The 144,179-nt window shown below is 39.4% G+C and overlaps 7 protein-coding genes and 2 long non-coding RNA genes across 13 annotated transcripts; 5 read left to right on the forward strand and 4 right to left on the reverse strand.

The window, feature by feature from the left end:
- Positions 1 to 11,841: 11,841 nt before the first annotated feature.
- Positions 11,842 to 21,173, reverse strand: LOC112196692 (mediator of RNA polymerase II transcription subunit 15a). 2 transcript variants are annotated; one of them, XM_040517411.1, is made up of 13 exons: positions 20,979 to 21,173; positions 19,756 to 19,873; positions 18,975 to 19,092; positions 18,689 to 18,806; positions 17,453 to 18,565; positions 16,739 to 16,806; positions 15,913 to 15,987; positions 14,913 to 15,819; positions 14,698 to 14,810; positions 14,229 to 14,570; positions 13,634 to 13,831; positions 13,454 to 13,542; positions 11,842 to 12,202 (listed from the first exon to the last, which is right to left on the reverse strand). In XM_040517411.1, exons 2-13 carry the CDS (start codon positions 19,818 to 19,820, stop codon positions 11,992 to 11,994), a joined length of 3,417 nt encoding a protein of 1,138 aa, XP_040373345.1. In that variant the 5' UTR covers positions 19,821 to 19,873; positions 20,979 to 21,173; the 3' UTR covers positions 11,842 to 11,991. The 2 variants fall into 2 exon arrangements, with proteins under 2 accessions (XP_040373345.1, XP_024192879.1); XM_024337111.2 differs by having other exon boundaries at positions 14,698 to 15,819.
- A 28,129-nt stretch (positions 21,174 to 49,302) lies between these two features.
- LOC112199142 lies at positions 49,303 to 50,751 on the forward strand. Its single transcript, XM_040518726.1, has 2 exons — positions 49,303 to 49,792; positions 49,892 to 50,751. The coding sequence occupies exons 1-2, from the start codon at positions 49,303 to 49,305 to the stop codon at positions 50,749 to 50,751; spliced, it is 1,350 nt and encodes a 449-aa protein (XP_040374660.1).
- Positions 50,752 to 51,577: 826 nt separating this feature from the next.
- On the reverse strand, positions 51,578 to 53,017 carry LOC121052511. Of its 2 annotated transcripts, XR_005809274.1 has the most exons (3): positions 52,809 to 53,017; positions 51,769 to 52,520; positions 51,578 to 51,669 (listed from the first exon to the last, which is right to left on the reverse strand). XR_005809274.1 is itself a non-coding variant. In XM_040517712.1 (2 exons), exon 2 carries the CDS (start codon positions 52,511 to 52,513, stop codon positions 51,983 to 51,985), a length of 531 nt encoding a protein of 176 aa, XP_040373646.1. In that variant the 5' UTR covers positions 52,514 to 52,520; positions 52,809 to 53,017; the 3' UTR covers positions 51,655 to 51,982. The 2 variants fall into 2 exon arrangements, 1 of the variants encoding a protein (XP_040373646.1); XM_040517712.1 differs by having other exon boundaries at positions 51,655 to 52,520.
- A 1,692-nt stretch (positions 53,018 to 54,709) lies between these two features.
- LOC121052431 lies at positions 54,710 to 56,647 on the forward strand. Of its 2 annotated transcripts, XR_005809057.1 has the most exons (4): positions 54,710 to 54,854; positions 54,993 to 55,251; positions 56,099 to 56,151; positions 56,624 to 56,647. It is a non-coding gene; the product is annotated as an uncharacterized LOC121052431 (long non-coding RNA). The 2 variants fall into 2 exon arrangements; XR_005809056.1 differs by lacking the exon at positions 56,624 to 56,647 and having other exon boundaries at positions 56,099 to 56,224.
- A 9-nt stretch (positions 56,648 to 56,656) lies between these two features.
- LOC121052430 lies at positions 56,657 to 58,780 on the forward strand. Its single transcript, XR_005809055.1, has 5 exons — positions 56,657 to 56,742; positions 56,913 to 56,999; positions 57,095 to 57,209; positions 57,796 to 57,903; positions 58,696 to 58,780. It is a non-coding gene; the product is annotated as an uncharacterized LOC121052430 (long non-coding RNA).
- Positions 58,781 to 69,198: 10,418 nt separating this feature from the next.
- Positions 69,199 to 70,113, reverse strand: LOC112199143 (zinc finger protein JAGGED-like). Its single transcript, XM_024340194.1, has one exon. It carries the CDS (start codon positions 70,111 to 70,113, stop codon positions 69,199 to 69,201), a length of 915 nt encoding a protein of 304 aa, XP_024195962.1.
- A 6,028-nt stretch (positions 70,114 to 76,141) lies between these two features.
- LOC112198389 (peptide chain release factor PrfB3, chloroplastic) lies at positions 76,142 to 80,926 on the forward strand. Of its 2 annotated transcripts, none has more exons than XM_040517775.1 (6): positions 76,142 to 76,456; positions 76,745 to 76,962; positions 77,288 to 77,485; positions 78,004 to 78,189; positions 80,189 to 80,369; positions 80,582 to 80,926. In XM_040517775.1, exons 1-6 carry the CDS (start codon positions 76,294 to 76,296, stop codon positions 80,854 to 80,856), a joined length of 1,221 nt encoding a protein of 406 aa, XP_040373709.1. In that variant the 5' UTR covers positions 76,142 to 76,293; the 3' UTR covers positions 80,857 to 80,926. The 2 variants fall into 2 exon arrangements, with proteins under 2 accessions (XP_040373709.1, XP_024195271.1); XM_024339503.2 differs by having other exon boundaries at positions 76,145 to 76,456; positions 77,980 to 78,189.
- A 5,112-nt stretch (positions 80,927 to 86,038) lies between these two features.
- On the forward strand, positions 86,039 to 87,681 carry LOC112200884 (probable LRR receptor-like serine/threonine-protein kinase At3g47570). The gene is made up of 2 exons (XM_024341890.2): positions 86,039 to 87,194; positions 87,308 to 87,681. The coding sequence occupies exons 1-2, from the start codon at positions 86,039 to 86,041 to the stop codon at positions 87,679 to 87,681; spliced, it is 1,530 nt and encodes a 509-aa protein (XP_024197658.1).
- A 3,235-nt stretch (positions 87,682 to 90,916) lies between these two features.
- On the reverse strand, positions 90,917 to 92,976 carry LOC112197865 (pentatricopeptide repeat-containing protein At4g39620, chloroplastic). The gene is made up of 2 exons (XM_024338778.2): positions 92,526 to 92,976; positions 90,917 to 92,305 (listed from the first exon to the last, which is right to left on the reverse strand). The coding sequence occupies exons 1-2, from the start codon at positions 92,850 to 92,852 to the stop codon at positions 91,190 to 91,192; spliced, it is 1,443 nt and encodes a 480-aa protein (XP_024194546.1). The 5' UTR covers positions 92,853 to 92,976; the 3' UTR covers positions 90,917 to 91,189.
- Between the last annotated feature and the right edge of the window lie 51,203 nt (positions 92,977 to 144,179).

The raw sequence follows: 144,179 nt of genomic DNA on the forward strand, positions 1-144,179 counted from the left end.
TGACGCCAAAGAAGCATTTTTCTGGGTTGAGGCGCATGCCATAGGCCAGGAGGATGGTAACTATGATCTTGAGGTTTGCCACGTGTCCGCTGGCTTTTATACTCTTGACCAACATGTCGTCCACGTAGACCTCGATTATCTTGCCCAAATGTTCAGCGAACATAGCATTCATCAGCCGCTGATAAGTTGCTCCGGCGTTCTTCAGACCGAAAGGCATAACATTGTAGCAATAGAGGCCCTTGTCGGTGGTGAAGGTGGTACACTCCTGATCGCTGGGATGCATCTTGATCTGATTGTAACCGGAGAAAGCGTCCATCATGCTGAGGAGTTCATGCCCGGCGGTTGCGTCAACCAGCTGATCAATGCGTGGGAGAGGGAAACTGTCCTTTGGGCACGCCTTGTTGAGATTTTTGAAGTCGACACACATCCGCCACTTGCCGCTAGGCTTCTTGACCATGACCAGGTTGGAGATCCATTGGGGATAGATTACCTGGCGGATGAATCCAATGCTCTGGAGTTTGGCGACCTCTTCTCCTATGGCGCGGTATTTCTCCTCGTCGAAGGCCCTTCGCCTCTGCTTGATGGGATGGAAGGATGGCTTAATGGTTAGTTTGTGTGTGATGATTTCGGGAGAGATACCTGGCATGTCCGCATATGACCATGCGAAAACGGCGGCGTTGTCCCGCAGGAATTGAGTAAGTTCTGCGGCTATTTCTGGGTCTAGCTGAGCTCCTATGCGGACTGTCCGCTCTGGGTGCTCGTCAGAGATGCTGATGACCTTCAACGATGTTTCAGGATTGACCGGTTCCTTCCTTACGTACTTCTTCTCCTCATCCCTAGGATCCTCGAAGATATCTGGTGGCGGTGCCTGATTTCCTACCGTTAGGATTTCGTGGCGGCGGGTTGACCGCGCAATGGTGGTAGAGTAGCATTCTCGTGCCAGTTGCTGACTTCCCCTGACACAGCCTGTGCCGTTGGGTGTGGGGAACTTCATGAGAAGCATGTATCCGGCGATGATGCATTTGAGCTTGTTGAGTGCCGGCCGTCCTATGATGGCGTTATACGAACTGAAACAGTCCACGATTATAAATTCGGTATGTACCTCCGCCATACATGGACTGGAGCCGATGGTTAACCGCATGTAGTCAGAGCCCAGCGGCTGAGTGATATCGCCGGAGAAGCTAAGCAACGGCTCATGGTCTTGTAGTAGTTTCTTGTTCCGCTTAAGGTTGTTGTAACAACCGCTGAATATGACATTGACAGCAGATCCGCTATCCACCAAGATTCTTCCTACCGACCATCTGTCGAGAATGGCATCGATCAGGAATGGGTCGTCATGGGGTAGATGCACTCCTCGCTCCTCCTCCTCTGAGAAGGTGATGGGCTCCCAACCAGACTTTGGGAGTTTGGTGGATCTCTCGTAGCGGATGTTACAGACTTCCTTTGGGTGATTGGCGCGTGCGTAACGCTTTCTTGCCCTGTGAGACATGTTGGTGATTGGAGCCCCGCCGTCGATGGTGTTGATGTGGCCCAGTGGCTCAACGTTGGCAATCACAGGTGGCGGTTGGCGCACCTTGAATTGATCCATCTTGCCGTCCCGGTACAGGGTCTCGATGGTTGTTTTGAGAGCGTTGCAACTGTTGGTATTGTGACCGCTGTCCTCGTGGTACTTGCACCACATGCCGGTGTTTCTTGGCTTACCCTTTTTGGGGAATCTCGGCGAGGGTGGCGGTGGTATCTGATCCTTGCACTGATTGTAAATCTCCTCGTACGAGGCTGTGAGGACGGTGAACACTGCATACCGCTGAGAGGATTCCGTCTGCTTGTTGCGATTGTCCCCCTGGGATTGGCGGTTGCCCTTGTGGTGGTTGTCTTTCTGCCTCTTGCTTTGGTAACCGCCCTGCTGCCACTCCCTCTTCTTGTCAGCTGGCGGTGCAGTGGGGGCTTTGCTGGCGGTCTCTTGATGGCTGGAGGAGGGTTGAGATGACTTTGTTGGTGTTGCTGGTGGCGGTGGGGTTTCTCCATATGTGATAAACTCTGCCTGGGCATGAATGACCGCCTCACTCATAAGGTGATCATACGCCGCATTTGGATGATTGTAGTTGAGGTGATATAGGAATGGTCCCTTGAGGAGTCCCTGCTTGAAAGCCGCCGAAGCCATTGTTTTATCGAGATCGCGGCACTGAGATGCTGCCGCTCGCCATCTTGTGACGAATGCCTTCAATGATTCGTCCCCTCCCTGTCTGACGCCAAACAACTGGCTCGTGTTGTGATGACCGGCGGACAACAAGATGAATCGAGAGAGGAAAGCATGAGATAATGCGTGGAATGAGTCGATGGACCCTGGCGGACACTCGAAAAACCAACTCATTGCCTCACTATCCAGCGTTTCGCTGAACAAGTGGCACAGGGTGGCGTCATCAAATCCCTTGTTGTTGGTGACCTTCTTGAACGTGTCCATGTGGACGAAGGGATCGGTCTTACCGCTATAATGTGACATTTTTGGGGTTTTTGCAAACGCTGGTCTGACGGCTTGCAGAATTGTGGCGGTGAATGGGCCTGGCCTGGACGCGAAGAGTGGGTTTGGGGCTGGCGCCGGGGTGCCTGCCTCCGCCAGGATTAATCTCCGTTCTAACTGCTGCATCCTCTCCAAAATTTGGGTGGTTGCGTCGCCAGCGGGGCCCGCTCGGGCGTTCCGCGGAGCGAACCCCCGCCCGGGAATGGGTAGATCACCCTCAGTCCTTGTTCTAGTCCTCGAGTGGTGGGTGCGCAGCGATGACTCCGCCTCCTGCTCCGGCAGGTGTGGGATAGGGGGTGGTCCCATTCCTGCCAGCTCAGGTGGGCCTAGCGGTACCTGCATTTGCACGATGGGTCCTATACCAGCGGTAGGCCGGCTGTGTCTGGTGCTGTGTGACTGCTCACTTCGTGCAGGGTTGGCGTTTGCGTCCAGCGTTCGCCTTAGTTCGTCGAAACGTGTCATCAGCGTGGCCACTTGGTTTTGGGCCTCCGCCTTCTCCTTGCGTTCCTGCTCGCGCTCTCTGTTTGCTTTGTGGAGGTCCGCCAGCGCCAGTTCATACAAGGCGGTGAGGTCCTGACCTGGGGGACGGCTGCTGCTTGGATTTGTTTCACCGCCTGGGTTGACCGGGGTGTTGAATAGTGCGCGGTTGATGCTTACCGCTGGGCGGGCGGGTTGGGGAACGGCGGACTGGTCTGCCTGCTCCCCGATATTTTCCCCGCTACCGTTAGTCATGGTAACTGTGATGGGATGACCTTCCGTTCAAGGATTCCCACAGACGGCGCCAATGTTAATGTCTAAAAGTCTAGCGGTAGCTGGACTTTAGTCAACGCAGATCCGGCAGGCGGATCGATACCTTTGTTGTGAATGGTTCCCGTTACCTGTCAAATAAAATACAATGGGCGTCAGAGGGAGACCGCGCCGGGCGGTCTTCAACTCTCCGATGCCTAAGTTAGTCATTGTATTTATGTTGACAAAGTAACAGTAGGTAAGTATTGAATGCGTAATCAATGAGGAGAGAGGAGAGGACCTTTTATAGGTGAGGAAGAGGATGATCTTCTCCTTGTTTTCGATGTGGGACTGATGGTGCTTCAGTTCCCAGTTTCAGTAGCTTCTGATGCCATCTTGACACGGCGCGTGGCGGCGCGTCGGCGGTGCTTTGGGGTTGATCCGGGGCTCAGGCGGTAACCCGGCTAACTGTCTTTACGTCAGTCACTCATATGGTGGGCGTTGGTACCCCCGGTGGTACCATGAGCGTGGCTCATTGTAGCTAATTATGCTTGCAAATGGACATGCATGTACACTCTCAGTTCTTTTTTTTTAATAATTTTTTTTCTGTTATTTTTTTTTCCTTCGTTTTTATCTCTTTCTTCTTCCTTCTTCCGGGCTCACTCCCTCGCTTCCAACGCCGCCCTTGCGAGGTGAGCTTCTCCGGCCGTTGCTGCTCCTCCTCCATGTGGTTGAGCGGCGTGTCTCAGCCCAGCCCGGGTTTTCGGCCCCGTTTCTTCGGCGCTCTTTTCATCTGGCAGTCGGAATCTGCGAAATCCGGGTTTGGGTTCGGAGCTCCGTTCTTCTTCTTGCTAGAACCAAAAACATGTTTCTTGTCGTCATTGTACGAGCTGTGATCCTCTTCCTGCACGCCTGCAATGATGCCGATGTCAAAAATGGAGAAGTTTCGGTTGATGAACTCGAGTAGTCTTGTTTCCGGGTCGGGCTGATCCGACCCGAACAATGACTTGGCTTGCTGGATCAACCCCGAGTTCTCTCTGATCAAACCGGAGGAACCCATTTCAAGAACACCGTCGGAAGTTGGGATGCAGATCAAGGTCTCGATCCCGTGGATTTGGGCTTTTTTGGCTCTCTCGCAGTTGTTGAACTGAAGCTCGTGGGCCCCGCTTAGCCAGATTGAGGTCCCAGAGCCGAAGGCCTTGCTGGGAACAGAGCCGTCCCCGACGGTGAAAGATCGAGTAAGGGAGTGAGCCAGGAAGAAGGAAGAAGAAAGAGATAAAAACGAAGGAAAAAAAAAGGATTAAATACTGTTTACTCCCTATACTTATAGGGTTTCATCGTTTCAGTCCCGGACCTTTGAATTTCACCTAAAAAGTCCCTAAACTCTCAATTTTCTTCCAATTGGTCCCTGCCGTCAAAATTTTCTGTTAAATTTGCCAAAAATGTCTATTATGCCCTCACTTTTATTTATTTATTTTTAAATTTATTTTTCTCTCTCTTTTATTTCTGTTTTTCATTTCACCTCTTAAAGGTGTGTGGATTGGAACCATCTTGATGAGGAGATGAACAAAAGGATGCGAGAAAGCCAGAAGAAGAAGAGGTAAAAGGAGAAAAAAATAAAGAAAATAAAAAAATAGAGGAAGAGAATTTTTTTTTTTTTTAAGTAATGGAGGGTATAATAGACTTTTTTAGGGGAAGATAATAGAGTTTTTTACGGCAGGGACTAATTAGGAGGAAATTGAGAGTTCAAGGACTTTTTAGGTGAAATTTAAAGGTCAGGGACTGAAACGATGAAACCCTATAAGTATAGGGAGTAAGCTGTATTTAACTCAAAAAAAAATAACAGAAAAAAAAATTATTAAAAAAAAAAAAAAGAACTGAGGGCATAATGGACATTTTGGTGTCAAAAATTGACATGGTGTACTGATAGTGAGTCGAGTTTCAGATTTCGTGTACCTAAATGTTTGGTTTGAAACTTTGTGTATAAGAATTATTAGTGGTCTTTACTTGGTGTACTGTTTGCGAAATTTTCCCTTACTTTTATATGAGTTAGGTTCACATGCCTGTAATCTCCGGACTTTGATGTCATGGTGAACCACCTTGGCAGCCTTTGAATCGTCTTTGCTTCTGGTTTTGGTTATATTGATTGATTGGGTTTTTAGTTTCAGTTGTCATGCTTTAAAATATCCAAACTTTGATGTATTGGGGATGTATTGGAGAACAGACTTTGGAACATTTTTTAATCTTGCCAAAACAAATTAGCTAGAAAGTTTCTATTACTTTCAATTAAGTTGCTTTTCAATTAAGCTGATTTCCATTTTGGAGTCTACAACTACCTTAGTAGTTCCGTTTAGGCTTAGATTTTGACCCCAACAACTATTTCAAAGGCGAGTGCACAAATAGTAATGTTGAACCAACGAGCTCTGTTATTTAAACCTTGCCTTGCCCTTTGCATTATTAAGATAAGTTGCTGTAGTGAGATTTGATAGCAAGAAGAAGGAAAAATGGATTTATTGGTGGAATCTGAACTTTGGTTCTACTTTAGTAAAGCTTATAAGCTTATTGGTGGCATTCTATTCTGCTTGCCCTATTTCTAAGGTGAGACTTGTTATGATTTGGCTCTAATTGATTAAATCATGTTGACTAGTATTGCTGGTTTGCACAAGTCAGGACCAGATTATGTGATCAGGAATTCAAGACTATTGTTAAGTTAGTGATCTTGTGTTCTACTTGATGCATGAGATGCACTAGGATGGTGTTACAACTTGGAAGGAAAAGGTATTCAGATAAATACCCTCATTGGCGGGTCTAGTCAATTGGAATTGAAAGGGTCAAACATGCCACGTAGGCAGTTAACATTTATTTTAATAGAATATCTGATAGAATTAAGATTTTATAGGATTAAGAATAGTTCGGGTATTTATTCGAAAGACTTTATAGATGGGGTATTTATTTGAAATGACTTCCAAAGTTCGAGCATTTTTTTTTTGGGTAGTTTTCCCATACTTTTAACATCTCGAATCAGGGATTTAAGCCTCCAAGGAACTTCACAGGTTTTGTTGACACAATTTATAACAAGAGCCAAGTCTCCTTCAACCAAAACATTTTGATAGTTGAATCTCTTGGCAGCCAAAAGACCATCTTTGAGAGCTGAACATTCAGCAAGAGAAACATTTGAAGACTTCAAACTGTGCGCACCTATAGTAAGAGGAGAGTAGCAGTGATTACGAATAACAAATTTGGAAGCAGCAAGACCATTAGCAGAAACCGAGCCATCAAAATTTAGTTTGACATAGTTTAAGGGAGGAGACTTCCATTTTATAATTTATGAATGCCTGCAGGGGTCTTTAGAAGGCCTGTAGTTGATTTCTCTATAAGAACCCATAGAAGTAGCAATAGTAACCACAGAAGAAGGATTGAAGTTGATAGATCAAAAATGGAGTTGTTTCGAGCTTTCCAAATCTACCAGAAAGTGAGGATACAATCTTCTATGGTAGCAGGGGCTTCATTTGGAAAATTAAGTTCATCCATATATTGATATATGAATTTGAGGATACATAAAATAAAAATAAAAATAAAATAAATGAAAACTAGATTAGAATCAAAATCAACTGACTCCCTGCATTAGCAGATTGTCACCAGCTTGGCTTAATCCCTAATTACACTATTTCTGTATCGAGTTAGTCTACCTTGTATCTAGCTAGTCTACCTCTATATCAAGCTATCGATACAATAGTGTACTATATTTATGACCCCGGCAAGATGTTAAACCTTTTACTATAGTATATTAGTCAGTTTGATGTGTCATGTGATACAATCATCTTATTAGTGACATAATCACCCTATTAGTGTATTAATGAGTTTGGATCTGTCACGTGGTACAATCACCCTGTTAGTGACACACACCCAAATTATAAAGCGATTGTGTTAAACTTTATCCAAAATTGTCCCTCAGTTATGATGCTTTAAATATTATAAATTTGGCTAAATACTATTTACTCCCTGAACTTTTACAGAAAAAAAAAAAAACAGTTCAGCCCCTAGTTTTAATTTCACACGTTTACTCTTTGTTCTTTTAGTTTTACACCCAACAGGTACATTCCGTTACTTTTCATCCAAATTCTCGGTTAAGTCACTAACGTGAAATCTCCTCCATGCTTAAATGTCTATTATACCCTCACTTACTCTTTTTGTTTTTTAGTTTTTTTTTTTCTCTTTTTATTTTTTATTTTTTCTGCTTAGGTCTAAGGCTGTCAATTTGGACACGACCCGATAACACGACTCGAAACCCGCATGATTAAAAAGTGGGCTAGCAACAGGTCAACCCATCATGACCCATTTAATAAACAAGTCGGCCACGGGTCAACCCGCCAACACGAAGTGAACCCGTATAACCTGATTATGTTATACTTCTTTTTGAAATTTTGGATGTTGGGAGTATTTGATCCTAGGATTGGACAATTTGAAATATTTTCTTCATCATTATTGGATTTAATTATTTATGAATTATATATAATTATTTATATTCTTCGTCTTATGGAGTTTTTAGTAAATTTAATCAATTTATGCATTTTTTTAGTTAAATGGGTCACAGTGTTAATCATTAAATGGGTCATTTTGTTCAACATGACACGATTTATTAAATGGGTTAAACGGGTTGGAAACGGGTAACCCGTTTAATAAATAGGTTGGATTTGGGTTTAAATTTTTGACACGATTAATAAATGGGTTGGGTTTGGGTTTGTCTCTTGTGACACGACATATACTTTGACCCAACACGAACCCAACCCGACACGACCCATTGACAGCCCTACTTCCACCTCTCTATCCTCGTCTTGTTTATCTCCTCATTTGCGGCCTTCTCTTCGACATCAGACCAGATTGCCTCACTCTTAATCACAAGAAACCTAAACCAAAACCTCAACCATCTTCTCCAAATCCTCTCTTCCACCACCATTGTGTCCCCAAAATCAAAACCCCAAAACCAGTAATCATTCCACACCGGAAAACCCAACCCCGTCGGAGTTCTCCACCATCATAACTAGAACGGTTGTCGCCCAGATCTCCGCCCTCGAAACCCTAACCCAAGTCGCAGTCAACTACCTCATGGCTATAGCCAAGTCCTCGGCCTCATACACCACCAAGGCTAACGGCACCAACTCAAACCTCTTCGACTTCACAACGCAATCCACGACTTGTAGTCAGTGCCAGGTTTCAAGGGCGCGGCGGAGCTTCACAGGAGCTGCATTTTTTGGGCTTGACTATGTTAAAGGATCTTGCCAAGTTCATGGAGTATACTGATGAGACTATATTTATGTGATTGATTCCACGGCGCGAGAAATAGGAGTTGAGGAGGAATTTGTTTTGAGGAATCGGGAATCAGATTCCTGGAGGGCGCTGGGTTACATGTTCCGAGAAGGCTGTCCGGGTTAACAGAAGTGGAGGAGCCAAAACTGGTTAAGAGGAGGAGCTGTGGTGGGAGGATTTGGTAGTTGAGAATGGGAATAGGAATGGGGATGTTGGGAATGAGTTTGATCGTTGTCGGGGTTAGCTTAAGGAGTCGGCGGTTGAGAGTGATTCAATGATGCGGATGCCATGTCTGGAAGAAGGATTAGTAATGTCAAGTCTAGGGGTTGATATGGTAGATGGTGCCAAATAGAAGGAAAAAAAAACAATTAAAAAAATTAAAGAATCAGAAAGTCATGGCTATTATAGTAATTTTATCCTTAAAAATGTAAAAAAAGTTACTTTGACTGACCTAGCCATCTCTACAGCTAGGGTTTCTCGGTGCACCTTCGCATCGATAAAATTTCCCAAACTTTATCTTTTTCAACTGATCTCCTCTGATGGCCGGCCTCAGGAATGATTATGTGGCATCGTTGCGGCATGCAGACTCGTCTCTGGTGGCCTTCGGGGATGCAGGGGCTGCAGCGTTTCAAGATCACCATTGGTACATGGTGGGACGGTTGTTGGCACCGAAAGCGGGTTTTCCAGGTTTCAAGGGTACCATCTCCAATATCTGGCATCTCAGATCAGGCCTTACCATCCAAGATGCTGGTGAGCGGTTCGTGTTTCAATTTGAGGACGAGTCTGTGCGCAATCGCATTCTACATGGGGGTCCTTGGTTTTATCGCAACACGATGCTAGTTGTGGGAGAATATGATGGACTTTGCCCACCGGAGACGGTGGCTTTGAATATGATGGAGACATGGGTGGTAGTGCGGGGTCTTCCTCTTGCCCTGCGGAACAAGGTAGCGCTCAATATGGTGGGTGCGACGCTAGGGCAGGTGGTTAGGATGGATCTGACAGCTCTGCAAAGGAAGGAAGAGGAGCAGAGGATTAAGGTCGTGTTTGATGTTCGCCGCAGGATTCGATCCTGGAAAGTGATTGAACTTTCTCCGGTGGTGCGACCGGAGTTAACTTTCATATATGAGAAGGTTAAGGGCTATTGTCGTGATTGTGGTTTGTTTATCCATGATGCGATGGGCTGTGATACAATTTTGATCAAAGAAAAGGAGGAGCTTTTGGCACGGGCATCGGTGGCTGCTATGGAAGGTCTGTCATTGACTGTGGGTAACGCCGTGGATGATCCTGTGCTGGAGATGGAGTCGGGACAGGGCGGTACTGCACTGGTTTGTTTGGAGACTGGATCGGGTTCGGAGGGTCAGGGTGTTGAGTCTTTATGGACTGGGAAGGAACTTAGAGCTGGAGAGTCCAGTGGTGTCTTGCGGCCCAAGGTGATGGGAAGACAGCTGGGGATGGAGCCGGTTCTGCAACAGTTGAAGACTCATGATCTTTTGCCTTTCATTCCGTCGGAGGTGGGGTCGAAAGCCTTGGCTTTGCGTCCAGTAATGCATAGGAACGGGAAGGAGACTATTTGTGTGGAATTCTCTTCCATGTAGGTGACGTCAACTGGAAGGAAACGAAGGGCTAGGTCAATGTTGAGCAGGTTTGGAAAGAAGCTCTTAGCACTTCCGGACTCGTCGTTGGAGGAGGGAGCGAATACTTCCTTGGTTGTGCAACACAAAAATGGAAAATTACTGGTCTCACCTAGGAAGAAGAAGATTGGGCGTCCGAAGGGAAGCAAAAATAAAGTTAAAGCTACAGAGGACCAGGAAGAGAAGAAGATTCGTAAGTATAAAAGGAGGGGCAAAGCTTTGTTTTTTGACTCAACTTTGGAAGCATTAGCTGTCGCTGCTGAGGGGGAGACTGGGCATGGAATCATGCAAACAGGAGAAGCTGAGGCGGCTCCAATTGTGGAGTTTCCGGTTGCAGAGGGAGTGGTAGAAGGTGAGGTTCCACCTTCTACCAATAGTTTAATTTAATTTTGTTCTTGGGTCGCAAAAACCAGTGCCTTAGTTGTTTCCCTTTTATGTCTGCTTCGAGGCTTCTTGGTTTTTGTTAGAATAACGGTGCGTGGATTTCCTAAAAGGTGGGTGTACTCGGGATTTTTTGGGATTTTATTCTTCTAGAATATGGTGTCATGAGGTTCTAAGAAACGATTGCTTTCTGTCGACCCCATAGGGGTGTTTCGTTTTTGTACTGCTTGCTGAATCTAATGAAAGGGCTGACCTATTTCGTTCAAAAAAAAAAATCCTTAAAAATGTGAAATTATCAGAGCATTTGGATGGAGGGTAACGGAATTGACCTATTGGATGTAAAATTGAAAGAACAAGGAGTAAATGTGTCAAACTAAAATTTGAGGGACCAAAGTATTTTTTAAGAAAAAGTTTAGGGAGTAAACAGTATTTTTTTTATTTTTTTAGTAGTAGTACAACACAAGAACTTCCTAAAAGGTCACTCATCCTAAGACTGCTCTCGCAGTATTTAACCCTTATAAATTCTTGTTAGTTTTTCTTATTATTATTATTATTATTATTATTGCTAAGATGATCTTTAATTATTGATTCAACTTTTAAACAATTAAATTATGAATTTAATTTGCCCATTGTTTGCAAATAAGCAATAGTTTGGACACATAGGTCCAAACCGGTTTGTATGAAAGTATTTTCCTAAAAAAAAAAAAACAACAGCAACAACAGTTATGACTTTATAAGCTTAGCTAGGGTTACAGTCGCAAGAAACTTTGGCGAGAGGTGAAGATAAAACCACCAGAGGCAATTGGCGACCTTCGGCAGGCTGCAATTCGAATCCACCACCTTGTCTTCCCTCGCAACATCTGGTAGGGGTTTTAGCGGCGTGTTAGTTGGTTCTTTTCCTTTGGTGCTTGAAATAATAGAAATCACGGACAATTTCAGTGATAACTCATCAAACTATAGCATGAATTTTGGTTGAATCAAACTAAAATTATTCAGGTTATCGGTCGAATCTGGCTGAAGTTGTACATTGCAAATGGCAAAGTGATGAAATGGCTGGAAAATGCTTCAAGGGAGTGATTAGAAATGAGGTACATTGTAGTTTGTAGTTCAAGGGAATGATGAGTAGGTGACTAACACACTTTGGCAGATCTGTTGTATTTCCACCGGACTGGCTTCAAAAAATAAAATCCCAGAACTCAATATACCGTATTTGGTCCCAAGTCATTTTCATTGTTATCAGTAACTTTTTTTTTTTTTGCAGATTGGAACAAACTAATATAACTAATTCCTATCAAACCATGCAACTGATGAGGTTTAATGTTATATAAGATCCTCACTGAGGTTTTAAACAATCAGCTTACATGAGCCTGTATGATGCAATCTCAATTCTCAACTTTGACAAGATAAAAATTCTCAAGAGAAAATGATTCAAGCAGCTGCAGCACTGAGGCAGTCTTCCCAGGTGCCATACTTAGAACTGAAGCTTCCTCCTCCATTCTGCTCTGCATATTCAGAGATCACCGCACGGGCACATACATCCCATGTCCTTGCTATCTCCCCAAGTGACAAGGGTTCTGTCAGGTTCCGAAGAGAGAAATTGAGCTTCGACTTTACCTTTGCTGAAAGATCTTGATTATCACTGCCAGAGCAACAGAGGGGGACAAGTGAAGTTGACTATAAACAAAAGTCCAACTATACTAGTAAATGAACCATCATATGCATGGAAAAGGAAGACCAAGAACTAAATGATATCATCATCATCCAGTGATTCATAAATCAAGTTCTCAAATTCATTTGATGAGAGTAAATAAACCTAATAAATGAGTGGGAATAGAGTTATATTTATTTACTTTTAATCAAGCAATACGCCTATTCGGCAGAGAGATTTAAATAGTGGACAAACAATATAGATTTCAATCAGTATAGTAATTTAAGAATCATAGTCAGCAACAAGGTAACATGTCAAGTTATTTCAGAAAACTGAAACTTCAAATATAAGGTTCACGAGGTGGTACAACTCAAGACATGTGAATTATTCAAGTGGCATAAAAACTATATGCAACATATTATCTTAAAAGTTATTTCAATAACCAGTTATATCCGATCAGGATATAGAACATTCAACAGCTATTACATATAAGGGTATATGCTTGTGAATCACTAGAAGTCCAGACACATTGGACAGCTTTAGACTGGATGTCAGCAACAGATGAATTTGCCTAAAGTAATCAAGGAAACACACACACACCACTAACTGCATGCCATGTTTCTTTCAGAGCCTTAAAAATCAACCATCATCCCCCTCATTTTGATGAACATGTGAACCAAGATTAAACCTTATTCCACCAAATATATAGGAACCCAGAGCAATCAGCAAAGTTGTAATTAACAAGACGTACACACTGTAAAGAAAGATAACCATTACAAGTTTGTGACAATAACCCAATGACTCTCAGCCTCAAATTTAGCAGAAAAACTTCCATATTTTACAGGTTTGACTCTTGTCTATCTGACTAATGGTAAATGTAACTACTTTACATGAGTTGACGTCCATATGAATAACATCAAAATCACAAACAACTATTCCAAATTAAGAACTTGGATGATGACAATTCAGCCTTGGCTATAAAATCACACAGATATTTTAAAATTTGGTATTAACTTATGACATAGTATTGAGAATATTTTAAGAATCATGATTGATTGAGATTTGGTAAAGCCGATAGTTACCGAAATGAAAACAATAAATAAACAGAAATTATATTACTCATAATTCTAAACATTCTAATAATATATGTAACCAGTAGATGAGAGTTGCTGCAGGTTGTATGTAGGGTTATGTCTATAATAAACAGCCAGCATAAGAGAGAGAGAAAGGCACATTTCTCACCTGACTTCCACTTTCAACTTGTCCATAAATATAGGAGAGCACAGAGGATAATTTGCAGGAACAAGCAATCGCAGAGGCTGGATAGCAAGCTGCATAGCCAAGAAACACAAGTCAGTACAGGATTAATAAACTCACAAGTGCGGTTTCTGAATCACACTTCAACTAATATATAAGACATACCATTGGAGCTGGAACACATTCAGACTTCAGATTAGAAGCAACGGCTACAGCGATGAAGGAACACCTAACAATGGTTCCTTCACCATCAAGAATTGGAGCTGAGGCTACTGATCGAATAGTCTCTCCATCTCTAATATCTAAAACAGTGTCTATTAGTTGTTGGTTGATGGCGATAATTTCTTCAAAGAGATGATTCACCTGTAACATGTAAAGTATAAATTGTAACCATAAAAATCAGGACAAGATGCAAAGTTTGACTTGCCCCAATACAACCCACAGGAGTTTAAAGGGATGAACAAAAGATTTACCAAAAAATGATAGCACAGCATAACTCAAAGAGGATATCAATAATTAACTTTCTATGGCTAATTACAAATAGTACAAGTTTCAACCAAAAAGTATCTGGTGATACGCTGAGAACCATCACAAAATAGATGTATATCGCATATATTATGCCCATAATGATGAAAACCGATACATAATTTACAGATTTTAATGAAAAGTTCTAATATTCACTTCAAGGATCACAGCACAATGATATACTGTTATCAACTTTGACAGATTACAAAGTCCTATCAAAGCACGGCTCATATACCTCAAGCCTACGCCGTTTGCTATAAGATATTGCAGGTGAGTCTAAGTCAAAATTTTCCATATCGCTTAGCTGTGACAAGCCATCATTTATACTGCTATTTTCTGAAGCCTCATAGCTAATTGGCATACTTCTGTACCGCTTCATTATCCTTGTTCCAACAGTTGTTTCCTGCCAGGCAAAGTATCTCTCCTGCAAATGAAAATTGGTCATGTCTGCCAAATCACCAATTGCAGCTCTAGATCTCTGAACATTATCTGGTCCAGACATTCTATCAGTCATACACACTACTGAACCAATGTCTGAAGCAAAAGAACTTAGTGCTTTACACGACGCCGAGTTAACCTGAAATGGGACAAGGATAATACTATTTCATCTTATGTATCCCAATACTCATGTTATGCAGAACATCCAATTCTTTCTAAATAACCAGAGAAGAAGTTGCATCAGTAATTCAATACTTCAAACTAACCATTTTAATCAATCTCTGAATAGGCTGCTCAGGCAGCTCAGCAGCATTCAACCCATCAAAAGAACAATGAATAGCTCCTGGTGCACTCTGTGCTTGTTGACCTCCAATATTTACTGCATTTGAAACCAATGAAGTTTCAGACATAGGTTTCTCAGAATCCCCTGGTATATGTGCTGAAGCAAAGGGAGCCAAAGAAATTCCCGCCTCGGGTGAACCTCTTGAAATGACAGGAGATTTAGGTTTCATAGGAGGCATTGGAAGATTCTTCTTTTCACTCACAGAAGAATGTTGAGGAACTTGTTGAGAGGAAGGTTTAAGACTTTTGGGCAAAGAATTTGGAGTTAAATCCCTAGACTGCAACTCTGGTGACCGGTGACGCTGCTGCAGTATTTGCTGCTTTGGTTGTACTAATTGCTGCTGTGACTTTTGCCTTTGAAGTTCTTGTTTTGGGGTTTTAGTATCTGGCTGTTCATTAGTCCACTTCAGGTGCATGTCTTGATATGTACTGAAGCTTGACTCAAGAGGATTCACATGCGACTCTAGTCTAAGCGCAGGATTTTGTGACAGCATATCATTTGGTAGTTGGGGGCTGCTTTTAGGAAGTTTAAAGGACTCCGAGGGAACCTGGTTTACTAACTTCAAAGAATTTGCTTGTTCTGAATCTTGCTCAGTCAAATTCCATGGCAAATGCACTGTGTCATGTTGCAGGATTGGAGGCTCAGATAGAGAATCAGAACCATTCACCACATTTGTCACATTGCTGTGCTGCATACTTGTATCAAAACACTGTATGTTCACCGACTGCGATTGCAGCTTCTTTTCGTCTTGGCATGTTTGACCTTGAGGAGCCTGAGAATGAAGTTGCACTGATTGAGGCATAGAGTGCACATTGGAAGGTTCTCCATGCTGGAGCAAGGTAGCAGGCTTTCGCTGCTCAAATATTTGAAGGAAAGAAACAATTTTTTCCTCCAATAACGCCAGCTTTTCCTTGCAAGCAGGCGTAATTTTGCTTTTGGGCACATTTAGATTCATAATGTAAAATTTGACAGTGTAATGCATGTGCTTTATTGCTTTAAGTTTCTTGATATTCTGTGTTTCTGGGTGTTGAGGCATAGAATGGAGCTGCAGAATAGAAATTAGATGTGTATAAATTAAACATAAGAACAAAGCATTAGATCTCATTTTGGCTGATTTTGAGCAAGCGGCTATAACTACCTTCTGGAAATGAGATGCTATCTTTTGATCGACCCGTGTCAGTTCTGCTAAATATTTGCTTTTTAAAATTTCAACCTGCATAAGAAAATTTTAGAAATAAGCAGTCAGTGTTTGACTTCTTCAGATGCATTGTATGCACTGACCAGGATTGTTCTCTGTACACAATCCCACATTGTGTTAGGATGCAAACTTCAGCAATATTTTCAACATTTTCTTTTCTTTCTTTTGTTTCATGAAGACCATATTTTTCTTTAAAAAAAAATTAAAAAAATAAAATAAAATAAAAAGAAAGCTATATGATGAGCAAAAGCCCAAGACTAAGTTTCGGGCCCTTTGGTCCAAATATGAAGTCTCCACAGTAGTCTACGAGTCCAAGTCAATAAACATATAAATCAAAAGTGATTCTAGTAGTTAGCTTTGAGTTTTGATAAGAGCGTTTAACTGAGACTTGTTCAATTAAGAATATTCAAGTGTCAGGATATGTACTATGTCTTTAAGTACACTCCAAGGTTCTCTTGTTATTTAATGAAGCTTTTGGTACTTCAAAAGTCTAGGGGAGATGTAAAGCCTGTAAAGAAGGTCAACTCTTATCAGCCAAAATGAGATTGAAATGAATGAAAATTGAGTTTTCTTAAAGGCCTGGGTTCTCCCTTTAACCTCCCTTTATTCTTTATTCCCCTAAGTTCTCTAAACTACAGCAGCTATAAACCTTGCTTCACTGATCAAATGCTACAGCACAGGTAAACAGTTGGCAAATGAATGGAACCAGATAAATGAATATAATAAGTAAAAGCAATCAAATATGAGAGAGAGAGAGAGAGAGTACCTTCTCATAGAGCTCCTCTTGCAAGTTATCTACGTTTGAAATCCTTTGCCCAAATGTGGAAGCTGGTCCTATTAAACAAGTATACAAAATATGTAAAGCACAAGTCAACTGAAAGTAGATCTACCATTCTTTGTGATTAATAAATTCTGTTTCTCAGAAAATAAAAGACCCATAATAGAATAGAAATTGCAGCTGGACAGCTGCAAGTCTGCAACTACTTCCACTTCTCACTACTTCTATTACTTCACAACTATTATCAGTCCTTCCACAGCAAGGATGTCATTGCCATTTCTACCACTACTATCACCAAAGCCACAGAACCATCATCAAGCACAGCTATGACCACTATTGCTGTCACCACCGAGGCATTGCCACTGTGACTATCATGCAACCACTACTGTTGGTGTGTATTCAATAACCATCGATAACAGTACCCATCACAGTACCATCACTACAAATGACAGTGCCTCGTCCCACCAGAATACTACCACCAACATAGTTGGTACCTTGCCATTACCATTCCCGTAGTATCTTTGATTTATTAATTAACTAAAGTTACACTAGTTACACTGTTAAGTTTTTAGTTATGTGTAATGTTGCAAAAAAACATAGGAGCCATTACAAAGTTGAAAAAAAAAAACAGTTTGAAAAGTTATAAATTATCTTATCAAAAAAACTACTTTTTTGCTGAGTTATAGTTGATCATTTATTTACCAGCTATTTGCATACTCCTGGAACATGGCAAATTTTGCATCTTTGGCTGTGATTGAGAGTTCAGTTGCCTTTCAAGATTCTGTGGTTGTGATTTTTGCACTTGCTTTGGCAATAGAACTGAAGCAGTCTGTCTGGTTTCCCCCTGCATTTTAACCTCGCATTGACGCTTGCCTGAGCTACCACCTTCAGGCAATTGTGAGCTCCCATGTCGTACAGAGATATTTTTTCTTTGGGCCTCATGGTCTGCACGTGAACGAATTATACTTTGCCCCTTAAACTCCTGTAGTAAATTATTGTGCTGCAATGGCAACCTATGATGTTGCTGCTGCATGTCACGCAGACCATTTGGTTGCCCACTTAACTGATTCTGTTGTGGATTATTAGGAGTCAACGTACTCCTAATCACATGTGGTTGCTTCTGTGATTGCATAAATACGTGCTCCGGAGTTGATGATACTTTCTGATGAATATCAGGAGTGGGTTGTGGATTAGTTTGCCCAAAGGCTGTCTGATGATGATTCTTAATCACAGATTGTGATGTCTGTTTAAAAGAAGAAATCTGATCCTGCCGATGATCAGAGGGTGGAGAAACATGCAACTCAGAATGTCGTAGAAGAGGAGCTTGGATGGTATGTTTCAAGAGTTTCTGCTGATGGTGCTGCTGCTGATGTACTTTCTGTTGCTGAGTTATGCATGATGGGGCATCATGTTCCTGCTTGACCTGCTTATAAAGATTTGGATTTAGTTGCTGATGGTTCTGCTGAGGATCAATGTATTCCTGCTTGAACTGCCTACAATGATGTGGATTTGGATGAGTGTCAATGCGGGATGAATGTTGTTTCACTTGCTCCTGCTTGAAATTATTGGCAGATTCATTAAAAGGTATCCCTTTCCCTGATGAACTTCCTACTGACTTCAGCGAATACGGATTCTGACTTGGCGGGAGAACCTGAGCCGAAGCACTGACAGTGGTCCGTGCAGGTGCCAAGTTAGCAGAAACTCCAGCACATGCAATATTATTTTGAACGTCAGGCAATGAATGTTGTTCAGGAACTTCACATTCTTGAGACTGATCAGTGGATTGAACAGCAATTGACTGGCCTTGATTAGCAACTATACATAGCGCATTTCAAAAATCAATTTTAGAAGCTGCAACTTAAAAAATATATATATAAAAAATAAAAAATAAAAATTAGTAAAACTGAATAAACTAATTTTTTTAATAACTGTGATTACCTAGATTTGAGGGTTTTAGACCAACACAGGGAGGGTTTGGTGACGATTTAGGAGCGACATTTGGATGTGATCCCTCTGCTGCCATCAACTTTACTGTTACCTTCCTCATATATTCTTTCTAAAATAAACAATCAAAAAGATGTATTAAAACAGAAATACAGACATACTGTTTCAAACAAGCATAGGAAATTAATGAACTGCAACTATTTATTTCCTAAAAATTTGGCAGTGTTAAAGAATTATCGATAAATGTCTCAGACGAAAAATATTTCATAACTTAAAATACCTGGTCACTGGAGTCCATATAAACCTTTTCCTCGAATTTCACCGCAACACTCTGTATCTTCTTCAGTTGGGATAAAGGATCTTCAGAAGGTGGGCTACGCTTCCTTAGGATATCTATACTGCAGGAGAAATTGTTATAAAGTCAGTAAGTTACTGGCCATGCCAGCTTCAGAAGTTTAGAATGTCAATTTTAGTCAACAAGCTAGATTACTCCATTAGTCAAACTACATTATCATCATATATTAAACTCTGTAGTGATCTTTATCAAATATAGCATTCACACTTACCATACCCTAAACTAGCTTAGTTTACAAAATTCGAGCCAATCTCATTCAGTGGATGAGCTGGCATTGGTGGTGCTGATGCTCACCCAAGCTCAACTCAAGTAGAATCATCATGAAGCATAGCATGTCAAAGTTGAGTTTTTTTTTTTTTTTTTTTTTTTGTGCATGAAGTTCTATCAGAAAAAATTATGTAAGGAATTACTATCTAAAATCTATATGACAAGATAACATCTACGAAGAAATTGAGACTAGGGCCATCCCCATGTACATGGGGTAATGTGGATTACTAGACCAGCACATTTTTGCATTCCACATCACAATGGCACATCCATTGGCTAAAGTCGGAACCTGCTTTTGTTGAGGGTGGGGGAGATTGTCAATGGAATGCATGCACCGGGAAGATCTAGAGTAAAGGCGTAGCTAGAAGTCCGAAAGTAACTTCAGCTAGAACTTAAAGGATGCTCTGTATCATTAAATGGATAATGCAATGCAACTTACAGCTTTCTCACAACTTTTCCTCGCAAATCTGTGGAAAGTTGAGTTCTCCAGTCACTGGTTTCCATTTTGATTTCAGCTTGAGAATGCCTTTAGTAACCACTGCAGCAGTACTTATCAACTGTTGTGAACAAAAGGACACAGTGTGAGGCCTCGAGCATTAAAAAGAACATGATAGACAATCAGATTGAAAAGACCAATAGGGTGAAAACAATCCATATCCAAACACTAAAGATCACAGAATTATCCTTCCTAATCCTCTCCCAGATGATAAACTATATTCATTTTATCAGTGCAAATATTTTCATCTTTGCTACAGACAATTTTGGTCCTTTTCTATTGCAGGTACATAAAACCAAAGGAGATTCAGATAAAGCGTCTCGTAAAGAGCATTCTCGGCAGTTACCAAAGATAAGGACCTCATTTACCTTCTTCATGAGAACAATACTGAAACAACACAACATAATTTCAAATCATAGAGAGTAGTCTTTTGTTGGGGACACATATGTTTCACCACCTCTAGTTGACCCTCCGCTATTAAATTATATTGCATTACGGCAGATGTGAAAATTAGTTAATTGAGGTTAAATTGAGCTCAGACAAGTTAGTGGAGGGTACAGCACACAAATGATTTAATTCATGACTGCTTTCACTATGAAACAAAAAAATAAAAATTCCAAGACCAAGAACAGAAATCCCCTTTCATTTTTTTTAAGAGAAACGAAACTCATTACCTTAAAAAAGCTACAACTATAGAATGAGCAATTCACCTAGAAAACTAATAAAGAAAAAGAAATTACAAGACCAAACAGAACAAATTAACTCCAAAAACAACACAAATCCACATCAATCATGGTAAAACAAAGCATCATTAACAACAACAACAAAGGCAAAACGTGCAAGAGCGCACTTCTCTGAGCAACTTGAAGCTACCGCGCAAGCGCGAAACAAATCGTACAAGTGTTTCAATTTTCTGTACCAATCAAATTCATTCTCATCCCGTAAATGAGCAAGTCATCAATAAAATCCGAAACAACAATAATACTATCAAACTTTAAATGAAAAAAGGCCCAAAATAGGCAAAACCCCCGCAAAATCAAATGCTTAGATACATCCACAAACCCCGAAAACTTCACACCAACTCAAAATCAACCCGATTAGAAAAAAAGGAAAGAACACCAACATTAACAATCAGAATCAAAATCAAGAAAGAGGGATTTGGGTACCTTTAGGCAGAGTCGGAGAATGATTGAGGCCGAGAGACCAAATCGAGTGTGGTCGAATTGTTGGTGAGGAAGACGATCCCAGGGGGCGCAGCGCGCAGGTAGGGTTTTAAAGAGGGTTTGGAGTTGAGAGAGAGAGAGAGAGATAGGGACGGACAGCTCAGGCTCAGGTTTATAAAGCGAGAATCGGCGCCAACTGAGAATACTAAACTACCAAGTTCAAATATGGAAGGAAATTTGCCCTCTTTTTGTCATCTTTCCTAAATTTTTAGTTCCATTTCTGTCCCTATGGTGTTGACATGGAAATGGATAGGAAAACCAAAATCCATTGTAAGTTTCCAATTTCACCCTTCAAATTACTCTTATTGCTTTTTTATATTTATTCATTCAAGATATTTTAGTTCTTTTGTGTGGATGAATTCGATTTATCACATTAAGCAACCAAGTTAAGATTCAAAGTACTATAAGATATTCAACGGAAAATTAATTTATGGTCCCAGATTACAGCGGTCCGGATTAATTAATATCATTGGTCTGTATGACGTATACTTATTCCTAATTCATTCCCTTAATTTTTTTTTCCTACTCCTATAATGGTCCCCACCAAATTCGAGTGATATGATTGACCCTGACCACCACAGGGTAATGTCACGTGGTAGTTTGAGACCATAAAATAATTCCTAATTTGTTCCCTTAATTTAATTTTTTTTTTCACTCCTACAATGGTTTCCACCAAATTCAAATGATATGATTGACCCTGACCACCACATGGTAATGTCACATGGTAGCCTGAGACCATAAAATAATACATAATTCGTTCCCTTAATTTTGTTTTTTCACCCCTGCAATAGTCCCCACTAAATTTGAGTGATATTATTGACTCGGACCACCACATGGTAATATCACGTGGCAGTCCGAGACCATAAAACAATGACTCATATTCAACCAATTAAGAGTCAATTGAATTGTAATTAGCTAGCATAAAAATTCAATTTATTCAACTTAATTAAAACAAGTGTATATAATTAATGTATAATGAATGATTTTTGAAATAAAGCGTCTCCAGGACTTTTTATTAATAATAAAGGTAACGCCAAAATGACTATGACATATCATTCCACTACCATCTACAGATAGACAAGAAGTTGTGATGTAGAAGCACCGCGGTGATACATAGGCTAGGACCATTCGATCGACAACTCATGCTCATTTAAAAGTAAGTCTATTCAAGCTATGAAGTAACATAGTAAATAGGCATTGATATATAAACACAAAATTAAATCTTTTCCTTGCCCTTAGAGCTAGGGCAAGGAGGTTTTCAAGAATAAAACAAACTCAGAACCTCTTCAGCAAGAACTTTCTTTGACTTGGGGGAATTTTTGTTCTTCTATCCCAAAGGACAACTTCACTTCTTCTTGGTACCCAACTGATCACTTTTAGCCTCATTCTTGGGTCTTTTGGCCTCATCACTAACAGAACCCGAACCAAATTTCAATCTAAAGCCCGAAACAGGCCCTGCGGGGGCCATCTTAAAAGAAATTCTACCAAAAATTTAACAGAATTTCTCTTAAAAGTGGGCTACCCAAATAAAGAAACCTAGACATGAAGCTTAAATCATCAACACACCAACTACTTTTACATTCCAAAAATATAAGTTCCAAGTACATCACTTAAAAACATACTTCAAACAATTTGGTGATCAGAGCAATTCTACGAACCTAAAACTGCCATATAAATACAAGTGTAGGTTAAACTATAACCTACAGTGAGGATGATTCACCAAATTTTAAATTGCCAACGAAGTGCTTTTCCAAACCCTAGCAACGCCGACTAGAGGCATTAAGAATGAAGGACGGCGGTCTCTACCATTCCAGTACAGCGCGCTAGGCTCGTTCTGGCGTTGTTTCTCTCCACATGTTCTTTGTATGGATGTTGATTCTGATTTCGATCGGACCTCTCTTTCCCCTTAAGCTCTTGAGGGGGAGTACTGATGAGTGCCTGACCTTTTGGGCTGCTGATGGTGGGAAGGTATATGCTATCTTGGTGTGGCCTCCCGACAATTTGGCTCGACGGCGAACGACGGGTCTTGGTGGATTCCGAGCCGTATTTGGGTTGCAAGCATCTGGCAGCGAAAACCCAGATTGGGCGAAAACCTGGATGAGGAAGAAAGAGACGTGGAAGAGTGACGGCGGTGCAGACGGACCCTGGCTCTTAGGATGCAGGCTGAGATAGATGGCGGAGTTGGGCCGGAAGTCGATGCTGACTCCATGGTGTTACAAAGATGGGTGCCTCCCGCACAATTGGATTTGCTTTGTTGTGGCGGCGTCAAAGGCTGTTGGAGGCGCTTGCTTCGGTGGGGTCGGACTGGGACAACCCTTACTCTGGATATGTAGATGTGCCGTGCTTTGTGGAGGCAGATGGAAAGCCGGCGATGAATGGGTCGGTCACCAGTGCGGGGGAACATCGCGAGCACGAAGTATGGGCGGATTTATCAGGAAATTTGACTAGGCTGGTTTTTGGGCCGTAGTTGACTGGGCTTAGGGTTGCTCTTTGCGGGCCAAAAGTAAATCACTTGACTGGGCTGGTCGGAGCATATGGGTAGGTGCAGGTGATTGGGCTTAAGGCTTCTTTCTATAGGCCATTGGTAACTAGGCCTAGTGGGAGGCTCAAATCTGGAAAGGGGCTGCAAAAACCTTCAAGAAAAGCCCAAGGAGCAACCTGTTGCCGAGGTTGTTGGCTACTGAGGACATTGAAGATGGTGTTGGTCCTGACCCCAAAGGGGAGGGACTAACGCTCCCTTAAATTCTCTAAGCTGTTAGACATTCTGGACTCAAGGTTTTTGAAGTAGGGGTAATTTCTATAAGCTTTTCTAAGATGTTTCTAGTTGATATTTGTACCACAATTGTGTGATTGGCAGATTAGGCTAGAAGAATATATTTTCCTTAGAGAGCGAGACTATTCTTGCTTAGTTTAGGCTTGCTGTTCAGCGAGCGTCTCTTTAGACTTTAATGAGTTTAGTTGTGGCTTAGATAGGTTATCAGGTTTGTCCCAGATTTTCTTATATAAGTTCTGTTAGACTATGGCCTGTTTTCATGGCTTGATTACTAATGAAATCAATTCCTATTAAAAAAAAAAACCTACAGTGAGGATGGAGGTTGTTGAAACAAAAAAACAAAAAAAATCACAAAGCCCGATTCTAAAGAAACCCGGCCACTAGATAAAAGTGAGTGTGGTTTCTAACAAGCCTAAAGCTCACGCAAAAAAAAAATGGCTGGTTGGGATTATCAACAAAAAAAAGAAAAAGAGACGTCCTGTCATCTTGAGGAACAAAATAGATATGCAGTAGTTTGCATCCAAGTTGCATGAAATGAGGACTCGAAGCACAGTTGGAAGACGAGGAAGAGGCCAGGTACATCCAAATCAAAAGAAGAGGAACCCGATAACATCAACTGCGGTCAAAGTTGAAATACATAATGCAGCTTTTAAACTTTCAAAGTTGTTTGGCTCATGCTGCACATGAATGACGTGGTGGAGGACTGTTGAATTAATTTTGAATTTGAATGAAGGCTATTCTAGATTGGTTTAGTTCAAATTCAAATATGATCTAATCCTGAGCCTCTTCATGGCTAATAAACCGAGCCTTCTACATCAGAGGGAGAAGGGAGGGAAAAAATCAGCAAGCAAGAGCTAAAGCTTTGCCGAAACAGAGGGTGAAAAAAGCAGCAGCAATTAATTGTCGAAGTTCTGCCGATATAAAGAGTGACGAAAAGCCAGTTGCAGGGGAGAAGCTCAGATATACACGACGTCATGGTATTCTTGTCTTCTTTGACAGAGAACTAAAAAGCTTGCTTCAAACAAAAGGATGGTTGTTCAAGAACAACCCATATCCTTTTCAAGACAACTATGGTTGTTCATGAACGGCCAGACTCCATTGGGATCTTCTCCTGCATTAAGACTAACATGGTCGTTCATGAATGGCCGGCTTCTTAATCCTGGTTGCTACGAATCCCACCATTGGAACATAGGGTCGAGTTTCGATCACTCTCCACATTCACCCTCTTTGAAAAACAGAAATACCAACCAAGACTAAATAGCCTCCTAGCCTTTTGTCTCCCATCCAATATGATAAACCATCACTTCCAAAGCAAACCATACAAAGTACCAATCACATCAAGCAAAACGATTGAAGCCTCACCCTTGTTTTTTTGTTTTGTCTTCGTTTCTTCTCTGTAACCTGTGTTGAGAGAAAATTGCACACAGTGAGCGTAAATGTCACCCAACATAATTTCACTCGTATTCATTTAGTGAATAGAGTTTTTATTATTTTGGGTTCGACCCATTCAAGGCAGAATGTGTCTCTTAATTACAATCCCTTGTTACAGGAAAACACTCTTTGATTCCATTTATGGAGAAACCAATTGATGAGATGTGTGTTTGTTTGTTTTTGCGGCTGCACCCGGACATTTGAATGGGTTGCCTACGTACCCTTGGAGACTGATCAAGCCACTCGTAGTTCAAGAGTTCCAATGAGTGAATGACTCATTGGAGGGCTTTGATTTTGGAATGAGAGTAGTGTTTGGGACGAATTTGGTTTAAGTGGACCAGAGATTCGATTTTGTGTTTAGGACGCGGTTGCATCTAGATAAATTTGGTTCTAGATTGCCTACATACCCTTTTGCGGGATCAACCACATGTAGTTCCGGCATTTAAGATTTAAATGGGTAGATGACCCATTTATTTTGAATTTGTGTTTGGGATAGGATTTAAAGCCCTTGAATTTGGTTCGGACTTTATTTGTGTGATTTGGAATGGAGTTGATTTTTTGTGCTATTGGGAGAATTTGACTGGAGTCATTCATTTGGGACTGGCTAAATTTGACTGGTGGAGTCAGGGATTCTGTTTGGAGTTGTGGTTGCATCTAGTGGGTCGCTAGACTGCCTACATACCCTGTGAAGGGATTAAACCACTGTAGTTCATTTTTTGGGTTTTTGGTTTTGTACCAATTTTTACTCAACGAGTATTTATTTTGAACTCGTCGAGAAAACATATATATTTTGGTGGACACCCAATTTTAATAGAGTGTCCACTGATTTGTATTGGGTACCCGAATGTGCCGAGCTTCGTAATGGGCCTTGGTTTGCAATGGGCTTTGTGCCACTTCTTTTACTTGTCGATGAATAATTCGGTTAGGCCTAAATTGCTGACTTGGAGTGGGCCTTGTAGAGCTTTGAAACTTGTGGACAAGTGATTTAACATAGCCCAAAAAAAACTGCGGTGCATAGATTGATCTGGACACCCATTAATCCAACAGAGCCCAAAAAGCCTTCACATCGTGAGTATCGATCTGAACTCATCCAATTTGAAACTCAGTTGGGTGTCTTCCCCCATCTAAAATTCCAGAAGCCAGACGTAATCTCCCCCCTTGGCCAACTTGATAAGCTTCGCATCCTTCGGATAACATCTTAGCGTGATCATCACAAGATTGAGGTTCTCTTCAAGATGGAGACCAACTCCTACAGTTCGATTAGGAGAAGGAGATGTACACCCAGAGCGTGTATAAATGGGTTGGCTCTGGGGTTTGGATACCACACTCGCTCTTCTTTGCGCACCAGATTAGGTTCTAGTTTATGCCCCTCCTCCTTTATCCCATGATTTTTTTGATTTGGAAGTATTTGGTCTGACCCATCTTTCTTGCAGAGATTTTGACTTCTCGTCTTCAATTCACTTCAATTCATGCTTTATTTAAATAATGTCACCGATCGCTCTTTTTACTTTTCCACCGATATCCACCGCAACTCAATTGCTTTGTCTGTCAAGATTTGATTATCATGTGCCTCATCTGGAATATTAATTCTTCGCATGATTCTCTTTTGATTGACAAGGAAACACGTAGCTAAACTTTGTTAAGAGAGACTTGCTGCTCATTTGTTCAAATGCATGTTTCCAAAGCTTTTGTCTTTAGTTCATGGTTTAATTATGAACATGAATTTGTTGTCTTGAAATGTGCTGATCAGTTTTCCACAAAGAAAAGGGGTCCTGGCTGCTAGTTGGTCACCATTTTGTCTTCTTGCAATATCAATTATGCCACCGCTTTATGATTAAGGTGGAAAGTTTGATTAAACTTGCATTGTCCATCTTGCAGATATAATTTTGAAAGAAGGCATTGCAGGCGGTGTTCAAACCATTACAGCAAACATAATTTTGAAGGAAGACGTTGCAGCTTGACCACATCTTTTCTAGGAGTTAATAAACATTTCTGCCACCATCTTGTGCCAAGTAACAGGAACCAGACGACTCCCATCTCTCTTGTATTTTGTGGCTGCAGTTTAGTGATCGAGGGTGGGCCGAGTGAATGCTGCAAACTCTGTGATCACGGGTGAGCTAAGTCAAATACCCTTCTGCCAAAGATTGCCATTTTGCCTTCGGGGACACTTTTCTGATGATGACTTTGATGCAGGCAGCGTAACATCTTAGCTTTGGTGCTGCACAAAGATTCCTCCAGAGCAGTTTCTTCACTCTGTGAGTCCAAGAACTTTGCAAATTTGTATTTGGTGTGAACTGGCAGCCCCATGCTTTCACTTTGACACTTGTTTTTGCCTCCCATATGCAGGACGCACCGCGATACAGGCATCAAAAACAAGTGCAGTGCACCCTCTAGCTTGGACCTTGCTTCCGCCGCCTATACGCAGGACGCACCGCAGTATAGGCATCAAAAGAAAGCCGAAAACACCGGTGAGCTCCTTCCCTTGCCGAAATCTCTTCTCCTCTTTCATCTCTGTGAACGTGCTTCTTTTTTGTCTCCTTGGACCTGCACTGTTTGTTAACACAAAGGCAAATGGAGGTGTATTTGGTTGTTTTGTTTTCTGATTTTGGTGGGCAACAATGAGGGATTTGAGGCTTTGTGAGTTGTGATGGTGTTGTTGGCATATTTGGCCGGAGTGGTTTGTTTTCGGAGCTGTTTAAGAAGGATTACAGAGCCCACATGGAAATAGGTAGAGGCAAGTCTTTCTGCACTCATGGGGATATTAGCAACGATAAAGGGAGAGTAGCAAGGAAGACCATGAAGAAACGACCAGCAGGATACCTGAATATGAAGCTCTCCTGTCGTCGGGTTGTCGTCTCCAGGTAACTAGAACTCTTTATTCTCTCTTCCTCTTGAACGCTGCCTTCCTTTGATGCACAAAACTTGACCTCACTCTTTTCTCTATTTCCCCCCCCCCCCCCCCCCCCCCCCCGTGTAGCCTTGTGTTCTTTATATAGGAGGCAGCGAAGACTCTGGATGTTTGGATAAATGTTCATTTGAAATTTGCATTTCCCGAAGCTCACGTGGATAAGTTGCTGATCAGAGACTTCCTCTTTGACTCCGATATTGGACTTGGACGCACTCTGCCACTTTATCCTTATCTCTCTTTGAGATATTTGATTCAAAATTTGAATGCCGCCCTTTTGTTTCGGTTTTACAGCTTTTCACGTTGAAATTAGGTCAACATTCAACTTGTTTTGAATTTGAGAAAGAGATAATTTGTAACTAAAGCATTTGTTTAATTGCTGCCATTATCCTCATCTTTTGAATAATGTTGCAACAGCTACACGCTTTGTACATTGTGCGCTTCTTTTATTTTTATTTTTTTATTATTCAACAGTCACTTTTCAGTCGCATATCTACATCTCGACCGTTTAGTTTTTAGGTACTAGTGTATAGATCATCTCTGCAAATTTTCAGTAAAATTGATGATCGTTAAGGTATTTAACTCACTTAAACCAATGGACAGACGGAATCTGTCAACCTGAACCGTACTAGCTTTAAGGCAGTTTTCAATCCCTTAACGATCATCATTTTGGCTGAAAATTTGCAGAGATCTATACACTAGTACCTAAAAACTGAACGGTTGAGATGTAGATATGCGATCAAAAAGTAACCAAAAACTCAAACTTCACACATTAATTTCAAAGCGGAGCTCCACTATAGATAGGATCTTTATATATATATATATATATATGAACAAAAGTGCTGCAAGTTGGTTTTGAATGCAAATCAAACAAAGAAGCATAATGCTACGTGCTCATCTCTCAATCAAAGTAAAAATCAAAAGAAAGAAAATGCTCCAGCTCCGAATTACAACTAAGTCCAAGCAATTGATAATCAGAAAAGAAGACCCGTCAGTACGAGAAATTGGAGCTACAAAGGGGAAGTGAAAAGATTCAAGCTATTACTCAATCTCAAACGCAGGAAATCCAGTGCAGAATTTGGATATTGAGGCCAACCCATTTATATATGCCTCGACAGCACAACTCCTCTGTTTTCGAACTATGACAGCCGGCTTCCATCTCCAATTCGATCTCCATCTTAGGCAAATAATCACCCTGAGAGGCACAGCTTATTGATTTACCTGAGATGGGAATGACGTCTACTACAGGGCCTTTGCCAGATTGCGTAAGACATAAATTGGGCTCAAATTAGGCCTGGAAAGAAAAGATGGTGTCCAAATCATGTCATTCAGGCCTGACTCAGTATGGAGCTAAAGGCCTAGAAATACAGACCACCTTTTAAACCCGTTTATCTCGATGTTAGGGCCTGGCCAAATTCATTTGTTGACAACACAAAAGCCCATGCACACGGCCTAGTACAAAATTCAACACATCAGTTGCCCATACAAAATTCAGGTGTCTGCAGAAGAAATACATTCGACGGATACAAAAATAAATATATGTACATCTGTCGACACAAAATTTCTCCCAACACCAGAAATACAATTTCTGAACTACAATGGTTTGATATCCCTTTATAGGGTATGTAGGCAATCTAGAGACCCACTAGATGCAACCGCAAGTCCAAACAGAATCCCTGACTCCACCAGTCAAATTCATCAAATCCGAATTCCTGACTTTACCGATCAAATTCACTCAAACACCAGGAAAAGTCAAAACCTTTCCAAAAATTACCTCAAATACAAATCTGACACAATTCGAATCCCTGGTTCACTTACACCAAATTCGTCTAAACACTATTCCTATTCCAAAAAGCAATACCCTCCAATGAGTCATTCACTCATTGGAATTCTTGAACTACAAGTGGCTTGATCCCTCTCCAAGGGTATGTAGGCAACCTATTCAAATATCCGGGTGGAGCCGCAAAAACAAACAAACACACATCCACAATTGGTTTTTTCATAAATGGAATCAAATTATGTTTCCCTATAACAAGGGATTGTAATTAAGAGACACATTTAGTCTTGAATGGGTCGAACCGAAATAATAAAAACTCTATTCACTAAATGAATACGAGTGAAATTATGTTGGGTGACATTTTCGCTCACTGTGTGCAAATTTTTACTCAACAGAGGTGGGGAACACTATGCCTTGACGCCTACGAACGCTCAACCTTAGCTACTCTATAGACTAGGCATGAAAAACCCAGAGAAATAAATACAACTTAATGCTACCCCAATTTATTCTATTAAAAAGAAAGCATGTAGTAAAATCTCTTCAAAATACTGTTAGTCATCCTCTTTACTAAAATCTCAAACTTGTATTGTAAAACATCTCGAAAACCGTCTTAAAATCTCATTGAAATACTCATGTGATAAATACCTCAAATCATACTATAAATCTCATCTCATAATATAACTTCAAATCATCAATAGAATCATTCAAAACTCTTGGAAATCTCATAAATTACTCATATCGTAAAATAGGCGATGATTAGAGGGAACCGTTGACTAGTCATCTCATGCATATGCCACCTGGAGGGTACTACCAACTGGACGAGGAGGCAATGGTTAGAGGATACTGTCGACTAACCATATATAGTTGAAGGGTACTACCGACTAACTACCTCATGCCATATGGAGGATATTGCCGACTAGATGACCCGTCGAAAGGTACTGCCGACCGAAATTATATTTTGGAGGGTACTGCCAACCAGACTATTACCTGGAGGGTACTGCTAACTAGGTAACGCATGCATGCTATAGGTGTGTGTAGAGAAATACTGGCAACTGTTGGGTGTATCACGAGTATGAAAATGTATGCAATTTATGAATGATGTGCCCTACTTCCAAGATTAGGAGGTAAAGTTTTAGTAAAGGGGAAAAAGTAAGAGTATCGTACCCAAGGGATTGAGTAACTCTACCCTACCTAGATCACCGCAAAAATAAACCTAGAAAACACATGCAAAGTCTACCTTTTACAAATTCACAACCTTAGCCCTTTGGAAGCTAAAGATCATGAGGATGGTGTTTACAATTGTGGTAGTGAACTGTTTGGTTGATTTTAATTTTTATAAAGTAAAATAAGTTGCACAAAATAACCTATGCTAATAAAAACAAAACAAAATAGAGACTTTGATCAATGAGACAAATAGGAGCATAGGTTTTTGCACCTAGCCTCCTTCATGCATATAATGTAACCCATTTTCTAATAACAACATGCTTTGATAAATTCCCCCTCGGTTTTCGCTAGAGAAACTGAGGCACCAACTAATCATGAAACCTAACTATGTCGCTAGAGCAAAGCTAGATCACACAACCTTAGTCCCATTTACATTTGCTAAAACATAAAAGGGCTTTGATGTCGTAAAGCCTAAGGCCTCTCAACTATTAAACTCATGGCACCAAGCATTAATTTTAAGGTAAGGACCCAACCAATCTAGTTCTTCCCGTAAGAATAAGCTAGACCACCATCCTATTAGCTACACATGCTCCTCAGTTACAAAAGATTGTCAAGCTTAAGTTTCCGATTTCATTAATTCCTACAACATGCTTCTAGGTGACAAATCCAAAAACACATGTAAGAAAGCATTAACGTAAAGTAGCTAAAGGATTCAAAACATGAATATTCATCAAAAATATGGCATCACACTATTTTATACATGAGTTTGTCTAGAGCTAAGGCCTAACCCCAAATTTATTCTACTCACAACCCATTGTTACATAAATCAAACCCATGAACATAATAACATCAAGCAAAAGAGAGGAAGAGTAGAGAAAGTGGTTGGTTACCAAACTAGCTCCCCTTGATGCAAAACTAGTGAGAGATGTTTCAAAGTATGGAAATTTCGGTTTTCCCAAACCCAAATTGCCATACAAATCCACAAATCACTTAGAAACTTGAAGAACAAAGGCTTGAAATGATAGAACTAAGGTGTGATTGATCAAGGATGTAAAGGATCTTCGGTTTTTGGTAAAAACCCAAGACACTTTACACTTTTCGCTACACAAAACCTAAACTAAACTACCTAAAAGATGAAGAACTATGGAATATGGAGAGGAAATTGAGAGAAGAAGAAGATGAAATGGATGAAGGAAAGTATGAAAAACGTCCAAAGTAAGGGGATGGTGTTTTTATAGGCCAAAAGTGATGAACGGAGGGTGGAGATCAAAGGAAATGAAGGGCTAGATGTGATTGACAAATGTGTAAGCACAAAATGTGGATTCAGTCTTTAACTTCACATTGAAATGACCTAGAAAGCCCATAGATATTTTGGCGGAGGAGAAAAAGTAAGGTAGAATGGTCATTGTATAGGGGAACAAGGTAATAAATGGGAGACAAAAGTGTAAGGTGTAAGAATGGGACAACTTGTCATCTTTCAAATTTTGAATTTCAAAATAACCTAGACCTAAAGTTTCTAACCCTAGTCAGCTCTTCCTTATCCTCCACACATGTTCTTGGCCAACCAACTTGGCCAGAAATGTCTGGAATCCGGCATTGACCTCCGCTGACTTCTTTTTTGTTAGTTTGCGCACTTTCTTCTCCTATATTCCTTCAATTTAATCTCCACCGAGACTTCGGAATTGGCCTTCGACTTCTTCATAAGAAATTTTACTCCATGAATGTAGATCGTCTTGGTAAAATTTCAGGCTCAGTTCAGCTTATTTTGGCCGGAAATACTACTGAAATCCGTACAGGTCCAGTTGTGCAGTTTTCATCTTTTAGTCAGAAAATTGTGCCGATCTTTTGAAGGCCTTCCACTCCGATTTAGCTCTTATACTGTACATAAGAAATGATCTTTAGGATGTCTAAAATATATCTGGAAAGTTTCAACTGATTTAAAGTTCATTTGGTCAGTCTGCCACTCCTCCTTCCTTACCTAGCTCGGTTTCTCCTAGCCGGAGTAGGAAAATGTGCTAAAGTTGACTTTTTAGTGCAATTCCAAGCTTCTCCATCATTTCCTAGCATGATAAGAAAAAAAATAATAAATATATATAAATAAACACAAAGGTTAAGCAAAAGTGCAAGATTAGGGAAATAATTAGTAGGTAATTATGGAACAGAAACAAAGATCTAGAGTGAGTTAGCTCAAGTCTGGGGATTCCAACACTCGGTTTTTCCACCTATCCACAGTACTGAGAAGATAAAGAAATCAAATCTTGAAGATTCAAAACGATGCTGAGACTTGGGTAGTGAGAGAGAATCTAAACATACTAGAATTCGAATCCCAATTTCAAGAAATTATTTACTAGCTCCGGTCAATGCCCATGGAGAGAGGCTTTCAAGGGTGTTACTAACTCAATCTCTAGTGAAATGAATCAAGACCTTATTGCTCCTATCTCTTTGGAGGAGGTTATGAAGCAACACATCAGCTGGAGGCTCTGAAATCACATGGACCGAATGGATTTCCGGGCTGATTTTATCACAAATATTAGAGAACTGTGCAGGAGATTGTATGTGCCATAGCAAATAAGGATCTCAAAGATAGGTAGGTCAGGCTACATGAACTAAACAGAATGCACATTGTTCTGATCCAAAATTCCCAATCCGGGGAAGACTACACACTTTAGGCCTATTAGCTATAATAACTCCTACAAGATTTTCTCTAAGTTGCTTGCAAACCATTTGAAGGCTATATACTCCCTCAGCTGATCTCTCCAGATCAAAATGCCTTTGTCCCGAATAGGCATATCTAGGACAACATCCTACTTGCTCATGAATCCTACCATTATCTTAAGCTTAAACGAAGGTGGAAACCATGAACTGGGCTTAAAACCAGATATGAACAAGGCCTATGATAGGGTGGAATGAGACTTTTTAGAAGCTACATTAACTCATTTTGGATATGCTAGATCCTGAATTAATTTGGTCATGGCCTGTGTTACTACAATTTCTTTCTCAATTGTACTGAATGGAAGCCTAGGGAAGTTCTTCTAAATTTTAGAGGATTAAGGCAGTGGGATCCCCACTCCCCTTATCTTTTCCTGTTAGTAAGCAAAGTGCTTTCCTACTGTTGGCTAGAGCTGTAAATGATAAATCTCTACTGTGTATCAGGTTATGCATTGGCTGCCCCACCATTTCCCATTTATTTTTTGTTAATGATGCATTATTCTTCATTAAGGCTACACTGGCTAATTGTTGGCAGCTTATGCTGATCTTTCATGAGTATTACTTAACTTGATAGCTTTTGGACAAGCAATACACTCCTACACAAATGGCTTTCTTAATGTGTGACCGACCTACTTGGCTTTATGGAGGCTGACAATTCGAGTACCTTTCTTGGATTACCTACGGTATGGGATAGTCTAAGAAAGTAGCACTAGCTTATAAAAAGGAATGCGTGAGCAGAAAATTGGAGGGTTGGAAAATTGGCAATTTATCTCTTGTTGGGAGAGAAGTCCTATTGAAATCAATGGCCTTAGCGATACCAGCTTACCCCATGAGCTGTTTCTTACTTCCAAAGAACTTTTGCATTGAAGTCAACTCATCTCTGGGGAATTTCTGGTGGGGATCTGATCATAGTAGTAATAAGCTTCATGGGCGAGTTGAAATATTTTGGGGACACCCAAACAGGAAGGCAGGATGGGATCTGCACCACTTCACCTTGGCCCTTTTTGCCAAACAATGTTGGCGTCTAATCCATGAACTACATTCACTATGGGCACAAGTTCTAAAAGCTAGATATTTTCCCAATTGCAATGTCTATGAAGCTGTTAAAGGTTACAACAGGGCCTCATGGAGTTGGTCTAGCTTACTGGAAGCTAAAAATATTATACTGAAGGGTAATCTTTGGCAAGTCATCTCTGGCTCTTCTATTAGGATATGGGAATATAATTGGGTCCCCTTCCTCATATTGAGGTTCTTAGGCCTACTGCTGGGAACCCTACTTCCCTCATCCTAGTCAACTCTCTAATTAACTTGGAGTCAAAATTCTGGGACCTTAATAGCATAAGCAACAACCTCCATCCTGATGCAGTCAACTTCATTTTGAGAATTCCTATTAGAGATGAGGGGGCCATGAATGGCTAGTGTGGCCTTGGAATAAAAATGGGTGCCTTTCGGTCAAGTCTGGCTATCATTGGTTTCACATGACCATTTTTATACCTAAGCATCCTACACTATTGACCCAAAAATCTGGAAGTCTCTCTAGAAGATTGAGACTTTACCCAAGATTAAGCTATTTCTGTGACGGGTACTCAATGGGGCTACACCGACTATCTACTATCTCTTTAAGAGGAAACTTTCTACTTCCCTATTGCAGGGCCGGCCTTGCCCATGGGCAATGTTGGCGACAGCCCAGGGCCCAAGAATGATGGGGCACCAGATTTCTCTCCCATTTCTCTATACTATAGTTTTCTCTAATAAATTTTTTATTATAAAATACAAAACAGTCAAAACCCTAGCCTATGCCCTATGGACTCCCTCACTCCCATTTCTCTATGTCTCTCTGCCAGCACCGTACTACCCCATCTTTTTCTCCTTCTTTGTTCTTTTTTTCTTTTTTATTATACTTTATGCTATATAAAATCTTTTTCTCTAATAAAATACAAAACATACCCTATACACTCCTATAATATCTTTTTAATCGCTTCTCTTTCTTTGTTCTTTTTTTCTTTTTAATAATTTAAGTATACTTTATATACTCCCATCTCTTTCCACTTAGCCGCAAGCCCGCAATCATTCTTCTCCATCTCTCCAGATTCTCCTCTTCCTCCTCTTTCTTCTTCACTTCATCGTAGCAGCTAGTGAAAAGAATAGTTTCGGCAAAAGTCTCTCTCTCTCTCTCTCTCTCTCTCTCTCAAGTCCCAAATCTTGAAACCCAACAAATTTTTTCTTTAAATTGGTTGCAACGTTTACTCAATTTCAGAGTTTCAAGTATTATTCTATGCTCCAGTGTTTATCAATTATTATTCAAAGTGATTTCTAACAACTTGCTCATTCATCGGTTTTAAATTTTCAATATTAGGTGAAGTTAGATTTGCAAGTTAGTCTCGATCAAAATTGAAAAGCTGTTGTTTGAATCTTGAAACTACTTTGAGAAGTGGTGAGGGTTTTGATATTGATGCGAAATATTTGCTTATGGAGTTACAAATTTTGCTGGAGATGATGCCAAATGAGGCATATGAAACAGATAGGCCTTGGACATCCATTTAAATTATGGAGTTTGCAAAGAAAATGGATATGTTTCCAAGTGTTATGGTTGTCTACATGATTTTATTGACTATACCGATGACGGTAGCATCAGTTGAAAGAATTTTTTTTCAAATTAAAATTATTAAAATCAAGTTTTTTGAAATTAAAATTATTAAAATCTTATATGCGGACTACATGACTCAAGATAGGCTGAATGGATTAACTATTTTAACCATTGAAAGAAATATGTTGCCAAATGTTGACTATGAAAAAGATAATTGATGATTTTGCTTCAAGAAATGCAAGAAGACATCATTTTAGATGATTTGTAAACTTTTTTATACGGGGTTCTGGTTTTATCACTTTATGTTCCCGTTGTATAATGTTTCTCTATGTAATAGCCCCTTAAAAAAAGATTTAGAGTATGACATTTGAAATAATTATTACATGCCTATTTAGACTAGTTGGGCACACACAAAAAATTTCGCCCTGGGCATCAAAAAGCTCAGGACCGGCCCTGCCCTATTGTGTCCCATCTGTGGATTAGAAGAGGAAACTTTCAAGCACCTGCTCTTCCTCTGTCCTTGGGTAGAAGCTATGTGGTTTGGCTCCTCCCCTAGGATTTCATGTGGACAAACAGGGATTCACAACAATTGAAGCCTGGTTTCTAAAGATCACAAGCTCTCATCAAATTTGTTCAAAAAGAAAGTGGGTACTTACCTGGACTAGCTTAATTTGCTAGGCCATTTGGAAAGCCAGGTGTATCTTTAACTCTTTGTGTATCAGCATAAGGACTTGTCTCCTAATCGAACCATCTATTCTGCCTTTGCACTAGCTTCAGAGTTCTTGTCTGCTTTCAATTCTTCCCAATAGGTTGTTGATGCATCACCCCAGCAATTGACTCCTTAGCTTGCAGATAGGCCCCGATGGTCAACCCTTCCTTAGGATTTTCGCAAAGTGAACTGTGATTCATCCTGGCATCCTCCAGATAAGTCAGGCCTAGGAGTTGTTATTCATAATTCTACTGGAGAGTTCCTAGCTAGCTCGGCAACTTCGACCTCCTGTGGATCCGTTAAAGAAGTTGAAGCTCTTCTTGAGGGAGTTTCGCTACTTCCTTGAATATGTACAGGGTTTGCTTTGAAATCAGATGCAAAAGAGGTCATAGGTGATTTAAAAGATTTTGTCAGGTGCAAAAACTGGAAAACGTACCCAATTATCCAACAGATTCGAAGAAAAGCTACTATCTTCGAGGATTGCAAATGGGTTTGGATTCCCCATGAAGCGAATCATGCTGCCCATCGTGCAGCTTCGCGTGCCATTGGGAGGGTGGGTCCTCTGAGATGGGCTAATTAGCCGCCACCTTCCCTTAGTTCTCAAAAACGACGGTCTCCCCTGCCCACACGCAGTGGAGATGTGATTGGAGTAGTATTTTGGCACTTTCTGTTCTAGGACTTTCCTATAGGTATTAACTGAGCTGGTTTTTAGTAGGATTTGTCCTTTTCCCTATTTGGTTGTAATATCTCTTGGCCTGTTAAGCTTTTGTTGGGCCCTTGGGCTTGTCCCCTAATGAAGTTTTTCATTCCCAAAAAAAAAAAAAAAAAAAATTTACCTCCTCAAATAAACTGAAATCATTAAATCATGAAATCTCAATAAAATATTGATACTCAAATATAATCATCAATAAATCATTGAAAGCAAAAATCAAATACTCGATAAATTGAAACTCGATAAAACTCAATATCTCAATAAGTCATAAAATCATAAATAAATCTCATAATAAATAAATACTCAAAAGCAAGGTTTGAAAAATCGCTAGGCGCTAGTAGGGCAGTGGCCAGGGGACTAGCGCCCAGGCGGTTTTGTATTATTTTATATTTATTTTTATTTTTATTATATATGTTATATAATTAAGAATATATAGAGTTAAAGAGTTAAAGAATTGATTGAATAGACTTAAAAGAATACATAATTAAGAATATACAAGTAACACCTTCTTGCTCTTCTTTTGAATCCAACCACTTTATTATTTTGCTGAGGTCTATAATTGAAATAAAGAGCGGTAGTTTTACGTGGGCCACGATCATTAATGCAAGAGGACGATGTGGCTAAAATGGTAAACGACAATTACTTTTATTTTTTTACTCTGTTTCGATACTTTTAGTGGCTCTAAAAGTTTACTTTTTGTTCAGGTCAAAATTTGAGAAAAATTCCTTCATAGAGGACGTTAAACCGAGTCTATGCATATATGGTATGTAAAAATCGGTGTTTGTATGCAAAAGTTATGGCCTAATATGTGAAAGTTACTATTCATGGTAACTTTATATATAGGATTTGTACTGAGGTAAGTTTCCATTTTCGGGAAACCTACACCCCCACCCCAAGGATGACTCTCTCTCTCTCTCTCTCTCTCTCTCTCTCTCCCCCCCGCATCGGCCTCCTTCCTTTTCCTTCTTCGATTTGCCGCCATCCGGCCACCAAACGGTGAGCCCCCAGTGGCGGTCGACACATCTCCTCCTCTCCTACATGCTTGTGGTCGTGGGTCACGACCGATTTGGCAAGAGAAGTACGAATTGAAGCTTAGAAGTATGTTGTAGCAGTTGATATTTTCGGGCGATTTCTTCCTTTTTCGGCTATCTCCGGCGACAATACCTAGTCCAATCGACGTGCCTTGAGCTGTAGATCATTTCCCCTCAAGCTACTAGCTCCAATTCACAGTGTGGAGGAAGAATCAAAGAAATTCCAGATTCTAGGGTTTGAAATTTCTGGATTTTCTTTACCGGCCAATTTCGAGTGATTCAAGATAAACTTGTTGTAGTTGTGAAAAGTGTTAGACTTGTAGAGTAGATGTTGTGGCTGAAGGTGAAGTTGGCCGGCAGCGCTTGGGGCCCACACACTGCCACTGTAGATCGCGCGTGGTGGTGCGTAGGGTAGTGTTATGGGTTCTGTTTTTGGCTAGTTAAACCTTATAATTGTTGTAGAGCTTGTAAATGTGTTTTTTGTAGAAATTGGAGAAGTTTGATGTTGATTTATTGGAATCCGACATTCGGATTTCCTTGTACCCTCTATGGAATACTCTAATCGATGGATTGATATTAGTGGTGAAGTTTGGGTTAAATTGGAGAAGAAATGGAGAAGTTAGTTTACGAGGATTTTATTTTAGAATCGTATTTAATTTGCGAATAATTATGTACAGGGCGATGTACCAAGCTACTGCTCGATGAAGAAACCCGTATGTGTGGTCACCAAAATAGTATTGTGAGTGGACTTTTGTTTTAAATAATGATGCATGCATTTATTGCTTGAATTAATGCTTTATTTAATTATCATATTATATATTTCAAGCATATGATTTGTTTTCAGAATGATTTTGGCTCTACGTTTTAGAAGGATATTGTGAATTTTGGAATAAAGTATGATTTATGATTTATTAATGATTTTCGACGAATTATTTTCCGTGGTGGTTTCTGGAATTAAATATATTTTTGTTCGTTGATTTGTGATTTTTGAAATAGGATTTCGATGGAGTTATATTTCTTATTTATTTATCGACTTTCAGTTTTAGCATTAGGAATGCCTTAATGATGATTTTGGATTTGGTTTTATTTTTGTTTTACGATTTATAATTTGATCTCACCTATTTGCGACTGATTTGAGATTATCTTGACGTGTGGGACACATTGTCGATTTTAGTGGAATTATCACAAGATTTACCGAGTATGGTTGGGAACCGTACTCGTGCTTTCTTTGGCGAGATTTTGGGGAAGCTTTATGGATTTACTGGTTTTTGAATGATATTCTTCACCATACTTGGGTTGATATAAGTTGTTCGTTTATTTCTCCTCCTCACGTGAGTGGCAGTCAAGGCTCCTCCTCACTTACTTTGTGTTTGTGAGTCAAAGTCGAGGATAGGGCCTGGGAGGCTCCGACCTGAGTCTGGGAGACTCCTTCGTTGTATGGTAATATTCATCTTCCCCTTACTTTATGTTTATTCTTAACCAGCGGGGCTGGTATGATTTCACGGGATTTTGAGAATAAAGAAATATGTTTTCTAATGTTGCATGTATCGAGATTTTATAAGTTTAACTACGTGGGAAAGTATTAAAGTTTTGCTTCATTTAAATTATCTTATTTATTTATTTTTGTCCACTCACACTAACGAGTTTTTCAATTACTTTCCCCTGGGCCTTTCTGTTTCAAATGCCCAGTTTGCAGGCTAGGTTAGTTGAGGTCGGGCGTACATGGAGTCGAGGCATAGTCAACAGCATAGCTTCCACGTATTCATTCTATTTCTGTTTTCCTTGTTACCTAGTGGATTAGATTTGCTCTGATAATCTGTGGGATTAATGTTGTCAAGTTGATACTTGTACTTGTGAAATAGAAGATGTTGTGACTTGGGGAGCAGGGTGGCTCTAGGTGAGGATGGTATTTGATATTAGAAGTATAAATGTTTTTCTACAGGTTTTGGGTAGTCCACTTTTAAGGGAAGTTCTGCCAAAGTTTTGGTAGAATTTCTTCTAAGGTGGGCCCAGCAGGGCCACTTCGGATTTCAAGGTGAAATCTGGGGCGAGTCCTGTCAACACGTCATCCTGAACAAATTGATATTATCACTATGCCAAAAAATGAATCAGATGACAGTGAAAAACTGTCGTCTGATAGTGAAAATTGCTGTTGTTAATACTCCTGCCGTCTGATGCAGGTATCAAATGACATCACGAAACTGTTGTCTGAATCCAATTTGGACAAGCGCTAGCATTAATATGCATGTTGTCTGAATACCAAAAAGGACGACATACGACTGTGTAGAGTCCATTGTGCAAGTCATATTAAGTCGGCAGCAATCTCATGGAAAGTAACTTTTGAAGCAAAGTTTGACAAGAACAGTTGTGTAGAAACTGTTGTCCCTTTAAATGTTCTACATCATTTTTTTGAGATAACGCTGTTGTATGAATTGAAGCAAAACAACAGAAGTTTGTAGAAAGCATTGTGTGTTTGGGTTTGATACTACAGAACATGGTACTTTATTGTTGTGTCTTTTTTCGTTGGACAATTGAAAGTGTTTGAAAAATATTGTAGTTAAATTGTTCATACAGCAGTTTTTGAATTCCATTTTATGATGTTCCATTGTTAGACAACAATTTTTATTTGGAATGAAATGGCATAAGAGAGAGTCACAAGACATATATTACTAAAACCAATTGACTAACACATTCGAAAACACATCCATTGATTGAACATTCAAAACCAGTTCATTACATCATCATCCCAACATCAACATACTAATCCAATAATCCTACCTAAACATAAAGTCCAAAAACATCAAGGCCAGAAACATATTGTACTTGTCCATTTCCTTCTCTCCATCAACTTCCTCTATACAGTTCCTTCCTCTTCCTTCTCAGCAACAAGATATGCAGAGTAGAACTTAATACCAAACTAGCCAATCATGCTAACAATAGCTCTAGCAACCTAGACTTCCATTATTTTTGCCATCACTTCACACATATGTCCCTGCACAACAATAGTGGATGACTCTACAAACTATAATAGGCCAAACTGAGTAGAAATTTAACCAATAGCAAGACTTTGAAAATTAGTTTACAACTGTTAGTTGCATCCAACATTCTTGGTGAAGGGTTATTCCATTTTTCATTTTCCAAATCAATGGTGTTATTTGGCTTTGGCGATGAGGTTAATGCTGCTGCTTCTATGGATGCCATGACCTGATAGGCAAAGTGGGACTTCAGGCTGGGAGTGCATAATCCTGAGCTACTTGTAGACTCGCACATCTGAGCCTGGGCAACAATAACAGAACAAACACACAGTAGCAATTTAAGTAGCTGAATATGTCAAAATTTGGCAACTAATTAGCACTTATCCTACTGCTAACCTCGGATTTGTTCTTGGCAGGGAAAGAAGTTGGATGTAGATTTTCTTTTCCATGTACAAACTGCAAGAAAATTAAAGTTTGGTCAAGTCATTAAAAAAACAAACAATTTGCTTGCATAACTGAACAAATCATCTAAAAACACCAACAAGATTAGAGCAAAGTATAAAGGCAGCATAACCCATGTAATATAACATAATCACAAAACCATCAAAGGTACCAAAAAACAAACTCATCGACATATTCAGCATTTAGAGAAGGCTCCAAAATTTCAGAGTCAATATTATGTTTGTGTATAGGACCGACTTTTATAACTAAAGAAATTGTTTTACAACTGCACTGACTACTAAAATAAACACAATGACACTACCTCATTGACTGACACTTAAATCTCCTAATGATTAAATAAAAGTGGCAGTGCATTAGTAGTTTCTTTCCTATAATGATGGCATATAAGCTAATATTTGTTTACTTCAGTGAAAGCAGGTTAACTTTCCTTAACTTCCTCATCAATTCTAGTCAAGGTACAAATGATTTCCTAATTTGAGCACCAGCCAACAACTTAATGTCAAGTTGTGACCAAGTAGAAATTACTTCAGCAGTAAGAGCTTTCATTTTCTATTAGCTTTCTTTCAATCTTAAAACGCCAAATCAATCAATCCCAAGATCATATGAAGATAAAAGTGGCAAACCATTTTCTACAGCAAGCAACCTAACTAAAGATACAAACAAATTACAGTACTGCCTCATCTATTGTGATAACAGTGCAACTGACCCAACCAATTCTTTGTTCATTTTTAAAAATCTAAAGAAAAATACAGCAGTTGTAATTAGAGTTCAAACACATCCCCTGATAATCAGTATGCAAGAAGAAACTAGCTGAACCTGCTAAGTACAAGTCTCTTACTTGAACCTAGTCTTTTTCCAAACCAAGCTGAAACTTTAGCCACCTATTTGTAACTATCCTCTATCCGTCTTCTATGTAAATGATCTGCAGAAGAAACTAATTTTTTCTCATACATCATTTCACAAGTCTAAACAAGCTCTTTGAGCAACAGTACAATCATACAAATATTACTGTTCGATTAGTTTTAAAATTTAAATGGCAGTTCTCAAGTGCAAGCTTAAGAAGCTTCAAGAGTTTAAGAACACTACAGATATCAAAATGTACAAGATAAAGGTCTAATGGAAACACTGGTAACCTATTTCTAACTATCCTCCTCTTCACTGTTAACAAACGAGTGGTGAAAACTAAAGTTGTATCTCATAAATAATTCATTTAACAAGTCAATTTGAGTCATTAAGGGACCATCAGTTTGACTAACCATAGCGTCTGACATATGAAGGAATCAAATTTTACATGCTGCAATGTTGTTTACTTGTATATAGAGATCCTCTAGAGGCAGCAAGTAACAACCTTTTCTGCTTGACTATGTTTTTACTGAGCATAACATCTACTCAAAAGTATACTCTTCCTAAACTGTTGTTGTCAAGGTTCTAAATCTCTGCGATATTTCCGATATATCCCCCGATATCTCCTTTTTTCGACGGACTGATATATCTAGGGGGTTAAATATCTTATCTGTCACTGTTTCTGCGAAATTTCTCCGACATCGTCAAATATCCCCGATATATTAGACATTTGCGATATATCTCGATAAAGTGAGGAAATATCTGTAAAATTTGAGGTAAAAATAATTAAAAAAACTCAATAATTCTCTAAATGAAAATCTGTGTGAAGAGAGATTTCCTAAAGGCAAATTTGAGTGAGGAGAAATCCCCTCAAGGTGAATCTAGGTGAGTAGAAAATCCCCTCAAGGCGAATCTAGGTGAGGAGAATTGGATAAATACCCTCAAGGCGATTTTGGGTGAGAAGTAATTCTCTAAAAGTCTAAATGCAAATCTGTGTGAGGAGAGATTTGGTACTGTGTAGTCTGTGACTATTTCTGTAACTTTGTATGTAGTTTGTAACTCTGTAGTTGAATAATAGAAAGAAGACAAAGCCATAAAGGTTCAATTATTCAAATGAGGCCAAATGACATTGTAGAAGGAAGTCAAGGAACCATCTATGGATGACATGATGAGAAGAGACTGCAGAGTACGGAGTATTAAATTTTGGCTATGCATCTTGAAAAAGTGAGGAATAACGAAGCTACTGTGTAGTCTGTGTCTTAAACCTGAAATTTTTTTTGGAAGTTGTCTCTTGTTTTAGTGGATGAACATAATTAAAAATAGAAAGTGATATATGATATGAAGCAAACTACAGACGGTTAAATAGTTAAATGTAATTCATCTTTTTTATTGATTTTATTTTATTAAGTGCAATGTTTATAAAACTATACAAAGGGCCCCAAATTGATCAGGGAAGGAAATTTCCTACCAATTTCCCATAGAAATTATTGGTGGGAGACTTGAATAATAATTTGGTCGTCAAAGTTACTCTTTCTTGGTTGGTGATGATGCGTAGTTTGTCCTCTATTGTTAGTTGGCGAGTTCCTCCACCTAAGAGGCATTATTATTACTCACACTGTGAGTGTATAGTCTATAGTTGAATAGTATAAAGAAGCTAAAAGTTCAAATGCTAAAGTAACTATCAAATAGAATAGGTGAATAACATGCATAAAGAGACTCAGAGCAGGCTACTCAGGCACGGACGGAGAGGGGGCTGCAGCACACCTCAACATCTTGAGAAAAAAAAAATAATGATTATATATATAGACTACGTTATAGTACTTCTAAAAAACAATCAAACATATATAATATATATAACAAATTGCAACCGACAATTCTCTATTTTTCTCCCATTTTCTCCTCTTTTCTGTCGTGCCCTCCGGCCCTTCCCACCTTTTCTTCCCTTTTCTTCTCTTTTCTGTCATGTCCTCTCTGTCTTTTCTTTCCTTTTCTCCTCTTCTCTTTCTTCTCTTTTCTGTCGGCCCTTCTCATCTTTTCTTCCCTTTTCTCCTTACCTTTTCTTCTCTTTTATGTCATCCCTGTAGAATCGCTGTAAATCTGTATGTAATTAGGATTTTATTTAATTAGGATATTCCGTAATTATGGAAAGATTGTTTTCTATTAGAGTTAGACTACTCCTTTGTACTTGTATATATACCCTCATTGTGGGATGAATAGAATCATCAAATTAACCCTAAATTGAAGTATTCTTTTCTACTTGGTATCAGAGCAGGGTCAATCCTTTGAACTTGCGCTGCATCCTTTGAATCCTGAATCCTGAATAACACCACAAACCGCTGCGTACCACCACCATTGAATTCCAAACCACCATCACCCTACCTTTTTTTCAAAAAAAATTCAGATCCATCTTGAAACCCTAGAAAACCCAATCCTGCAAAAATCCTGAATTCCTCAATGGCCGGACCTGTAATTGATGGCGAATAGTCAAATCCCAAAAAGGCAATGGTGCCATCCTCACAAGTCATCCATCACCACTACACCACCCAACAAGACAACTCTGCGTTCCCAACAAGTGTTGTCTTGAATGAATCCAACTACGCCATATGGGCTCCTCTCATGCGGATGTGCATTGGAGCACGAGGGAAGGTTGGTTATCTGACCGGAGTGAAGGCTGAACCCGCCATAAATTCTGCAGAGTATGAAGGTTGGGCCACGGACAATGAAAAGGTGAAAAGTTGGCTCATTGACTCCATGGAGTCCTCTCTTATGAAGCGGTATATTCGTCTCCCTACTGCAAAAGATATTTGGGAAGCTGTAGAGAAAACTTTTTATGATGATTCTAATGAAACCCGGATCTTTGAATTGAACAAGAAGTGTTTTGAAGCAAAGCAAAATGGACGGCCTATTCCTACCTACTATAATGAGTTAGTGGCGATGTTCCAGGAGATTGATCAAAGGGTGGCCTCTCAGAATGATAATGTTGCAGCTGTAGTTCAAGAGACCTCAGCGATGTCCCGGATGCGTGTTCACATGTTTTTGAGTGGACTTGACCTAGAGTATGATCAGGTACGTGGAGAAATCCTGCGCAAGGAACCTAAATTCTCTTTGGAGCAGAGCTATGCTTACATTCGCAAGGTGCAATCAGAGAAACATGCAATGGGGCATTCGATACCTATAGAATCCTCTATTATGGATGTCCAACGCAAACCAGGTCCTCCTCCAGGCTTCTCACATCGTCCTCTAGGTAAACCAAATCCATATGCAAATAGAAATTACATTGTGTGTGGGGAACTAGGTCATAGCAAAGAGCGGTGCTATGAAGTGATTGGTTACCCTGATTGGTGGGACTTCACCAAGAAACCACGAAAGAATCTGGGCAAGGCCGCCATTGCTACTACAGAGGAACAGCGTCTAGACAATGCCTCCGCTAATGTAGTGCAATCAGGTATGAAGGGTAAGGTTACTTTGAATAATACATGGATAATTGATACAGGTGCATCTGATCATATGACCAATGACCCTAATCTTGTGAAAAACCTTAGACATTCCCCTCAGGTTGTTGTCTCTACTGCTGATGGTACTCCAACTCCGGTCACCGAAGAAGGTTCTATTGTTTTATCTGATACATTAACCCTTGAATCTGTCTTAGTTGTGCCATCACTAGCTTATAATCTCCTGTCTGTTGGTCAAATTATTTTAGCTCTTGCATGTATTGTGACCTTCTATCCGTCTTTCTGTGTGTTTCAGGACATTCTGACTCGGCGAATCCTTAGTTATGGTGTTAGAAGGGGGAAATTATACTACCTGGATCTGACAGAGACTGGAGAGAACCAGAAGCATCTTTTGGGGCAAGCTGATCAGATCACTGGGGTAGAGAATGCGAAGGAAGCTATATGGTTATGGCATCGCCGTTTAGGTCATCTATCTTTTAGTTATCTTAAGAAGCTGCAACCTCATTTGTTTTCTGTTGTCAGTGATTTGGATTTCCATTGTGACATTTGTGAACTAGCCAAGAGCCACCGTGTTCCATATTCACCAAGTCTTAATAAAAGTCCTGTTCCTTTTATGAAAATTCACTCTGATGTCTGGGGTCCTGCGAAAATTCCTTCTCTTTCTGGAGCTCGATATTATGTAACGTTTATTGATCATTGTACTCACATGACATGGGTATCATTACTGAAGAATAAGAGTGATGTATTTGGCATGTTTACCGAATTTCACAAAATGGTGGCAACTCAGTATCAAAAATCTATTAGAGTGTTTCAGTCTGACAATGGTGGAGAGTTTGTGAATGGCCCTATGATTGAGTTTTGCTGGTCACATGGAATTCGTCATCAAACCTCTAATTCTTATACTCCTCAACAGAATGGTTTAGCAGAACGGAAGAACAGGCAATTGATGGAAGTTGTTCGTGCTTCCTTGTTTGGCATGAATGTACCTCGGTCCTATTGGGGAGAAGCAGTAAAATCAGCAGCATATCTTATCAACCGTACTCCTTCACGGGTGATTGAGTTTCAGAATCCTCATCAGAAGCTTCATACACTTTACCATCCCTTCTATGCCTAATTTGGAGCCCCGGCTGTTTGGGTGCACAACCTATGTTCATATTCCCAAGCCTCAACGCAGCAAGCTTGATCCCCGTGCCCGTAAGTGTATCTTTGTTGGTTATGCTGACTTTCAGAAGGGTTATCGATGTTATGATCCTCTTACTGGCACTATACATGTCTCTCTTGATGTTGCTTTTCGTGAATTCGAGCCTTACTACTCAGGGGGAGCTTCTCATTCTTCCCTTCAGGGGGAGAGAGGTTGTGAAGGGAATCCTCGTTCTCGTTCTATTATTGATTTTGATGTCTTTGAAGACTTGGAAAATTTGGAGGATAGATTTGAAGGTAGAAATTCAGAAACAGAAAAGCAGTTGCCGAACAGAGCATTGTAAATTCCGAAATAGACAATGCGACTGCCGAACAGAGCATTGTAAATTCTGAAATAGACAATGCGACTGCTGAATGAAGTGTTGCAAATTCCGAAACAGAAAATGCGACTGCCGAACGAAGTGTCGCGAATTCCGAAATAGAAAATGTAACTGCCGAACATAGTGTTGTGAATTCCGAGACAGAAGAGACAACTTTTTTGGATAGTTTGAATCAAAATCAAGACATATCTGAAGCTCACACACAAGATATTTCCCCTTCGGCATCACCAACTGAAGATCCCTGTCAGAATGATCCACCTCAGGTACCCCTAAACTGGGATACAAGCTTAAAAAGCCTATGGATTTGCATTGTGATAATACAGCTGCCATTGAGATTGTACATAATCCAGTCCAGCATGATAGAACAAAGCATGTGGAGGTTGACCGTCATTTTATTAAAGAAAATCTTGACAGAAAGATTATTCACTTTCCATTTGTAAACTCAGAGGAGCAATTAGCTGATGTTCTTACTAAAGGAGTGTCCAGGAAGGTATTTGACAGCTCAGTTGACAAGTTGGGCATCATAGATATCTATGCACCAACTTGAGGGGGAGTGTAGAATCGCTGTAAATCTGTATGTAATTAGGATTTTATTTAATGAGGATATTCCGTAATTATGGAAAGATTGTTTTCTATTAGAGTTAGACTACTCCTTTGTACTTGTATATATACCCTCATTGTGGGATGAATAGAATCATCAAATTAACCCTAAATTGAAGTATTCTTTTCTACTATCCCCTCCTCAACTTTTCTGAATTTCTCCCCTTCCCTCCTCATCTCTGCCCAATAACCCAGTTCTCTTGTTGCTCAGACTCAATACTCTCACCTCTCTTTGCACATCAGCGTGAGTCTTTCACTTCTCTCTACCAAGTCACTCTCTCCTCTTCTCAGCAATCTGCTCTCATTCTCTCAACTTTATTGAGGTATCACACTTCAACTTCTTTTCTATAATGAATTTTTTTGATGAAATTAGAATGTAATTTAGATTAAAACTTTGGTATTTTTCTAGATTTCTTGATGTAAGTAATCAAATCTATTGATTCCTAAAAGAAAGTACATTCATATTTTCTGAAAAATGATGTTGTTAATTGTTATGGGTGATATTCCAAGTTTGGTTGAGCAAGAACCTTCTAGTTATGTAAGAGTAGAGTTTCGTGAAATTGATGTTACAATAAATATTTACTTGTTTTAGTACATTTTTATATGCTAGATTAAAAATGGCAAGCAGCGGTAGAGGTGGAAATGATCCAGCATGGAAGTACGCAACTCCCGTCGAAGGAAATCAAAATGCTACAACATGTATATTTTGTTTTGCCACTTTTAAAAGTGGAGGAATTACAAGATTGAAGAGTCATTTATCAGGTTATGATCCTCACAAGAGTGTAAAGAAATGTGATAAGGTGCCACCAGAGATCAAAATAGAGGTGATAGCATGGATAAAGAGAAAAGATTCTATTAAGCAAGAAAAGGCAGCTGTTCAAGATGATATTAGAGAAGAACTCCGCAATGAATATCTTGGCAATCAAACAAGTCTGTACAATGACGATGACGACAATGATGATGATGATGATGGATTTCAGTATCCACCAGACACGCACCCTGCAGAACGACAAGATTATCGTGCTAAAAGGTGGTATGATGTTGTCCCTTTTAACAAAGCTGATTCTCCACATTTCCAAAACATGTTGACTGCAACTGGAAATCTAGGTAAATTATATTGTGTTTACATATTTCTTCATGGACAATTATGTTAAGTAGAATTTATATAATGAACATTCCTATAAAATAAATCATTTTCTTGTTTAGGTCCTGGTGTAAAGCTTCCTACCTCCTATGAAATTCAGACTCGTTACTTAGAGAATGAGTACACAGAAATGAAAAGGTATGTGGATACTCACAGAGAAACCTGGAAAATATATGGATGCACTATCATGTGTGATGGATGGACTAGCCCAACCAAAATGTCTATTCTAAATTTCATGGTGTATTCAAAAGGTTCAACTGTGTTTTTGAAGTCTGTAGATGCTTCACATATGAAAAGAAATGCTCAGTACATAGAACTGTTGTTAAATGAGATTATCCAAGATGTTGGACCAGAAAATGTTTTCCAGATTGTCACTGACAATGCATCAGCATTTAAAAAGGCCAGAAGGGAACTACATAAAAAATATCCGCTGTTCTGGATCTCGTGTGCTGCCCACTGCATCGATTTGATATTTGAAGATATCGAGAAGCAAGAGACTATTTCCACTGTCGTCAAATGGGCTCAAAGTGTAACTAACTACATCTACAATCATGGTTGGGTACTGGCTGAAATGAGGAGCATCATGAAGGGAGATTTGATTCAACCAGGTAAAACTCGATTTGCAACAAATCACATTGCCATCGACAGTATTTTGAAGAAGAAATCTGATTTGAGAAAATTGTTTACAAGTAGCGCATGGAATGAGAATGCAGCGAGCAGGACCAGAGATGGCAAAAGGATAGAAAAAAGAGTCCTCGATGGGACATTTTGGGATGGCATGGAAGCAGTCCATAAAATTTATAAGCCATTGTATGAGATTCTTCGAATTGTTGACACAGAAATTCAGCCAACCATGCCCATATTATATGTTGTTTCTCGTACATTCATTTCAGAAGTCGAAACTAACCATAGCAGCATCTGATATCTTAGGGAAATGTGAAAGTTGCAACTGTTAAGCTCAAGGTAGTGAACCGTATTTGAAGTGCAAGAACCTTAAATTAACTCAAGTCCTCGATGTCAGTTTCAAACACAACATATAATATGCGCATGGTTGGCTGAATTTCTGTGTCAACAATTCGAAGAATCTCATACAATGGCTTATAAATTTTATGGACTGCTTCCATGCCATCCCAAAATGTCCCATCGAAGACTCTTTTTTCTATCCTTTTGCCATCTCTGGTCCTGCTCGCTGCATTCTCATTCCATGCGCTACTTGTAAACAATTTTCTCAAATCAGATTTCTTCTTCAAAATACTGTTGATGGCAATGTGATTTGTCGCAAATCGAGTTTTACCCGGTCGAATCAAATCTCCCTTTGTGATGCTCCTCATTTCAGCCAGTACCCAACCATGATTGTAGATGTAGTTAGTTACACTTTGAGCCCATTTGACGACAGTGGAAACAGTCTCTTGCTTCCCGATATCTTCAAATATCAAATCGATGCAATGGGCAGCACACGGGATCCAGAACAACGGATATTTTTTCTGTAGTTCCCTTCCGGCCTTTTTAAATGCTGATGCATTGTCAGTGACAATCTGGAAAACATTTTCTGGTCCAACATCTTGGATAATCTCATCTAACAATAGTTCTATGTACTGAGCATTTTTTTTCATATGTGAAGCATCTACAGACTTCAAAAACACAGTTGAATCTTTTGAATACACCATGAAATTTAGAATAGACATTTTGGTTGGGCCAGTCCATCCATCACACATGATAGTGCATCCATATATTTTCCAGGTTTCTCTGCGAGTATCCACATACCTTTTCATTTCTGTGTACTCATTCTCTAAGTAACGAGTCTGAATTTCATAGGAGGTAGGAAGCTTTACACCAGGACCTAAACAAGAAAATGATTTATTTTATAGGAATGTTCATTATATAAATTCTACTTAACATAATTGTCCATGAAGAAATATGTAAACACAATATAATTTACCTAGATTTCCAGCTGTAGTCAACATGTTTTGGAAATGTGGAGAATCAGCTTTGTTAAAAGGGACAGCATCATATATGTGGTATTTGGACACCATTGTTGCCAATAGTTCTCTACCACCTTTTAGTAATGATTTAATTGTGCTTTGTTCTGATCGACTATCTTTTGATGGCATTGCTACTGGAGGCTCAGGAAATGTGTACCGATAGGTTTTTGATCAATCAACTTGTTGCGGTTGTTGACTGCTACTACCGCCTCTCGATTGTTTTAGAAATTGAAATCTTGCACTTCTACTAAACTGAGAGTTCTTATCACGATCTACGATTGATCGTCTTACTGCAGCACGATAATCTTGTCGTTCTGCAGGGTGCGTGTCTGGTGGATACTGAAATCCATCATCATCATCATCATTGTCATCATCGTCATTGTACAGACTTGTTTGATTGCCAAGATAATCATTACGGAGTTCTTCTCTAATATCATCTTGAACAGCTGCCTTTTCTTGCTTAATAGAATCTTTTCTCTTTATCCATGCTATCACCTCTGTTTTTATCTCCGGTGGCACCTTATCACATTTCTTTACACTCTTATGAGGATCATAACCTGATAAATGACTCTTCAATCTTGTAATTCCTCCACTTTTAAAAGTGGCAAAACAAAATATACATGTTGTACCATTTCGATTTCCTTCGACGGGAGTTGCGTACTTCCATGCTGGATCATTTCCACCTCTACCGCTGCTTGCCATTTTTAATCTAGCATATAAAAATGTACTAAAACAAGTAAATATTTATTGTAACATCAATTTCACGAAACTCTACTCTTACATAACTAGAAGGTTCTTGCTCAACCGAACTTGGAATATCACCCATAACAATTAACAACATCATTTTTCAGAAAATATGAATGTACTTTTTTTAGGAATCAATAGATTTGATTACTTACATCAAGAAATCTAGAAAAATACCGAAGTTTTAATCTAAATTACATTCTAATTTCATAAAAAAAAAATTCATTATAGAAAAGAAGTTGAACTGTGATACCTCAATAAAGTTGAGAGAATGAGAGCAGATTGCTGAGAAGAGGAGAGAGTGACTTGGTAGAGAGAGGTGAAAGACTCACGCTGATGTGCAAAAAGAGGTGAGAGTATTGAGTCTGAGAAACAAGACAACTGGGTTATTGGGCAGAGATTATGAGGGAAGGGGAGAAATTCAGAAAAGATGAGGAGGGGATGACATAAAAGAGAAGAAAAGGTGAGGAGAAAAGGGAAGAAAAGATGAGGAGGGCCGACAGAAAAGAGAAGAAAGACAAGAGGAGAAAAGATGAGGAGAAAAGGAAAGAAAAGACAAAGAGGAGATGACAGAAAAGAGAAGAAAAGGTGGGGAGGGCCGGAGGGGACGACAGAAAAGAGGAGAAAATAGGAGAAAAATAGAGAATTTTCGGTTGCAGTTTGTTATATATATTATATATGTTTGATTTTTTTTTTAGAAGTACTATAACGTAGTCTATATATATAATCATTATTTTTTTCTCAAGATGTTGAGGTGTGCTGCAGCCCCCTCTCTGTCCGTGCCTGAGTAGCCTGCTCTGAGTCTCTTTATGCATGTTATTCACCTATTCCATTTGATAGTTACTTTAGCATTTGAACTTTTAGCTTCTTTATACTATTCAACTACAGACTATACACTCACAGTGTGAGTAATAATAATGCCTCTCAGGTGGAGGAACTCGCCAACTAACAATAGAGGACAAACTAAGCATCATCATCAACCAAGAAAGAGTAACTTTGACGACCAAATTATTATTCAAGTTTCCCACCAATAATTTCTATGGGAAATTGGTAGGAAATTTCCTTCCCTGATCAATTTGGGGCCCTTTGTATAGTTTTATAAACATTGCACTTAATAAAATAAAATCAATAAAAAAGATGAATTACATTTAACTATTTAACCGTCTGTAATTTGCTTCATATCATATATCACTTTCTATTTTTAATTATGTTGATCCACTAAAACAAGAGACAATTTCCAAAAAAAAATTTCAGGTTTAAGACATTGACTACACACACTAGGCCAATAACCTTAACATACAACACTTTCTACACAACGAAAAAAAAAAAATTGTTGTGTGATGTGGGAAAGTGAATCACACAACATGTTTACTAAACTTACGTTGTATAAGGTGGTTAAAATTCTGAATTTTTTTTAGAAGGTCATTGCACAACGGTTACAAGAATAATCTGTTGTGTGAATCAAAAAAAAAATGCGGTGGATTTCCCTCCTAGATGGACTCAAATTTGGATCCAAATTGTACCCTAGATGCCACTAAATTGTACAACAGTTTAGTTACTTATGTTGTAGGAGTGTACTTGCAAATCATCATACAATGGTTTTTAATGTGCCGTTGTGCAAGTGAGTGGCAAAATTTGGAGAAGTCTCCAAAATGACATTCATTCTCTCCCCAAAACGAGTAAATTTGGCTTCAATGGTTTGTTATGCTTGCAAGTTCCTACAACACAATGAACTATTTTTGTTGTGTGATTGAGAAATGTCTAACCTCAGCGCCAAAACTGAAATTTTGATTGCACAGGCGGGAAATTTCCATCTTTATTCCCTCAGCTTTGCTACACTTCAGACAACATATATAACTCTATACGTTGTCTGAATAATTAAAAAAAAAAAAAATTAATGCGTGGTGCCTTATACAACTCGAGGGCACCATTACACACACTTTCGTTTTTCAAGTCTAAGAGCAAAACCCGAGTCTTTCTTCACTTCGAGCAAAATCCCGAGCCTTAACATCTCTCACTCCCACTTTGGCCTTAGAGAGTTTTGTTGGATTGGGAATTTAGGGTTTTTTCAATTAACTGTTCAGCTCACTTTGCCTAGGCGAAGACGGAGGCTAGGTGGAAGACGGAGGTACAGTCCAATGATTTCGTCTTCATTCTCTCAAGTCTGATTGTCTCATCTAATTTCTGAAAACCCAAACCTCCTTAAAACCTTCAACCCAGTCTCTGCGACGATCGACGGCAGCGGCACGACGACCTCGTCTCGTTCTCGCAACGTCACTCTGTCAGTCACTCAATCTCGGTCTGTCCCTCTCTCAGATTCGATCTGATTTACCTTTTTGTTAAAAGATTGCTTGATAATTCGATTTGATTTACTTTTTCTCTGAAAAAGATAGCTTGATTTGATCTGCAAGCTTGAAATTTTATGTATTTGTTGCAGCTTTTGGTGGTGGAGCAGAAGAAAGAAAATAAAAAAATAAGAAGGGGTCGGGAAAGAGAGGAGAAAGAAGAGAATAGAGGGATGTTGAGAAAGATAGAGAAGAAAAGAAGAAGAAATAGGAAGAGGGAAGAAGAAGATGTTTATCTTCCGGAGGGTTGCTTTCTAAGGGAGAGGAGATCATAAACGAGAGAGAAGGAGAGAGACGAGTTTGTTTGAAGTTAAAAGGCAAGAACATGGTGTTGGGTTCAGTTTCTTTTTGGTGAGTGGCTTCTATTTTCCGGATTGTGTTTGTTTCTTTAGATTATGTTCTTGTTGGTTATTCTTTGATTAATATAGCATGTTATTGATTTGGGTTAGTTCAATTGTGCTAGTTTTCCATCTTATTCCTGAATTTCATAGAAGTTTGGGAACTGGGCAAAAATACTTGAGCTTTGTTTCAATTCTATTTTTATTCCGTTTAGGATTTGAGGTGAGTGACTTCCTTAATTACTTGATTTCATTGGGGAATTTTGGGTTTAATGCAGTTTTGGATTTTCCGTTTGGTTTTCTTACAATTTTTGCAGGTAATATATGAGAAATTTATGAATGCTATACGTGAAAGTTGGTGTCTACTAATATTGGTTCCAGGTAGTAATTCGGTCTCATCTGTTCTTTTTGTCTTCAAGTAATCAATTTGTATGAAATTTGATTGGGAAGCAAGTGCTTCAATCTCATAGTTTTTGTTTTTGTTTTTCATCACTATCAAGCAGAGTAGGTATTATTTGAGATTAGGATTAAAACTCTACTGCACCCAACAAGCAAAGGAGCATGCAGTGGTAAATCTTTTTCATTATTTCTAGGGATACTAGTGAATTACAGTGGTACTAGTAGTTGTATCAGTAATCTATTTTTTTTTTCCTGTATTGTTTTTGATTTGGTGCATAAGGGCAGCTTTGAGGTTTTCTTTCTTTGATCTCTTTAAGGTCAGAAAAGCCTCAATTTATTCCTTTTGTATTTGTTTGCTAACATTTTCTTTGAGCACATGCATATCTATAGTGTCGCTGGATTTAGCTTTTACATTTAACCATTTAAAAGAGCTGCTGGTATTTGCCTTCTTGCATTTTCAGTTGAAGCTTGTAGGAGAAACATCAAGTTCAATGGTTCAATTGCATGTTCAAAGGTGGAATCACATCTTGGTGATGTTTGTGTGCATATATATGTTAATTCCTTGATGGTCATTGCTTTCTTTTTTCAATTCTTTTGCCACTGGTTTTGTTAATCTCACTTGCCTTGATCAGAGTAGCTCTTTCAAGGTCTTTGTATTCCTTTCTTATAAAAAAAGGTCATTCAAACCATGAAGCATTGTTGACTTGTTGAGTTTCTGAAGCATGTTACCTTGCTATTTTTATTGAAGTTAATGTTGATAAAATTCAAGTTGTCTTGCTTTGTTGTCTTTGAGTAAAAATTAACCTGTTAGATTTCTTGTTGTGCTTCTAGAAATTTGAAAATTTAAGATCAAGCATTTTTGATAGCTACCAAAATAAAAGCATATATGAAGGAAAATATCATTGAACAAGTGGTTCAACTATTTGTGTTGTAGATGCTTAATCCTTTGCCGACCATTGTGAAGTGTAAGCTTGGCACTTTGGTAGGTTGCTCCATTGCAACCTGAAGGTCCTGGGTTTGAAGGGGGAGATAGCCTCTCCCAGATGGGGTCAACAGTCTCTAGGCTCTGCAATGGCTGGATTCCCATGCATATTGGGCTGTCTGTGTGAGTTGTGCTTGTTATTCTCTCTTTTGTCTTGTAACATCATGCATGTGATTTTAAGATGTTGCTCATTATTCTTTCTTTGCACGGTTTCATCATGCACTCCTTCTTGGCATAGACAAGGAAATTTAGCTATGAAGCTCCTGATATGTTATATATTTTTGCATTCCCAGAAAATAGACGAGAAGGCAATCAATGAGGTATTTCTGAAAGTCCTGGATAATTAGATCAAATGGTGCATATACCTGCGGATCTGGCTTGTATGGAATATGTCATTTCAGTAACCTAACGATTTCCTAAATTTATTGATGCCTAAATGCCTTTGCACCCTGCTAATTAATATGTATTTCCACAGCACAAGCAATTAATCGGGACATAAACTTTTTCTGGTGTCATTGTACTTTCTGATATGGGGTGAGGCTGCAAATGTCCACTTTCTTCCTGAATGCATTTGCTACATGTTTGACCATGTAAGGCTCCAACATTTCTAGTTAACTTTGCTTGCAGTTTGATCTGTTCAGTTTTTTCATAGTAGCTTTAAATATCTGGTTATTTATTTGTCTGCTAAATAGCCTCATTAACATTTTCTGTTATGGAGACTGAACTGAGCTAATTGCAAACGAGCTCCTTGTAATTTTTGATTGTTCTACTATACTAACAAATGTCTGGGATCATAAATCCAACTTCATCACAAAATCATTTGTCTGCAACATTGAAGAAATTTAAATATAGGATTTTTGGTTTATATCCAAAGTAATTTTGCAAGTTATAGTGGAATGATCTTTGTACTGAAGATGGTACTCTTAGAAAACTCTATTTTGTCAATATTTAACAACATTTCGCGGTTGAGGATGATATCTACATGATTTGTTTAGATTTTTTACGGCAAGTGGGAAATTGCTGGATATGCATGATGATACCGTTGCTTCTTTACTGTCAATTGTTTGTATTTTTTGATTGTGCGGAGACTTTTCTGAGAGATATTAGCAGTACATTTATTCAAACTTTTCATATCATTACTCATGAGATTTAACATCATCACTTATGGTTCTGCAGATGGCGAAGGAGTTAGATGCTATTCCTGCTGCTGGCTGCACAATAGAAAATGATTATGTGTCCTTCCTCAAGCAGATTGTTTATCCTATGCATGAAACATTGGCAGCGGTCTGTGCATCTCCATTTGATTTTTAGTGATTGCACATTTTATGCATCTAGTTGTATTTTCTGTCCAAGTATAAATTAAATGTTCAAGTGTGCCAACTTTCTTGGATGCCTTCTCAGTGGTATTATTTGGTCTTTTACTTGTTTTTTTATATCTTGAACAAGATCACACTTCTCTGAAAAGGTGTGATAAAAGCTTACTAGATCTTGCTTTATTTATTTATAATTTTTTTATGGGTACGATTCTGGAGATCATAGTGGTGTCATTACATAAGATTCTACGACACCTTGGTTATCTTAAGTTGACTGGTCTGGATCTATATGAATTTATGGCTTCTTGATCAAATCAGCATGATTTTCATTTTCACCCAAAATAAATAAAAGAAAAAGAAGAAACAAGAAAGTAAGTCTTACTTTTTTAGGTTGCTCTTCAAGTCATTGAGGTAACAATTCAATATCTCAACTTCTGTGGTCTTTTGCTGTTGAACATTGCTGGAAATATTAGGAGTGTCTATTTGTGCGGTACTTATAGATTTGAAATGTTGAACGCATGGGTGGTATTTTCGGCATTATGGTATCACTTATTATTGTTAAGTAGTCACATAGTCTGGCTGATATATACTCCAATGTGGGAAAGGGAGTAACAGTGGTTGCTTTGTGGGCATTACTAATATGGTGACTTCTTTCTGATGCTTCTTTCATTTTTGATAAAGCTATCTTGTCACATAGTCTACCTGATGTGTACTCCATTTGATCTTGAGAATAACTTCTGCTTTGCTTTAACCTTGCATGTAGGAAGCTGCTAGAAACAATAATGGGAAAGCTGCGCATTTCAGCGTGGCGGAATTATGACGACTTCAATGAATACTTTTGCTTTGTTTTCTTGTCATTCAATTATGGATGAACAATGTGATTCCTTCTTTTTGGTGTGTGAAGTGTCTGTGGAATATGCAGGTCACCTGCTTGTTTAGTTGAGCTAAGAGATTGGATGAAGATTGTGGAATCGTAAGTCGCTTGTATTGATCATACATATTAGGTTGTTGCTGAAGGAAAGCATCATTTTTGTGCTTCTCTGCTGGTCCAATATTCATGCACTGTGTGGCATGTTTTGTAACAAATAGTTTGTATTTGTATCAGCTTTTGATGTCCCAGGAAGATGGGCATGCATTTGAATGCTTTTCTTCTTTTAATGTTGGCTTGAATGATTGGGAAATCCTCCCTTTTAACGTTTGAATGCTTTTTATCAAATAGTATGAGTTGGATTACTCTTTATTCATAGATTCCAGTGTCTTTTATTTACAATTAATCACTATTCATTAGGATAAAATGGAGCATTATTATCAATGCACAAAATCCAGAAAAGACGATCATACAACAGAATTTCTAATGTTAATAACATTGTCTGAAGTAACAATTTGGATGTTCACACAATGAATCCTTATATAACCATGCAACGGTTCTAACAAACTTACGTTGTCTTATTTACAATCACACAACTGTAATAACTAGAATGCGTTATCTAAAACTAACACACAACAATAAAATTTCCAAAAGTGAAGTGTGAGGATAATTCATACAACAGATAAAATAAAATGCAGTTGTCTGATTTCCTTTCATACAACGGCTCGGAAACAACTTTCGTTGTGTGAATGATGCCAATGACATGTGAAGCATGACTGCGCGGCAACTGTGGCTGCCATCTGCCGAGAGAAGGCACAACGGTTTTAACCAAATAAGTGTTGACTGTTTGTTATTCACACAACGGGTTTCCACCGTTGTGTGATTTTTAATCACACAACGCTCCGATACACAACGGAAATCGTCCAAATCACACAACGAATTTGGTCCGTTGTCTGTTCACTTTTTTGGCCTAGTGACAGTAGCTTCATTATTCCTCACTTTTTCAAGATGCATAGCCAAAATTTAATACTCCGTACTCTGCACTCTCTTCTCATCATGTCATCCATATATGGTTCCTTGACTTCCTTCTGCAATGTCATTTGGCCTCATTTGAATAATTGAACCTTTATGGCTTTGTCTTCTTTCTATTATTCAACTACAGAGTTACAAACTATATACAAAGTTACAGAAATAGTCACAGACTACACAGTACCAAATCTCTCCTCACACAGATTTGCATTTAGACTTTTAGAGAATTACTTCTCACCCAAAATCGCCTTGAGGGTATTTATCCAATTCTCCTCACCTAGATTCGCCTTGAGGGAATTTTTTTCCTCACCTAGATTCACCTTGAGGGGATTTTTTACTCACCTAGATTCACCTTGAGGGGATTTCTCCTCACTCAAATTTGCCTTTAGGAAATCTCTCTTCACACAGATTTTCATTTAGAGAATTACTGAGTTTTTTTTTTTTTTTTACCTCAAATTTTACAGATATTTCCTCACTTTATCGGGATATATCGCAAATATCTAATATATCGGGGATATTGGACGATGTCAGAGAAATTTCGCAGAAACGGTGACAGATAAGATATTTACCCCCCTAGATATATCGTTCCGTCGAAAAAAGGAGATATCAGAGGATATATCGGAAATATCGCAGAGATTTAGAACCTTGAGTGTACCTAAGAAATATCCTCGATTCCCAACCAAAACAAAAGAAAAAATCACACAAAGACTCATCACCTTGCACCAATTGTTAAAAGAAGCAATGAAAATTGACAATAATTACGGTTTCATGACAATACTATTACTTGGACCATTTTTCTTTCAAACACAAACAATAGAATCTAAGTAGATATAAATTGATGAACGAGAGAGAGAGATATATATAATTTGGAGTAACAGCCTTGCAAATGGGCATCATGGCCTCCATTTCTCGAAATCAAAGAGACCTAAGTAAACCCAGTCAATTCAAATCAAACAAAGAACAATATCAGTGTCCCTAACAATCACAAACAAATGAATACTTAGATCTTGAACAAAATCTTTTAGAGACTCTAAAAAGAAATAAAAATCTGCAAACCCAGAGTACCTGATGCCGGTTGTGTTCGGTTCCTCCGTCGCCTGCGTTTGGTGCTCGAAGTAGCACCAATCGAGAAGGATAGACTCCATGGAGGACGGTTGCCAGTTGGGGTTCGGATCTTGAAGCAAGGACATGGTGCCATTAGACGAGAAGCACCGGCAGAGGCAATGGAGCCGGTGAGGGGACGAAGGCCGTTAACGAGGGAGAGACAGTAGCTATGGAAAGAGAGCAGGAGAGGAAGGAGGAGAGCGCTAGGGTTTCAGGGAAGAGCGAGAGAGAAAGAGCTGAACCTGGAGAACGAGCTCAGGTCGGAGAATGACCTCGTGGATAGATCGGAGAAGGAGCTGAGGTCGGGGGCGAGGGTCTGGTTGGAGAAGAAGTTGAGGTCCCCGGGGGGGGGGAGGGATCAGGTTGGAGATGCTAGAGTCAAAGTGATAGACAGAGATAGAGAGAGAGTTGGGGAGTTGGGCCTCCGAGAGAAGTGAGAGAGGTTGAATCGATCTAAACATTTATTTTTTCTTTCCCAAAATAAAACGATGAGTTTTGTGAAAAGCTAGGAGTTTAAATTTTTGCCAAAAAATGGGCGAGCAAAGTCGAAAGAGGGAGTCAAAAAAATTGAGTTTTGCTTAAGTGTGGAACTCAGACAACATAAATTCATAGTCATTGTCTAAACTAGAGTCACACAACAGATTAAAACATCAACAAATAACTGTTGTCAAAAACCATTGTCTAAAGGAGACTTGCACAACAGAACAAAGTAGCACTAAATAATTGTTGTCTGAGTAAAATCAATCAGACAACATCAAAAATCAACCATTGTCTAAATACAAATTGCACAACAGTAAAGTATAAATAGATAACTATTGTCTGTTGCCATTGTCTGAAAGAGAGTTACACAACATAATAAAGCACAAAAAAACAACTGTTGTCTGAATTAGATTAGTCAGACAACATCAAAATACCACAATTGTCTAAATAGTAATTGCACAACAGTCAATGTAATAACTGTTGTCTGAAATAACTCACTCAGACAACATCAAAATATAACCATTGTCTGAATGACAATTGAACAACAGCAATGTAATAACTGTTGACTGAATCGAAAATTTAGACAACAGAATAATTCTTGCTATTGTTGGAAGTGTGTCATCTGATTCATTTTTTGTCATAGTGATGAATAACTGATTTCGAGAATTAAAATTAAATTAACGATAATAATAATATGACCCTTAAAAACAATAATGCGTCGAAAGCTCAAAATCATATTGGAACGAGCTAAAACGTCATAGGCTACGTCAATTCGATAACTATTACAACCTGTCAAAAATTGGGGTCGATCCAATGTCAAATCTTCCCAAATTAAAACCCGAATTTCTAAAACATTAGAAATTTCGATCGTTTTCAAAATGTGTATCAATCAATACAAAATTCATATCAACATGTCTATAACGCTACGTATGCTCTACCTAACGAACCAAAACAGAAGGTCTAAAGTGGTCAGACGCGCCCACACACGCTGCCACAAGAGGTGGCTCGTGGAGTTTGTCTAAAGTGGTCGGACGCTCCCACAAGCGCCACCACAAGTGGATGTGCGTAAATGCCTTTCTGGATATTCCTCAATGTCCCGCCTATTTATAGAACATGAGAAGCAGATGAGTGGAGCCTCGCCACCTCCGACCCCAAATTGGGTCAAGCTCCATACACCAAAACTTTCATCACAACAATCCCAACAACTTCTCTAACTACGACATTGACCAATTTTGAGTGTATAATTAGAAATTACCTCAAATACCCGAAATCCCAAATTTTTTTTCTCTACACTTCGATTCTCTCTTCTCCAATCAAATTGGGGCAAAAGATGTATGCTACAATGATTAGTGCATCAAGGGCTTCAAAACCTGGTTGTTGGTGTCGCTAGAAGTTGCAAGAAAACAGTGATTGAACATGGTGGCCGAACTAGAGTTTTTCTTTGATTCTCTCCCCCAGTTGCAATCAGAGCTCATGGTGGCTGGAGGCTTCCGCCGGGGAGAGGTGCGCCAAACGCAACTGGTCCGGCACCCAGGGATGGCTGGACGGTGGCGAAACCCAGAGGGTCATGAATCCAGGTCGGGTTTTAAACCAAGTCTAGGACAGAGTGTTTGGGATCAAAATTTCATCCGGAAATAGAAACTTCCAAAATGGCAAGTTTCTAAATGCCAACTTGCTATTTATATCAGGTTTCCTTAAATAGTAACTCAAGATTTTCAAATCGTAACTTTCTCATAATAATTCCGATTTTCGCGTGTCCACGAACTTGGTTTAACTTGCTCTACAACTTTTTAGAAGGAAGTTTCCATAAAAACTAAGCCAAACAAAAAGTCAACTTTTGAAACCCCTAAAAAGTCTAAAACAAAAGTAAGAAGTAAAAATAGTTATCGTTTACCGTCCAAATGACCAGTAAAATGGTAAATCTAGATACGAGGCGTAATAATAACTTCCGTTGGAACAAGCATGCCTCTTGGAGTCTCAACTAAACCAAGAGATTTAGCAGTAAATTTAGTTGGGAACTCAGGCACTCTTAAGCATTACCTCCTTTGCCAAGTCATCTTGATTCACATTAAGCAGATGCTTTGGTTTCTTTGGAGAACAGTACAAGGATTCAGGCTTGCTTCTCTTCAAATCCTTTGGTGCATCTTCAAATGGGATCAGAGCAAGAGAGCCATCACCACTGGTGGAGCTGCTATCAATTCCGAGCTTCTGATGATAACCGGTTTCTGCGGCTTATTGCCATCAACAAAGCCAAATAGGTTTCATGCTATAGAAGGCAGTATTGGTGTTTAAATGCCTTGAAATTTAGAAGTCCCATTCACAAACCTGTTCTCTACAAAACCCACAAACGACTTTGGAAGTTGTAGCCTCTGCACCTCAGACGCTTCCACACTTTTGTTCAGTGATTTATGCACTGCTTGACAAACTCCCTCTACATGGTAAATCAGATTGCACTTCCTACATTTTCCGATCAGATTTTCATAAAAGAAAGAGATCTCTTCAACAACCCCAGCAGCTAACTTTAGAGTTTTCTTAGGAACGAAAGGCTTGGAGATTTCGTGGCCAACATGGACTCGTACCTTACCAGTTGAATCAAGCAATTTTTGATCAATGTCTTGATACATATCAGCGATGGATGCAACATTCCTAATCATTTTCTTATCTTCCAAGGCTGGTGGAATATTGCTTATGCGCACTTAGAAATATAGGGTTTCCATCATCACAGATTAGAGCTAACCAAGGCCGTCATAAGCCTGCAGCATGACATGGGCCTTGTTGAAGCACCATGGACCACCTTTGAGGACCTTGTTCCGTTCCTAGAGCAAGTCAAACATGAAGACATATCAATCTGGGTTCTTGCGACTTAAAACCATAATCAACCACCCATATATGTCGAAAATGGTGTTGCAGTTCAGGTTGAATCAAAGTAAACACTATTTAACCCAACTGGAAATGACACCTCGATAGAGACTTTGAGTGCAGATGAGATAACTAACAACATGGTAGGCCATTCTAAAGATGAAGTTCAAGTTGATGATACACAACCTTTGGGATCAGTGTCATGCAAGCATTAATGATACTACAAAACTTTTTGTTGTAATACAAAAAAGCAACACCATGACTTTTTGGCACATCGCCGCACTGTGAACAATTAAAGATGAAATTCAACTAATATTTTTGAAAAGGACAATGGGGCTAGAGAACGCACTCCATGTGCTGTGGTCTGTCTCATCTGCACTGTCATATATTCTTGTGCTTGTCCAAGGCTCAAAGGCCAGGGTCAGAGGTTTACATTTTTCTTCCCTCTCAATTAAAAGGGAAGGCTGCATCTAGGATTGATCTGTGACTGGTAGGAGTAATCGGAGTGGGGGACGATTTAAGTCGAATCGGATTGGGGTTGATCCAAGACGGTAGGTTTGGGCAAGCAATAGAGCCACTTTGGGTTGGTAGTGGTTTGGAGGAGTGCGATGATCCAAGCCTGACCAATTTGGTTTTTCAATCTTGATATAGGCAATGCGGGTTTAGGTTTGGGTTGGTGGGTGGTATCAGATTGTGGAGCATAATTTAGCTCTGAAGATGATCATTTTGGCCCTAAAGTGGGCCCCATCGTCGGAGTTAACATCCACTTTGGACTGAACGAGTAAAATTGCACACGGCTGATGAGATTAGAAAGTTTAGAAGTGTTACTGATTAAATTAAAACAACAAGGACTAACATGATGTTGGATCCAAACCTCAAGGGGATAAACTAAATTTAGTCCAAATTTAAAACTTCTAAGGTGGACGTGGACGTCAAGGCTGATGCTCTAATAGTGCTTGGAGTCGGCAAAAGTGTTGAAGTGCAGCCCAAGCCTAACCATTGGAGCCCAGACCTAATTGAGATAAGCTCCAGCCCAAAAAATTGGAAAAAATTCTAACCCTAATCCAGACCAAAGCCTAACCCAATGCCCAAGGGGAAACCCTACGACCAAAAGCCACACACACGATGGCTTCAACGCCACTTCCACGTAGCAGTTTCGACGGCTAGACTGGCCAGCCAGCCACCTCTGCGTAGCCTCGTCTATTTTCGTCATCGTTGCGGCACCAACCTCTACCACAAAGGTGATAGGAGTACAAAGTGCGACGATATTAATGACTATATGCCTCATTTTAGCCTTGTTTCTCCCTTAGTTTCGTGTTTTGAGTTATTAAGTAGTTTTCAGAGTCTTCTAGAGTGTTTGGCGTGAAATAGGCAGAAAATGCAAAATTCATGAAAAATCCTAGCTGGATCAGAATTCCTCACTGTCAACGTTCTTGCGGTCTTTACATTTTAATTCCCTCTATTTTCTATAAAACATTCTGATATTCTCCTTCTTGTTGTAGGAAACCTTGCCTAGTGGAACTCTTGGAAACAACAATGATGGAATCAGAAAATAAAGCATTTAAAATGTTTGACCAAGCAATGAAGAAGGGAAATAAAGGAGAAAGACGTTTTTCAGTTGGGGAATAAAGGAGAAAGATGTTTCAACTGGAAAATAAATAAGAGAAAGACGTTTCAGCTTGTTAAAAGACCCCATTATGAGAGGAATTAAGGCCATAAATGAGACGTTTCAGTTGGGAAATTAAAGGAATTATGATGCAATCCCATCCGTCCAAATGATGAAGGGTATGATCGACAAAAGCCAACCAATGCTCCCCTATAAATAGGCAACGTCCAGACCAGAATTATCATCACTTCCTTACCTATCACTTCCTGACCAAAAACTATTCCAAGACTCTGCCCAATTCACTCCTCAAACCTCCATCACCTACAAGACCATGACCACCATCCTTCCATCAATCTACGAAGATCTTAGGCGCTGAGTTAAGGACGCTCCACCACAATAGCAGAGACGAGTTCATCACCTTGTTGCTAAGTCGCTGAGGAAAGCTTCAAAGTGTAACTATGACTCTACTTACAATTTTTGTTTCGGTTTTGTGTGTTTGGATTTGCGACTTGTGTAATTGGAGATATGAAATTTTCAGAATATTTTTATTAATATTTTTGTGATTTTCAGTTTATTATTGAGTTAATTTCGAGAATTCTTTTATGATGCATGTTACAATCTTGTGCCCTTTTACATGTTTAGGTAATTTTCAGAGTTAGGTTAATAAGTTTGCATGCTAGAATATCGGTGAGAGTTCTTATGTGTTTGTTTAATTTGCCAAGAGTAATTGTTATTTGTTAAGACACTAAGTTAAACAAGTAGCAATTAGTTCTAAAAAGTGGTAAAAACCATGTTCAATGGTTAAACGATTTTGGAAATTACGTGTTAAATTCTATGTGTAATGGTTAATTTGCACGTGTGAGTTGATTTGAGAGTTAGATAATACTACTAGTTAAGAGAATTACGCTAAGTGTTTTTGAAAATTAGTAGTATTGGGCTTGGTAAGGACTTTTCTTATCCAAGCATACATTAGAACGAATTAGATAAATGGATTGATCTGCTAAGGCCTTTCATTTGGGCTCTTATCTATTCTTTTAAGATAGGCACATTTTTGTAGCATGTTAAAATGGATTTTCTATTTTTACACTTAGTAATTTCCAAGTGGTATTGGTCTAGGTTAGCGAAGTCGATCATTGTATATAGTTTTATTTGTTTCGTTTTTATTTTAAGTTGATTAGGTCAAAACCACCATTTTATTCTTTTATTTATTAATTGACCTTTTTGTGTAGGTGTACCCTACAATCCCCAGACTGAATGATCCCTGCTTATCCTATATTGACAACTACATTTTGCAGAGTTAAATTGTGAGGCTATTTTAGCTGCATCAAAAGGCACCACCGGTACCTCTCAGCCCCGTCAACAATACTAGCCACCTCCAATCCATGCAGAAGTCGTCTCCACCGCATAACACCACCATCAGCCCTCAGCCACCAGTCCCACCGTTCGACTCCGCTCTCAATCCATTCCACGCCAGCCTCCCAGAGCCGACCACCGAACCCGATCCCTGCCGGATCTAGAATACTCAATCACGTACATCACGACTACAAGCAGACGGAAAAACATTGCCCTTGTCTAGGGCCAAACCATAATCACCATCAGAATTACACTAGCTTGCCCCCAAAAATAGCAGCAGAAAAGGGGAAGAAGAGTAGGCTTAGGCCTACAGCAAAGGAGAAGAAAGCGAGACTCTAGCCTGACGGTGACGTTCCCAAACCCTAGCAGAGCTAGGATTTAATCTTCATCGAATAAAACAAGGTAAAGTTATTTAGGTAGACTCTTTTGATAGCCCCATAAAAGTGGGTCGTTACGTGCATTTGACTGAAATATGAATGAGTTGATAATTCTCCTCATAAAAGAATTAGTAAACATTAGTAAACCAAAAACCTCTCTCTAGCCCTTGCGCCGTAGGAGAGGAAAACACCACCAACCAGTTCCCTATCCGGAGGCGGCCATAGATAGCGCCGGCTTCGTTGTGCCATCACTGGGCTGGCTATCGGATCGGTGCTTCAATGCCCTGGGTTGAGATAGGGAGGGAAGTTGTTCAGCTGTGGTTTGGCAGGCTATTTGGATGCAGGTCGGCTGGTTTTTCTGGCGTTTGTGGTGGTTTTCTGTGTAGGGACAACGCGAGTTGGTGGCGGAGGCAATCTTGAGGCTCGATCTGGCGACAGTACGGCTTGTGGGTCTTGGGTCTGGGATCAGTGTAGCTTGCGGGTCTCGGGTCTTGGCGCTGCACGACATTGGCTTGGGGACTCGGAGTGGTGCTGGCTTCTGGTGGAGTTCGACGGGGTGGTTCGTGGTGAGGTGAGTTTTCGGGGCAGGACTTGTGGGCGGCGCTGCACAGGCGGTTGCAGGCATGGTGGAAGGGTGGTCTGGGCCTTGGTCAACCATGTCCTGCTGGGCCTAGAGTTTGGGCATCTTCTCTTTGGGTTGCCCAGTGGGCTCTCTAATTTAGGCTAGGGTTTTTGCCCTAAAGCCCTTTTCTATGTTTTTTAGTTAAGTCTAATTTACAATAATTTCCTTATATTTAGGAAGCTAAGCACCACTATGGTGCACTCTATGTATCTCTAGCGCCTCTGAAGTAGTACCAAAAAAGGGTTTTCGCTACCTCTACGTATTTGAATGTGTAATGAGTAGGACTATATGTATGTACCACTTGTGGGTAGTACCACTAGCTTCTTTTCTGTCTATGCCCTTAAATGACAGCGGAAGGGTATGTAACGGTCTATTCTGGCTTGTGATGAATATAATATTTCCCCTCGTGGGCTTGATTCAAAAAAAAAAAGTAAACATAAAAGTTGACTTACTTTCTTCCAATAGAAAATCATAAAACAAAAAGAAATTTTACTCGAGCATAAATTCTCCTTTTAATATCACAAAAAAGAAAATTTGAAAACAAAAAAAATAATGATTACCAACTTTATTAATCAAGATTTGAGTTTCGACAGCTATTAAACATGATCGACCAAGTTTAGGAGAGATTTATTCAAACGAAACAGTGATTATTTTGCAGTAAATTAATGGTATGGTGATTAATGTGCAATCAAAACTGACACAAAACCTCATGCGCGCTCCATCAATTTGAAATCTCATTGTATGGTGATTAATTATTCATCTCTATCATGCCAGCTGAAATCAAATTCCAAAGGAATTAGCGATGAGGCCTGAATCAATTAATTTGGAACCTAACTACTAAACTAAATTAAGCACATTGACCTTTCTCTTATTGTTTAAATTTCAATAGCCACAGGAACACAACTATTACAAGATCAATACCTGTATTCTGTATAACATAAAAAGAATAAAGAACAAATGGAATTAAATTAAAGCTTGAGCGTCAAATCGATGTCATCGTCACCATCCTGGTCATTCTTTCGGGGCCGCTCTACTCGAGACAGAAGATCAGTACTACCACTGAATGGTGGCAGTGGCGGCTTTTTGTTGTTGTTGTTGTTGATTGCGTTAAGATTCCAAGTACCACCGAAGTTGCGAACAGCACGAGTATTAGTACTACTCTCCTCCAATCTTGATGAAGCATTAAATGTTCGTACACCAAGCCCTAATTCGTTGGTGTTGATATTATTCTGAGCACCCTGGAAGCTGAGCCTATGATCATTAATAGGGTGGTTCTGCAGGAGGCTTGAGGAAGCTGGCCTCGACCACCCCGCACCGCCACCTAGGCGGTCGTACCACGGGGTATAAGTAGGCTTATGAATCATGGAATCTAGCCTAACACCAAGAGACGTCGACCTAGATCCATAAAGTGAGTAGTGTGGAGAAAGAGTAGATGAAGAATATGGACTGAAATTGTAAGGATAGTATGACTGCCCTAATCCAAATCCACCACCCACATCCAATCCTTGGCTACGCCGTTTTGCAAGCTGGCGTTCCGGTTTGTGAGCGTTTTGGTGGCCTCCCAAGGCTTGGGAAGTAGAGAAGTTTCTGTTGCAGAAGTTGCACTTGAAAACCCTAGTATCTTCTTTTTCTTTCTTCTGTTGACCACGCACGCCATTTAACTCCTCCGAGGCCTCCTCCTCCGGCGGATTAGCCTTGAAAAGTGCAAGTTCAACATTGGCTTCTGCCTCCTCCGCCACCACCTCTGGCTTTTGTTGTTGTTGGGATTCGCCGGCGATGTTGATCTCCTTCATCTTCATAGTATTCTTCTTGTCCGAGGCGGCTGAGATGATGCTCGAGGCCTCGGAAGAATTAGCGCATACTTCTAGTACTGGTATCTCCATCCTAATTCACTGATCGAGATTAGAAAATTTGAGGTTTGATGAAAAGATCGGGGGAGATTAACTCCTTTTTATTGGGGGTTGAATTTAATGCATTATCGTTCAAATTTGGCAAGATATCTTGAATCATAATTTGGGATTTGATGGAGTGACTAAGTTTCCTGATTTTGTTTTTGCAAGTACACTACGTTCGGCTAATTTCTATGTAACCTTCCATTCTGAAGCTTAATATGTGGTGGTAATTAATCACTGCATCGACTTTTTAAGCAGTTTAAATCTCAATTTGAACACGGAACCAATTCGGCAATAATTTACGCACGCAAGGAAAAATATAATTTTCAATCTCCTAGTTCTTACTAATGGTCAGTTAATCAATTTATGTTCTAAATAATTCAAAATTATGTATGACAAATTAACGATAAAATTTTCGTTTTAAAGCTACGTTTGCCGTTGGATGGTATCAATATATATGAGTTGTACGTCAGTTACTTTCTTTTGAAGATTTAAAAGAAGAAAGTTTCATTACTAGCTAGGTTTTAAGACTTGATTGATGATTTGCTAGAGTTAATGTTGAATTACAAAATTAATCCCTGTAAAAAGTAAAAGGAAAGTCCATAGATGAATGCCTCCATGCATGACTAATTAAATCGAAGGATACTAAGTTGGGTTGAATGTTACATGTAGAATTTGTTGCCACTTTGATATATGTTCTTTAGGTAATGTCTTTTTTTTTTTTTCGTCTTTTTACTACAACCATTGAAATAATTTCCTTTCTGAAATGTGTGTTCATGGTACCGAAGTTGTGAATTAATAAATAGAAGGACAATCATGAGTTGGAATTATGCCATTGTGTACTAGGAGTGCAAGACTAAAGCTAATAAAGGGGAAACAGTCGATGTTTTCTCATATTATATTCTTTCCTAGTTCAGCTCTTTATATTTGATATTTTCTTCTCTTTTTTTTCTTTGTTAGATAAGTAACCATCTATTTTGTAGAAGGAATGTTACAACCAATGAAATTGAGATCGAATTAACAATTATATAAGACACTCTGAGAAGATTCAATACAATGAATATCTACTGTTTCATTTAAGATAGAATTTTGTTAGGTCATGAGTAGGACGGTGAATGATGGCCAATGGATTATGTTGTATTGGGTTTGAGTCATGTTAAGAACTAAACGTGTTACAATAAATAAATGTATCCCCTTTCAAAAATAAATAAATAAATAAATGTATCCAAAATCACTAGTGGTTTGTGCCCAAAATGCATGGTTATACTCAAGATGTTTATTAAACAGGGTGAGTGACTTGTGCGAACCGGCCTTTTTTTTTGTTTTTTTTTCCAATAAAGGTTGTGTCCAATTCAATTTGTTGATCCATCCAAGCCATATGAACAGGTTTTACATTCCACCCAATTATATCATTTAACAAACAAAAATTACATGAAATCTAGAAAGTATCAGACATAACTTCACCACTTGATTTATTTTAATATCGTTATAAATTACTTTTTGATAGGTGGTGCAAATGAGTCGTTTATATGAGATAAATACAACTTAATTGGTTGACCCGATTCCTTTAAAAAATATAATACATCGGTTTATTAATATTCGCGAGTTGATACGAAAATGACTATTTTAATAAACAACTCTTAAGCTTGGATGATCTGCAGGCAATTGACCTGCTTTTTCATCTTATCAGTCAACACACTTTATTTTCAGTGAGTTTTAAATTCTCAGATCGTGTTAGAACTTTGTTTCACTCCCAGGTTGAAAGCAAATATTGGTGATATATATAACTTGCTGTCATTAGCATCTTGATCATTCTCCGGCCAACATAACTTGTCATTTGAATTCACCATTTTGGCAGCTTCAACATTGTCAATTTCAACCAAGATAAGCGATATATATTGGAAACTGTAGGCCTTCCTTAAGGGCCAATAATTCGTTAATTAGTTAAGGGAATAAAGCCAAACGCGAGAGATGTTCGATTTTTAGGATACACACACACAGAGATTTTATTCAGAGCGAAGCTCCGTTTTGAAATTAAAGTGCAGATTTAGAGTTTAGAGTCACTTTTCGGTCGCATATCCACATCTCAACCATTCAGTTTTTGTGGAGATCATCTATGTAAATTTTCAGCCAAATTGATGATTGTTATGGCATTGATAATTGCCTTAAAGCTAGTAAGCAGGTTCAGGCATGGACGGATTCAGTTCGTCTATTGGTTTAAGCGAGATGTGGATATGAGACCGAAAAATGACCATAAACTCTAAATCCGCTTTAATTTCAAAGCGGAGTTTCGCTATATATATATATATATATATATATATTTTTTTTTTTTTTTTCTGAATTGAAGTATAATCTACACTATTATTAAGAGATGAGGTGTTATTAGCCAAAATTAATTTTTTTTCCCTTTATAACCCTCAAATATTAAAATATCATGGATCACATTTTATGATCATGGACAAAAACGTAAAAAGTAAAATAAAACAATAAAGAAACATAATAAAAAAATAATAATTATTTCAAACTCCCCACTATTACTTATAACTCTCTAGTTTCTTCTCAGAAAAATGAAAAATTATAACTCCCCACTACTCTCACACCCATCAGGTGTGTTGACATTTTCTAGTCTATATTAAGAAAAAGTTACTTTCCATCTAGCTAGCTGTTTAGTTTAAATTTTTACATCTAATGAGATCAAAGTGCATGTCTACCATGGTACGTACCTTAGAGAAAAATCTCTAATAGCTTCAATAACCTTAGAGAAAAATCTCTAATAGCTTCAATAGCAAGAAATTGAGATTTCAACATCTGCAGATGCCCGGGGGAGACCCTCCATTAAAGCAATGATATCTTTCAGCAAATTGGGAGGTAGATTACATTGAAAATATCTAAGATTCACCTTTTGCAAGCCTCCAACATATTTAAGGAAAAATTTTGCAAAAGTTACTGCATTCTCAGGGATCATGGTGCCAAGGTTAATGTCGACCACCTTTAGGTGACTAAGAAAGGGGCTCAAATATTGACCTCGAGTCTCGCAGTATTGCTTTTCAGTGCAGTTGGCGTAATCCAAGTCGGTCCACTCATCATAATTTTCTTCATAAGAGTCCACAAAAAGATGAATCCTCAGTCTGTGGACTACAGGACTCTTGAATAGGCATGCTATACCTCGGGCCGGGAAATATCTTTCATCGAGATAAATATCCAAGGTCTTAAGTTTCATGAATGAGAATGGCAGACCACCTAATTCAAAATAAATTTCTGATAGAATCTGGAGGAAGTCAAAAGCTATTGTAAGTTCTTCAACTTGGGATGAAGACGAAAAAAGATCGATAACACTGTTATTAGAAATCTTCTTCGTTGTAATGTGGGGCCAAAGAAATTCAGACCTTTTAAGCACAGGAAGGCTCTGGATCGAAGACTTGTCAGTAATGCCATTACCCACCCAAGCAAAGGATTTTAGATTCGGGGCGAAAATTTCAACCCCACTTCCATCGATGCAATTTACAAAACAAAACGAGACTCTTACATCCTCTAGTCTCATTCCGGAGATGTCTATACTCTTTAAACTCATTCCGAAAACTCGTATATCTTTTAGGTTCGGACAGCAAATTTTGAGATCATACATTCCTTTGCACATCTCTATCTCCAATTTTTCAAGACAAGGAAAATAAATCCACATCCAAAGCGCTAGTACTATGACTTCTATCCAAGAAATCCATATGACTTAGAGACAAAGACTGAAGTGAAAGGAGGCAAGACCAAACAACATAAGAAGAGGGAAACCCTAGCCATGCCTTTGAATTCCCACAGCTACTACTCCTTAGTGACAGGCACTTAAGTTGGCATTGAGGCAAAACATATGTGTTTTCACTACTCAAGGAGATGTCCAGTACTAGTTGCTCAACCCTAGCAAAACAAGAATCGTTTGGATCTTCCCCAACTCTTCGAAATTGACCTAAACTGCCGCTTGGGAAGGGAATTTTGCGACATGGACACACTATATTAGGGCATCTCCAACCCTTTAGTCAAAAGCCAAAGTCATTTGGAAAATTTGACACCGCTAGTGTCATTACTATTCATTCATATTTTGCATCTCCAACCCCCTTTAGTCAAAAGTCATAGCCATTTCATAATTTTAATTATTTTAGATAATTATTTAACTATAATATGAATTTATATATCATACATAATAATCTTATATAATATATCGTCGTTTAATTTTTTTTTTATAAATTTTTATTTTATTTTTTCAAGTTTTTCTCATTTCAAACTACATTACTCTATTATTAGCCGTTGAATTTAATTCATCGCATTTTTCTGACTGTCAGATTAGAAATTAAGTAATTATATATTTATTTTTTAATTTTTGGTATCAATTAATCTTGGTCTTCCATTTTGAATCGAATTCATAAGGAGTGAATCAAAGCCGCTCATTTTGAATAGTGGAAGGTGGGCCCAGCCTTCTTCCCCTAAGCCATTTTGGCTTTACCTTCACTCCTTAGTCATTTTGACTCAAGGTATGACTCAAAAGCCATTTTGACACCCTTTTTATTTGGGTTGGAGATGGTGAAAAAAAAGCCTCTTAGTCATTTTGACTTTTGACTCCATTGTTGGAGATGCCCTTATAGTTTTCGTCCTGGCGACCCAATACTGTGTTTATGATCCTTGCTCTCGTCTGGTGATGAAGAACTTCATTACCAGTAAAAATGTCGTAGAAGTCAAAGATGGGATAGGAAGACCATACATGACTCCATCTTCGAGATAAGACACTGGTTTGCCCGACGGATTTGAAAGGTAGGAACGAGAGTATGAGATGCAACATATCATCTGGGAGATCACTGATTCTGTCAGCTAAGTTAGTACTGTTTCTCTTCTCATGGTGCTTGTTTTCTTCCTCCTCATAAATGCACCGATCTGGGAGGCCGCTGACTCTGTCAACTGAAGCTTTGTCTCGTTGCTCATGGCGCTTGTTTTCTTCTTCCTCCTCGCTCAACCGATCAGAAGCTTCCTTGTAAGTGAAACAGTAAGAAAATATGTTTCCCATGGCAGGGTCTAAAATTAATAGCTAGGTCAAAAGTTAGAGTAATTGATCGAGCATGAACATCCAAACGATGGCTTTGCTATGTTTCTAAGAGGACTCAAAGTCAGGTCATTGACAAGCACCCCGAAGGTTCATTAAATAGGCACACAAATAGGGTTTTCTAACTCCAAAATACCAAGAATACCCACGACACCAAGAATACAAATCCATGACCCATAGGCCCGGTTTGGATGGCAAGAAATTATGGTATGGAATGAGAATTAATTTCATTTTCCATGTAGAGGTGTCGTTTGTTTGTAATTAGAGATTGGAAATGAAATAAAAAATGAATTTTGATTGAAAATTGACCCCCTCATAGAGTCTGAATTGAATTACCTAGTAAGGGGTGATATTTAGTAATGTTCTAAACATCCACATGGAAATGCCAAGACCTATTCTATTTCATATCGGTTGGAAAGGAAAATAAATAATTTTCCTATTTTAAGATTCCTGCCAACCAAATTAGGCCATAGGGTTTAAAAATCCATAACCCAAAGGATTTACTTTTAGGCTCTATATCTTTTTTTTCCCCTTTTTTATTATTATTTTTATTGTATTTTGTAAAATCTCATTATTTAATCATTCATGAAAAGTGAAAACAATTAATGTATGACCTAGCTAGTCTAATAAGTAGAGTGCAATACACCAACTAATTGAGCGAAATTCAGTAGTGAGATGAGGGTAATGGCGAACCTCATTTCACTAAAGATATATATGATTCATGAGTCATGACTCATGAGTCCTTTTCTCGTCCCAAGCCTAAGACGATTGCCTTGTTGCCTTACCGTTGGATCGGCCCTATCCATGACATATATGCATCCCCTAATGGCTGCCCGTTATTGATACCCCACGAACAAAAATGTCATGTTACCATGCTTTTATAAATTGGAAGACAAGAAGCTGCTCTCTAGCATCCATGCATGTCAGATTGTCAACCGTGAAAAATCTCCAAGGGTTTAAGGCCCACGTGAGTAGCACGTGATAAGATAAACCCATTGGCAACGGTCAAGAATGGTGAGGATAAGACTAGAGAGAGGAAAGGAAGAACACCTTGTCTGCCTCTTCTTGATTCTTGTTCCTCTCTTGCTAGCATGGCCGCCGAGTCCGCATTTGTCAGAAATGGCGGGAGCAGCAGCAGCGCCACTACTGCTGCCTTATTCGGCAGCTCAGCGTGGAAACATTCCAAGAGAAAGACCCAGCAGTCTCTACACACTCACTGCGCCCATGACAAGAACAGGTTCTACAAACAACTGGGTATGTTCTCTATCTCCTTCTCTTTATGTTTCTAGCTCTCTTGTTATGAGTTGGGTGGACCCAACTCAAAATTGAGCAATTTTATGCTGAGATAAGGTTGTCTGTATCTCAAAAATTCAACTCTGGAAATGGGTATGGCTTAAATGAGGACCCTAAAGCAGGTTGTTAGCTATCGGTTTTGTTTTAGCAAATTAAACAACTGACCATAATCTAATGATTTTCTCAAGTTTTAAGTTCTACTGTTAATGATTGCATGGAATTCAAAATGATAGTTTTGAGTTTGTTTAGGATTATTTTCATTGAAAAAGAAGATTGAAGATGCAGTTCTCCGAGCTGAGATGTTGGCCCCATTGGCACTGGAGCTTGAAGAAGAAAGACGGAATGAGCAGGAACAACTGATGCGCGACTATGACCTATGGGATGACACTGCTGAGTCCAATGAGGTTCTTGCTAAATTGGCTGATAGTGTTAGAGTGGTTGACGCTCTCAGAGACTTGACATATAAGGTAACACATTATCGAACTTGGTGTGTTTGTTGTTATACTATTCTATCAATTGATTTTTCCACCTCACTTTTAAGTTCATTGAGTTGTCTGTATATGGAGGTCCGATCATTTTAGCGGGGTGCATCGTTAGGGATTACAAGTTTAAGCCCTCTGGCTGTGCCAGCAATTGCCATGAGTACCCATTATTTTACTAGTCAAGCGTGCTAGTTGCATATTAATTTTATCTTTCCACCAAAATGCTCAAGTATAAAAGTTGCTCAATCATATTTTTTCTTTCCTCATTTGAAGTTGAGGATTTGACATTCACAATTGCTTATTTCTGCAGGCTGAAGAAGCAAAACTTATTACACAGTTAGCAGAGATAGATGCTATCAATTATGGGCTTTTTAGGCAAGCATATGATGCATCTCTGGATATGAGCAAGATTTTGAATAAATATGAGATTTCCAAGCTTCTTAAGGGACCATATGACATGGAGGGAGCATGTCTAATTATAAAAGCTGGTGGCACAGGCTACCCTGAGGTTAGATGATCTTCCATTTGTTTCCATACAAGAGAGAGATACTGCAAAGTCTCAAATTTGAATGCTCTCTTAGGTGCTCTATATGTGAAGTCCTTGTTTTTAACCCACTCTTCACAAAAATGTGCATAATCTAGTACTTTTATATTTCATAAATGGAGAGTGATAGGATAAATTTTGATTCACCTAAAATCAGTCTAAGGTTTGTGTTGGAACTATAAACAACATGGAAGTCAGCACTTTGAGGGGAATCTGAATTATTACCTCATGTCAGCCTAAGTCTGTGAAACTATTGTTTTTCCAGATTTTATCTTGACTTATTTATTTTTTAATGTCAAAAAAGATTGTGGATGTGGTCAAGAGCTTGAAAAACTTCACAAATGCACATTCTCTCTCTCTCGCTTCGCCCCCCCTCTCTTCTCCCCCTCCCTCTCCCTCCCTAAGCACATACACATTTTTATCTTCTGTGACTTGATTTTGTAAATTTTATAATTCAGGTTTGGGTAAAACAACTACTAAGCATGTATACCAAATGGGCCAGAAAGCTAGGTTACAAAGGAAGGGTAGTAGAGATGCATTCTTCCACGAATGGTGGCATCAAGTCAGCAACTATTGAGTTTGAACATGAGTTTGCTTTTGGTTATCTATCAGGAGAGGCAGGTGTGCACTACATCATAAATTCTAAAAATGGATCTGCTGTGCACGAGGTACAACTTTGTCCTGCTGATATCAATCCAATATTAAAGTTTTCAGAATTGCTCGTATTTTCTTTTCCTAAAAAAAGATGTCACTGGTGACTGAAAAGAAAAAAATGCTATGGAGTATGGACTATGATATTGCAAGTAAAGTGATAACAGGATAGAACTATCTGATCCAAATATGTAACTTGGGAAGAAAAGAAAACAGGTTCTGTGACCACATGTTCTGAATCAAGTTCTGTGTAGTCTGTAGTACTTGCCCATGGTCAAGGGTGAATTCCTTCTGTGTTTTGTGTCATACAAAAGCAGTCCTCATTGTCAGTTTTAATGAGGTTTTCAGACACTCCAGCTCCTAGATAATATCAATTTATATAACAGAAATTCTATTTTCCATTCCTTTTTTGTTTGTGCGAACTAAGGAGTTTCTTTCTTGTGGTTCATGGCACAAAGGCAAGGAAATTCCTGTTTTCTATTTCCGTGCTTGTTAAATCAAGGGGACTCACTGACTGAAGGCTTTGATTATTAGATTGTTGGCTTGGGCAACAGATAGTATCTTTTGAATTTTGTAATTTATTGACATAAATTGTTTTGTACTTGGGCTCTGGAAAATATTAGCAACAAATTTTTGTTCAATTTCAAGGCAGTTAAGCTTTTTATGTTATGCAGAATGTAATCCCCTAGTTATTGGAGTCCAGGGTTTCTCCTAATGTGCATTTTTTCTTTTTATGTGTTTGAATATAGTGCTTACTGCCTAGTAGAGTATAACTGAATAGGGTTTAGGGAAAGAAATATTAGGATGTTCAAGAATGAGTCTAAACCTCCAGTGGTGATCCTTACTGCTATTATCAACTGTTCAACACTATAAGATGCAAGCTGATTTTTTTAAACCTCAAGGCTTCTAGTGCTAATATGAATCTCTTTCTTAAATGGAGACTTTCTAGTAACTAGCTTGGTGTTTTAGTGAGGAGGCTCTTTCCTCTTATTTTTGAAGTGTTTTTTTTTTTTTTTTGGAGTTTCGCTCCTGCTCTTTGTTGTTTTCTGGTGTGCCCTTGCTTATACTGGGTTCCAGCTCTCTTTTGTATTTCTTTGTTCTCTTAAATTTTAAATAAGTTTGAATTTCCAAAAAAAATAAAAAAATGAAGAGGGTTGTAGATTAGCTACATAAATACTTGAATTTAATCATAACCTGTATTTATCAGTCTGTTTAATGTTTATGTCCAGAACTGGCACTATGTAATTCACATTTTCTTCAAAGATGAAAAGCAGGAAGTTAGACTTATTAAGTACTGTGTATATATATATATATATATATATATATATATACGGAGCTGTTCGAGAGTGGACTTCCGCAACCCAGAAAAAGTGCGGACGTCGCTCCTCCGGCCTAGGTTTGAGTAAGGGAGAGATGCTAAAACGTTATGGAGTTATTTGTTGTTAGGTACTTTTTCGGTTTTCTGGACGGAGAATATTAGAAGAATCTTTTAGAATTAGGGGCAGTAGCTGTGGAAGAACTTGGTCTGTTTTGTGGTCTTCGGTAATTGCAGAATTTAAGGGTTTCTCTTTCAGATATTTTGTAGGATTTGCTAGCTGTTGAGTTTGTTTGCTATCTGACGATGTGGTGTTAGCTCAGTGGTTAGAGCACCCACTACCTAAGATCCAGGTCCTGGGTTCGAGTCACCATGGGGGTAGAAGTGAAATCCTTTGATCCTTTAGAAGTGAAATCCTTTGATCCTTTAAAAAAAAAAAAAAAAAAAGAGTTTGTTTGCTATCTGTGGTGGTCTTTGGTAGCTTGGTTCTTTTTGTCTTGTTTTAGACTTGGGATGTGGATTGCTCATACACTAGTTTGTATTCTTTTTCTTCAAGTTGATGAAACTCTGGTCTCTTAAAAAAATAAATTGCACTATGCAATGTAGAAGTTAGGTGGAGCATTGATCGTTATTATTCTTGCAACATTTTCTCTAAAATCTTGACCAGTAGTTTTACAGTTTGCAAATTGAATGTCTTGCAGGCGGCTAGCTCAGCAAGTGTGGATGTTGTTCCTCTATTTCTTGGACGAGCTTATGACATACAAATTGACGAGGAAGATTTAGTTATTGTATTGCCATCAAAGCTTGAAGAAAAGCAGAGCCAAAATGATCCTTTAGTTTACATTCACCATAAACCCACAGGCATAAGTGTCCAATCATCAGGTGCTTGGTGATTTTTACCGGAAACCCTTATATACATTCTTACAGTGAAGTAATAGGATCTAATCATATTTATGGAGGGAATATATAGTAGCATAACAAAAAATTCTGAGCGACAACTAATGTTTTCCTATTTTTACTTCAAACAAATCCTTTCTAACCCTTATTTTTACTCTAACAATGTTTCTGTAATTAATATAACCTGTTATGTGCAGGTGAGAGGAGCCACTTTGCAAATAAGATGAAAGCCATGAACCGATTGAAAGCCAAGCTTCTCATCCTTGCATTGGAACAAGGAGTTAACAAGCCTAGTGATATTAAAAAAGATGAGATTGTCAATGTGTGGCAAAAGGAAACTCGAAGATACATGTCTCATCCACATAAGTTAGTCAAGGATGTAAAAACGGGTACCCAACTACCTGACCTTCTGTCTGTTTTGGATGGAAATCTTGAACCTCTTATTGCTGCTCATATTAATATAAGACAGTAATGTGACATGGTCTAGATTTCTAACTTCTCTTTTTGATGAAACTGCAATTCTATGTTGATTCGAAACATTACGTACTGTTTTTGACATTTAGAACCTCTATGACTAGCAAAGCTGTTCATCAAGATACTAGTGAAAATATTGTATAGGAAGACGGATTCTACTAATGTGCTTCTTGCTGAGGGGTCAGGCCTAAAAAGATGGCCAATTGATGCTTTAAGAGAAGACTGGTACCGCATAAGGAGATCCTGCCTATCGAATCTTTAACCTAATTGGTTTGGTCTAGTTGGAGCATGCTATGCTGCTAGTAGGGCGGATGTTGCAGGGCTTCTCCTGGTAATATACCTCAACAAAGCTGTTGGCCTCCTCTCCTTGTCATTGGACTGGAACAGATAAAGACAAATAAAGACATTTACCTTTCCTTTCCCTCTTTACCCAGCGATTAAGAAATGAAGAATCACTAACACCATCGATGAAATTACCTGGAAAATCAAATAACTACTGTATGAACTTGGTCTTCCTTGCTGTGTATGTAACTACTGTGACCACACACACACACACACACAACAGACTTTCAGCGGTCAGTCATCTTTTGAAAGGAAGCACCAACCCCATTTTCCTATCCTACATACTAGTATTGTAAAGTGAACTAATATTGTCTTGTAAGACATAACCATAAAATGTAAAAGTAATAGACAAGAAAAATATGCACATCAAAAGCACAAGAGAATGAGGAAGAACAGATGGGAAAGAACAAATGCCATTGCCAAGTCTATTTGGATATCAATCTTTCCACTTACATGAACCAAATTAAGGAAGAAACAAACAATATAGGTCAATTGGAGATTCTAGAACTTTGAAATTAAGGCTCTAATGATCAAATTATATGCGACTTCTTGAAATTCAAAGTCTTTTGGATGAGTGGGTGGTTGTTGAAACTTTGGTCATTCATTTGGTAAAAGAAACGTAATTAAGAAGTAACAAAACCAAGACTTGACTACAGAGTCACATGTACTCGGAAAACTTGTCATGATGCAGTTTCCATGTTGCTGGATTCAATCATAGCTGGACTAAATTTGCCCGACTAAAATTTTCCATAGAAACAGTTAGGTTATGGATACACAATTCTCTTTTGTGACTTTGATGGTGTACGGTGTACAACTACAGTTAGGTTATGCATAGATTCAGACAAAGACCATTGAACATATGGTTGTTGGGGTAACTATTATACATCAACAGTTTTTCTTAACAAAAAAATATAAAACTACGGATCAAGCAGGAGTTTGTTGGCCATCTCACCTTCAACTTCAACTTCAACAAACACCATAGGTTAAATTTAGGACACAGCACAACAGAGAGCAATGCTATTTACAACCGATGTTTTAAACAATCATCTCTCATTCTAGCCAAGAGCCAAACATAGAGAACAACCCTTCCATAAAACTTAAAACTCATAACTTCTTCAAGAGTTCCTTGGTAAGGCTGGTGGCAGAAAATTTTGTGGCTCAGACTACTTCAACCAACGTAACATGAAAAGGGCTCTAGAGATGTTGGTTGCTAAATCTATAGAACTAAAAGTGCAGATTAAAAGTTATAATTAGCATAAAATCAAGGACAAAATAGTCCTCTCACTATTCATTCAGTAACACCCCTCTTCCTTTTGCTTTAGTATATACCTGCAAATTCAAATCCAATACATACCCTACATAGGAATAAGAGAACAATTCAAATTGAAACAACAAATCAAGGTTGAAAAAAAAAAAAATAATAAAAAACTAACCATCTGAAATTTGGGACTGTAATCAAAACCTAGATCCCTCTCCACTGCATTTTTTTAAAAAAAAAAAAAAAAAAAGAGGATCAAAGGGTTTCACTCCTGCCCCCATGGTGACTCGAATGCATTCTGTGTACCTCTCCGATCACTTTCAGGATGAAGCGCAACTAACCTCCTGCTAAGATAATGAGGTGAGAATTCCCCTTTCTTGTATGTCATCTCTCTCCATCTCTGTCTCTATCTCTATCTCTCACTCTCTCTTTGTGCAAAGCAAAGAAGCACACCCTAGCTAGCTCTCTCGATCCTTCTTGACCTTTCTCTGGATTGTTATCTCTCTTCGTGGAGCAAGAAAACCAAGCCGCGCGGAATCAAGTGCCACAGGCTGCCAACACATGTCCATGGCAATAGAGTAAATTCCCAAAAGAATGAAGGGCAAAAGAGTAATGATACTATTAATTAAACAGTGCCAAACTCCATTTTCCTTTAGTATATATAGAATAGAGTTAGGTCTAGTTTGGAATAGATGTGACTTTTAAAAAAAATTGCTGCTGTTGTGTTGTAAGAATAATCAGCTATGAATTAAAATTGTTTCGCATTTGGTAAATAATATTTTTAAAAGTGCTGTCAATACATAAAACAACTTCAGAGCGTGTTTATATCCACAACAGCTTTCAAAAGCAATCTGTGGGCTGCTTCTACAATCTGCGGCCAATGACTTATAATTTTCAATTAAAGCTGCTTTTTATTTACTTACCAAAACACATTAAAATCTAAAATTTTAAACAAAAACTGATTTTTTTTTAAAGCGAAGCAATCCCAAACGGGGCCTTAGTCCATTATGCCTGAAATGAAACTACTTGCTTACTATTTAAGAACTCAATTTCCAAACAACACACATATTAGTCTTATGCCTGAAATACAAAATTTGTTGTACCAAAAATAAATAAATAAATAAATGAAAATTTTGTAATCACATGTCGCACACAGTACACACTACCAATAGAGTCATCTCTAGTTGGAAGCGAGTTGAGTCAGTCGTCTTCTTGAAACCAACTACAAATACAAAATGACAACCTCCAACCGTCGACTTTTGGACTAATGTTGTTGGGGGAAATTATTATGTGGTCCCGGATTACCACGTGGCACTGTCATGTAGTGGTCCAAGCCAATAACATCACTTGAATATCGTGGGGACCATGCAAGGGGTGAAAAAATAAAAGATAAATTAAATTAAAAGACCAATAAGAGACAAACACAAATTGTATGCACCACCTGTACTATGGTTGTCCGACACCACCTAATAATTTCCGGTGTTGTTGGTTGTGCAATAGTAAGTTTCGTTGGAGGCAGAACATACTAATTTATAGGATAGGAAGATATTGGAATACACGATCGGGAAAGTAATGAAAGGAATGCATGACTTATATTGATAGACTTACTGCTTTCACAACCAACAACATTAGTCCAAAAGATACACACACGACAAAGAAGAAAAATCAGAATGGGAGTTTCGATAATGAAATTGCTTTTATGAGTTTGGAAGCAAGTGAGTTGAGTCAGTCGTCTCTAGTTGAAGTATCTGACATTTATGAGTTTCGCGTCCTATACGTACGTTCAACAAACTAGAGTTGTCTTTGGAAAACAAGAGTCGGCTCTAGTTGGAAGCGAGTGAGTCAAGTCAGTTTTCTTTTGGAAAAATGCAGTGACTCAATTAACAGTGGTTCTCCGATCCATCCCTTTGAGTACTTCTTGATCATATTCTACATCTTCCTACATTATGGAAGACTACCTATTTCACACCCGCAACACCACCCATATTTATCTCAGTCTCTTTAGTCCAAAGAAAAAATCAAAAATGGGGGGAGTTTTGGTTATGAAATTGGTTCTGATATCTTCATTAGTTTTAAATGCAATATTGTCCATTTTCTGTTGTAGCTCCATGCAATTGAAGCAGCCGAGAATTCGAGGGAATGAAACGGATAGGCTGGCATTGCTAGCAATCAAAGCTCAAATACAGCACGATCCCAATCATCAGGTCATGAGCTCATGGAATGACTCCATTCATTTTTGCCTGTGGCATGGCGTCACCTGCAGTCGACGACATCGCCAAAGGGTGACAAAGCTGGAGCTGGGGTCTCTAGCGTTGATGGGATCAATATCTTCACATATAGGAAATCTAAGCTTCTTAGGAGGGCTAAATCTTGAGAACAACAACTTCACTCTTCAAATTCCTCCTCAAATTGGCCATTTGCACAGATTGCAGGTATTGCATCTAAACAATAACTCACTAACAGGCACCATTCCTGCCAATATATCCAGTTGCTTCAAACTCATCACTCTCCGTCTCGAAAGAAACAATCTAGTGGGTAAAATTCCTCCCATACTGAGTTCCTTGTCAAAGCTTCAGACTTTTATTTTGCAATTCAACAATTTAACAGGAGAGATCCCTCCTTCTTTGGGGAACCTTTCTTCTCTCGAGGCATTTTCTACACTTGTTAACAACTTAGAAGGAAGCATTCCTAGTTCTTTATGCCAGTTGAGAAAATTAACAATTTTTTCTTTTTCCGCAAATAGGTTGTCTGGTATCATCCCTTCCTGCATGTATAACATGTCTCGTATAATTGAATTCGAGGTATCAGAAAACCAAATTCAAGGAAGTCTACCACCAAACTTGAGCAATGCTTTTCCTAACCTTAAAATCCTTACTGTTTTCCAGAATCAATTTACCGGGGGCATCCCTCGGTCAATTTCCAATGCAACAAATCTTGTGTCGTTTCAATGTCAATCAAACAAACTCACTGGACAGGTGCCAAATATACGAAATCTTCATAACCTTGTGATATTCAGTGTCGCTGATAATAATCTTGGAAGCTATAAAGATGGTGACTTGAGTTTTGTCTCAGAACTGATCAATGCCACACAGCTAACAAATTTGCAGTTCGCCTACAACATGTTTGGAGGCACGTTGCCCAAATCAATATCCAATCTCTCAACCAATCTGCAAATCCTTACAATAGGAGGAAACCAACTACATGGAAGCATCCCGACGGGATTAGGGAATCTTGTTAACTTGCAACTTCTTGTTATGAGAGATAACTCCTTCACAGGTAGCATCCCTACTGACATTGGGAGGCTTTCAACGCTTGGGGAACTGTATCTTAACACAACAACGAATTATCGGGGAGCATTCCATCCACTCTAGGAAACTTGACACGGTTAGCGGTACTCCAATTGCAAGAAAATAATTTAGAGGGTAGCATCCCTTCCAGCCTAGGGAAATACCAATGGTTACTAGAATTGGGTCTTTCTGGAAACAATCTGAATGGCACGATACCTCCTCATGTTTTTGGCCTCTCATCTTTATCAACAATTTTGGGATTGTATAGAAACCAATTCACTGGTTCCCTTCCTATGGAGATTGGAAAATTGAAGAATCTAGGTGTATTGGACATTTCTAACAACTTGTTATCAGGAGAACTTCCCAGTAGTCTCGGTAGTTGTGAGAGCTTAGAATTCCTACACATGCAAGGCAACTTCTTCTTGGGGCATATTCCTTCATCTATGAAGGAATTGAGAGGGATTCGAGATTTGGACCTTTCTCGCAACAATTTGTCAGGAAATATTCCACAGTTTTTCGAGCGTCTTGGAAACTTGGAGAATTTGAACCTATCCTTCAATCAGTTTTGGGGAGCAGTACCGACTGGCGGTGTCTTTAAGAATGGAAGTGTTACTTCAGTTGCTGGAAACACTAGGCTCTGTGGCGGTATTGCTAATCTTCGACTTCCTGTATGCATGTCTAATGAGTCCAAAGGAGGATGGTTGTCTCGTAGAATGAGACTAATTATCCCTTTAGTCTCTGGGTTCACTCTTTTGGGATTGGCTATGGTGCTGTCTTTTTTCCTTCTTCGTAAGAAAAGGAAAGAATCTGAATTAAACACTTTTGGGAACTCTGTTTTGCAAGTTTCATATGCTACTCTTCTAAAAGCTACTGATGGCTTCTCTTCAGCTAATTTGATTGGTTTGGGTGCTTTTGGGTCTGTCTACAAAGGAATTCTTGCTGAAGATAGTGTTACTGTGGCTGTGAAGGTGTTTAATATGTTACACCGGGGAGCTTCTAAGAGTTTCATCTCTGAATATGAGGCATTGAGAAACATCAGACATCGAAATCTGGTTAAGATTCTAACTGCATGCTCCAGTATTGATTTCAGTGGCAATGATTTTAAGGCTCTTGTTTATGAGTTCATGGACGGTGGGAGCTTAGCGGAGTGGTTGCATCCTTCCTCTGGAAATGAAGAGGTGACAGAAGCACCCAAACTTTTAAGTCTTGTTCAGAGGCTTGACATTGCCATTGATGTTGCTTCTGCATTGGATTATCTTCACAACCAGTGTGAAACACCGATAGTTCACTGTGATCTCAAGCCAAGTAACGTTCTTTTGGACAAAGAGTTGACTGCACATGTTTCTGACTTTGGGCTGGCAAGGTTTCTCTCAGAACCGACCAATAATGTTTCTATAAATCAATCAAGCTCCATCGGAATCAGAGGATCGGTTGGTTATGCCGCTCCGGGTAACTTCCTCATATTCTTCACATCCATCACTCTCATTTACCATTTCACGAGTGCTATTTTATTTTAAGTACAATTGAAGTGACAAATGACTATTACAATGTTTAAACTGTAGAGTATGGTATGGGAAGTGAAGTGTCGACATATGGGGATGTCTACAGCTTTGGTATTCTCTTGTTAGAAATGTTTACAGGGAAGAGACCCACTGATCACATGTTCAGTGATGGCTTGAATCTTCATAATTATGTGAAGACTACCCTCCCTGAACGTGTTTCACAGATTTCAGAATCACTAGTTCTTCAAGAAGGCACCGCCAATGTCACAGAAGCTCGCAGCCAATTGAGTGTTACAGCACAGAAAATTGAGGAGTGCTTGACTTTGATATTTGGAATTGGAATTGCCTGTTCTGCCGAGTCCTCAACAAACCGAAAGGATATCAGTGATGCTGCTACCGAATTGCACTCAATTAGGGGTAATCTTCTTGGCTAGAACCTTCTAAAATACTACTGATTTGTGAAGGCTTTTATATGTACTGTATGCTTGTTGCATTTTATATGTACACAATTAGGGGTATATGCTGTCTAATTGCTGTTTGAGGCCTTGAGCCCATGTAATTATGAAAAGATTTAAAGAGAGTAACATCTTATATAAATCTATTATATATCCCAAGTCTGAAACTCATGATCCCACTAGGATCAGTGGAGAGGGGAATCAACTTCGAACTGTCAGTTTGATCAGTTTTAGTGCATCAACCCAGCTTGCAGCAAACTGAAGTTTGAAGAGTTCATACTTGATCCCAATTTTGGTTTAATTTTTAGACCTAATCCCCATGCATATATCTGAAATAATATATATATATATATATATATATATATTTTTTTTTAGAACAGACAACTTTTTATCAAACGATTTCAAGCATCTTCTTTCAAAATTGTCTCCCTAGTAGAATTAATTATGTGAAAAAGTGTAATTGAGCAATTTGTCATAATTGGTTAACTAGAAGACATTAAAATACATCAAATTGATTTGCTTGTCATATCTTAATTTCCTGGAAATGAGAACACCATGTGATGTTGTACGAGATGTTTGAAAAAATCAACGTTAGATTATGAACTTTGTCTTGGCGTGTAATTACTGAAATGCAAATGGGAAAATACAATTACAGAATAAAATCAATATATATGATTGAACAAAATAGAGGAAAACAGAGAAGACCAGAGACCTTAGAACAGAATCAATATTGGTTCTGCTTACTGGCCTTGGACCTTGGTGCTTGATTATTGTAACTATACACCAAAACAGTGGTGCAGGCGAAAAATATTACTATTAGTACTAGTCCTTTACTGGAAGTTTCTTATTGAAGAAGACGCAGTATTTAACAAAACTAATTAACTTTAACTGCATTTTGTTTTCCTTCAAGTTTTACAATAATATAAAGAAAATCAATAGGGTAAGAACAGAGACGTTAGAACAAACTTAACATGGTTTCTGCCACACACAAAGTTACACTGCTAGTATTAGTTTGAAGCAAGTCAGCTTTTAAAAGAAAAATTCTTTTTCCTAGATGATAGGCTTCATAAGGTGATGTTTCATTCATTTAGGTTGGAATAGGTAATATGACAACTAGCTCCAATTCTATCAGAACCAGTATATATCTGTTCTAGCAAATGTGGAATATGATTCAGGACATAGTTTTCTGGTCCAAATGCTAACAGGCTTCTAAGAGTTACTATCATTTATTTATTAGGCCAATTGAAAATATTGACATGTATGTATATCAATAGGCTTAATTTGTTGTCTTGCACTATCCTCCCCTATATCTATAACTTTTCTGCACTCTCGTTAATTAACCTTCATATTGCACCAAAACAAACCAGGGAAAAACCTTCCTGATCTTCAAACCTTTTTCTTTGTACATAGCTGAGATTCTGAGAACAAACTGGGAATGCAACTAGTCTAGTGTCATTTTCGCCAAAAAAATGAACAAGATCGAAAAAACCTACAAGTCTAGTATCATGTACTGTGGAATTGAATAATTTAGATAATTGCTCATTTTGCAATAATAATTTAGATATTTTCCTTTTTGCTCTTAATTTCCTGAAAATTCCATCACCATACATGAAATTAGATTGCTGTCTGACTATGGTAACCACACAATACAACTAACAACATACAAAAGAAACCACCAGACAATCAATACATGAAATAGATCGATGTATATGTAAACAGAAAACAGGGTAAACAGAAAAGACCGGAGAGTCGGAGGTCTCTGATCCGAACCCCAATTTGTGATAAACATCCTTTGGGGAGGGGCCATACTCAAGTTGCTCCGGCCTGGAGTAGTAGCTCATTCAGCCACTATTCTATCTATCTCTGCCTATCGAATCTTTTTTTGGATTACGTGCCATTGTTTGGCTTATTTACACAATCATCTGTGACATCCACCACTCTGTAGGAATTTTCTTGGAAGCACATATTTAGAATGGGAAATTTTGTTGCGGATTCTGTTGCTTCTCTAAACCAATTCTAACTTTGGGATAATACAGTTCCTTTGACACTTCCCTTGGAGATTTTTTTTCTTCTTCAGAGAATACGTCAAATTTAATTATAAAAATAATATAAAATTGGAGTACAATCATTTTGAATCACCTCATAAGACCAGGCAACCAAGAATAATTTGAAACTTAAACTATTGCAAATTGACCCAAAATGTATGCTAAAGAATTGCAGTCACTCACATGTTGGACTCAAACTACTTATCTCATCCATTAATCATCCTGCACCGACGTCCTCTTGTTATCATATACCGAGAGCATCACTTCAAGATTAGTGATACTAAGGTTTCAACAGAAGTATAACCCCTGCAGCAAAGAGAGGCTCTCACTGCTCTTGGCTACCATAATCCATTGAAACTGTTACTGCCCCCAAAAAATGCCCCCCATCATCTCTTACCACACCGCCCACATCATACTTTCTGGCCTTTTTTGCAAAGAGCTCCGTCAACATGCAATTTTGCAAAACCATTAGCTGAAGGAGACCACATCATGCATCTCGTGCTTGGTCAAAGAAACATTTTTACTTAGATGAATACCTCCTCAGGGTTCTGAGTACAAACCTCCATGATCTCCATATCCACCATGCTGTAAAGCTAAACAATTATCCCTTCCTCTTTCCACACTGACGTCCTGCTTTACACTTCCACAATCACAATGGTTTCACTGCCACTCCCACAGAAACCACAATTTGCATGGGAAACAATGTGTTTACGGTGACGATTAGATGCAAACGTTAGATAATTACAGCATGGACTTGCCCAGATTGGAGTACATTGAATTGCAGTAGATTACAAAATGTTAATGATATCATGCATTTGGTACAAAAGTGGAATACCAAGTTGGAATATAAAAAAATATGACTTTTGACTGCAAATACCAACAAAAACTGATAATACTGATATTGGAGAAACCCAGCAATCAGATATTGGTAAATACCAGTCACTAGATCTAACATTGGAAAAGGCCCTCGACAATCAGAGATTTACAAAACTTTCATGCAATAATTTTCACCAAATAAGGTTAGCCTAATCTAGATATATATAATAATAATACTATTAATAATAGTGTCAATTCATGACATTACCTCCTTCAAATTCATACCGAAGTGTAAATATCCAAGATACATTCACATATTTTTGATTCCCAGTGTTTAATATGTCAACAATATGTTTTACCGTAACAGATCATTTTGAAACTTGCAAATAGGTAGTTATAATAGTGTCATACACATTGTAGATGCAGAATGGAAACTTCTTTGCCAAAACCAAAAAATGAATGGCATTATACAAGATACAATCAGAGAAAATACCTCATACTATAGGACTAGGTAACTCTGTGATGTACAAACTAATCTGTTGCTGATGCCCGAAACGGTGTTTAACATGCTAACTGTTCTTTGTTCAGAGAACATACAAAATAAGTTGTTACCCATCTATCTGCACCTAAATTTTCAGCACCTCATCCTGTGGCCTGCTTAAACCTGTTGAGGCACTCCCAGACTCTGGACTCCCTGTTGAAGACAAAAATGCTCCCAACGCCTCTAGAAAGAACCTCTTATTAGGGACAATACCATCTTTGTCCATGGACTTTAGCAATTTGTCTAGAAGCTCCTTCATGTTAGCTTTAGTGTAAGCCTTGTACAGAAGTTTATACGTTGATACATTTGGGCGTATCCCTATACTATTTGCACTCAGCAATAGCTTATCTGCTTCCATGGGCAAACCATTCCTGCAGTATACATCAAGCATCACATTAAACGTTGACACCTTCATCTCCTGTCCAGATTCAGCCACCCCATCAAATATCTCCCTAGCTTTTGAAACAGAGTCACAGTAGCCATACATCATGATAAGACTCTCATATGTAATGAAGCTAGGTGAGTATTTCATGTCAATCAACTTCTTAAACACAGATTCTGCTTGCTCTTTAAGCCTGGCCTTCCCATAATTTATGATCATTGAATTAAATGTAGGGAGAGTTGGTCTCTCCTTGGAATGGAGTAAGCTCTTAAATACCTGTTCCATCTTGTCAAATTGTTGCTTCTTCCCGTATGAATCAATCAACAGGTTGAAGGTGATGGTATCTGGCTTGCATTGATTACTTTTCATGCGAGAAAGCACAGATTCCATATCTCTGATCATCCCATTTTTCCCATAGGCATCCATTACACCATTGTACGTATAGATATCAGGGGAAGCTATGCTCTCATCAAGATCTTTAAACAAAGAATTGACTTTTTCTACATTACGACTCTGCGCAAAAGCTCTCAAGAGAATATTGTACGTAACAATATTCGGTTGACACCTTTCCATTCCCTTCATCTTGTTAAAGTACACGAGCGCTTTCTCCAACGCCTTCCCTTTGTCCTTGCAGTTAAGGTGGGCCGAGATGAGTGCATTATAAACAGAAGTATCAGGGCGGCACCCACTATTCCGCATCTCAGAGAACAACCACATAGCCATCCGTGTTTGGCCCTTCTTTCCCATAACCGAGATCAGTTTGGAATAAACACCATTATCCGCAACATACCACCGCTGTTTTTGCATCCATCTGAACACCTGATTGCGGGTTAGGTAAGTGAAGCTACATTCGAATCCTTATCATAATTGCTGCGACAAAATGCTTACATTGTACATAACATGCCATACTTCAAATTAACCGCATACTACCAAGTACATCGGGAATGTAATTCAATTACCATTATTTCAACTATAATTGAAAAGCCATCGAGCAATTTCGAAGCTGAAGATGAAGAAAAAGTGAATTGAATTGAAGTACCTCTAGGCACTGAAGCCATTTGTCAGACTTGCCGAGCTCTTCAAAGAGAAGAAAGCAGTGCTCGGTCCTGACAATCTTAACGTACTTGTTGAGAGACTTGAGCAGGGGCTCTTTGTCGCTGAAGCTTCGGATGAGCATACGAACCGTCTCATGGGCCTCCGAGTTGTCGGACTTCCGGGTGCCGGGTTTTCTTCTGAAGCGGGTCGAAATGCAGGAGACCCGAAGAGGCTGCTTCTGAAGCGGAAGGCATGGGTGGTGAGTCGAGTTGTTGGGAAATGGGGGGAAAGTGGAGGCGTGGAGAGAGTTGGGTAAGAGATTTAGGGGCATTGTTATTATGGGTTTGATTTAGATTGAGAGGAGGGGGCTGTGAATCTGAGGGAGGAGCATGTTTTGATTTGTTATGCTCTCAAATGCCGTCAACGGAGTCCTGGGGTTGGGAAACAAGATGAGATGAATAAACACAGGAGACAGATAGACCGTATCCACGTTTTGTTTTGTTTTTGTTTTTTGTTTTTTTTTTTGGGATCTTGACTAAATGCCTAATTTTAGACTAAAAACAACATCTGGGTTGCTTCTAAAATCTGCTGCTAGTGACCTATAACTTTTAATTAAAGCTGTTTTTTATTTATTTACCAAACACAATAAAATCTAAAATTTTGAACAAAAGCTGATTTTTTTTAAAAAAAGAAGCAATCCCAAACGGGGCCTTACTTTAGTAAGAGATTAGTATGCCCACTTACCTAATTTAAAGATAAAATATCATTTTTAACCTTAAAAAATTATGAAATTACAAATCACTCAGAATTTATAAATCACGAAACTCTCTCTCTCTCTCTCTCTCTCTCTCTCTCTCTCTCTCTCTCCTCCTCCTCCTCCTCCTCCTCTCCGATCTCTTTCTGGCAAGGAAAGAGATCTTGCTCAGACCCGTAAGCAATAGTAGTCTTGGCAGTGATGATGAAGACGACGACGTGAGAAGTGAGTACTCGTCTTGGCGTACTCAAGCCAAAGAAGTGTGTCGGTGTGTTCTAGAGCGATCTGAATCTTGGCCGGGTCCTGCTTGGGGAACCCAACAGCAATGAAGATGTTGTTAAGGTGGTTGAGGTTGAGGTCGGCGGTGGTGCGGTGGTGCGGTGGAGGAAGAAGACACAGGAGTCGAGGCTGGTCGGAGATCGAGTACTTGTTGATTGGGGAATGCCACAGACGGTGACATTTTGAGGTGGAGCGGCGGCGGATGTGGTGGTTCGGAGGCAGAGATTGTGCCAGGAAGTTGCTGTGTCCCAACTCCCAAGAGCTTGAAGAGTAAAACAAAGATACTAATGCAGCTATTGAGCTTCTCAAGAATGTGAACTTGTGAAGGTTGAGGAGAAAAAGACCAGAACTAAAAAGAAAGATAAGGAAGCAGCACCTGCTACAGCCAAGGATGAGGAGAAGGACACTAAGAGTGATAAGGCTGGAGAATCTTCTTACTCAACTTGAGTATAGGTGTTTTGTGAATTTGTGATATCCATATCTGATGAGGTTAGTTTGACGTCAAAGTCTGTGGGAGGATTCAGTGCACCGATGTGCACTTGCAACGACATAAATGGATAGTTAGATTATATTAAATACCACAGACGACGACGTTTTGAGGTGGAGCGGCGACAGATGTGGTGGTTCGGAGGCAGAGATTTGCCAGGAAGTTGTTGAGTCCTAACTCCCAAGAGCCTGAAGAGTAAAACAAAGATGCTAATGCAACTGCTGGGCTTCTTAAGAATATGAACTTGTGAAGGTTGAGGAGAAAAAGGCCAGAACTGAAAAGAAAGATAAGGAAGCAGCACCTGCTACAGTCAAGGAAGAGGAGAAGGACACTAAGAGTGATAAGGCTAGAGAATCTTCTTACTCAACCTGAATATAAGTGTTTTGTGAATTTGTGATATCCATATCTGATAAGGTTAGTTTGACGTCAAAGTCTTGGGATAATTCAAGGCGATGGTAAAGTTGGTGAGTCATTGTTTATGGGTTCAATGTTGTGTGTCTTTTTAGAGTTTGGTTTGTTGAGTCTTTGTTTCTTTTTTTTTCATTGAATGAGAAATTTCATAAAGCCCAAGAGCAGGCAAAGTGCAACTGGAGCAACTAAGATACAAATGAGAGAAGGAAGAATTGTTGTCATATTAGGAGTAGGTTGCAGGTCAGCGAAAATTACTTGGTATTTAATAACGTTTTTATTGCAGGGGCAATAATAAATATTGGGGGTAATAATGTTTTTATTAGAGGGCAATAATGTTTCGATTGGGGGCAATCAATTTTTTATTGAATTTTATTGGGGGGGGGGGGGGGGGCAATAATATTCTTTGGTGACCTATGAGATATCCGACGATCTTTTTGGGAACTTCCGGTGAGATTTCCAGCGACCAGTGACCGAACTCCGGTGAGCGGCGACGGGAATCCTGTGAGATTGACCGGACTCCCTTCAAGTCTCCATTGACTTCTCTCTAAGTGACAAAGGGAGGGAGGGCAAAATTGTCTCAGAAATAAATTAAAAACAATAAAAAAATATTTAATTGGGTTTTAAGACAAAAAATATGTAATTTGTTGGGAAAGTTGGCAATCTTATAAGATGTTTGGGTAAGTGGGGCTAGTGTAGCTCAAATTTGGGCAAATTGACATTTTTCCCATCCTTTAATAAAAAAATAAAAAATAAAAAAATCAGATCAACAACTCATATATAGCAACAAGCCTATTCGACTCACGATCTCCCACTTATAAAAAATATACTTATGCCTAGGACTGTCAATGGGTCGTGTCGGGTTGGGTTCGTGTCGGGTCAACCTATTTGTTGTGTCGCAAGATACAAACCCAAGCCCAACCCATTTAATAATCGTGTCAAAAATTTAAACTTAAACCCAACCTATTTATTAAACGGGTTACCCGTTTCCAACCCGCTTAACCCATTTAATAAATAGGTTGTATCGTGTTTGACAAAATGACTCATTTAAGAGTTAACAATGCGACCCATTTAACTAAAAAAATGTATAAATTGATTAAATTCACTAAAAACTCCACAAGACAAAGAAAATAAATAATTATATATAATTCATAAATAATTAATCCAATAATTATAAAGCAAAATATTTCAAATTATCTAATCTTATGATCAAATACTCCAAAGTCTAAAATTTCAAGATGAAGTATAGCATAATCGGGTTATACGGGTTCATTTCCTGTTGGCGGGTTGACCCATGGCCGACCTATTTATTAAATGGGTCATGGCGGGTTGACCCACGACTGGCCCATTTTTTAATCGTGCGGGTTCAACCTGCTTTATTTCGTGCGGGATTCAAGTCGTGTTATCGGGTCATGTCGGAATTGACAGCCCTACTTATGCCACTAGACTAAATTATACCGGGCGACCGTATCTACCTTTCAACCACCCTATTTTACCTTTTATTTTAGGGTTATTATCACAAATGATACCTGAACTATACCTCAATTTTATCGATGGTACCTGAACTTCAATTTTGATCACAACCGAACTTTTCGATTTCATTTTAAATGGTATCTAGAGCCACCTCCTGTCACTATTCTGACTAAAAACGGCATGGGAGGCGATCATAGTGATGATTTTTGATGATTTCAAAGGTTGCGATCATATATAGTGACGATTTTTTGGTAATAGACTTGCCTTGAACTTTTTTTTTGTTTTTAATTTTTTTAGATTTGGGTTTTTCGGTTGGAATAGTGACCGAAGGTGGCCTTAGGTACCATTTAAAATGAAATCGAAAAGTTCGGGTACTGGTTGTGATCAAAATTGAAGTTCAGGTACCATCAATAAAATAGAGGATAAGTTCAGATACCATTTGTGATAATAACCCTTTATTTTATGAGAGAGATTTGCGTGGGGTAGCCGCACCACGTGGATATAGGGCAGACCAATCAACCCCCAGCAGGGGAGTCGTTTGGATATTGCACTTTTAAAATGTAGGGGCAGTTTCGGAATGTCTGATTAGTTTGCCCTATGTGGGAGTGGTCAAATTCTGCTAGGCATGCAATTAAGGCGATTAACTCCGCAGTTAGTATGGCGTTAAATTTCAGTCATGAATGCGGCGATTATTACGACAATAACTATGCACAATGATTATGATTATAAGTGCGCAATAAGTGCGTAATGAATGACTGTCATAAATATGCAATGAATGACGGTCGTAAGTACGCAATGATTAACTGTTATTAGTGCAGCAATAATTATCATTATAAGTGTGTAAATAAATGCAGTCATCAAAACAGAAATAATGGGGGCTTGTTCCCGAAGTAAGTCATCGCCTATATAAAGGAGGCTCGACGTCCAGGTAATCCATCGAATTCCAATTATTTCTACTCCACTACTGAGAAACATACTGACTTAGGCATCGGAGGGTTTTCTGCAGGTACCCCCCTCCTTCTCGAGCCGATGGTCAAACTCCAGGTCAACGATTGAGGGAAGCTTCTCGATTGTTCCCAGGTCAGCTCCCGCTCCAGTCCGCATTAATTGTTGGGTCAAACTCCTCTAGGAAATTTTTCACCTCCAACACCCTATATCCACATGGTGGGGAAACCCCTACCTAAAGATTTTTCTTTATTTTATATTATTCTATTAAATCAACCATTGTAATTATAGTCATCAATGACTCAAGCTACAAGCAATTCTTGCTGTGCAAGGAAACATTGACATTCAATGATTGGACTTAAAGTTACCAATAAACCCTTTCTTTATGGGAAATTATTGACTTTGGGCTCAATATACCGGCTTTAATTCTTGTCCTTGGAGTACTCGGTGACAAATTGGGCTTAATTTACCTCGGTCACTACTTTTATGAGGCGCAACTCATGTTACTCTGGTCACAAATAATTTGGCAGTGTCGAGGATTCTAAAAACCTTAAATTGTTTGGAAGAGACTATTATTTAAGCTTTAAAACGCTTCAACATATCATTTCTTAATATTTCGTGTTTATTAGTCTCCAAGGTTAATTACAATAAAGTTCCTGTTGTAAAATGAAAGCAAAAGTGCTTCAGAAAAAGAGAGAGTTTGGACGCATGGAGATAGAGTGTCTATTCATCTCACCATGAGGGGGTTTATATAGGAGTACATGATGTATACAAATAGGCAACGTTTAATAGCAACGTCAATTACTCCTATTCACAATCCTATCAATCACTAATCTATAGTGAAAGGCATATGACTCTCCATCTATTTACATGATATTAGCCATAACTATTTACAACACTCCCCCTTGGATATTTTATGTCAATAGTGTTGCCTAGGCTGAGCGCTTCTAAGTTGCCTCGTCAAAAACCTTGCCAAGTAATAAAAATACTGTGGGAGAAAAACAATCTTGGTCGAAGGAGAAAAAGAGCACAACGCGCGTGAATGTGGAGTAGTCGTATCACAATAGAGACAGGTGAAGTCTTCTTATCAGCATCATAAGTAGATAGTATGTCTACGAGAGGGATGCATTAGAGTTGCTACACCAAAACCTTGCCTGGTAAACCCAGTGGGAGAAACCCGTGATCGAAGGGAAAAGATGAGCAAATGCATATATGTCAAATCAAAGCATCTTCAGGATGTACTATAATTGGGGTGACCATGCTAAAGATGTGCTTCGTTAAAACCTTGCCAGGTAACAAAACCCAGTGGGACAAAATAACCCTGGACGAAGGACAAAAAGAGTACACGATGGTCAAGTGGGTATGCTTCAGGATACTCGATCCCCCTGATTTCGACTCCCCATGAAAATTACATGTTAGGTAATTCAGATAGTTTATGTAGACCAATACCTTGGACATGCTTCAAATGTAGACTTTGGTAGTGACTTGGTAAAGAGGCCTGCACGATTGTCTTCAGATCAAATCTGCTTAACTTCAATCTTCTGATGCTCCTGTTGTTGCTGATTGAAGGAGAACTTCGGTGCAATATGTTTGGTGTTGTCTCCTTTGATGAAACTCGCCTTTATCTGCTCTATGTAAGCAGCACTATCCTCGTAGATAATGGTTGGTTCATCAGTGGTGGAATACAGTCCACATGTGCTTCGAACATGCTTTGTGATGGCTCTCAACCATATACATACACGTACTGCTTCGTGAAGAGCTAGAATCTCAACATGATTCGAAGAGGTAGCAACAAGGGTCTGTTTCATAGACATCTAATAAATTGTAGTATTCCCAATGGTAAAGACATAGCCAATTTGGGAATACGCCTTGTGTGAGGTAGCAACAAGGGTCTGTTTCATAGACCTCTAATAAATTGTAGTATTCCCAATGGTAAAGACATAACCAATTTGGGAATACGCCTTGTGTGGGTTTGATAGATAGTTTGTACCAGCATATCCAACAAGGCAAGCATCATTCTGAGGATTAAGGGGGTTTGATCCATTCCTTGATGCATAGGGATAAAATAAGCCCATATCCGTTGTACCTCTAAGGTAGCGAAAAATGTCTTTTATGCCATTCCGGTGGCGGCGTGTTGGGGCAGAGCTATATCTAGCTAACAAGTTCACATCGAATGAGATGTCTTGTCTAGGGCATTGAGCCAAGTACAACAATGCGCTTATTGCACTTAAATATGGGACTTCTGGCGCCAATATCTCTTCGTTATCATCTGCAGGACAATACGGTTCTTTCTAGACTTCGGACGACCATGGGTGTGCTTGCTTTTATCCTCATTAAAGCGTCTTAACATCTTCTAGATGTAATTTGGTTGATGGACCAAAATTTCATATACACTTGTCCTCGGGCTTCAGGTCGAGACAATAATTTGTTTTCCCAAGGCCTTTCATCTCAAATTCCGACTGCAGGTGCTTTGCGGTTTCCTTGATCTCTTCAGGAGTATCAATCAAATTCATGTCTTTGACATAGACTGTCATAATTGCAAACCCGGAACTTGTTTTCTTAATAAACACGCATGGGCATAGTTTATTATTCACATATCCCATCCCGATCAAATATTCACTTAGACGGTTATACCACCTCCGTCTAGATTGTTTCAATCCATCAAGTGAAAGCTACAAAACTAATGAAGAGCATGTTCCGTGGTCTAGAACTATTTGCATCGGATATCATAAGTCCTTCAGGAACTTTCATGTATTGTGATCCCCATAGAGATAAGCTGTGACCACATTCATAAGCTGCATATTCAGTTTTTTGGAAACTACCAAACTGATAAGGTAACGGAACGTTATGACGTCCATTACAGGAGAATATGCCTCATCGTAATCAATCACAGGGCGTTGAGAAAATTCTTGCGCCACTAAATGAGCCTTGTGTATCACAATCTTATTTTTCTCATTACGCGCGCTTCCTTACAAATACCCATTTAAATTCTACGGGTTTAACACGGGGAGGTGTAGGAACAACATGATTGCTTATTTCCTTGTTAGCCAGTCGTCTTTTCATTGATATTGATCAACAAAGCAAGGTTCGAGGTCATCGCATATTATAGATTCAGTGGTCACCGCAAATACTAATATATCATCGATGATAATCTCAACCCGATTCCAAATCTCACTACATTTATCAAGTTTCTCTATTCTCGGGAGTGGGTTCAAATGTTGGAGCGTCCCCCAACATCGTCTCTTAGGACAGACCCATAATCCGGATTTATCTCATGAGATGGATCGGTTTGAGATTGCGATGTTAAGAGGATTCGTTTGTGCCAAGTTTAACCTTTTCTGGAGATAAGAATCCTTTGAACCTAATGGTCTACCTCGCTTCTGGGCAGGGACATATGACTGGTTAACCGCCATTGTCGTACCTCGTCCATCTGGGACTACACATCCTATAGGGACTTCTATCCTTGCAGGCACATTTGCAGCAAGTATATATGATCTCGTCACTTTAGATAGATCAGAGAAACTGTCTGGCATATTGTATTCTATACTCTATAGATATATAATTGTCCGCACTTCAGTACTTTCGTGCGGTTCGGGGATCATGATGAAACATAGTGGGGACATTTCATATTAGTTCATGCCGTTCATCAGGAACGGTGACGTTCTTATCTCCCCCTAACGGCGGGAAGACTGTCTCATCAAAGTGACAATCCACAAATTTATCAGTATAGAGATCGTCTGTCAAGGGCTCTAAAGAGCACATAATGGATGAGATTCATAATCGACATACACGCCCATCCTTTGTTGAGGACCCAATTTTGTACGTTGTGACGGCACAATCGGCACGTGGACTGCATACCCAAATGCGCGTAAGTGCGAAACATCAGGTTCGTACCCAGTCACCAGCTGTAACGCGAAGTAAGGTTGGGTAGCAGTGGGCCTCAACGGGACCAACATAGCTGCATGCAAGATTGCATAGCCCCACGCAAAAACTAGAAGCTTGGTACGCATTACCAAGATTCTATTTGCGAGACCATCTTGGGAGTAAACATAGGGAACTATATGTTCAGCATCAATCCCAAGGGATATGCAATAATCATCGAAAGACTTCGATGTAAACTCTCCTGTATTATCAAGTCTTATAGACTTTATGGGATAATCCGAGTGGTGAACCCTCAATTTCATGATCGGGGTGAGAGTTTAGCAAAAACAACGTTTTCTTGCGGACAATAGTGTAACATGTGATCACTTTGTCGATACATCAACCAAAACCATTAATATTTAATTGGTCCACATGGTGGTTGGATATGTCCACAAATTTCCCTTGCATTCTGTGCAGAAAAATGGTGGTGTATGTACTAGTCTTTGCATATGATGGTCTATTATTAAATATTCTTAACGAGTATGGCATAGCGTGTCATTATATACAAGACCCTTATTCAGAAGGGGATGCACCTGCGATGAATTGAGGATACTGTGCATCATACTTTGACCTGAGTGTCCCAAACGGTCATGCTATAGCAAGTAGTTGCTTGAATTAGTTAGCTTCTCGCTAACAGATTCCAATTTCTCCAATGTACGCGTCTGGCCACACACTTGGAGGTTATGCAAAGATATTACACTAATTTTTCTTAGTGGTTTCAACGTGATAACCGTTGGTTCGAATATCCTTAATACTCAATAACATTCTTTTAGAACGTGGAGATTATAAGGTCTCATTAATGGTAGGTTCAGTATCATTAGACAACATATAGTGGGTTTTGCCATAACCCTCTATTAGGTTGGATTGGCCTGATACAGTTGTTACTAAGGTATGAATAGACAATAAGTTTGAAAAATATCTCCGATCTGGGAGTATGGTGTGTGTAATAACACTTTTAACCAAACAACAAACTTCCCCACAGAATATACCTATTCATTTATTTAATTCAATGGACCACATGTATAAATAAGTTTATTGAATTAAATATATTCGAACATAACCACATTTTCATAATCCAAAATAATTGAAAACATAAATCACCAAAATCTGAAGACGTTTCATTCATTAAGATGAAAATATGGCACAAGGGGCCAATTATGCTTTATACCCATGTCTTCGAGTTCTAATTCTCGGTATGTTTAGTAACTGCCTGAAAATCCATGATCTCTAGTGTGCAATCGATGGGAAATGACCCTTCAATAAAGTTGGTATTTCAAGTTCTGCGACCGGCATAATACTCATCTACTGCATTGACTATCGCACAACTAGTGCGGGACCAACAGTTAATTCCTCCATAACGATAACAAAGATCATGCTAATTTTGGTGGCGGCGGGCCGAACCAGTGTTCCTTTCCACTTTGGCTTGTTGGGTAGTGGCACTATAACATGGGGCCATGTTTTGGGCCGGTTATACGGATAATTTATGGGCCCACCACTCTTTCCTTATCTCGAAAGATCGAACCTTTTTTTTTTTCCTTCCGCGGTCACAATTTCTCCTTTCGCAATTAGATTTGCGATGAGTAACATCATTTGCTTCAAGCAAAACTGTTGCTTAGGTACTGATGGGCTTGGCTTGATCATTCCTCAACAGGAGGTTGTTGTTCATTTCAGTGAGCAACAAGATAGTGATCAATTCTGAGAATTAGTAAAATGCCTCTCCTTGTATTGTTTTGGGCAGATGGGCTTGTTCAATATCTTGCTAATCATGTTTTGCTTCAGGCAAGAAAACATGCCAACTTTAGATAATTTCTTCCAGAAACTTTCAATTGCTAAAATTTGATATTAAAGAACAAATAATCATGGTAAGTGCTTTTTGGAAAAATCCATGAGCAACAAATGGAAACTTCGAGTTCTTACAACATGGTATGACAAATTAGATTAAACATGTAAAATTTACTGGTTTTATCATGTGTGGTGAATTTATGAAGAAAACTTCAAGTTTCTTAAATGGTATTATTGAAACTACAAGTTCAATTTATGTATGAACTACTGGTTCATCAGGTACCTGCATTTTCTATACATATATTCTAATGTGAAAATTTTGACAAGTAACAAAATGATATTGAATATAGCAAATAATATCTTAAAAATTGCAGAAGCCATAATGACAAAGTAGTTAGAGTGCCTTATTGACTGGGTTCAAACCCCAGTGTAATTAAATCATTTTTCCTTTTATTTGATTCTGCTGGACCAAAGAAGGAGTGAGCTTGATAGTGAGCCTATCGGGCTTAGTCTGCGGGCTTGTGACATGAGCTTTCATGCATAAGTCAAATGGTGTGTAAAGCCTGCTGGGCTGCTAGATCCCGTGGAGGGAGAGTGGGCCTGTTGGGCTCAAACTGGTCTACCAAGGAATGAAATGCTATTAGTCGACCCTTTTGGTAACTCCAATTGAATACGACCAGGTAAGAAAGGATGAGGTTTAGGTGGAGCGAGGCTCACTTAAGTACACAGCCTCATCTGAACCTTGCCTAGACATCGCATCCAACTGGATTAGCCTAGTTGGAGAAGATTCATAACCATTGTCATTGCAACACGTGGCGAGTTTCTGTGCTAGCTTTGCACCTTGGGCCTGAGCTTCTAGCTCGGATTTGTTGTTGTGACTTTTGGCTTGATTTTAGTTTCTGACTCAGCCACATTTAATATTCTCAATTATAACATAACCAAATTCAATATATGTTATTAAATCGTAACGTAAATAAATTAATGCAGCGGTTATGTACCTAAGGAAATGGGTTCAAATCCCATTAACGCTTCTGGCATTTCGTATAGGTAATAAATTTGGCAAATGCTTCTGGCATAATGTCTATATAATAATCGCGTAATAATTTAGCCCATAATGCTTCTAGCATAAAGAATTATAATGGCAGATTCAAATTTGTGTAACCAAAAATTAAGCCCATAATTCACGCAATACACAATATTTAGATTTAGTAATAAAAGATACACTATGAAATTATTATGGCAATTGTTTTGGATAAATGTCAATCAAAACCAAAACATGAATTGAATCAATTGATCAATCACCAATTAAATGGAGTTGAATCTGCTTCTGGCAGTATTAATATTAAATGGTGGTGATAATTACCAATTGGCCATAATGGCACAGTGGACAACATGCTGGGCTGGTACATGTCGAGCTGGGTTCGAATGCCAGAAATAGCAGATTTTATTTTTGCATGAATATAAAATTAGATTTTGGAAAACATTACTTGATGAAGAACGGATGAATCTTCAGCTTATGTGTGCAGAACTGAGAAGGTTGTCTTTTCAGCCAATCTAAGAGCTATTCGCCTCTTCTGGACAGTCCCACTTCGAATGGTGTACAGGTCTCAAAACGACTCCAATAGGACTGAAATTTGGAGGGTAGATAGAAGAGGCAGAGACGAACAACTTTGATCATGTATACAGACTATCGATGGTTCTGGCGGCTTCATTGAAATTTCAAACCAAGCTTGGAATGTAAAGTGGTGCCAACGTGACCGGCCTATAGAAATAATCGTCCATAATTGGTGCAATATGGTAATGATGCTGTAAGGAAACTTTCTTTGATACTCAATCGAAGATTTCAGTTTTTTTTTTTTTAAGTGATCATCAGTTAAAAAAGGTTTAAGTTTGGGAGACAAGGTGGGATTGCCTTTTTCTATAACGTCCATAAGAAGACTTTGTAAATTCATATTCCATCGTAAAAATTTCAGTGGGTGATTTTGATTTGTCGCGAAAGTTGTGTGAAATTAGGTTTTGGCTTCGGTTTACATTTTGTGAACCATTTTTTCCTTTTTGAAAAGATCTCTAACCACAACCCAAGAGACATGAAATTTCCAATGTCCAGAATGTTCAAGTAAATCTCTATTTTGTGTCTGGCCCAAACTCTAGGTTACTTGACCTAGTGGTAATAAGGTTTGATTAGATAATCTCAGAGAATCTTCGAGATATTCATTCATTGTATGATTATCTTTCCTTGTACAATTCAGATTCTATGCTTTGTAATCCTCTATATAAAGAGACCCCTAGTATCAATGAGAAGACACAACAATTTTCTCTCAATTCCTGTTTTTTTTACACAGAAAGAATATAGTCATGCTTATACTTAATTTTTTACTTAAGTTGGTAATCTCTGATGAATATACCGAGATAACAGTAAGATCAATAACCCAGAAATTTCAGTACTCTGTTGTAGAGAACAGGGGATATTTCATACCTCAACAATAGCAATTAAAAAAAGAAAAAAAAAAGTTTGCATAATTTATTCTACAATATCCAACCGTCAATTGAAGTCTAACTGAGAAACTAAGATCAATACCTCTAACAGTACGTAAATACAAAAAGCCTTGACACCATAAACAGAAGGCTACTTGAGGTCCATCCGTGAAAACTACTCTCTCGGAAACCCTAGGGTTAGTTTAGCTAAGAGAAAACGAGGAGGGATATAAGGGCCTAGCATTTTAGGAATTCTTGAGAGGAAACGGTAAATGGAGTTGGGGAATACAAAAAGGGGGAAGTGTATTGGTGACTATTTGGGAAGAAATAGAAATAAGAAGACCATTTATTAATTAACACAAGTGCAAGAAATCATCCCATGGTTAGTGCGCAGCTAGAGGAGAAATCCCCAACTTTTTGTTTCTTTCTAGAGTTAACTACAAGTTAATAGGAAGTGAGACAAAGAAACAAAAATTGGTGAAAAAGTGATGTGTCATTTATTAGGACTCTTTGTACATACATAACATTACTAGGCATAATTAGTACATACTGAGGGTTGCCTCTCACTGTCGGAATGGTCCAGTAGGTGTAACCTATGGAGACATTGAGGGCCAAGCTTTCGCTTGAGCCTAGCCTCAGGCCGAAAGATATAATGATGCGCCTTCACGCTATGTGCAAAGATGGTCTTTCAGAGAGGTCCAAAAACATCAAAGTGGAGTTTTTCAGTCCCACATCGAAAGCAAGGTTGAGGTCAATCCTCACTTCACCTATAAAAGGTTTATTTCTCTCTCTTCATTCATTGCACATTTTACTACTTACTTCCCGCTACTCTGCCAACATAAATACATTGACTGACCTTAGCATTGGAGGAGCTGTGACCGCCAACCGTGGTCCCCCTCTTGTCGTTGGTGTATTTCATTTGACAGGTTCTGGCATGGCTTACCTCACTAAATCGTCCGAGACTCTAGATCCCCTGGTCCATCTTAACGGTATCCAACAACTGCCGGATTCCTGAGCATTAACATTGGCACTGTCTGAGGAAGCCTTGAACTAAAGGTCACTCACTCATTACTACTATAACGAACGACAACAAGGTAGGCGCGGTCGATCACTCAAAACACCCGTCAACCCCTCAATGCCTACAACACACACACACTGGCATTCGAGACCCCAGATAACGCTGATAGCAAGCGTCAAGTCGTTACCCCATACAATCCCCTACTCAACTTTGTGGTAGAAGACAACCCAGGCAATAGCTGCCAGGCTCCAGGCCAAGATCTTACCAACAAACTTGAGCTAGCGCTGGCAGACCTACATCACGCCAATAGAGAGCGTGAACAAGAGCAAAAATAGAAGGTAGCAGCTCACGACCAAGTTGTTGAGTTACTGGAAAAATTTGACGAGCTGAAGAGGGCGTTAGGATGCAACTTCAACCCCTGATGAAGAACACCCTTGTGAATAGTGGCATAACCATTACTAAACTTAGTCACAAGTTCCCCTTCCCTCAATGGCCGTAGACTAACTATACTGGAAAGTAGATAGTTACTCTTCATCTTATCAATGGCTCTAACTGTCATTGACGAGGGCCTACACCCCTATCCCAACATCCATAGTCCAAGAGCGTGAAGCCTGTCGAGAACTTTATCCCTCATCAGCAACCTCATCATCTCCATCATCCTGATGAGAGGATGATAATTGCTACCTTCCAATCCTATCATAATTACGGGTGCAAAATTCTTATATTGTACATGACATGCCATACTTCAAATTAACCGAATACTACCAAGTACATCAAGCAACCTAACTGGATTGTTCTATCCACCAAACTTGCGAAGCCATAGAGACTAGAAGCATGTCGAAGAATGTAATTGAATTACCATTATTTTAACTATAATTGAAAAGCCAAAATGCAGCAAAAAAATTGACCAATTTCGAAGCTAAACATGAAGAACGATTTAATTACCTCTAAGCACTGAAGCCATTTGTCAGTCTTGCCTAACTCTTCAAAGAGCATAAAGCAATGCTCACTCCTCACAATCTTAACGTACTTGTTGAGAGACTTCACCAGGGGCTCTTTGTCGCTGAAGCTTCTGATGAGCATACGAACCAACTCGTGGGCCTCTAAGTTCTCAGTCTTTTTAGGTGCCGAATTTTCTTCTAAACTGGGTCGAAATACAGGAGACTTGAATAGCCTACTTCTGAAGTGGAAGGCATGAGTGGTGAGTCAAGTATGGAGAGTTATTGGGAAATGAGGGGAAAGTGGAGCCGTGGAGAGGGTTGGGTAAAAGATTTAGGGGCATTAAGATAATGATAATGGAAAGTGATAGTAAACAGTTACCTCTTTGGGTTGTTGAAGATGACCTTAATGTAGCAGATTTGTGGGAGCTTGGTTCTGTTTCTTTCGGTGTGGGATTCTCGGGGTTCCCGATATCGCCCCGAGGGGTATTGGGGCCCTTGGCTGGGAGCTTACCTCGCTTGTGTATTGGCAATATGAGTCTTGTGATTCCGATACTTGTGCTTAGGTGGTATGTATATACCAACAAGTCCCCCAAGTCCCAGGTCAAGAGTTCTCTTGGGTGTGGAGTTTGTCTTTGGTAAAAGTATCGGAAGTTTAAGGCGAGTTCATGCCACGTGGCTTCCGTACGTACAACCACTACCCCCAGTCCCCCAAGTCCCCAGTTAAGAGGAGTCTTGGCTGAGCTTGACTGAGTGAGGTAACCAGAACTTCACCTTTGTCACCCGTTAAATGGTCTGAATATGAAACGGCACCAAGAAGAATCATATCGTATGAAAGAAAGAGCAATGATCCTCCTTTGGAAAAAACAACCCAAGAAACCCAAGACATGGAAATCGATTCTAGTAGAAAGTGAGTATTGAAGGTTCACTTCAAAGAGGCCCCTCGCTCAAAACTATTGGTTATAGTGGATAGGAGTCGAGATCCACCCATTATGGTTGAAGGACTCGTAACAATGCTAAACTATCATATGTTGCTTATGGCCATCAACTGGTATGGGTTAACTAGGAAGGAAAACCGGCTTTTAAATGAGGTGTGCATGGATTGCAACATACGTGAAGAGCCAAGTATCATGCTCATTTTGAAGATCAGGAAATAAAGGTTGATTATAATTCTCTTCCCATTTCTAACAATGACTTATAATATCTGAGAGACTACTTTAGTGTACATTCGGCTGAAGAACTATTCGGCCTAACAATTGAGGAACAAAGGCTTGCGCACATATTCGAGGAACGCATGGAGAAGATGGATAGAGAAAGGTGGGAAATTCTCCACGTTCCGCGTTCACCCACATCTTCATCAGGTACACTAGTGTTGGGGGAAGAGGAAGAAAGAATTTCTGAGTCGAATGATGATGAAGAACCTGTAGTAAAGCTTTACAAGGACCTAAACCCGTCATTTTGAGCTAAGGGACTTAGGAGAATGAAGAAGTATCACTGAAAATTTTTTGCTCTTGCGTTATATGGACCAACAAATAAGGAGATGGATACATTACACATGATCACTGAATGCCCAAAGTCAGCAACCCTTTTGTTGGACTTGGATTCTAGTCTTGGTTTAAAGATTGCATGCCAGGCTGTCTAAGAAGGCATAGAGCTCAAATTCGGTAATGAGAAAATTCCAATCTTGGATAGAGATCTGAAGTATTTAAAGAAGCTCTATAAGATCCAATCTGTGATCGAGATGTATGGGATGACCACTCAGGAAAAAGAGTTGATGAAACGTTTCGACCACCATGTCCGAGAAGAAGAAAATCGCAAGCAAGCTCAAGCAAACCAAGACCTGGCTAATTGGTTAGAAGACGCTAACACAAATGATAAACAAGACCAGTGTGTAGATGACATGGATCTTGAAGCTGATGGCTAGGGTGATGAGGGCTTATTAGATGAAGATGAGGACCTATTGGATGAACATATGGGGGATTATGAAGAACAGGTTGACTACAACCATGACAATCAGGTTCCTAACGATGTCCTAACCTCCAATTCGCCAACTGACGCCACCATAAATACTTTTGTCGAAACAAGTATTCAAACTTCAGCCAGAAAGACCGAAGAAGCCGCTTTTCAGTGAATATGGTTAGCATTTAGCCATCGGCCAACGTTGATTACGACCAAGTGCAGATAGGACGGGATTGTGTTGGAATATGTTTCTCTCAGCCAAGCGAGTTCATGACCCAAGTAAGAGACCCCATCCTCATTAATGCATACATAGGTGGATATCGATTTTTGAGAGTTTTAGTGGATGTGGGATCAGCTGAAGTCAGAGGGGCATTGCCAATGACTGTAACTGTAGGAAAGAAAAGCTCGACGACTTGTTTCTTAATCATCCCAACCGATAACTCATGCACTGTCATACTAGGTCATGACTGGATCCATTAGAATACCTGTATCCCATCTTCAGTACACCAACTTCTTATTTTGTGGAATGGGAATGAGTTCGAGGTCGTACGGTTAGCTCGGACTGAAGATAAATAAGATATAGCCATTGATATGGTATATGTGCTTCCGTCTGAGTTTCAAGCTCAGCCAGGACAGTCGAATCGGATGGTAGGAGATGTGCAAGAAGAAGGTGAATGCCAATCTCCAGTCCAAGACTTAGCTAAAGCCTACCTTCCAAAGCCAACACCAGCTATGTCCAAGCACATCAAGCTGTTATATATCGCAGCTCATTTCGAGGGATACTCGATCTCTCAAGTGTTGGTAGATGGTGGAGCGGCCGTGAATGTTATACCTTTTTTGGTCACTGAAAAGTTAAAGAAGACTGACAAGGATATTGTGTCCTCCGAAATTGCCATCCTCGATTTTTCCGGTGGCAAGAAGCAAACCAAGGGAATTCTACCCTTAGAGGTCACAGTAGACAACAAGAGCATGATGACTAGTTTCTTTGTCAAAGATTCCAAGCCCTGCTATAATGCTATTCTACAGAGAGATTGGATACATCAAAGTATGTGCATCCTGTCGTCCATGCATCAGCTTTTGGTATTCTAGAAAGGGGACACTGTGGAAGTGGTGGAAGCTAACACTCAACCATTGAAAGCTTTGGTCAACGCAATTGATGCTCAATACTACGACGAAGAGATTGGGTGCTCAGAAATTCAGAGGGAAGATGGTACAGGCCGAATTACAAGGATAATGATGCGAAGAGCATTGGCCATATGTGTAGAGAAAGTCCACGAGGACTCGGAGCGGCAAGCATTGGCAGACTTGTTTGATTCCATCATCCATAGATAGAGGTCTAGAGGATGTGACACTGTCAACTGCGGTTGAATCAACAATGAGAAAACTGCTGGCCCATTGAGCTGAAAACTCTCTTCAGAGTGATTCGGCCATGAATTTATTAGAATTTATCACGGAAAGAGCACCAGAGGACGAACTGAAACTAGATGACTTCGGTCCTGCACCAACCGAGTTGGAAGACGACCTTACCGAAACTCAAGATCCACAAGAAGAACTGAACTTAGGGACCATCGACAAGCCTCAGATAGTCCGATAAACAAACACTTGCCACCGAAGATGAAGGAAGAATTGAAGGCTTTGTTGACTGAGTTCCAAGATTGTTTTACGTGGAGTTACCATGAAATGCCAGGTTTAGACAGAAGTATAGTAGAATATAGGTTGCCTATAAATCCCAATTGTAAACCTTACAAGCAACCTCCTCGGTGATGTGTCGCCGAAGTTTTGCCCAAAATTAAAGAAGAAATAGAACGTTATTTAAAAGCCGGTTTTATTCGAATGGCCAGGTATGTTGAATGTGTAATGACCTGGATTTTGTATTATTTTCTCGTATTTTTCTTGAAATTAATAAATGTCCCAGTTAGTACAAATTATGGGTTTGAATGGCTCAATGCTTTATTCTTATGTTTAATCGAGGAATAGAAATTAGTTCGGACAATTTAAAATGCTCGAAATGCTCGATTTAGAAATCAACTTTTTATATGTTAGGATTTTGGGAAAACTTCCTTCATGAAAGTCGTAGAGCATGTCGATATATTTTCTTGCATATGCGGAATGTAAAAATCGGAGTTTGTAGGAAGAAGTTATTGCATCCGGAAAAAAAAAATTTCCTTTTTTGATAAAAAGGACAAAAGTTTTCAGAAATTGTAGAAATGCCCAGATTTCCAAATTTGGAAACCCGAGTTCTCTTCTTTCTCTTCCCACCGGAAATCACACTTTTTCTTCTTCCGGACATATCTTCCTCCTCCGGCTATCTTAGGACGTGAAACCACATCCATTACCTTCATCTCATCCTTGTGCAGCTGTCTGTGGCAGCAACTCGGCCTATCTCCTCAACTACACGGCGCAGCAAGGGAAGCCCGATCTTAGGGCAGTTTTGAGTCAACGCCGATATCTTCCATCTTCGGCCACCATAGCTAAAGCCACTTAGTTTTTTGGAATCCCCGGAAGTTGCGGATCATGCTCCTGAAGTGGCTTGAGCTAAAGTGAAGCGTGGAGGGAGAATTGGAGCTCGCTGGAAAACTGGAAAAAATCCGATCTTAGTGGCTTGCGAGGTAGTTTTCGACCCTTTATGCTTTGATTTAGGCTTATTGCTAGTTGAGAAAAGTTTTGGGCATGATGAGAGGAAGAGTTTCATGTAGGTTTCACCACCTAACTCGGTGTTTGACAGTGGCGGTGGTTTCCGGCAACTTCCGGCCACTCCAGGGACAGTTTCTGTCCCTTCTTTTCAATCTACACATCGATATGAACTTGTCGATGTACAATACATAATTTTTGGAGATCGCATGAATTTGTTAGGAATTTTACGGTTTCAATCATTTAGGTTTTCGATCCATGAGGATCCGGCCTTCCGGTCGACTTGTAATTTTGATATATTGATTGTATAAGTATTCCCGAGACCTCGGGTGGTCTCGGATGAAGTTTCGCCTCGATTGACATTACTTTAGGGATTTTAGTGCAAATGGGGGTTCGAAACTTAATCATTTTTTATTTGTATACTAAGTTGTGACATATATTACTTAGGTGATTGACTGAGCGTATTCGATACCTGAATTATCTACTGTAAGAGAAGACACAGCAGGATTTGGAGGTGAGTAAATCTCACGTGGTTCATTTACAAACTTACGAACGAATTTATTTATTGTTCAGAATTGATTAATAAATTGTAAATCATTTTCGGAAAAGAATATTTGTTTTAAATGATATGAACTCGATCAACTACGGTTCATAGGACTGCAGTTCACATGTATGGAAAATGAGTTTTAAGTATAAAAATGAGTTTCTCGATGTTTTTGTGATTGTGAACTATAGTTAGTATTAGTGGCATTTCTGTGTGGATGGCCACGTATATATATATATATATATATATATATTTACGTGAAATATATATGTTGATGGTGTGACATTGCGATATGAGTGAATTTTGATTTATTCAAAATATCGTTTTGAACTGTTACTTATTGTGTTGAATAAGTAGTCAAGTTCAGTGATGTGTTGAGTCACGTGGGACTTTAAGTATTTTCGGATATGTGGATCTGGGTCACAAGTAGTGACAGAGGCAATTATTATCGTAGGGTTGAACCTTGGCCGAGGTGACAGGCTACGATTCAGTTAGAACTGTAGTCTATCTACCATTGTATTGCATGGGAGTAACATGGGGTTACATGAGGCCTTTGAATACACGTTTTTAAAGAGAGTCCGTGTGGGTTCTTTCTTTTACCGTCCATTGAGGGACTTGAGTTTCTTATTTAATATGGAGTTATTTTTGGATTGTTGTAATTACTCTTGAGTTGTGATTTGTTAAGCATGCGGGTTTGGGTTAATTTAAATTGCGTTTACTCATACGAGCTTAAAAAGCTTACTGCGTTTGTTGGTTGCTATAGATACCTCTACTAGCAAGCTAGTTTGCTATCTTACCAAGCATAAGTAACACCCTCTTAGGGGGGCCCACAAGCCATGGTGGGGCCAACCGCGACATGCATACTGTAGCCCAACATACAACCTACTTCGTGATAGTCGGAAGTGGCCAAGACCTCGCCAGGAAGCAACCTTTCCAGCCTTGCCAATATGCCTCCACAATATGTATTTCTAGACTAGAATGGGACTTCTTGTCCCACATTGAAGAAAATGTAAAGGAAGGAGTCTCCCTTCCCTATAAAAGGAGACTCCTTCCCACTTACTCTACATCCCATTACAACATACTTTGTAATCCCTTTGGGCTACAAGGCCCAAACTCATATAGTGCAACACTTCAAGTGGACATAGTTTCCTGTTAAGGTGGGAGACAAACTACTATACTTCTTGTGTCTTGCTCTCTCTCTCTCTCTCTCTCTCTCTCTCTCTCTCTCTCTTACCCTATCTTTAACGTTAATTAGAGCCCTCGGTTTCTAACACTAACATTGGCGCCATTTGTGGGAAGCCAACACAAAGGCTTCGTCAAGTACCATGAACTTTGGCCCGTTAGTGTCAAGTCAACGCTCAGTCAATAACCATCAAGGCCGGTCAACGCCGAACAAGGCTGGTCAATGCCTTGTCAACGTTGATGAAGGTTGGCCAACGATGGTTGGTCAGCAAGGTCAATGCTGGGAATACCAACTCAAAAGTGGTCAATGCTGCACGACTTAAAAAAAAAAAAAAAAAACTAGGCAACTTGGCTGTTCAACCTTACGCCAAGATCAAACAGCATGGACACTAGCTTCCAGCGGCAAACATTACCCCATTCTTGGCGGTAATCAAAAAGAAAATTTTGAAATCTTGGATGTCGATTTACTCTGGACACCCAGCCTTCCTCTTTCTTTTGCACCCTGCTCTATTCTTCAGTGCATTCAACCGCTGACCACCAAGCGACACCCTCAACAACCAAACAACAACTTTCAACCACCAGGAGTCATCCACCAAAGGCCAAGGCTCCGCCAATCCGCTAACCCACTGGCCTCCCTCCGCTAGCTTGCACAACGACCTGCCATCCAGCATCATCCGCTAGGCCTTCTTCTAGCGTCAACCAGAAACCGCTGGGCATCCTCCGCTGGCATCCTCCTCCTCTAGGCCACATCACCGCTGGGCAGCATAACTGCTAATGAATCTCCGCTGAGCACCAAAACTTCGCCACCGCCGGCCAAAGCTAAAGCTCTGCCAAACAACCTCCACTCAGCGGTCAGCACCGCCAAGTTACCTTTGTCATCATCCCACCACTGTAACTTATGCTAAAACTCACTACTTTACTTGCATGATCAACCATCAACGGCACTCTCTTCCGCTAAGCTCCATTAGCGGCAACCACCAGCAGTCTTCCTGATCTAGCATCATTCTTGATGTAGCTTTAGCTCTCTCTTGACGCAACGATAGCTAGCTCTTGATGCAGCATTTGGGTTTCACTCTCACACTCTTCTCCAAACACCATGAGTTTTCAACTCAACCTGGCACTTGACCTTGCACTGCTGACGGAGCACACTTCAAAGCTTCTGCATAAAAACGAGATAAGCTTTCAAAAATTCAAATCCTTACTCTCCGCTGGGCAAACCCGAAGCATGCTAGATATTGATACACATGCCTAATATAATTGTCCAAAGCATGTTCACAACTACCACAGTTGCTAGCTTACCTGCTATATGTCATGTTTGCTTTCTTTCATGTTTTCCTTCTTTCATGATCTGCTATTCTTCAAGTATTCTGCCACATATCATGTATAGGTCCTAGACCGAGCATCATCGTTACAACCCTCTCTTGCTACACCCACGATTCTCTAGTGTTTCATCTCAAATTGAAAACTATGCAGGTTACCATTGGGTAGAGCTTGCACACCGACTGTTCAATGTTTTGCCTCAGAGAGACTGACCTATTTTGTTGCACACAATCTGACAATCTCATTCAATCACAAACCCTTTATCGTTCTTCAGAAGATCAGTGGTATCGGGTTTGTGTTTTCTTCAATTATTTGGAACACCTAGCATGTCTACAACAATCAAATAACAAACCTCCCACCAAAGATAAGTCATCCTATCATTAATGCAATTGAAATTTCAGGCATGCTTTATCCATCTTGGTGGCTGCTTTATTTCTATGACATGTGTTTGAGGCATGACCAAGTGTTGGCCCACTGCACTAGTTAGATACTTGAAACATCATGAACCTTACATGTATACACTTGACTTGCTAGTTTACTGCATATGGTAAATTTGGCCATACTCATATGCAGGTCACCGCTTCATACATAGCTCCCAAGCTTACCCACATATGTCTAATGCATGTCTACTAGCTAGCCACATGTCTCAGTAAGTGGTCCATAGTACACATTAATTTAATTACTTGCTGCCTAGCGGTAAAATCATCTCTACTTCATGTTCATATGCCTTGATAAAATTCTATCGATCTCAAGTGCATAGTTAACTTCATGATATGTATATATGCTCCCACAACTCAGGTCCCACTGAGGCACTGAGTATTGTCCGCTTCAATTCAAGCACACATGCATATAATCATATATGTCCATGTCTGTGGACACTTTTCTTTCTTGGTATATACTAGATAATAAATCCACGCGATGCTGCGGAAATGAGTTTTTTTATATTTAGTAAATATTAACTAAAAGATGTTATTATTTTACATATTACTTTTTGTAGAATTGTGAAAAGAGCTTTATTCATGAAAACTCAAACCATCATATTTCATTCGTCCATAAGCAATCTTCACTTTTAAAGTTTTGAACAGGGGCGGGTGTTTTGACCAAGTTTGTCTATTTCTTTTTTTTACAGTTTTCAAAAAAAAAAATGCTGGTGAGTTGTGAATTGTTGGTAAGTTATAATCCAACATTGTAAAAATCATGAACTGGACTCTTACTGACACATGTAAGGATAGGCAAGCTAAGGGTTTATTAAAAAAAGGTTTTCAAAAATTTGCAATTAGGGATAAAATGTTCAAAGCAAAGAAAATCTGGGGGCAAATCGGGTATTTCACTACTAATTCAACAGTGATCCTCCCCATTTTCCTTTAGTATAGTTACCCTTTATTTACTTTTAGATACAAATAACATAATATAAGGAGCAACATATGAAACTTAGCAGGGAAGCTTTTAAAAATCTGCATAACAATTTACTGATCTGTGATAAACATAAAAAGTCCTAAATTTCAAATTTAAGAATTGCTCAAGACACCCATTTATAAAATACCATGTTTACTGACTTTTTCTATTTGTATTTGAAAAATCAACTTAAATCATGGCTCAGATTATTTCACATTTGACAAATTTTTTTTTTTTTTTTTAATAGGATTTGATATTAGAGTTTTTCTGTTCGGACCTCCATATTTGCTCATTTGATCTCTCAACTCTTTACACCTCCTATTTTCTTTTTAAAAAGTAAAATTTGCTAAGTAAACCTCTTTCAAATACCTAACTTAACCTTACTCATAAAAGGAAATTTTTGGGAGCATTAAAGATGAGTTAGTGCTCCCATAATTATTTATTTACTACAAAATAAACTTGACATTTGTTCAAAAAAACAGAAAAGATAATTATCGAAAAAAGATAGTGTAACTAATTAACATAAATTTATCAGCCTATTATTTCATGCTTAATTATGGATTTTCAAAGCTTAGTTTTTATGGTTTATGGTTGCATGCTGGAATTTAGATAGGTTGCAATATTAAATTTGTTCACGCTCTGTTCTTTTATTATTTATTTTTGTCTTATATGCCGCTTCACAAACTTATTTGGTTAGTTTACTTGAGGGCTCTCTATCCCCAGCTTCATGATCCTGAAGAGAAAGACCTTTGTATCATAGTTTTATTTTTATATAATTCGCCAAGTAATTTTGAATGCATTTTCTCTTGATTTTTTCTTTTTTAAAATCTTTATAAACAAAGAAAATGAGAAATATGAAATGAGAACTAAAATGGAAATGAATAATTAAAGTATTGTAAATGTGTTTCCATTATTATAAATCTTTGCAGAGAAAAAAAATATTTTCCTTATTAGTTTGTTGTCATTAACAGTCTTTTTGTATAAGGATACATTTGTCATTGAATAATTAAAATTGAGGGAGGTCTAGTGAGTAGATTAAGAGGTCCCAATCAAAATTCTCTTTAGATATCAAAGCCATAAAAATAGGCCAGAGTCTAACATGCACTTACCTAAGAATCCGGAGAACCTATCTAAGCCAATACTAAACTCATTAAAGTCTAAAGGGACGCTTGCTGGATAGCAAGCCTAAGCAAACAAGAACAACCTCGCTATTCTAAGGAAAAATCGTTCATCTAGTCTAATCTGCCAGCACGCAATTGTGGTACAAATACAACTAGAAACATCTTAGAAATATGCTCATAGAGATTACTCTAACTTTAGAATTCTTGTAACTAGATGTCTAATAGTATAGACCTAGAATAATGATAGCTCCTTCTCCTGAGAGTTGGAGCCAACACCCTCCTCGACCTCATCTGGAGCCAACAACCTCAGCAACAGGTTGGTCTTGCTCTTCTTAACCGAAGCAATTGCAACAAACTCAACCAGCCCAAGCTTGAGCGCGAACCCAGGCTCAAAGAACCAAGCCCAAATCTGAGCAGATGGAGAAGATCCCATCAGCCTAAGTTTAGGCCCAGGCCCACAAGCCCAAGTCCATACCCGAGGAGACACACCAGCAACCCTCGCCTCCAGTTGCCTGGCCATAGCCGTCGCCGTCGTCGACATCCGCTCTGGCGGTCGGCCCTTCCACCACGCCATTAATCTAGTGTTAATCAGCGAACCACCAAGCCCAGACAAATCTGGGTGGGAAATCCTCTGATCTGCCTGTGGTGGTCAACCGGACAACGAGCACCGATCAAACAATCTGTAGCACTTTTGCAAACACAGATCAGGATCTCAATCCAATCCAACAGCTAGGAAAGCCAAAATCTAGAGACCGAGCCCGCCTCCCTGGTGTCCGCCGACTCTACGCCGCCGCCTGCTTGGTTGATGTCCTCAACAGATCGAGTGACTGAATAACAAGCCCAATCCCGATCCGTCCTAAAAACTTCCGGCCAAGATCAAATTCCAAGCCTCGACCAAGATCCAGCCTACGCACCCTGTAAATCTCTCGACCACGACGAAAAGCCGCGTCCAAGCTAGAACAGACGACCACCAGAGGCCTGTCGCTGCTCTCTACACAAAACCTAGATTGGGTGCGAGAGAGAGAGAGAGAGAGAGAGAGAGAGAGAGAGAGAGAGAGAGCAATCTAACTACCCTTTTTACATTTGACAAACCTAAGCCATATATAAAGACAAATAAAAAGTCTATATAATCCTACTAAGCTACAAGAACAAATAAATTTTAAGATCATAATCATCTTTTATTTCAATTTGCAATAATCCAATTGAGCTAATATTAGCGTTTTTTCATTTTGAAAAAAAAAAAAAAATGGGGACAAAAGTGTCAAAGACTAAAGAAAATGGGGCAAATCTGGAAAATCACATTTTTACTATTCATTGAACAGTATCGCGCACTCAGAGTGGCAGTTGGTAATTGATGGAAAAATAAGGGCAAAACTGTCTTTTCGTACGCTTATGAACAGTGGATTGCCCTTTAGTGTATGTTAAATATGCATGACCTACAGCACAACTGCAGCACATGTATACTTAATTGATGATAAGCTAGTCAATTATACAAGCTAGCTTTTAACTTATCAACTCATTCCAAATATTTAATCATGGTTGCAATTAAGCAACAATGCCAAATTCTAAATAGCTTTACTATGAGTTTGCTATCTATCCTTCATGATTCTTGACCATATATATGTCCAATTACACATATATGTCACATAGCTACATTATTATGTCTTTTTATGTCAATCTAAGCTCAACATGCCATGACCACAAAATGGGTCAGTTCTCAATTTTGGCTTGAAATGAGATATAAATTGGCACTTGCTCATACTTGCGAAGTTCAGACATATGGTTGTTATGTAGTCATAATCGCACAATACTTCAACACAATTACATGAAGTCTCAAATACATTAGTCTCAAACAGTTGCTAATCCTTTATATTATGTTAAGGACTCAATCACAAAGCATCGTTGCAATCAACGAAATCATTGGTCATCTACTATGGTGCTTCGCCGATACAAGGGAGCGTCATGCTTGGACAACTCCAAACATGATTTGGTACTTGTATTGATTCCAATTCCAACATACTCCAAATCGGCATAAGATAAGTAACAATATCTCATTTTTTATGCTTTTGCACTTAGAGCTATTGCCATATCAAGGCCACGCCTTTTGTGTTTCAAATAACTTTGAAAGCATGCTTACAACATGTATCAATTTTAGTAGCATACCTACTAGGCTTACATACTATTGCCATGCTTCAAACGTCTCCATGATCCCTAAGCATACTTACAACAATGAAAAATGTTATTAGCAACTTCATTACGAATACATGCTATACACATATGCCATGCTTTTATTTAATTACAACTCAATTAAACAAACATGTGACGCTTACTTAAACAAGCTATGTCATGCTTATTTTTTATTCATACAATTAGGTAATATTTACATGTACACTATATGTAAATTTGTTGTCTAGCCTTCGGGGACCATACTTTGTCAAATCTCCCTACGGAAAAAATAAACCTAAACGGTTCTAGACTCCACATACGAGTCTATGGTCCACTACCAACCGCCAAGCGGTAAGGCAATGCCTTATAATGATAATGACCGCTACGCGGCATTGCAGTCAAACTTTTCTCCTCTGGGAAAGAGTAAAAGGACCGGTTGACACAGCCCACGATAGCCATTGATCTGGCTGTTAACCCCTGACGCTTAGATATCAAAGATTAGGTTCGCTATCTAACGCCCACTACTTATGTGCAACTCCTCTCATCAAACAATTTTCCGACCATATAGAGTTCTATAGCCAAGAGTAGAGGACTGCTTGGAGGGCCTAGCATGGGCCCACCCAAAAGGGCATAAGCATTCGCTTCGACCAATTCTAGATGGACGACGCACTTGCACTAATTATGCTCACAATAAGGCACAAGCCACGCTTTGGTATCAACCCCCCGCAAGAAAACCTCCTTGACCGGGGACTTCGGTGACTTGTACATACAACCTAGCATAATTAGCAACAGTTACATTTACGCCTCAGGGCATCACATCCGAGCTTCCTGCTCACGAGCTCTAAAGCTCACGCCTACCTTTCATCCCCAAGCTCTAACGCTCACGCCTACTTGGCACCCCCGAGCCTCCCGCTCACGAGCTCTCATGCTCACACCTCAGCGGCACCCTCAAGCTTCACACTCACGAGCTCTAATGCTCATGCCTACCCAGAATCCCTAATTTTTCACACTCACGCCTGCACGGCACCCCCGACCTTCCCTCTCACGAGTTCTCACACTCACACCTCCACGACACCCTTGAGCTTCCCTCTCACGAGCTCTAATGCTCACGACTACCTGGCACCCCCGAGCTTCCCACTCACGAGCTCTCATGCTCATGCCTCCGCGACACCCTCGAGCTTCCCGCTCATGAGCTCTAACACTCACGCCTACTTGGCATCCTGTTAGGTCCATAATTACCTAGTAATTATTCCCCTAATCTTGCACTTTTGCTTAACCTTTGTGTTTATTTTTATATATTTATTATTTTTTCCTCATCATGGAAAAGCTTGGAAATGCCCTAAAAACTCAACTTTAGCACATTTTCTTACTCCGGCTTGGATAAACTGAGCTAGGCAAGGAAGGAAGAGTGGAAGCCTAATCAATGAACTCCAAATGAGCTGAAAATTTCCAAATCCATTCTAGACATCCTAAGGATAATTTCTTATGGAGAGATAAAGATCTATTTCAGAGTGAAAGGACTTCAAAAGATCGGTGCAAGTTTTTGCACTAGAAGACAAAAACTGTAAAACCGGACCTGTAAAGATTCCGGCAGCATTTTCGGGAAAACCAATGTGAATTGAGCTCTCAAATTTTATCAGAATGATGTACACTCATGGAGGAACATTTGGTATGAAGAAGTCGAGGGCTAATTCCTAGCTCTAGGTGGAGATTAAATTGAAGGAATATAGCAGAAGAAAGTGCCCGAAAGGAAAAAAAAAGGTCAATGGTGGTCAACGCCGGATTCCCGACATTTCCGGCCTAGTTGGCCGGTCAAGAACATGTGTGGAGGACAAGGAAGAGCTTAATAGGGTTAGAGACTTTGGGTGGGAAGACTTTAGGTCTAGGTTATTTTGAAATTCAAAATTTGAAAGATGACAAGTGGTCTCATTCTTACACCTTCCACCTTTGTCTCCCATTTGTTACCTTATTTCCATACATAATGACCTTTTTACCCTTAATTTTTCTTCTCCATCAAAATATCTATGGGCTTTCTAAGTCATTTCTATATAGAGTCAAAAACTAGATCCACATTTTGTGCTTACACATTTGTCAATCACATCTAGCCCTTCATTCCTTTTGATCTCCACCCTTGATTTGGATTGCTTTGGCCTTTAAATAGCCTTCCTCTCTCCTAAAACCGTGCATCCCCTTGGCTCCCTCATTTTGGAGCATCAAAATCTCTATTTTCTCTAGTTTTAGGTTAGTTTTTCATACCTTGTACATAGTTCTTTGAGTTTGTGTGAGAAATAGGTGTGTAGGCACTTGGTTTCACCAAAACCGAAGTTAATACACACTCTAAATCAATCACAACACTTGCTTTCACATATCCAAGCCCTTGTTCTTCCTTGTTATTGAGCTTTGTGGATGTGTATGGTGTTTTGGGTTGTAAAAACCGAAAATCCCATACCTTGAAGCAATTCTCTCATCATTTGAGAGCTAGGTAGGAGGTTGGGTAGTTCTTCTCTTTTCTATTCCTTCTCTCTTTAATTTGATGTTCATGGCTTGTATTTGTAATAACATGTGTTGTGAGTGGTTGGATTTGAGGCTAGGGCTAGCTCTAGCCAAACTTATATGCAAATAATGTAAATTTCCATGTGTTTTGATGTTTATGCATGTTTTGAATCTTTTGGTTACTATACTTTCATGTATCCCAAGTGTGTTTATAGATTTATCACCTAGAAGCATGATTTAGGAAATTAATGAATCAGACTTGTTTATCAAGTTCATGTTTCTGATTCCGTGAGCATGTGTAGCTAAATAGGTGGTGGCTTAGCTTATTCCTACGGGAAGAACTAAGTTGCTTGAATTCCTTACCTTGAAATTAAAGCATGATGTTGTGAGTTTAGATTCCGGAAGAATTTAGGCTCACGACACCATAGGCCATTTAGGATCCGGAAGATTTGAATGGTATAAAGGTCCTGTAATTTTGCTTTGCTTCAAAAGAGATTGTTAAATTGCATGATTAGTTGTTTTCTTGGTAGCTTCACCAAAGCACTAAGGGGAAGTTTGTCAAAGCATGTTATTACATCAAATATGGGTTACATTTTGTGCATGAGTAAGGTTAGGTGTGATGCCTATGTCTCTATTCTTCTCATTGATTTAGTCTCTACATTTTTATTTTATTATTTTATTTTATGCAACTTCATTTACTTCATAAAAATTAAAATCAACCAAACCATTCACTACCAAAATTGTAATACCATCCTCATGATCTTTAACTTCCAAAGGGCTAAGGTTGTGAATTTGTAAAAAGGAAAATTTTGCATGTGTTTTCTACGTTTATTTTCGTGGTGATCTAGCTAGAGTAGGGTTACTCAATCCCTTGAGTACGATACTCTTACTTTTCCTCTTGACTAAAACTTGACCTCCTAATCTTGGGAGTAGGGCACATCATTCATAAATAGCATACATTTTCATACTCAATGATGTCCCCAACACATCCCTGAGCTTTCACGCTTATGCCTTCACGGCACCCCCGAGCTTCCTGCCCACGAGCTCTCACGCTCACTCCTCTGCGACACCCTCGAGCTTCCCGCTCACTAGCTCTAACTCTCACGCCTACCTGGTACCCCTAAGCTTCCCTCTCACGAGCTCTCACGCTCACGCCTCCGCGGCACCCTCGAGCTTCCTGTTCACTAGCTCTAATGCTCACGCCTACCCAGCACCCCTAAGCTACCTGCTCACGAGTTCTAATTCTCACGCCTCAGCGACACCCTTGAGCTTCTCGCTCACGAGCTCTAATGCTCACGCCTCCGCGGCACCCTCGAGCTTCGCGCTCACTAGCTCTAACGCTCACGCCTACTCGACACCCCCGAGATTCCCACTCACGAGCTCTAATGCTCACGCCTCCACGGCATCCTTGAGCTTTCCGCTCACGAGGTCTAATGCTTACGCCTCCACGGCATCCTTGAGCTTTCCACTCACGAGCTCTAATGGTCATGCCTACCCAGAACCCCCGAACTTCCCTCTCACGAGCTCTAACGCTCACGTCTCCACGGCACCCCCGAGTTTCCCGCCCATGAGCTCTAATGCTCACGCCTACCCGGTACCCTCGAGCTTCCTGCTCACGAGCTCTAAAGCTCACACCTTCTCGGCACCCCTGAGCTTCCCGCTCACGCCTTAGGGCATCACATCCGAGCTTTCCTAACACGAGCTCTACCGTTCACGCCTTCCCAGCACCCCCGAGCTTCCCACTCACACCTTCCCAGCATCCCCGAGCTTTCATGCTCACGCCTTTACGGTACCCCCGGGCTTCCCGCTCACGAGCTCTAAAGCTCACGTCTTCCCGGCACCCCCGAGCTTCCCGCTCAAGCCTTAGGGCATCACATCCGAGCTTTCCTAACACGAGCTCTAACGCTCACGCTTTCCCGACACCCCCAAGCTTCTCGCTCACGCCTTCCCGAAATCCCCGAGCTTTCTTGCTCATGCCTTTACGGTACCCCCAAGCTTCCGGCTCACGCCTTCTCGGCACCCCCGAGCATCACATTCACGCCTTACAGGCATCCTCGAGCTTTCACCGCACCCAGAGCTTCTAGCTCAAGCCTTCCCGGCACCCCCGAGCTTTACGCTCACGCCTTCACTGCATCCCCTAGCTTTCACGCTCACGCCTTCACGACACCCTCGAGCTTCCCGCTCACGCCTTCCCAGCAACCTCGAGTTTTGTTCTCATGTATTCCCGGCATTCTCGAGCTTTACACTCATATCCCCTCGAAATAGTACACGTTAATGGAACATTGAATTCTTCTACTATTTGTCGTTTGCAAAAAATCGAATTCTTTTCGCTTTCCATTAATACGAGCGAAAACCAAACAAACATAAGCATTCTCGTAGCCATCGTTCATGAGTTACTAACTCTTGCCTTCATGGCACTCACGTAACTTACACCTCACTAGCGTAACCTCGTCTAACTCAACCTCGTTCTTTTTTCCTGCACGGCTCATGCATTTATCATATGCAATCCAAATACTCATTCTTAGTATGCTCAAACAACCATATGCATTCCTGAGTTTATACGTCATAACCGATTGTACTCGGCACCATTCACATATATACATCAACATGTATCATGCACCTCGTACATTCGTAGATGCCAATGCATATCAATGCAACTCACATAGGTTGCCCAATACAACAAGCATTCTACATATGCGCGCTTTTGTCTTTGTTGTGCAGGTTAACGAATCCCTTCTTGCTTACGGAGTTCAGGGACTTGTATGGGCTGGGCACCGCCCGAACGTCACTTATGCTTGATAACTTCATGTTTATAACTCCCCAACCAAGAATCTCCTCTTACTTGGGGACTTCAGGGACTTATAGATACCTGTACTAGCAAGCTAGTTTGCTATCTCACCAAGCATAAGTAACACCCTCTTAGGGGAGCCCACAAGCCATGGTGAGGCCAACCGCGACATGCATACTGTAGCCCGACTTACAACCTACCCCGTGGTAGTTGGAAGTGGCTAAGACCTCACCGGGAAGCAACATTTCCGACCATGCCAATATGTCTCCACAATATGTATTTCTAAACTAGAATGGGACTTCTTGTCCCATATTGAAGAAAATGTAAAGGAAGGTCTCCATTCCCTATAAAAGGAGACTCCTTCCCACTTACTCTACATCCCATTACAACATACTTTGTAATCCCTTTGGGCTGCAAGTCCCAAACTCATATAGTGCAACACTTCAAGTGGACGTAGTTTCCCGCTAAGGCGGGAGACGAACCACTATACTTCTTGTGTCTTGCTCTGTCTCTCTTACCCTTTCTTTAATGTTAATTAGAGCCCTCGGTTTCTAACATTAACAGTTGCAATGCGATGCACTATTCCATGGTGTAGCGGATATTCTTGCAGGTCAGGACCACCAGCGGTGAGTTCGAGGTGTAGTTGCAGAAGTTTAGGTTCATAGCCTATTTTGTTATCATACTATTGTATGTAGTATTCTCCTAGCAAGTGTTTACATTTGTATTTCATTTCTCTCGAGTTTTGTAAATACTTGACGATGTAATATTCGACTCAAGTGATTGAGTCTTTATTGACATTATGTTTTTGGTTATGTGGTTGCTGAGATTAAATTGAAAAAGTTTCTACGTATTTTGTGTAGTTGGTTAAGTTATCGCATTTCAGATTTGAATTTCTTTATCCAAAATTCAGGGCGTAACAAAATGGTTATCTAATATTGAGCCGGTAAGGAAGAATGGCAAAATGCACATATGTGTTGATTTTTGAAATCTAAAGTTAGCCATACCCAAGGATGAATACTCAATGCCTGTGGCCGACTTGCTAGTGGATGGTGTGGCCAAACGTCTTTCTTTCATGGACGGACACACTGGATACAACCAAATTTTTATAGCCAAGGAGGATGTTCACAAAACGACGTTCAGATGCCCAGGCGCAATAGGAACATTTGAGTGGCTTGTTATGCCATTTGGGCACAAAAACACCAGAACAACCTACCAAAGGGTCATGAATATGATCTTTCACGACCTTATTGGCCACACAGTTGAAGTATACATTGATGATATTGTGGTAAAGTCGGCCAAGAAACAAAATCATTTGGCCGATCTTCGACAGACATTCGTACAGATGTGAGCACACAAACTAAAAATGAATCCCGACAAATGCCTTTTTGGAGTATCAAACGGTATGTTCCTTGGTTTTGTAGTTCATAGAAATGGGGAATTGAAATTGACAAAAACAAAGCCAAGGCAATTATGGATGCACCTGCTCTTAGCACATAGAAGGAACTCTAATCATTCTTGGGGAAAGTAAATTTCCTAAGACGTTTCATATCTAACTCAGCCGGCAAGATTCAACCATTCTCTTCACTTTTGAGAATCAAGGCCAAAGATGAGTTTGTTTGGAGGGTAGAGTACTAAGCGGCATTCGACCAACTCAAACAGTACTTATCAAACCCACCCATCTTGGTACCCCCAGTACGCGGAAGACCTTTGAAGTTATACATATCGGCATCAGATAACTCAATAGGAAGCCTACTGGTGCAAGACAACGACAATGGCAAGGAATGTGATGTGCATTACCTGAGCCAGATCCTCACTAATGTGGAAACTCGGTACAGGCCTATTGAGAGGCTTTGTCTTGCGTTGTTCTTTTCGGCAATCAGGTTTCGGCACTGCATGTTACCCTCGGTCATCCAAGTTATATCCAAAACTGATTTAGTAAAGTACACGCTGACTGGGCCTATCATACAAGGCTAAATTGAAAAATGGACCATGGTGTTGTCTGAGTTCACGTTTTAATACGTGTCTCAAAAGTCGGTAAAGGGCCAAGCATTGGCCAATTTTCTAGCTCATCACCCTTCGACTGAATTTGAAGGAGCTGAGGAGGTGGATATTAGGATGGTATACGTAGTGTCAATGACCAATAACCATTGGACCATGTATTTTGATGGGTCTAGTACTGAGTTTTCAGCTGGAGCCGGTATTGTCGTTGAAACGCCTGAAGGACAAAAGTTCCAATTTGCCTTCCAATTAGACTTTACATGCACAAACTGTACATACCTCCACTATTATGGAGGATTTACTACAGTTGCAAGCATAAGTAACACCCTCTTTGTGGGCCCACAAGCCATAGTGAGGCTTTGTATTGATTACCGGAAACTAAACAGGGTGACTATAAGGAATAAATATCCCTTGCCCCGCATTGATGATTTGTTTGACCAGTTGAGGGGTGCTAAAGTTTTCTCAAAGATTGATTTGAGGTCTGGTTATCATCAGTTACGGATTAAAGAGGAGGATGTAGCCAAAACTGCCTTTCGATCACGTTATGGTCATTATGAGTTCCTTGTTATGCCTTTTGGGTTGACTAATGCACCCGCTGCTTTCATGGATCTCATGAACAGGGTATTTCGCCCGTATCTTGACCGCTTTGTGATTGTGTTCATTGATGACATACTGGTTTATTCTAAAAGTGAGGAGTTACATGTTGAGCACTTGAATATTGTGTTGGAGACTCTACAGCTACACCAATTGTATGCTAAATTCAGTAAGTGTGAGTTTTGGCTTGACCAAGTGACATTCTTGGGTCACGTCATTACAGCTGCTGGTGTTAGTGTTGATCCCCAAAAAGTAGAAGCAGTGTTGAATTGGGAAAGACCTACCAATGTAACGGGAATTCGTAGTTTCTTGGGTCTTGCTGGTTACTATCGACGTTTTGTGCAAAATTTTTCTAGAATTGCCGCTCCTCTTACTAAGTTAACGAGAAAGGGTGTCAGATTTGTTTGGTCTGAAAATTGTGAGCGGAGCTTCCAAGAACTTAAGAGTCGGCTGACTAGTGCTCCAATTCTATCCTTGCCTGATGATAGTGGGGAGTATGTAATTTACAGCGATGCCTCTAGACAAGGCTTGGGCTGTGTTTTAATGCAGCATGGTAATGTGATTGCTTATGCTTCCAGACAGTTGAAGCCACATGAGTTGAATTATCCCACACATGATTTAGAGTTGGCAGCTATTGTACTTGCTCTTAAGCTGTGGAGGCATTATCTGTATGGAGCCAGATGTCAGATTTTCACTGACCATAAGAGCCTCAAGTATGTGTTTACACAACCGAATTTAAATTTAAGACAACGAAGATGGATGGAATTGATTGAAGATTATGATTGTACCATTGAGTATCACCCCGGTAAAGCGAATGTGGTGGCGGATGCACTTAGTAGGAACCCATCCATGACCTTGTCATATTTAAGGGCCACTCGAGTACCCCTATTGTCAGAGTTGAGGTCTACGGGGGTTGAGTTATCGGTTGATGAGATTGGTACTCTGGTGGCTAGTTTTCATGTGAGACCAGTATTCATTGATAAAATACGGGAAAACCAGCCTCTTGATCCAAGAATTGAAGGGATTAAAGAAGGTGTTCGTGGTGGTTGGCAACTTGAGTTTTCTATTCGAAGAGATGGGACATTGATGTTTGGGAAGAGACTTTGTGTTCCTAACGTTGAAGCACTTAAACGAGAAATACTTGATGAAGCTCATAACTCTGCGTATGCCCTGCATCCTGGTGGTACAAAAATGTATCGGACTCTTAAAGAGTACTATTGGTGGCCAAATATGAAAAGAGAAATTGCAGCTTTTGTGAGTAAATGCCTTGTGTGCCAGCAAGTGAAAGCGAAAAGGCAAAAACCGTCGGGGTTGTTGCAACCTTTGCCAATTCCGGAATGGAAATGGGATCATCTCACCATGGATTTTATTTACAAGTTACCTCGTACGCAGGATGGTAATGATGGTATTTGGGTGATTGTAGATCGACTCACCAAATCAGCTCATTTTCTGGCGGTTAAAGAAACCTTTAGTTTGGATAAACTGGCAAAGTTGTATGTGGACGAAATTGTAAAGCTTCATGGTGTTCCCGAGTCCATTGTTTCTTATCGTGATGCTCGATTCACATCAAAGTTTTGGAGGAAGGTTCACAAATTTATGGGAACAGAATTACAATTTAGCACTGCTTTCCATCCTCAAACTGATGGACAATCTGAGCGGACTATACAGACTTTGGAAGATATGTTGAGGGCTTGTTCTCTACAATTTAAAGGAAGTTGGGATAAGCACTTGGCTTTGATGGAGTTTGCATATAACAATAGTTACCATTCAAGTATTGGTATGGCTCCCTACGAAGCTTTGTATGGGAAACAGTGTAGGACCCCCTTGTGTTGGGATGAAGTGGGAGAAAGACAACTTATTGGTCCTGAGATTATTGAAATCACAACAGATAAAGTTAAAGTGATCAGAGAGAGACTTAAGACGGCCCAAAGCAGACAGAAGAGCTACGCAGATAAACACAGGAAGCATCTTGAATTTCAAGTTGGTGATTGGGTATTTCTGAAGTTATCTCCTTGGAAAGGTGTGGTAAGGTTTGGTAAACGAGGGAAACTAAGTCCGAGATATATTGGTCCCTATGAGATTGTGGAACGAATTGGTCTTGTTGCTTATCGCTTGGCTTTACCTCCACAACTATCTCAAGTACATGATGTTTTCCATGTCTCCATGCTTCGCAAGTACATCACTGATCCTTCACATGTGTTACCAGCTCAACCCATTACACTTACAGAAGATTTAACATATGAAGAAGAACCAGTACAGGTCCTTGATCGTCGTGAGCAAGTACTTCGAAGTAAGATTATATCTTTGGTTAAGGTATTATGGAGGAATCACCTGATTGAAGAAGCTACTTGGGAACCAGAGGATCAAATGAGGCAACAGTATCCACATCTTTTTCCTTGACAGGTAAAATTTCGAGGACGAAATTTTATAAGGAGGGGAGATTGTAATGCCCCGTACCTTAAAGTCTTTATTAGTTACTTTTTACCATGGTTGACCGAGGAGTGACTTTTTCTTTAGTCCGGTAAATTAGAAAATTTATTTGAGATTGTCGTAGAATACGAAAAATCGAGTTCATGGACACGTAGTTTGTTTAAATTGGATTTATATCGGAAAAGTTATGACCAAAAATAGAAATTTCTATTTTTGGCATGGCTTTTTGTTTGTGAGCTTCTAATTGTGGAAGGAGGGCTTATTAAAACAGATGGAAGAGAGAGAAAAGGGAAAGAATCAAAAAAAAAAAAAAAAGAGAGAGAGAGCATGGGTAGAACCCGAGTCACCCCCCTCCCCCTTTTTTCTTTTCTTTTCGCCGTCGCACTCCTCCGGCGAATTCGTCGCCGTCCGGCCACCCCAAGACGCATCGTTGGGCACGGCGTGATCCTCTCTTCCTTCTCCTTCTAGCTATGTAAGTATCTCACCTTGGGTAGCTTTGGTTTTGGAGATATGAGGAGAATTGCAGAAATGGAAAAAAATGGATTTTTGCTTTGATCTCAGTTTTCCGGCGATTTCCGGTCGAATTTCTTTGGGTTTTGGTTGTTGGGGAAGTACTGAATGTATTCCTAACCTTGTTGCAGCTCGTTTTGATCAGTGGAGGAAGATTTGAAGGTGTTTGAGACTGTGAACAGTACCGTGAACAGTAACTCTCAAATTCTTGGGTTCTTGTTTGATTTTTCTGGATATTCCTACTTGAATTTGGTTGTTGTTGCAGGTTTAGAGATAGTTGTGTGGGTTATGAAGTTGATTTTGGAATAAATGGGTTGATTGGAATTGAATTTAATCTTTAAGTTTGTGTTAAATTTGAAATTGTTGGATATTGAGGTTTTGTTGGTTTTGGATTGTTGAACATGGTTGTTGGATTTGTCATGTTGGTAGTGTTGGGTGAATTCTCTTGTTAAAGGACTATTGTGAATTATTTGTTAGGTAGTAGAGTGAATTTGAGAAGGTGGAGTTGGAATCGTGAATTAGAAAAAGGGAAAAATTAAGAATGATTGTGGAAATTTTTGGAAGGATTTATATTATCGATTGGTGGTAATTTGTGATGAAGGAGGTGAGATTAAATTGATTTAGTTATCGAAAGGTTCTTGTGAAGATTTAAATTAAGTGAAGTCCTTGATCGATTGAGAATCGAATTAAAAATCGGTTGAGTAGTTTGAGTTAGAGGGCATTGAGATTTTAAGGAATTATAGAATTAATCCCAAATTAAAGTGTGGGAGTTTTATAACAATTTGTGAATAACGGATGCTTATTCCGAGGGAAATGAGTTGTTTTTGAGAGTATTTCCTTATTATGGTTAATTATATCCATGCAATTGTGACAGGACGTACTGAGCCCTCGAGCGAGGAGGACACCGGCAGGCAGCAGGGTTAGCTGCGGGATTCACTTGTGAGTGGACCTTTATTTTTATTTAAATAATGCATGCAGCATGGTATTAAGTTTTGAAATGTGATTTTATGGAAAGAAAAGGATTAAAAAGGATTAAAAAGGAAACAGTTGACAAGGAGGCCAGTTTGGCGCATGCGTATCTTACCTAGTTGGCAGACCCTTCTAGGTAATAGTCTGGATGGCAGTCCCTTCCAGACTACAGCTCGGTTGGCAGTCCCATCTGATGCGTCATCTGGTTGGCAGTCCCTTCCAGATGACTTGAGGTAGTTAGTCGGCAGTCCCGTCTACTACCTGTGGCTAGTTGGCAGTCCCAACTAATCACCGCCTCCTACTCCGGTTGGCAGTCCCTTCCGATGCGTCATTGGGTGGCAGTCCCTCCCCGATGGCATGAGATGCCTAGGAAGCAGTCCTTCCTAGTCATCAAATGAGTTTCTTGGAAAAGGATTGAGTTGGAACTTCATAGGGTTCAGCTGCATGATGGTTTTGTTAAAAAGAGAAATGGGGAAGCATACCATAAATTGTTTTGATTCTAGTTTCGGTTTTGTCCACTCACTCTAATGGATTTTATATGTTTTCCCCTGGGCCCTTCGTTTTCAAATGCCCAGATTTCAGATTAGCAGAGGTTGCGTCCAGGCTCAAGGACTTTGGGAATCAGCGCTTCCGTTTTTGTCCGTAGGTTATTACTTAACCTACCTTGTATGATATCGGCTTAGTTTTAGTGTTGCTCTGATAAGCCTTTTCTTTTGATTTTGATGGATGTTGTTGTTCGGATTGTGGTTGCTTACGGAGGTTATATTGGGATTTGAACTTTCCGGATGTAATATATGTGCTTGGATTGTAAATATGATATTGTAGGTTGAGTAGAAGTTAATGTTGTAATCATATCCAGGTTTGTGAAATTTTTGGGTAGCCCATATTTAGGGGAGGTTCTGCCGAATTTTCGGTAGGATTTGCTTAATGTGGGCCCCGCAGGCTCGTATCCAGGTAATTGGGGTGATTCCTGGGTCGGGTCCTGTCATGCATACCCCGATCGACCTTTCGCTTCAAGATATCTCTCTTCTTGGTATATGACTTGGCCGATGACAAAATCGAGCTATACCTGGTAAGCGCTTGTTGAGGGAAAATGTTTCAGATGGCGACCGAAGTAACTTTGACTTGTTCTTCAGCTTCGCCTAATTGCTTTTTCAAATCAAGCACTTTTTGCCTCCCCTCGTCCAAGGAAGTTCTCAACTTGTGGAATTGGTCGAGATATGCGGATTGGCGAAGATCATCATACTCACTTCTAAACTTCCTACTGGCTTCAAACTCCTTTTGGGCCTTTAGACACGGAGAGAGTCTGAAATTTACAACAGCCAAACGAGCATGAAATTCATAAGCTTTGACTTGAGGGAAATGGTTGGCTGAAATAAGTACCTCAACCGCCTCCTTAAATCCAAGAAAACTAGCATCGGTCACTGTTATTGTATCACAACCCAAAAACTGTTTGATCGTCTCAAGTGCCTTTCTAGTTTCGGCTATTTCAAGTTTTTCCTCTACGGGGCTTGCCGTGTTGTCTAGAGTGTCTAGGAATTGATGTAGCTCCAAACCAAGATCACCCGCTGTATGGTCCTAGAAAAAAAAGACATGAGATTGATTTGATTCGGCTAAAGGTAAACAAAACTTGAAGTTGCTAATGCACTCACTACAAGCTAGACCGAAGATGGAGAGCAAACGATAGTTTGCTCATTTTGAGACATCCTTTCGTTAGGAGGAGAGGTGAGCATTCCAAACATAGGGGGATGTGGTTCAATTCGATTGAGGAGAGCCAACTCCATGGTCGTACTGCTTCGAGATTCTCCCACCTACACAAAACAATAAAGCTTCAAAGTTGTTTCTTCTAGGGTATTGGAACAATAAACACCAAGGCAGGATGAAATGTCTTACCTGAACAAATGCTTGATGCTTAAGTAGCACTTCTCGACCAAATACATCAGCATCTTCAACATCCTTGGAAAACTTGTTTGAGATTGCTAGTTGTTGGTCGATGCTTGATGTGTTAGGAAACTAATTCTCACCCAAGTCCTGCGAAAGGAAAGAATCAATATTCTCAGAGAAGCAAGAAATGAAATTCAAGAAAGGGAATATTGGAGGCTTACGTCCATGTTGATCTCAACCATGAAGCTTTCAGGAGGAGGCAAAGAGTGGTCAATGTGGTTGTCTCTCTACCAAGATAAGATAAAGAGAGAACCCTTAGCCAAGCATATTCATATAACCAAGATGAGAGGAAACGCACAACTCTAAATTGAAAGCTTACCTCCTGACCACCGCTTTCTGATTGAGCTTCTTCCAAGGAACCTTTGTTGTCGGCCGAGTCCACGCTATTGGTTAAAGCATCACTAGTTCCAGCCATATCTTCAGCTTCAGACATAGTTTGATTTTCGGCCAAAGCATTGTGGCCATCATCCATATTAGCCTAAAAAAAATATGTTCTTACTAACCAGATTGTCGGTTGGGTCCGTGACTGATCTTTCCACCACATCGGATGACTTCTTCGGTTTCTTGGCATCTTGAGTGTGCCCTAATGTTGAGCCACGTTTCTTGAATGTTTGTCTTGAAAGATTGCAACATATTAGAAGGGAAGTATATATGTGACTAAAATTGAAACGAATAGCTTAAAGAGGGCACAAGATAAAAATAGTAAAGTTGAAATAACTTGCCTTCCTTTGGGCCAAGCAAATCCGGAAGTCCTCCTAATGCAACACGCTGGGTCGTAGCCAAGTTGCCTCTGAGTTTTTTTCATGATAAATGTCGACCACCAAGCTTGGAAATTTGGGGTGGCTTTATGGTCGGGACAACAAAGTTTTAGGCCGGATCTCTCAAACTTGCCAAACTACTCCACATAGTAGTTATCAACGGCCGAACACTGTGAAGTTCGTGTGAATCCATCCCTCTATGACGAGAAGTAATTCCTAGACATCAAGAATAAGGCCGGAAAACCCTGTATGAAGCCAAGCTGAAGTGCAATGAAGTTGGGAAGATAAACTTCCACACCATACCGACCCACGGTACCTTTAAGGCCATAGTTCAGATCTCGGGAAATCAAAATACTTCCCCAAGTCAGAATCACATCCAAGTCCAATTTTTTCTCCCATAGTTTCGATATGTCAATCTCAAGACAAACAGGGTGATCTCAGCTGTAACATATGGCAAACTCATTCTTGGACATACTTTTCTTTGAAAAGAAGAAAGCAAAACACTTCGCGGCCTAAAGTGTGTGAGCGCCAAGGGGAATGATCTGACTGCCAAGTGTCATTGTGGGGGCAAATAGAGGACATGTTGGTCGAAGCTCATGAAAATAGGTCTGTATCCACACTTGAAACATCCATGATGGCCCTCCAATGTCCAAATTCATATTATTGATCACTGCATTGCTCAAAGTACGGTAAAGGCGGGCAAGAATAAATGGCCCAAGAGCTTGGGGCCTACCTATACTAAGAGCCTCCGCAATACCAGTAAATTCAAAAGTGCACTTCTTTGACTTGGCGCAAAACACAAAACTTACAAAGCCAATAGAGAATGAGAGCGGCGTGCTCATGTTTTTTGGAGGGTTGTCTCCTAGTTTCTGACACCGGTTCATCAATTGCATGTGTGGCATAGAAGGTGCTATAGTTGAGTAAATGTTTTGCCTTAGCATTTGTGTCATTTTTAACCTTCTTGTCATTCTTGATTGCTTTAGGTTTTAGACAAGTATGAAAGGAAGTAGGGAATCTGGTTGTAGCACAAACTGACTCGCCATTCGGCGGAAACCCAAATATTGCGGCCATGTCTAACAAGGTAGGGGTTATTAGGCCAAGCGGCAAGTTGATGGTGTTAGTGGCAGAAGATCAGAAGCATAAGATAGCTGCAAGGAGAGGCCGATCCATGTGAATCTCTTGCTCAATCATCTTTATGCTATCATATATTCCATACTCCTTCCACTTTTGGCCAAAGAAGTGCTCCATCCTTGGCACCCATTTTGTCCACTCAGGTGTCAATTTCGGCCAAACCTGCGGGAGTTTGAACTCAGCACTCCATGTCGACCAACTAGCTCCATAAGCAAGACAAGATGTGTCAACTAATGAACATTCTAGTGCTTCTTTCAAGGTCGACTACATGCCCGCACAGTAATGTGGCCCTAATATACACACTCCTTGTGGCTCTTTAGTTTTCACCAGCCGACAAATCACAGAGTTCTGAAGTGTGTCTTAGGAAGCATCAAAAACCTTCTTAAATTTTGTTGCAAACTAGGCAGAATTTTTGGTTAGTGCATCGCTGCCCTCTGACGTGGCTTCGAGTTCTGAGGTGTCGTCAGCCATAGAACACCTAGTTTAACAAATAAACAATTTCTTCAAACCTGCAAGGGCATCTCAAAGTCAGTACACTGACGGAAACAGTCCAATCCATTTGGTATGAAGACCAAAATCAGTAAGCTAGTCAAATTTGAAATTTGAAATTTCCCTTGATTCAAGGTCAGATTGATCAGTCAATTCAGTGTACAGAGTGGTTAAATGGTCAAAGAAAGTTTATGGGTAATTCTAGGAAATTCTGGGAAATTAATAATGAATTTCCGGGGTATTACAATCTACCCTCCTTAAAGAAATTTCGTCCTGAAATTTAAGTCCACCAACAGTTGCGGATACCTCGTTTCTCATAACTCAGTCTAAGTCTCGTGATGCAACCCTCTCATCATGGTGACTCCACAAAACCTTGACCAAGTTAACTTACTTCCATTGAAGTCGCTTTGTCAACCTATCTAGAAACGAACAGGTTCGACAACACAGGTCACATCCACCTTCACATCAATTGGACCATGATCAATCACAAGTGACTCATCATGGATATACTTTCTCGGCATGAACACATGGAAACATTTTACACACTAGACATACTAGGAGGTAAGGAAAACCTATATGTCAAATCTCCAACCTTCTCTAAAATCTCAAAGGTTCAACAACTTTGGTGCAAACTTTCCATTCTTGCCAAAACTCACACTTCTCAAACATAGCGTAACTCTTTCCCTCTTAGGACCTGTAGCACAATCCGAAGATGCTCATCATGAACCTCCAAAGACTTGGAGAAATCAAGAAATCATCCACGAATACTACTACAAACATATCCAAGTAAGGATTAAACATGCAGTTCATCAATTCCATAAAAGGTAGCAGGTGCATTGGTTAGACTAAAAGACATGACGACAATTCAAAATGTCCGTACATGGTCCCAAAAGCATTCTTAGGAACATCCTACTCCTTATAGTAGTATCTGACCTCGAATATTGATAAGGAACTACCAGTTGTCCAGGTACAGATAACACATCTAACTTAATACATATTTTACGCAAGCGTACGTATCATTGTCAAGATAGGGAAGTATTAAGCCCAAAATTATCATACCACGGGGATTAGTGGCTAACCCACAATTCTTGGGTAGTCGGAACTAAAGTAACTAAGCAAAGAAAATAAAAATAAAAATACTAATCTAAGGCACCAAGCCTTAGCAATGCTCGGCTTTAATTTGCATCAAAAGCCTAATCAAAACTAAGAGCCTAGTGAAGGCTATTTACAATGATGTAGAAATTGTCATTCGGAATTATGATTGTAATTTTCAAATAATTAAATTGCAAAAATTTAAATGAAAGTTTTAGCTAACAACTAAATTAAATAAAGGAAAGAAAAGTAAGAAATGGAAATTAGGTCACTAGGGTATCCTCCTAGCCAAATTCAATGCACAAGTATATTCCGACAATGGTCAAACAATTCATAATAGCATCAAGAACCGTACCCAAGGCTTTTCAAGGCTCATGGGTTATTAGATTCCTTAATAGGGTATTCTTACTCCGGATCAACGGCCGTAGAAACTCAATTGGGACAATCTAGAGCCTTGTTAGGGCCTCTAGTTGCACCGAAAGGCAAAGAGTCCTAGAATCAAGGTTCCTAAGCTAGCCAATACGGCAATCTAAATTGGTATTGTAACTAACCATGTTCTAAACAATTGTCCTAGCCATATATTAGAGAAGTGATTAGGTCCCTTAGTTTGTTCTAGACATGCTCATCTACACATTAAAGAGTTAATCAAGCTCCTAATCCTGCATCTAAACCAAATAATATAGATTAGAACATATGCCATACATGAAATTGAAAATCATTACATCAAAGCATATTTATTACATTAAATCCATGCTAGGGCTCAAGCCCTAGTTTCCTAATAGATTACTCACAACCCATCAACAAATCAATAACAATACACATCAATTACAATAAATTAAAGAGAGTAAGGTAAAGAGAAGTGAGAAGTTACAAGGACAAGTCACAATTGCTATGGAGCAAATATGAAGCCTTGATTTATGGCTTCTCACTTTTACCCAAGTTTAAATATTGATGCTCCTTGATAAATTGATGAAGATTTGTTGGTGAGGATGTGAGAAAAGAAATAGAAAATGGAAGAGGAAGAGATGGTTGTTGCACGCATGTGATGGTTAATGGCTACTTGATTAATTAATTAATCAAATCAATGATTAATTAATTAAATCAAGGATTAATTAACATAACTCTCTCATTTCATTTTTCTTTTCTTTCCATTCTTTTTCTCTTCTTCATGTACTTCCGCTCATACTGTCCAAGGTATTTGGATTCTACTCCCTTGATTGGCATTGACCACGGTTGACCCGCATTAACTATTTCGTCCTTTTGTCGGAAACTCCATTTTTCTTCAATTTCGAGCCAATTTGCCTCGGTTTCCACAACTCCGCTTATTTCCTATAAATAAATAAAAATAGATTAATTACATGATATTTAGCTCAAGGATTAACCTAATTCATGTGTTTAGGATGCAATTACGCGCATAAAAATGCGTGTAATCAACATCATCACTTCTGCCTCTAGCCCTCGAATAACAATGTTTCTCATCACGATGACCTTGCCAACTTTAAACAAGTCAAATCCTTCGCTCAACGTTGTATTGTAGTCCCGTCTGGAATACAAACCGACCACCGGTAATGGTCTCATCAACTTCTACTTCCACGGTACTATGATCAATCACCCTAGCTCCATCATAGACTTCTTCTTCAATCTAGGCACATCAATACATTAAGTGCCACGAAACTCTAGGAGATATGGAAAAATTAAATATCGAATCTCCACCTCTCACCACAATCGTAATAAGTCCAACTGACCTCAGTCTTAACTTCACGTTTGAAGTTAAAAACGCATGCCTTCAACATAACTTCATCAATCCGTAAATAGAATGACGCACTCACCTTTTGAGTAATTCCATGTAGCTTCTAGATCAGTATTAAATCCTCGAAGTAAGAAATGTCTAGGTCAACCAACTGATACAGATAGAATACTGAGCCTCACCACACTACGATACTCTACCACTCTACCTGGTGGTGAATCAATCATTTCATGAATCAAAACTCTGCAATTGCAGCACATCACACTAACAAAATAACAGTCCAGAATCCCGTCCTCACAACAGTATCTGCTCTAACACATCGATAAGGCAATACTAGCACTCCTAGAATTGAACGTCATTTCAACTCAAATCAACAATACACAGTTCTTTCACAGTTATCATATCATGAGGCCACAACAAGCTTTTCATACGTCAAACCATATAGAAAACTCTTTCATAAAGACAATAGTGTATGCATCATAATTTGATAAGTGCTCTACCACCTCAGAATACAAAATCATGCTAAGGTCTAGCCTCGACTAACCCACACAATCTCTACTACCACAACCATGAAGTGTGCATCACGCAAAAGTCTAACTACAAATATCAAGCAAAAATTCAACACCGCACAATCATAAAGATGTATCACCAAAACAATTCATTCTCAAAAGCACACCAATAAAACAAGTCAACCAGTGATCTAGCTAGAATCATCTGAGTCAACCAAACACAAAGCAAATGTGCAAAAATAATACTTCACTAAAATCAAGGATTAATAACTGCTAAGCACTTCCCATTCCGAAACATTTCAAGGGTGCTACCTACCCAAAGAGTGCAGTCAAACTAAGTTCAATGGCCAGACCAGTTGAAGCCTACTTATGGGTCCTCTGCCTTTTTCTAGGGCCCACCCTGAGCACCTATCTCATTACTACTCTCCGCCATTGTCTTTCCCCTTTTTCCTCGGGAATCTCCCACATTTGTCATCTCCATCCGAGAAGGTTGAAGTTCCCGCTCTATTGCCAAAGCACTAGCAAGGATCAGTGCCATAGAAGGCAGCTAAAAAGGAACCACTCCCTCTCAGATCTCATAATTCAGTCCCTACTCAAACATATGAGCCAACTTCTCTGCATCTATCAGCTAGACAAACTTATACGGTTGTGTGAACCGAGCTTCTAGTCTCCGACACTCATAATCCCCAGGACTAATGTAATAAAGTCAAACTCCAACTTCTCCATCACTGGAGCAGGAAGCACACGTCTCATTAGGGTTCCACAAAATCCTTCCAAGTCATGGTCGATAATTTCTAGTCCTTACTACAAAATCTCACCACCATCATGCCCCACCCTAGAGGAGGAACGTAGCTATCTTTTTCTTCTCTATGTTAGTACATACGACCATATCAAACTAGGCCTCCATGTTCTCGATCCACTGATCGGCCAACAAGTAATCTGTACTACCCTAAAATGCCACTACTCCCAAGCTAGTGACCTCCCTAGTTAGCCTAGATAGTTGAGTAGCATCAACTGCCTCAACAACAAACGGAACAAGTTGTACTACCTTCTCCACAAGATAGAACTCCTCCTACGAGGAAGCCATGCCTTCACCCCTAGCCCAACCTCTCTAAAGATTCATCACCTAGTGGGCATAGTGTCACCACAAAGCATTCTCAAAAACTACATTAAGAACTCAAATCTCACACAAGGTCTACATAGATACCTCGGAGCCACTTTAAACACATAATAGTATGTTGGATAAAATGCTCCACTACGACAAGAACTCAAATCTCACACAAGGTCTACATAGATATCTCGGAGCCACTTTAAACACATAATAGTATGTTGGATAAAATGCTCCACTACGACACCTCTCTATTAAGACAAAATAGCTATCCCCTGATAAGTACCTTCCACTCAAAACATATGCCGATCCAACATAGGAAGGCACAACTACTATCAATCAAATACTTGTACCAATATTAGATATAAGCATAGGTCAAACACCATGACCCTAACCAACCAACTTCAATCGTACAAAAGGACATTGTTTCCATGAAACAATCCTCGCCAACTCCACCAAAGTTTAGTCTAGAGGTTCCCATTCCTCAAAAGACTACAACTCAAAGAAGCTACACAAAGCTCCTACACTTCATTTACAGAGCCGACCTATGCTCTGATGACTTAACGTTTCAAGATGACTCCTAACACTCCCACATACACAATGGCTATATCAATACCGAAGAGTATATGATGGGGATCCGCTGCAGACGAGCCATCACTCGAGTAGTATTGACTATCACCAAATATGTACCTTACACTCTGATACCAAACTGTCACGCCCCGAATTTTGAATAAATAAATTCAAACCCGAAACTCGAAAACCCAACAAGCACAAGAAGAATAAACATAAAATTAAGTAACTACACAAATCGGACTCACAAATGTCAATACCGACTCGTTCTCTAGAGTCACATATCACATCACCAAGTGTTTACAAATTAAACTGAACAACAATTCAATAAGTAAACAAGCTCACCGACTCTCTACACAGCAGAAGAATAAAACTAACGAACACTTCAACGTCCAAGCTACAACAGCAACCAACCCTCAACTTCGATGACTGTAACTCCAACTTGCACAATAAACCCTACACCATGGAATAGTGCACCGGGTTGAAACAACAAACCCGGTAAGCTTTTGCAAGCTCGTGTGAGTAAACCTAAATAACCTCAAAAACGCCCTTCCAACTTGAGGACAACAATCAACACAAAGATTAATTCCAACAACAAAATCCTTTTTTTTTTTTTTTTCTTTTTAGGAACACACATGTCACAACCGTGACAAATCAAATCATTCTAAATGAAAACCGACAATCCTTGCATAGAAATTTAGTTCAGGAAATCGCCAACAATATATAAACCAAAACCATAGTAATCCCTGCATATAGTTTAGTTCAGGAGATTACATTTAAAATCAGACAATTAGAATGAAACAAAAAATAGATAAAAAAAGTCAAACAACTCACGCTAAAATCAATGATCACCCATCAACTCCAAATAATGATCTCACAACATTACTCGTTTTCAAAACTTGACATCCTTACTCCTTAAGGTAACATACATCACTAAAGTGATAAAAAAATCATATTATTTCCACTCACCCATAATATGAAAATCAAGTCCCTCTTGGACAATAGAAGAAAGAAACCACCTGAAACTCTCTTTTAAAAACGTGTATTCATGAGTCACAAGTAACCTCGTATTATCCCCATGACATACAATGGCAGACAGACTAGAGCTCTAACCGAATCATAACCTGTCACCTCAGTCATGGTTCAGCCTTACGATAAAAATTGCCTCTGTCACTACTCTGACACCAGATCCGTAGATCAGAAATTGTCACCACTATGACACTAGATCCAAAGATCAGAAAACATTTAAACAAAATCCCACATGACTCAAAATGTTACCCTAACACTCGAATACTCTCTCCACACCATATGTAACAGTTCAAAACGATATTCTGAATAACTCACAATTCATACGCACATCACAATGTCACGTCATCAATATATATATATATATATATATATATATTTATACGTAGTCATCCACTCAGAAATGTCTACTAATCCTAACTATAGTTCGCATGCACAGAAAACTGAGAAATTCATTTTTATAATAAAAATTCATTTTCCATACCTGTGAACTGCAGTCCTATGAACCGTAGTGGATAGAGTTCATATCATTTAAATAAAAATGTTTATTTTCGAAAACGATTTACAATTATCAATCAATTTCGAATATTAAATAACTCGGTTCGTAAATAAACCACGTGAGATTTACTAACCTCTAACTCCAGCTGCGTCTTCTCTAACAGCTAAGATAATTTACCAAACATACTCTCAATCACCTAAAGAAAGTACAACCTCGATTCAGTACATGAATCACTAAAACAATTAAATTATGAAACTCCCGAATTAATCCAAAAATCTAAAAGTAACGGCAATCGAGGCGAAACTTCATCCGAGACCACCCAAAGTCTCCGGAACACTTCTATAGTCAATATAACAAAACTACAAGTCGATCGGACAACCGAATCCTCACGGATCGAACACCGATAGAATCGAAAATCCTAAAACCCTAAAAAATCATAACTTGCCCATACGATTTCCAAAAATTACAAACTATATATCGAAATGCTGGTATTGATGAGTATATCGCAATGAGGAGCAGAAACTGGCCCTAAGGTGGCTGGAAGTTGCCGGAAACCACAGCCACAGCGCCGCCCTTAAACTCAAAATTTTGCCACAATTCCTAAACCAAAAATCTTCTTCACAACATGTGAAATAACTTTCCCAACTATCACAAAGTCTGAATTGAAGCCATATGGCCGGAATTTACCTCGATAACGCTTTGAATCAATGCAAGCCACCTTGGGGAAAAGCATCTACGTCCTCTGGGCTCTAAAAGCCCACAAGAATCACCGGCTGTGGTGGCCGGAATCTCCAGTCCGACGAAAGCGATTTGCAGCTCCGCCGCGGTCTCTTCCAGTTGATGTAGCTCCTTCCACAGCTTGAATCTTACTTCAATTCTTCCACAGACTTCTAGAAGAGGATGAGATGAAGAAAACCCAAGTTGTTTGACGTCCTATGATGGCCGGAGGAGGGAGAAATCGACCGGCGAAATTTGTCCCCAACTTGGGCTCTGGAACGAAGAGATAGAAAGCTTTCCAAAAATGGAAAGTTTGGTATTTTCTGATATTTTCGGATTTTTTTTTCTATTTAACGAAAATGGAAACTTTTTCTGTTGATCATAACTTCTTCATAAGAACTCCGATTTTCACGTTTTGCATGTCCATGAACTAGTACCGACGTGCTCTACAATTTCTGTAAAGGAAGTTTTCATAGAATCCTAACGTATAAAAAGTTAACTTCTTTGACCCTTCGAAAATAAAACGTTTCGAGTAATTAATCGTTCGAAACACTTTCACTCCACCCTCGAACCATGAAATCGTACCAATGAACACTTTATTAATTTCAAGAAATTTCAGGAAATTAATAATGAATTTCTGGGGTATTACACACGCCCATCAGCGTCATCTAGTAGGAGGACGATTTCAGTTTCACCTCCCGAATTTGGCTCACCCCATCATACTCTGCCAGCGCTATCGGGACTCGGTTAAAACCCCAAGGGCCTCCCTTTAAAGAAATAAAGCTAGGAGTTTGTGAAATAAGATATTTCTCCCCTTTATGTGTATGCATGTGTCTTGATTAGTCATTTTATTTGTGTTGACAGAATTAATTATTACTTGCAAAAAGAGGGAGGTCCAAAAATTAAATTTGCAGTTATGAATAGAAGCACTTTTTGTCTAATTATAAGTGGAAGGATGAAGAAAGATGATTAAACTTCATATACCAAAAAAAATTCTTTAATATCTACAACAATAATTTCAAAGAAAAAATTAAAAAATTTGGTCCGTAGCCCACAACCTTAAGCACATGAAATTGCACACTTTTCGACTCTTGGGTGTATACAAATGAAGCTATGATTAAGAATTCATCCGTATTGCTAAAATAGAACTCAAGAAATACCCTCATATTAGGCGTTTTGCATCTCGCGCTTCCAAATTAGAGGTTGAGGAAGACCCTATTAACTTTTCCTTAGTCAAACCAAAAATAAAATGAATCTTCTCCTCGGAGCAATTGACCTGAAAAGTTATCAAATTCGTACAAACAAAAAAATAAAATGGTGAACTGAAAAGTTTCAAATTTTGAATTCTTGAAGTCAACTCACTAGTTGATGGTGCAATATTACCTGCCCCTTTGAATCTTTTCCATCAAGCATAAAATTTACTACCTCTTTAACTGATCGCAAGTCAACATTTGACTTGATGTGATGGTAGTACTGTGACTCTGTGAG

This window comes from Rosa chinensis, chromosome 4, assembly GCF_002994745.2.
Source record: "Rosa chinensis cultivar Old Blush chromosome 4, RchiOBHm-V2, whole genome shotgun sequence".
In the NCBI taxonomy this organism is placed as follows: Eukaryota; Viridiplantae; Streptophyta; class Magnoliopsida; order Rosales; family Rosaceae; genus Rosa; species Rosa chinensis.

Coding starts and splice junctions, on each gene's coding strand:
- LOC112198389 (XM_024339503.2), top strand. CDS start 76,294: ATGGCCGCCGAGTCCGCATTTGTCAGAAATGGCGGGAGCAGCAGCAGC. Junction 76,963..77,287: donor TCAGAGACTTGACATATAAG/GTAACACATTAT, acceptor TTATTTCTGCAG/GCTGAAGAAGCAAAACTTAT. Junction 80,370..80,581: donor CATAAGTGTCCAATCATCAG/GTGCTTGGTGAT, acceptor TGTTATGTGCAG/GTGAGAGGAGCCACTTTGCA.
- LOC121052511 (XM_040517712.1), bottom strand. CDS start 52,513: ATGGCAAGCAGCGGTAGAGGTGGAAATGATCCAGCATGGAAGTACGCA.
- LOC112199142 (XM_040518726.1), top strand. CDS start 49,303: ATGGCAAGCAGCGGTAGAGGTGGAAATGATCCAGCATGGAAGTACGCA. Junction 49,793..49,891: donor GACTGCAACTGGAAATCTAG/GTAAATTATATT, acceptor TTTCTTGTTTAG/GTCCTGGTGTAAAGCTTCCT.
- LOC112199143 (XM_024340194.1), bottom strand. CDS start 70,113: ATGGAGATACCAGTACTAGAAGTATGCGCTAATTCTTCCGAGGCCTCG.
- LOC112196692 (XM_024337111.2), bottom strand. CDS start 19,820: ATGGAAACCAGTGACTGGAGAACTCAACTTTCCACAGATTTGCGAGGA. Junction 19,093..19,755: donor GGAAAAGTTGTGAGAAAGCT/GTAAGTTGCATT, acceptor TTTCTCCTGCAG/TATAGATATCCTAAGGAAGC. Junction 18,566..18,688: donor TCTAAAACCCTCAAATCTAG/GTAATCACAGTT, acceptor CGCTATGTATAG/TTGCTAATCAAGGCCAGTCA.
- LOC112200884 (XM_024341890.2), top strand. CDS start 86,039: ATGGAGATTGGAAAATTGAAGAATCTAGGTGTATTGGACATTTCTAAC. Junction 87,195..87,307: donor GGTTGGTTATGCCGCTCCGG/GTAACTTCCTCA, acceptor TTTAAACTGTAG/AGTATGGTATGGGAAGTGAA.
- LOC112197865 (XM_024338778.2), bottom strand. CDS start 92,852: ATGCCCCTAAATCTCTTACCCAACTCTCTCCACGCCTCCACTTTCCCC. Junction 92,306..92,525: donor AATGGCTTCAGTGCCTAGAG/GTACTTCAATTC, acceptor ACCCGCAATCAG/GTGTTCAGATGGATGCAAAA.